Source organism: Buteo buteo, chromosome 23 (assembly GCF_964188355.1).
Source record: "Buteo buteo chromosome 23, bButBut1.hap1.1, whole genome shotgun sequence".
In the NCBI taxonomy this organism is placed as follows: domain Eukaryota; kingdom Metazoa; phylum Chordata; class Aves; order Accipitriformes; family Accipitridae; genus Buteo; species Buteo buteo.
Window position 1 is genome coordinate 22,362,846 of NC_134193.1, and position 121,896 is coordinate 22,484,741.

General features: G+C 41.0%; 2 protein-coding genes across 8 annotated transcripts; one reads left to right on the forward strand and one right to left on the reverse strand.

Annotated features, from left to right (window-relative positions):
• The first annotated feature begins 22,143 nt into the window (after nt 1-22,143).
• NEK6 (NIMA related kinase 6) lies at nt 22,144-93,167 on the forward strand. Of its 7 annotated transcripts, none has more exons than XM_075055476.1 (10): nt 22,144-22,481; nt 48,455-48,579; nt 57,696-57,836; nt 59,256-59,318; nt 64,782-64,892; nt 68,484-68,592; nt 69,831-69,938; nt 80,014-80,108; nt 86,742-86,855; nt 90,752-93,167. In XM_075055476.1, the coding sequence occupies exons 2-10, from the start codon at nt 48,487-48,489 to the stop codon at nt 90,860-90,862; spliced, it is 945 nt and encodes a 314-aa protein (XP_074911577.1). In that variant the 5' UTR covers nt 22,144-22,481; nt 48,455-48,486; the 3' UTR covers nt 90,863-93,167. The 7 variants fall into 7 exon arrangements, with proteins under 7 accessions (XP_074911577.1, XP_074911572.1, XP_074911571.1 ...); XM_075055471.1 differs by having other exon boundaries at nt 48,458-48,579; XM_075055470.1 differs by lacking the exon at nt 22,144-22,481 and adding an exon at nt 22,567-22,855.
• An 809-nt stretch (nt 93,168-93,976) lies between these two features.
• On the reverse strand, nt 93,977-121,126 carry PSMB7 (proteasome 20S subunit beta 7). Its single transcript, XM_075055477.1, has 8 exons — nt 120,991-121,126; nt 120,781-120,874; nt 120,317-120,414; nt 119,861-120,001; nt 118,459-118,574; nt 110,596-110,654; nt 96,208-96,359; nt 93,977-94,210 (listed from the first exon to the last, which is right to left on the reverse strand). Exons 1-8 carry the CDS (start codon nt 121,050-121,052, stop codon nt 94,099-94,101), a joined length of 834 nt encoding a protein of 277 aa, XP_074911578.1. The 5' UTR covers nt 121,053-121,126; the 3' UTR covers nt 93,977-94,098.
• Between the last annotated feature and the right edge of the window lie 770 nt (nt 121,127-121,896).

The following is a 121,896-nucleotide window of genomic DNA, read 5'->3' on the forward strand; positions in this document are numbered from 1 at the left end:
ATGCCACGCTTCTCTTGTGCCTCTCTGGCTGCAGGTAGCAGCAGCAGAAGCCAGTGGCGGGTTGTGCTGGAGCCAGTCCTAACCTGAGCACCTGGCCTGCCGTGGAGATGTCTGACTTGGCCCTTGCGAGCCAGGGAAGTTACTGCTTTCTGAGTGGGAGTCAGTCTGCAAGTGGGAACAACTGTCATTCCCAGACTGACCTCTCCTGCAACGTGCCCAAAGCCCCACAAGCAGCTGTATTTTTTGATGGTGAGTTTGTGAGAGGCAGTAATTAGCACGCCAAAGTGATATTGTAGCACCCCAAATTATCACTAAAGATGACTCCATCTTCTGCATGCTGGGCTAGCACAGGGCTTATTTCAGCTCAAGCTGTGCCAGTGAGTGCCAGAATTTATTTTCCTGACTGCAGTTCTTGAGTTTCTGAATTTAGAGAGCAATAGGTGGGATGAGCCCCACGCAGGACCTAGCTTCGTTGTCATGAAAAAATAAGGGTTATCCATGAAAGCACTTAGGCTGCAGCCAGGCTACCAGGCAGAGCAGGGAACTCACCATCAAACTTCTTTGTGTTGTGCTGGGGAGGGTAGGAGAATTACCCTGAGTAAGTCCCACTTTGAGCTGTTTATCAGAAGATCCAAGGGGCCATATCAGGCTCCACAAGGAAACAAACTTCCCGTCTCTCCACAGCATGGTAGAACGCTGCAGGTGGGAGGGGAACTGCTCTGGGGCTCCAGGGGTGACAGTGATTACTGTGTGATGGGCATTTTCCTCTCCTCAAACTGTGTGAGAGTGAATTCAGGTGCCTTTGCGCCATGTAGTAGGAATTAGGATTTGACAGTCCTGTAGAAACGGAAATATTTACAGTTGTACTGGGGCTGTCAAGGGGCAGCTGCTCACCTCTCCACAGCTATGGTATGGATGTTGCCGACTTTCTCCTCAATGCTCCAGTTGTTTAACTGGTGTTTCTGTGGATGCCAGGAGCTGTCAAGTCTGGATACAGGGTGAGGGCTCAGCCTCCAAGTCCAACAGATAATCACGCATATCATTGCATTATCATATTTCTTTCATCTGCAGATCTTGGCATGCTTCAAATGTACTAACGAAGACTAACACCACCCCGTGAAGGGGTGAGATAGTATTAACCAAGCTTACAAGTGGGGAAAGTAAGACTTTGAGAGAAGGAATGCATTTAGACACTGGCTCCTGTCTCTGTCAGGTGCCTGCAAGAAGCTGGGCCAAAAAGGATTTGCTTAAAGCCCCAGAGCAAATCGCTGGAGCAGATCTAGGACTCTGTGCCCCAGCCTTTGGCTGCCTTAGCCACAAGATAGCTCCATCCCCCAGACTGGGAGAGGAGACACTGGGAGAAGAATATTGTCTCCTAAATCACAGGGTTTCTCCAGATTTTTAGGGAGCTTGTGAGGAACAAACCTTTGAAGTACTTTCTTGTAAGTATTGGCACAGCCCCAGAAGCTGTGACACAAGCCGCTCACACTCCTGGTACTGTGACAGTCCCTAGCCTGGTCTGAATTTATGTCGGTGCCTGTTGCCCTGATGCTATGCAGAAGCCAGGCAGCTCCTGCTGTGCGATCCCAGTCTTCCCCCAGCCTGGCAGAGAAAGGTTCTAGCTGTTCAGTCATCGTTTTCTAGAAGCCGCTGGACTAAACCTAAGGAAGCAGGCTGGATCCTAAGGGATCACTGAAGAGCAGTAGACAGGATCCTGGGATCCGTGCAGACATACTGCCTGAGCAGCTTGCACAGGTCCCCCCACTTTGCAGCTAACAGTGTATAACAGAAGAATTGAGTGTGAAACAGCTTCCCCACAGACGCCATTAGCCTGAGCTGGCAATTGCCAACGTAAGGCCAGGCCATGCAGCCCTGGAGAGATGCTTGAGCTAGTACGGCGTATCTTGTCAGAGCTTCCCAATGCAGGAGGGAGTGGAGAGTCAATGAGCGGATGACTGTGTCTTTTTTGCTCTTCGGCACAGGGCCGCCACTTGCCCATTGCTTCCAAGTGAAGCCCTGCTCCCTGGCCTGTGCCAGCAGGAGGATTCTCTGAAGGGGCAGGCTGCACTGAGGGTGTCCTTCTGCCTCTGGTGGGGTGGGGCTTCTCTCTGCCCTAATTTCCTCCCAGATGAATTTCTCCTGTGCCTCTAATTAAGCTTCCCCTTTGGCTTAAGAGCGTGGACAGTCTGAGCATTTGTAAATTACCCCATCCACCAGACAGGCTTTGTCCAGCTCTCAGACCGCTAATTATTCTGTTCATCCCCTAGAGACAAGAGATCTGCTGGAGACAGACTGAGCAAAGAATATCAGGTGTGACAGACCCTGCTTGGACAGCAGCCCGGGAAAACATGGCTGCTGCTGCCCAGCACAAAGAGCTGTTGGAAATATAGCCTGAACCTGTACCAAGCAGAGCTCTGTGTTCGCACATAAAAAGAAAAAACTCTTCCCCGCTTGCATGTCTGCGCCGGGTTGTGGTCCGTGTCCCTCCTGCTGTGCATGTCACAGGCCCATGGCAAGCACTGCCAAAGTGCGGAGCTTATGGCAGGTCTCCCTGGGCTGTGCACAGCCAGCTCTGAGCTGAGTCGCTTCCTCCTTGCCACATGCACCACTGCGATGCTCTGATCCCAGGGAAAAGGGGATGACTGTCCCTGCCTGAGGAGGTGACCAGCAGCTGGAAGCACCAGAATAGATGACTCCTGTTTGCTGTCTCAATGGGTCCCTAGCAGCAGCCCTTTAAGGAGCTCTGTGGGTGGGCAGGACAGCACCTCGAATGCAGTGCAGTAGGCTGCTTTGGGTGAGTTTAGACATACTGTTTTAACACAGTGTACAAGATTCAGTTCATCATTTGAAAGAGACACGTGGCAAGTCACTTGCAATCTCCTCTCTGCAGCTCCTTCCCCAGTGTAGCTCAAGCAGCCTTTGCTTGTGCACGAGTATTTGGATTTGTTTACAGAGAGCATCTGGAGAATGCAGCCATTCTGGGTTTTCTGTTTTCTTATAAACAAACATGCAGGCAAAAGAGTTGGTCTCATACACTGGGCTGTGCAGGACAAGGAGTAAAGAAACTTGCCCGAGCCCAGTGACTCCTGCTCTAGGAAAGAGAGGTACAGGCAGCCCTGCCCAACGCCTGACAGTCACTGCCTTGGGCATGGCATAGGAAGGGTGCATCTTCGGGGGAAGAAGACGCAAGCAGTGTGTTTGCCCTCTCCCCTCCAGGGCAGGGCAGCTGCTGCAAGATCACTCTTTATGCAAAGATTAAAAGAAAAAAATGCACCTCTCTGAGCTAGCTGCTTTGTCTAAGTCTTGAATGATTTTCTGTCACTAGGTATCAAACTGTAGTTGAAAGGATTTCCCGTTGACATTTAGCAGTATTAAATTACAAAATAACCACAAGTCAGCCACTCAGTATGATATAAACAGTGGGATTTGACAGAGCTTTTTCTGGCCTTGGGGACCAATTTACTCATTTTTACAGTCCCAACTCCAGTCATCCGCTGGTAATGCACAGCGCCTTTTGGACACCATCTATTTGGAATTAGAGACACATATGGCAGAGTGTAATTACCTATTTATTCTGCTGCTGAATCAGCAAACTGAGGCTAGTTAACATTACAGCTCATAAGCCCCTTTCATAAACATGGGTCAGTGCTGGAACTGGGCAAAATTAATGCAAAAGAAAGAAAGAATTCCTATCGAAAAGGGAGCCAAAAAAATCAGATGATTTAACAGGGAAAAAATGGACTCTTAATGCTTTCTGCGAGGAAGAAATCTGAGGAACCACAGCCAGGCTTCTGGAAGGAGGGGCCTGGACCATCGCTTATTCCCGCTGGTGTAAATCGGGAGTAGCTGTGGAAATGTCTTGCTGAAAGTCCAAAATAAATGAGAGGGAAATCAGGCACATTGGCCAGAGCTCCAGCTCAGCTCCCTGAGGAAACAGGCAGCTGGTGTCAGTTCAGAGCTCTGCATACTGCCACCCCACAGGGTCCAGCTCAGGCCTGGTTTTACGCTGGCTTTTGGGGTTGGACTGCGAGTCACACTTGTTTGCACCGAGAATGGATTTAGCCCCTTGTCACCAGCTGCGATGCTGTGGCTGAACACACACAGGACCGCCTGAACTGGGGCTAAGCACACCCCCGGCTTCCTGTCCTATTTTCTGCCACCCCTTGCCGCCCTGCGTGCAGGTTAACAACCAGAGGCAGAAAGAGCTTTGCAACTCTCTGCGAAGCTGAAACATTTCCTGGTGAGTAAATGGCAAAGCAGCCAAGGTGGGGAAAGCTGCTCTGGCAGGAATGCTGCGGAGAAGCAGCACTGCTTGGCTGACACAACCGCAGGGGCTTCCCCAGCCTGCCAGCCACACGGAGAGCCCCAGCCTGTGGGGCTTCACCTGCCCAGACAGCTGCAGAGTTCGACACTACATGTGAGGCAGGTGAAAGGGTTAACTTCCACCAGTACCAGCTGCTGCTAGCAAGAAGCAAGGAGCAGTGTCCTGCCCTCTGGGCAGACCAGCCAAGGGGAATCTGTCCAGTGGGTAACTGGATCTCCCAACCGCCAGGGCTGTTAGAGCAGAATTTCTGGGGAACAGGACAGGATTTTGGGCCCCTCCTCATGCTCCCACCCCACCCACAGCAGAGCCCACTCCTCAGTTCCAGCACGTTTCCCTCCACTCCCTCCATGCAGCCTGCTGTGGGACCACATGCTTTAAATAAACCAGGGCTTTGCAAAAGAAAAAACCCACTGCAGAGAAAGGAAAGTCTCCACCAGCTAATACAGGATGAGAGGAGGCAGGAGAGGGATTTGTGGGAGAGGACAAGGGTCTGAGTCTCTCTCCCCAGCACCCCCAGGCTGGGTGCTGCCATCAGCCTGGGCACCCTGGGCTTCTCCAGTGGCCTGGCAGCCCAGCTGTGCTCTGCCCTGCCCCGTGTGCTGGAGCTCCACATGCCGGCAGGAGCTGCCACGAGTGATAGGAAAACCCAGCCGTGATTGCAGAGCAGCCCAGACCTCCAGTCAGGCAGGGAGGCTTTCCACTGGCTTTGGGTCTGCACAGCAAAGCGTGCTGACGCTGCCCTGCAGAGCTGCGTGTCAGAGTGAGCAAGGGCGCTGGGGGCTGTTCTTTTCCTGGTAAGTGGCTTGTGTGCGGGGCTCTGGAGAATCTCAGCACCCATCCGCTCTTGACTGCAGGATCCAATGGCTTCTGTCTTAATCCAGGCACTGGCACGTGGGTGTGGGTGTTGCGTCCTTGTTCCTGGGGTTTACACATTTACAGTCTCTGGATATGAAGCATCGTAACAGCGCAGCTCTGTGGGACTGCCTGTGAGCGGGCAGGCACATGACTGTGAATGTCATGTAGCGAAAGGCTGTGTGCACGCCAGCCTGGGGTACAGGAGAGGTGTTCTAGGATTAAGTAAAATTTACTGTGTTGCAGTGTGACACGCGTAGGGCTGGTGGCTGGAGAGTGAGGAGGAGGGTGAGACGAGGCCTATCAAACAGGGCATGGAGTCGGGATCTGCCACAGGGTGCAGGGCTGGAACGCAGTGCGGGGAAAGGCTGACTGCTCACAGTACTGCCCAGAGGAGCAAAGGCAATGCTGGGCAGAGGTAGCAGGAAAGGTAGACTCTTGGGAAGGCAGGGAGGACAGCTGAACACCATGGACGTGGAGCTGGGTCTCTGCAAGGGCAGGGCTGAAGCCTCTCTTGTTTTTCTGGTTAGTGCAGTGATGTGCAGGGCAGTGCAAGCAGTGTAATGCTGCAGGCCCGAAGGGAGCTTGCTCTGCAGCAAGGGCTCGGCAGCAGCTCGGCCAGTCGAGGGCAGGTAAAGGAGGCAGCCTCCCTTTCTCTCCACATGTAGCGAAGAGGCAAAATAATAGTAGGAACCTAAGCTGCCAGCAGAAAAGCAAGAGACTATTCTGGAAAGCACCAGCTAAAGCTGTAGGAACATGTTTCTCCTCCCACTGACTTTCAAAGCTGTGCAGTGATTAAGACACACATCACTGCCAGGACTCCTCAGTAATGCTGCTATTAGGTGGTTCCCTGTGGGACAGGGTGAGGTACAGGACTTCCCAATGATTTGAAGCAAGATAGAAGAGGAGGCATTGGTCCCTGTCTCTCCCCACAGTTGGTCCTCCCTTGGGCTTCTCTCTTGCAGGGACATTGGTGGGTCCTGGTTTGGAAAGCACCTGTGAGCTGTGCTGTACACAGGACAGGTGGTGGCACATTGCTACACCTGGCCTAATTTGGAGTCTCACCTGGCTCCTGCTATTCCAAAATGGAAAGGAGCAGTTTCCATTTCCTCCCTCTACTTTAAATTTGCCACAGTGGCCAGTCACTGCCACAAACAGGAAGAGGGAACTGAGCTCCTTGGCTGAGCTTTGAATCCTCAAGGACCACAGCTGATGGGGAAGGGGCTGGCACACCAGGGTGGGCACAGCCACGCTGTGTCTTTGCCCCGACAAACTGTGTGATCTGGACAAATGAGTTCCCTGCTCTACCCAGCAACTCGGTTTCTACATTTATGAAATGGGCATAATAATGACCAGCTTCACTGCAGTGCTACAAAGGCTGATATTTAAGTCATGCTTTTAAGCTCTTCAGGAAAAGGCATTACTATGAAGTGAGCGTGGCATCCTGGAGCGGGGTCCTGTCCACCTGCACCACTGGCCGGAGGAGGGAGCAGCCCGCTGCCTCCTACAGGTGCACGCACTTGTGCTTATTCTCTTTTCATTTTTACTCTTCAAAGGGCTGGGCATCTTGTATAAGGGTGTGCGGGGAGCTGGGATTTGAACTCATTAGCTTTGTGCAGCCTGCACCTGCATCTCACTTATGTCTGCAGCCTGTGGGGAAACAGTTTTGTTTTCTTTTGTTTTTTTTTTTTTTTGTTTTTTTTTGTTTAAGAGGGGAGGAGAGGGAAGAGAGAAAATGACAAGTACTCAGGAGGACCAGCTTGGTTCTAGGCCAGGTGCTTCACAGTAGGAGCAATAAAAAATGCCTTAGAGGTAGCTGCTGAAACTGTTCCAAGGAACGTGACTGAAATACCTGTGCCTCTTGGTGTGCTGAGGCCTCATTTGCCTTGGGACCACATGCAAGAAAGGATCGTGCTGGGGGAGCTTCTCTGTGGCTGCTGGCTGGACGTCTCCTGCCTAATGCGTCCACAAGACCAACCCAATTTTAAATCTTCAGCTGTGGATGCGCCTCGTTTGGTATAAGCAGAAAATAACACAAAATTTCTGCCTTTTCACCCCATTCTCCCTGCAGAGAGAGTGTGTGGAGAAGGAAGAGGGTTAGACCATAAAGGTGGACGGCAGGACTTGTATGTCCTTATTCTTCCCTCAGCTATTATTCACTCTGTTAGCATGGATTTTTTTACTTGAAGCATTAGTTTCCACATCCATAAAACAGAGATGGAAACTAGGAGCCTCACAGGAATATTCTACACCCTTCAGATGGAGTTTGTCTCATCTGAATTCACATCTACCTGCCTCTTCCCCCCAGCCCTGTATCTTTTTCTTTCTCTGTGATTTCAGATAGACTCCCATAAATCTTGTTCTAGGCCTAAATTAAATGACTGCTTAGAAGTCAAATCCCATCTGTGGCATGCCCTGTGACCTGGCAGTCTTCCTTTCCATCGCTTAAAGCTGGCAACGTCCCAGGGTCTCAGGGAAGTTCTGCAGAAGGATTGTCAGGCTCCTGGGATTTAGTTTAGATCAGTATTTCCATCCCCAAAACCTGTTTTCAAGGGAAGGGAGAGAAGAACGCAGTTTGATGTGGAGTTTTAAATTGGCCATGTAAAGTCCATACACTTAAAAGTTAAAAGAAGCAATCTGTTTTATATCTGAATTTGTTGGATCCTCTTAAAGGCTATGGAAACTTAAATACAAGAAGTCCTGGTTTTCCCACACTTGCTGTTCCTTGGTTATGTGCTCTTTCTACTAAACATCCTGCCCCCTGAGTGTGCAGTAGTTGTTGGTACCTGCTCCGCTGGCAAGAGGCTGGTAAGGGGCTGCAGTTTGCAAATCTTTTGTGAAAAGTCTGGGTTTTATCTCAAGTGAGCATTTTTGCTTAATTTAATACCAGGACTTGAGCACTGCACAAAATGTACCTAATGAATGTGGAGGAACAAAAATAACAACAGGAAGCTGTTACAAAAGCAGCAGAAGATGTGATCTGCACCACGGCAGGATCAGGCTCTGGCCCCGCCGCACACGCAGGAAACGAGTTGCAGACGGGGTGCCAGCAGCATCCCCGGGGAGGGAGATGGAGTTGGGACCCACTCCAGAACTTTTCCATGGGAATTCAGCAAGACCTATTTTCTGATGCAGTCAAAGTTGGCAGGACATGTAGCCGAGCCAAGGAGTTCACTCCAGAACATGGTGATTTTTAATAAAGTCACAATTGCTGCTCTGTGCTAAATGAGTCATTTTAAAGTCAGCCCCTCATAAAACAATCCCTTCTCAGATACAGCTTCCTACTATACATGTTTCACCAGCACAGCATACTTTTATGGCGTAAACACTACCTTAACTTATATTGCTGCTGAACAGTTACTGCTTGTTCTCAACAGCGAAATCCAGGGCCGTGCACAATGCCAGTGAACAACGTGCTTGTAGAAAGGGGCGGCAGAATTTTACATCCAAACCCCAGTGGCGTGAGCTGCAGTTATGGTGACAAGTGCATTGACGTGTGCATGTGACACAGCGCCTGCTGGGGCACAACAGGCCCCCTCTTGTTCCCTGGCTGGACGGGGTAAGGGACCGTGCCTTCCTGGCTGTGCGTGCGGCTGGCCAGCAGGACGGGCAGAGGTAGCTGTCGGGCTTCTTTCCTCAGCAAGGATGCTCATTTGATCACTTTCTAGTCCACTGATTTTTCACAAACTTTGTCAAACTGAAATCTGTGTTGGAGCCTCCTCCAACTGCCTGCCAAATTACATAAAATTATTCAAAATTGGCCAGTGAGTTAAAAAGATAGGGGGTGGAGGAGGTGGGGGGGAGATGACAGATGGACGGTGTGAATGCAGAAGTCTTGCGTCCTTAGGAAACTGGGCTTAAAACATTCAGAAAACTGAAGAGGTCTCTGATCCATAAACCCCTTTGTTCCAAGGCACTGATCTACCCAAACCAACCAAGCTGCTGAAGTGCAGGATGATTTAGTTTACTTGGTTTTGTTTATTTGCTTTTTGAGGACGTGTGGGCCGAAATCATGTCTGAGAATATGGCATGTCTCGCATTATTTGACTGCGGATCACAACCTTGTAAAACAGCTTTTTTCGAAAATACACAGTGTGAGTATTTGTAACCTGAATGCAAACTGCCAAACACACGTTCACAGAACTCTGGTATTTTTGTTTAATATGTATATATTTTCTTTTACAATTTGGACCTAATGAAAAACATGTGGTTTGTGCTGAGTAAAAGGAATAATAGAACTTTGTGACGGCTGTGTCAGTTCCTGCTGGGCATTACCGACCGCCTGTACTCTCTTGCTGGCTTGTGACTCCAGATACTGCAGAATAATTTGAACACATTCCTCATCCCCACCCAAACCTGAACATTGCGGTTTTCAAAACACTGTTGTCTTGGCAACCTTCCAGATCCTTTCTGAGTATTTAAAATTTGGCTGAAACTAGTGGAGCAAAAGCATGTTTCAAGTGTTTTCCCAGGTCTCCAGTACAACACCTGACTGCAACCCTGCTTTCTTCCCGACACTTGGTTACTTCAGTTGTCTTTGCTCTTATTTCTGACAACAATGGCACCACTGTGGTACCTCCCTGCTTCCTTCCTGTTTAAAAGGAAGCCCCATATCTGCCCAGCATTTGAACCAGGGGCACCAAAACGTTTTTGTTCTGTGGTTATTCACAACTGAGAACTGCAAACAGTGAGGATAGAGATGCTTCATGGTCTCTCCGGAGAGCTGAGTCAGCACTTCCAACTTCCTGAGTGATACAAACTCAAGAGGGCATGAAGCAGGGCTGCTGCTTTAGAAATGGCACCGAAACCCTACAAATGCAGAAAACTGCTCAAAGAAATGTAAATTTGAATGAGTGCCATTGAAACACATATAGAAAAATCCTTCATTGTGAATGTAAATTTAAACAAAATGGTCTGCCTCCTGCCTTCCCACACAAAGGAACCTGCTGCCTCTTCCCTAGGAGACTGTTTTACCAAGCTCATATGAAACTCTTTTTACAACATCCCTTTGTCTCTCTTGGAATCTGACCAAGAATTATAAGCCTTTAAAGAGAGCTTTTTGCTTGTTCAGGCCCAAAGGGAGTAGCTGTGTATAAATAATAGATTGGCCTCTACTGTTTCCAGTGTTTCTGTTTTGCTGCTCCTTGCAGACACAACCTGGGAAAGGTGTGGCAGTGCCTGTAGCAACAAGAGAGCAGTTATCTGGTCTCCCTCGAAGGAACATGATGATAAAGTGAGGAACAGCTGACAGGACCAGAGCTGGTATGTGCAGCCCAGCGGACGTGACGTTCCAATTTTAGAAAACTCAACTGGGAAGACTTGCTCGCTTGCTGGACCTTGCTGCTGTTTTCCATACAGGGAGCCTTGGGAGAGCAATGTCTTAACTGTACAGCCTACTCAGCAATAACAGCCCCTCATCCAGGCAGCTGATGGTTAACAACTAATACCTTTGGAGCATACACCTAGCTAAGGAAAAATGTTAGGGATTTGCAATATACAGCCAAGCAACATGAACTCCTTTTGTTTTCCAAGGCCAACAGCTCTGCCACGTCAGCCTGGAAAGCCACAGTTATCCTTTGTTTTCAGTTTTGCCAATGTTGCATCTTCCATCTCTTGCTTGCATGTGAGCATCAGTGTGGCAACCTCAATGGTCCAAGCAGTCCTGCTTCCCATCCGTCCCACTCCCACCCATCCCTGCCTTTCTTCTCCTTTCATCTTGTGCCTTCTAAGCTATTAAAAAACATCTCCTCACTTTTCCTAAAAGATAACCTTAACTGTTCTCTCTTCTGCCCTCGTGTCAAATTCTGCCTTGAATTGCCAAGTTTGACACGGGCAATTTGGCAGAATCCCAGTTCCCGCCCACCTCTTTCTCGATTGCTGTGGTTTGTAAGGAAGGGAGTTAGGGGCTATTGCATATACCCAAAAGGAAAGTCTTGTATTTATCTCTTGGCAAGCAGAATTGGGAACCTGAGTGAGAGTATACAGGCTTCTGCTCTCTTCTACTCCTCAGTTACCTTCTTGGTCTCTCTGGGCAGATTAAGGCTTTTGTGCTGTTTTTACCAAGGTCAGCGATCTATTCTTTTGTATTCACTGTACTCCACTCAATTAGTTGAGGGCATTTAACATGGATTTTTCATATTTGCATCGCAAATTCTAAATGATCCATGAAAAGCAGCTGTTCAGAAACTTCTGAATTCATTATCCCCAGTGTCTTGAAGTAAAGAAGGTTTGCCAGCCATTTGATTGGGGCCTTGTGTAGACAGTATGATGGGAAACTGTCAGTCATTTTTAGTCTGCATTGAAGAAATAATGTGATGCTGTGGCACCTGGTTTCCATTTTACATTCTCTACAACCTCTTCTTTACCTGACTTGCTATTTACTAATAGCTGTGTCAACAGATCAGTAGCTGAAGACCTGCACAGCAGCACCCTTAATGACTTCCAGTGTTGGCATGGTCATATGCAGTGGTGTTACATGCCACAAAACCATTTTGAGAGAACCATTTGTTCTCTCTTCTCTTCCCCTAAAGAGAAGATGCTTTAGATTTGAGCTGAAATTTTTTACTTTGCAACACAGCATTCCTTGGTCTTGTTTACTGGCTCTTTTAGAAAGACATAGGACCTTGACAAAATAACATGTTGATGTAAGTAAAGGACTAGAACAATGAAACCCCTGCATTTCACGAAAGACCTTGATGCCATTGACTGGAATAATAGGGATGGGTTTAAACTTGGGAAAGTTTCAGCACAAGGTTTTAAGGATTGCTTTTCAAGTCAAAAAGGAACTGCAAGAACAGTGGGGGAAATGCAGAACACTGAGCATGCAGGTTCCTCTTCCCTAAATAAGCAACAGTGGGCTCTCCAGTGAGTGCTCTGGGCTTTAATTCATTTAGGGCTCAGCTTCCTTCTGGTTTTGAGGTCCAGTAGTTAGCAAAGGAAAATTCATAATCTTCCAACCTGACCTGTATTTGTGATATTAGCCCCCCTAGCGTCGCTTAATCATTGACAAGCTCAAATAAGGGCTGCGGAGAAAGACTCCATCACATTGCAATGAGCCATCCTTCTTGCATTGTCACTTTATTTTCTACACCCTTCACTTTGTGTCAATGATTTTTTTTCTACCAGCCTTAGCACAACAGGCACCTGAGATTATTTCTCAGTGACAGCCTCAGTGCTTTCCTGTCCAGGCACTGCACAGTACACATTTTTGAGCTCACTAGTCATGCCTTTTCGCTGAACTCTAGCTCCTGCTTATGCAGCCCTTGTACCTCTTATTGCTTTGCACCCACTTGTCCAGCTTAGAGTAGGACACCCCTCAGCACGCAGGGGCAGCCCAGCCCAGGCATGCCCTCCCCTCAGCTGTCCAGCACTCCCAGACACACGGGTTTGTACCATGAGCACAGGATACAGCCAGAGACAACTTTTTATGCACCACATGAGTCTTCCATCTTATACACACGCGTGCAAACACCACACCAAAAATGAGATGCATGGAGCTCTCATCGGCCCTTCTGCATTTTTCACCCAGCCAGTTTCTCAGCGGCTGTTGCATTGATTTGTACAGAAACAGTGTGGCTGAGAGCCAGAGGCTGGTCTTGCTTTCTCCTCTTTCCTTCCTTCCTTTCTTCGGCTCACTGGGTGTGACAGTCTGAACGCAGTTGTTTATTGCTTTTGTTTCCACATATAATCAGATCTCTTTCCCTGACATTATGCAGCTCAGCACAAGCACTCCAGGTGGGATGAATCCAGTTCAGTGCCCTCCTCCCACCCTGGGCTGCTCCTATCGCTAATGAACTGCAAACAACCATGTTCCCCATGTTCAACCTTCACCCTGCCCGATGCATCCATAATCTAAATATAGGCCATAATTATTCCACTGGCATCTGTAGACCCATTGACAGAACTGACAGTGGCAGAGGTCAGGAGACCCTTTGCACCTTTAATATATTCTCTTAACCATTTCCCTGCCACTGATGGTTACAGTCTCCCTAACATCCAATAAATGTCTGGGATTTGTCCTTTGACTGTTCCAAATCTGTTTGTTCCTTAGTCTGCTCAGTTCCTGTATCACCAAACTACAGGCTGATTATTTTCTTCCCTCTAATTGGGACACTTCGTTTGTTTATCTGGTTGTGCAATCAAAATGTGAACTCGGAATGCTCTTTTCAAGCCAAGGACCTGCATCTCCCCCAGATGCAAATCCCAGTGCCTGAGAAAATGAGTGCAGGAATCGATCTCCTGGCCAATGCGGTGTTTCCATGTTGGAATACCCTGGAAGCAGAGGCACTGACTTTCCATATTATTATTTTTATGGCCCTATGGAACAAACAGTTGAATATGGTGCTGTGAGAGTGAATAGCAGGGGGAGAAGCTAATCTGTGCTCTAAGTAATTTGATCGCAAATCATTTAGAGAATGTAAATTGTAGGGGAGAGATGTCACTCCTGGCAGGAGGTCGCCTGTGTCACCTGTCAGACAGTCCCCAGTGGCGATCATGAAAATTTCTTTGCGGGATTATTAATAAATAAACATAATGCTCTGCATTTCTGCAGCACCTTTCACTGGAGGGACAGAAAGCACCTTAACATTAAGAACTATGCTATGCGATTATTTCAACTTCCTTTCAAAATACTATTTTAAAGGTTAAATTTGTCATTTGTTTCCTGGGATCATAAAATGGTGTTGAATTTAAACTTTATGATTTCCATCTCCACCTCTGCTCATTTTGAGGTAAGGTATAATCTCAATTTCACATCTTGATAAATTAAATGAAGTGACAAGTCATTAGTTCTGAGACATATGTTAAGTATTTGTAGTGCAGTAGCTCTTAGAGAGTGTAACAGTGGTCAGGAATCCCATGTGCTACTACAATGGACAAAGTTTTTGTCCCACAGATTTTATAGCTTAGTTCAAAACTAAGAAAAGCAGTAGAAGAGAAAGGAGGAGGTTGGGTAAGACCAATCGTGACTGGTTAGACCTCCTGTAAGAGTACATCATGTGGGATGTGAAGTTATGATCATAAAATTGTAGTGCTGTCATTCAGTGTGTAGTGATACATTGCTGCACTTCTAAAGAATTGGATCCTGGCTGTGCATCTCAGTATATGCACCACCATAACTGTTACTCAGCTAGAGGAATATATGGAAAAGATGAAGGAAAAAGAGCTGCTGATATCGTATGATCCCTGTGTGTTATGCTAACCAATACTGCCTCATTGTTCATTTGCATTCTTTTGTCTCTGTGTATCCATATTGTTAGTCTGAAATGTAAAACTTACCTGCAAGCTTCTTCTGGGCAGGAGTCTTCTTTTGTCCTGTATTTTTTGCACAACACCAAGCACAGCTCGGGTCCTGACTCATGAGTAGGACCCAAAAGTCCTAGAGTGTTACTAATCTGTCCTACTCCCATTGAAGTTTATGGCAAAATTTATCCCACCTTCTCTAGCTGTGAAATTATATAGCACTGGTGCTCTGAACAGATCTTAGAAGTGAAGAACAGAACAAATCACAAAAGAAAAGTATTACCCAGAATAGATTCTTCAGAAACTATACCCCATGAAAGGGGGCTGAGAATAGGAAGGTACATGCTTGCAGCTTCTGGCAGGGTCACACTTGTAACATCTGGCTGTGAAAGCTGGAAAGCTCTGCCAACTCCTTTTGAATAACAGGCCGTGCTCACGGAGACTGAGCGTAACTGTGCATTCCTGCGAAACTCGCCCAGAACACTTGGAAGGGGTCACGAGGAGGAATGTCAGGGAAAATAGGGGAAGGGCCTAGGACTGTTAAAGCCAGAGCTGCTCAATCTGGCTTCAGTTGCTTCTCTTTTCTTTTTTCTTTTCTTTTCTTTTCTTTTCTTTTCTCTTTTCTTTTCCTTTTTTCTTTTCTTTTCCTCTTTTCTTTTCTTTTCTTTTCTTTTTTCTTTTCCTTTCTTCTTCTCTTCTCTTCTCTTTTCTTCTCTTTTTTCTTTTCTTTTCTTTTCTTTTCTTTTCTTTTCTTTTCTTTTCTTTTCTTTTCTTTTCTTTTCTTTTCTTTTCTCTTTTCTTTTTTCTTTTTTCTCTTTTCTTTTTTCTCTTCTTTTTTCTCTTCTCTTTTCTCTTTTCTTCTCTTCTCTCTTTTCTTTTTTCTTTCCTTTCCTTTTTTATCTTTTCTCTTTTTCTTTCCTTTCTCTCTTTCCTTTCTCTCTTTCCTTTTTCTCTTTCCTTTCTCTCTTTCCTTTTTCTCTTCCCTTTTTTCTTCCCTTTTTTCTTCCCTTCCCTTCCCTTCCCTTCCCTTCCCTTCCCTTCCCTTCCCTTCCCTTCCCTTCCCTTCCCTTCCCTTCCCTTCCCTTCCCTTCCCTTCCCTTCCCTTCCCTTCCCTTCCCTTCCCTTCCCTTCCCTTCCCTTCCCTTCCCTTCCCTTCCCTTCCCTTCCCTTCCCTTCCCTTCCCTTCCCTTCCCTTCCCTTCCCTTCCCTTCCCTTCCCTTCCCTTCCCTTCCCTTCCCTTCCCTTCCCTTCCCTTTCCCTTTCCCTTCCCTTTCCCTTTCCTTTCCCTTTCCCTTCCCTTTCCCTTTCCCTTTCCCTTTCCCTTTCCCTTTCCCTTTCTCTTCCCTTTCCCTTTTTCTCTTTCTTTTTCAAGAAATTCACTCATGGAACTGTAAGAAAGCAAATCTCTGCAAAAAAAGAGAACTCCAGCATGGCTGAGTAAGGGAAGGCATTTGAGTCTTGCTAACAACCAGAGACACTATATAAACAGGGGCCAACTTAAGACAGTTCATTAAGAAAATAGGGGAGACAGAACAGTAAAGCTTGTGCCTTTGCTAACACAATAATGAAGGTGGTTAGAATGGTGTATCTTTACTATCAGCTTAACATATGGTTTGAGTTCACACCTGAGCCCAAGCTCTCCAGTTATCCACACTGCCCCTGTATCAGTGTGCTCTACGGCTCCAGCCCCGTGAGCCACATTCAAACCCTACCCAGAGAGGCAAGAGTGAGGCAACTAGTTTGAATTAAGGTGCTTCAAACTCCAGCACAAATGGCAGTGTAAGCTGTAACACAAGTAGTGTGGCATTCAGCTTAGAGCTCAAACAGCAATAGAATAGCACTGCTTTTGATTTTTATTGCTCCAAATCTGGTGTGGCGAGTCTTGCTTCTCAAAGCAAGCCTTAGATACCTGCTGGTTTAGTACAGACACTTCTGCCAACAAGACAGTAAAGAGAAGAAAACTGGTGCAGCAGGTAGCAGCACACCATGGGATATATCAGAGAAAGTACTGAAGCGATGTGCCTCTGTATCCCTGTGCTCTGTGCCACACAGCCTGTTTCAGATTTGTGACTCTCTGATCACAGGAGGTTGGATAATTTTCCAATTCCACAAGGTCTCCTACCAACCCTCTGAATTACTCCTCTCTAGACATTTCCTTACTGAGATGTCTGTGGCACTCCTTCTCCCTACTGCATGGATCCACTCTGGGTCTAGCCACAGCCTGCAGCAATGGTGCAGGACATGGTTCAGGTCTCCCCTTTGGGTTCCTTCCCACCACTGTCCTTCTTGCTCTTTGTTGCTGGAGTCTCTCAGGGTGGTGGCAGCATTGGCAACCAGCTGGCCTGTGGTGTGGTGACATGAAGTTTAGATATTTGCTTCTTCTTTGACCCCCTCTTGAGTTGTCCTTACACTGACACACAGACTTCTTCTTCACACACACTTCTGCTTCTCATAGTGCAGCATGACTCCTGGTTGTTAGCCTGTTGCTGAGGTCCTGCTGTATTGGCAAAGGCAGCCACCCCTGCGTTTCACTGGTAGCTACAACCTACTAGTGATGACTAAGGACTTCTAAGGAGCAGGCACTGCAGCTGTGGATTACCTTTTTGTGTGACTCTCTCTTTGAAATCTAACTCAAGGAAACCTTTTACTGCTTGGCATTATTTGTCCTATCTGCTTTCTCCTTATGAAGTTCCCAAAAGAGGACCATGGGAGATGCTGGCTGCAGGGGAGATCACAGTGACCACACGCTGTCACGAGCTGAGCTGCCAGAAAAGCCAGCGAGTTGTGAGCAGGCAGAGGGTGGTGCAGAGTCTGCAGAGACACCAAAAGGCAGGATGTGCTGGCTTTGGAGCACAAGGGAAGTTACATGAATGGAGCTGCAGAAAGGAAAATGCATGAGTCAATATTCATCCATATATTCATGATCTGTAGGCTTGAGTGCTGTGATGCTCATTATCTAGGCATGACCTTAAAAACTGCAGTTGATTGAGAACACGGCAGCCCATCTGCTTGGCAACACAGGCTGCTGGGGGCCTCACCCCAGCACTCTGCTCCCTGCACTACTTCTCTGTTCTTTGTTTGAATACAAATTCAAGGGCACAGGTTTCATCTCCAAATCCTTTGCTAGGGGCTGAGACAAGGCATCCACAACTCCTTCTCTCAAGAGCACACTGAGTAAAATCTGTGTGTGCCGGACACATAGCTTACTCTGTGTGCCAGCTCCAGCTCTATACAGCAAACTGCTTCCTCCTCCCTCTCTCCCCAAAATAAGCAGTGACCACAAGCCCGTGTGCCTAAAAACCTCCAAGTTCCACTTGCCTTTCCACAAAAGCAACAGAAACAGCCATCCCACAGCCCCTGCTAGGCAACACGGAGCTCATGCCATGAGCGCTCTTTACAGTTCGGGGGGCTGGTAGGTACCCCACGACAGTTAAGACAGGGACAGCCCTACAGCCAGCCTGGATGCAACAAGGAGAGTGTGTGATGGCTGACACTGAGGCATTCCCTCTGCCCCTTAGCTACGCGGAGGGGCTCTGCCGGGGCGATGCACCTCTCCCCAGCTGTCCTCTCCACACAGGAGAATGAGCAAACTCATGAATGAAAACTCACAATTTCCTTCCCTGCTGGTTGGGGACAACAGGCTTCTTCCATTTTTTCTGTACCGCCCCTCCCTGTTCTCAACTGACCAAAGAAATGAATGAGAACTGTCTGCTGCCACTTAAGCAGTTAAAATACACATCACCAGAAAAGAGGAAGCAATGTTAAATTTTCTGTCCATGTGAAAAATCCTTCTGCTCCTTCTTCCAGACACCTTCCTGAGCCTGCTTTCTAGCATCCCTTCTTCTTTAAAAGAAAACGTGTCTTTCTTCTAAGCAATTAAACTCTATAAAAAAAGGACATTTTCTCCATCATACTTTCCCATCTCCCCTTTCCTGGATGGCAATCACATACTCCAGATCTCACGCTGCGAAGGATATTCTGCCACTGGTCACATCTGGTTCCCTGATGAGATCCGCAGGCGGCTGAGCTGGAGCATTCGCTGGGTCACGTGGAGGCTCTAGGTTGCCTTATCTTCCTGAAGACCAGCACTTTTTAATCTCCTTTGATTCTATTTCTCTCTTTTTGCAGCACTCTTATCAGTTTGAGACTAAACTGCTGCACAAATGCTCATGAGATCAATCTACAGATCTTAAATATGGTAAAAAAGAGGTGTTTCTCTGAGCAATCTGGTGGAGAGATTTTGTACTGACTTTTAGACTAGTTCCACACTGGTATGCATTCCTTTAGCATTAATGCTTCCTCTGGGACTCGAACCTTACAGAAATATGAGAACCGAGCGTGCAGGCTGCAGACACACACTATGAAAGTCAGCCTGCATGTAGTGTGTGTGTGGAGAAGACATGCTGCAGCTATGTCTGTGGAAAGAGAAATTCACAGCCTATCTTCTCTAGCTACTGCTGGAAAAATGACTCTCTTTAAACTCTGTAATTTTCATTTGAGGAAGATGGTTGATTTTGGTTTTTTCTTTTTTTTTTCTTTCTGAAAATAACTTCTAGCAGAGTCTCCTCGGTGTATGCTATTAAGAATGGAAAATAACAAATAAGTCAATAGGCATATATTAAGTCAGTAAGGCCAGGATTTTATCAATAATGGACTGAGGATGAAGGATACAGTGACAGTTGCATTCAGCACTCAGAATAAAGTAAATCAATCAAATTGACTGTATGTTGATTTAAAATCCTTAAAGATTTGGGTCAAGATCATTCTAGTTTTCCTGAAACAGACTTGTTACTGGGAATCTTCATACCCACAAGTAATATAGAAATTTTCCTGTTTAGTTTTCTCAGCCTCCACTGATACTATGTGCTTACTTGCTGTGCTTTGTTCTGTTTGAACAATTAAAATAAAGTGCCCTCACTAGCCATGGGTCAGTACTAAAACATTTGGGCTGTAAATAATGAGGCACTGGTGGTTGCTCTACAATCATGTGAGTATTAGCCCTAAAAGCTTTAGAGGCTTAAAAGACTATTTTCTTGTATTTTAGGTTAAAAATTAATTTATTTAAAATACTTTTATTTATGTAGTTCTCCATTCCTTATGGGCTGATCTTCAGGCTTATGCTAGCTACTAAGAGTTCCTTTTGACAGTTGTATCAGTGGGATTTTAAATATTGTAGATTAAAATGTACATCAACCCATCCTTGAACTATATAAAATAATTAAACTGATTAAATGAAAACAGCTGAGATCCATGGATGGCGCAACCTTCATTTAGATGGATGTGTATGAAATACACTTCCTACACTTGAGGAGGCTCGATCTGGAGACAGAAAGCCAAAACTTGCCGTCCCAGGGCCCAGACCGCCGTGTTCAAGGGGAGGTGTCGCTGTGCAGGGGATGTGATCGGGGCCTGGCTTTAAACACACCAGGGCGAGCCAGGCTGCAGGATCAATTCGTGGGTGTTCTTAGAGGGATCGAAACAAGGAAGAAGTAAAGTAAACATGTTCTGAAAGTTCTCACTTCAGGGGTAGTTTAGAAGAGAATTTCACACACAATCATAGCATAGACTATGAAAGAAAGTCTATTTCTGTCAAGACTTAATTGAGGAAATTTAATTTTCCTTCCTAACTGAATTGCTGTTGATAATCTAAAGTAATTCTGTCCGGTCTGTCTAATTTAGCAATGAAAAACCTGGATCTTGAAGCTGTGCACAAGAATGTGGCAGATTTTTAAAAACAGCTTTTCTGACTAGAGAGACGGTAACTTATGGCAGCGTAACAAAAGATCTTTTTTTTTGGTCATTGTTTTGCTGTAAAAGACTGAAATTCTTATACCTCAATCCACTGACACTCCCTTTTTAAGAGAAAGAAATGCATTTTTGCAAATGGTGCATCAACAGACCTTGGGAAAATTGAGTTTGGAGAAAAAAATTGAATTCATTTTGTTTCTCTAAGCACTTTCCCATGTTTCAGATTTTGTACTGATAGATTGATGATATGATTTGCTTTAAAACCAGGTGGCCTCTTAGTTTCCATCTGTTGTGTCTATTGCTCTGTCTCTAGTGAGAAGCATTGCATAGCTGTGCAGGCATCTGCACCCTTGAGAGAAAACTCTTTACGCTATCAGAACTGCTCAGGGAGAGAGAATCTAGTTTTACAGTATCTTAAATGTGAGACGTATCACAAACTTGAGCCCCTGGAAGGATCATGTTTATATTCACCCAAACTGAATGCACTGAATTTATATTAGCTTTGTGTAAACAACTTTACAACAAAACCAAAACCTAGTGACGTTTCCAGAAGAAACAGTTCAAATCTTACAAAACCACCTGAATAGCCCGCAAACATTTGCTGCAGTGTCCTGGATGCCAGAGGTGGCACTGCTTTAGCAAGAACATTCTCCTAAAAGTAGGAGTCTTGATGGATAAACAACGCCACTTGAGCAAAGACCTGCCATGATTTTTCAAGTTCTGCAAAACAGAGACTTACTTTGGAGCTTAAACTATGTGAGTGGAGTCTGCTGGAAAAAGTGACTTATTTGAACCAAAATGTCTTCAGTAGCAGGTTCCCTGCAGCTCTGGTGTAGGTGTAGGTGATGCAATCAGTTGAGAGAGAGGAGACGCAGCAGCTGAGCATTACACTGTGCATGGGCTGCAAGAATTTCCCTGGAAGTTGTATGTTCGTGACTGTAACCCACAGAATGGAGAATACGGCCTTTCCCTGCCGCTCCCAGGGAATGTAAATAACAAATACTCGGTGCTGTTGGGAAGGGCGTCACAGTGAGCGACTGTCTTCTCTAGACTGCTAAGTACAGCAGCAGGACACCTGAGGGAATTTGGAAACACGTAAAGGAAAGGCCAAGGCACAGGACAAACGGGATGAAACGGCCAGTCACGTCCCAAAGAACGGGGCTCCCCAAGTGCGGGCTGTTTTGTTCTGGGTGCCGGGTGTTAGTCCTAACGAACCCGGCTGACCTGGACTTCCTCCCTCGCGCCTGCCTTTCCCACCCCAGCTGCGGTGGCAGCTGTAATCGGCGCCACACTAACTGCTTACAGCAATTCAACTAGTCTTGCTTAGAGGACTGATTAAATAATAATAAAATGTGTTATTTTTAACTGGCAAAGGGCTGAGCAGAGATGAAGTTATGCTGGCAAAGGGCGCTTTTGCTTGCGTTGCTTGTTTCATTTGCTGCGCTGCTCTAAGTCGCGCTGGCATTAGCACTTTCTGCTGTGACAGCACTAGGAGTTTCCCGGTCGTACCAGCAAACACCTTCTGATGGAGTTAGGCCTTGGAGTATGAAAGTTGACAAAATAGGAGCAATCGCGTTTCTCACCAGATACGCTGCTACCGTGTGCCTTTCGCCCAGTTCAGACAATTACAAGAGACTTGCTAGTTTCGTTTTTATTTATTGTGAAGTTCACTTTGTTTTTGTTCACGTGTAAAAAATCCTGTTGAATTTAAAGCTCAAATTCAACTTAGCCCTACTGAGTCCTAACGTATGTCTTCATCTGCAAAACACAGCGATTTGTGAATTAAGGATTTTCCGTCCGAAACGCGCAATCTATTTTAGAGCTGGACCCGTTCAGAGCCCTACTCCTGCGAACACGTACGCGCTTCCCTTTGGGCATGCGGCCGCGGCTGTGAGATGCAGCGGATCTATCGCCGAACCGAGCGTCCCCCCGAGCCCCCTTCTGCAACAGCACCGATGGAAGCGAAGCGAAGGCGGCGACGGCTCCGCCGTTGTGCAACCGCCCCGCAGCGCCCGCCGCTTGCACAAGCGGCGGCGGAAGGAGCTAATCCCGGGATCGCGAGTCTGCAGCTAAAAACGGGAAACCCCGCAAGCAGGCGCCGTGTCGGTTTTCAGGGCGGGCGGGGGAGCCGCGGGCATTTCTTCCGACACCCGGGGCGCGGGGAAACCGTCGTTTTCCGGGGGAGGAAAGGCCGCGGCGGCGGTGGGAGGCCTTGGCTCACGCTCCGTCCCACAGGGGGCCGCCGGGCTCCGGCGCTGACGCACGGCGGGACGTGGACACAACGCCCCGAGGAGCGGCGGCGGCGGGACCGGCCCAGGTACGCGGCGCCGGCGGCTCGGCCGGGCGGGCCGGCAGGTGGGCAGAGCGCCGCGCGGCACCGCCCACCCGCCCGCCGCGCGCTCCCGGCCCGCCCGGCCTGCGTGGCAGCCGGCGGGGCGCGCGGCCGAGCCGGCGGCGGCGGGCAGCGCGTGCGCGGGCGGCGGGCGAGCGAGCGGGCGAGCGCGCGCGCGCGCGGCGAAGTTGTCTGCGGGACGCGGCGCCGTTCTCGTCCGTTCCGTCCCTTCGTTCGCTCGCTCGCTCGACTGCGGGGGGCCGCGGCCGCCTGAACGTGTGTGCGTCCGTCCCCGTCCCCCCCGCCCCGTCCCCTCCGGGACGGGCACCGGCGCTTCTCCGCTGCCTCGCCGGCCGCAGGTGAGCACGACAGGGCCCCGCGGCCGCCCGAGGGCCGCGGCCGGGCCGCGCCGGGCTCTGCCGTGCCGGGGGTGTGCCCGCCGCGGGCCCCTCAGGCGGTGCTGCCGCGCCTCCGCCGGCCGCTCCTCCGGGCAGCCCCGGCCGGCCCGGGCCGCAGGTCGAGCGACGGGGGGGGGGGGGGTGGGTGAGGGGTGGGGGGGGTGCGGCCGCGCTGCCGGGGCCGCCGAGGGGCGCGGGGTCCGGGCCGCGGCGCCTCGTGGCCTTCCGTCCCGCCGGAGCTGCCGCGCCTCCGGCCCCGGGGCCGACACGTGCCCGGGCGGGAGTGGGAAACGAACGGGAATGTCACCCGAACCGTGAGGGCTGGCGGGTCGTCATCGGCTCCCGTCGGGAAGGCGTTGTCTGGCGGCGTTAAGATCTGAGCAAAGTTAAAACTACTATAAAAATAGGAATATTTGCGTGGTTTGGTGTCACCGCAGGGCTTGGCTTTTTGGAGGTTGGTTTTGGGCTTTTTTTCACTTTAAAGGCAGTGGCGCTGCCAAGCACACGTGTCCTGGCGAAGTGGCTCCCGTGTGAGCGCCCCACGCGTGCCCCTCCAAGTGTCGCTGCCCCACCAGAGAGCCCGGTAGGTGCTTTTCATCAATTTGTCTCCTCTCCGTGAGACTCTTGGAGCTCCTGGGGCTGGTGGGGAGAACCCCGGGAGTCCCTGGGCGCTGGCCTGAGACCCTCCCCAGCTGCTTCTCCCTTACGGCCTCCTGAGACTGCAACTCCTGGCGTTCCCCTCGTCCCCTCCTGGGAGAGGAGCGAACCAGTTCTCGGGGTGCTCTCTTTTGTGCCATCTCAAAAGATAGAAACCCTGAGATAAAACCAGCGCTATGGGGATTACCACATGGCTTTTGAGGGAGCACATGTTAGAGCTGAACTATGAAATACCACTTTTTCCCCCAAGATGTTATTCTCTCCAAAGTGTGATTTATGCTTGTTTAGAGTAATGGTGGATTTCTGAGCTCCATCTGTTTGTCTGTCTGTTCGCACACACGGAATATTTCTGCCAATGGTGATTGCCTATGGCATTATTGCAGTATAAGTAGTTTGATAGGAAATATTGCAGCAATTAGAAGTCCAGTGATGCAAGTTCCTGACACATTATGACTGCTTTGCTGTCATTTCTGTGTCTCCTTTGAAAGTTCATTTTTGTGAAGCATTGTAAGCAACTGTTTAACTTCTGCAGCATTTCTACAGTTTTTACATTTTGAGACATCTCTTGACATTGAGTCAAACTCTTTCCCCTGTTACTTTTTTCCTGTAGCCATTCTTTGCGACAGTCGTACTCTTTTAAGCAACGACAGGGGAAAAAAAAGGGGGGGGGAAAAAAGGAACCTCTTTTAGATACGAGTGTTGCTGCCTGCGTTTCCTATGGCTCTGTGCCTTAGAGACCTAAAAAAATGGGGGCTGGGAGGAGCTTTTATTATGGTGGAAAAAGAGCATCTTATGTGGGAAGTGAGATTTCTAGATGGGGTGTGAGTGACTGCTGTCACCCCAAAGGAATCGTCAGAACAGAATCAATCTTTTGGTTTCTTAACACCTGCGACGTATAAAACACTTCTGCTTGTTTTGTTTTCCCTTCTTCCTCTGGAATTCTGTTTCTTGACAAATACATGGTTTGTGAGAGAGGACGGACATGTAATTTGAATACAAGTTTTAATATACCTTTTCACAGTATTCATTTTGTTGGGAGAAAAGCAGGTAAAGATGAGTAACTTGGACTCTAAGCCCACACTGGGAAACAGATTTTTTTTGTTTGGTTGGTTTTTTAGTACTTGCCTTCTGTGATCCTACCTGAAAAGGTTTATGTCAGTATATAATACTTAAATGTACGATGAAAATAAAGAGCCTACACTGGCTTTTCTCATTTCTCATTATAATCAAGGCTGTACTGAACAAAATAGTGGGAGATTCTGAGATTTATCTTACAGCATGCGTTTTGGCTTTATTCAGACCTACCTGCAGGCCTCTTCTAATGGCTTTAAAGAGTTTTTTGCATACTGAATGATCTGTTGTTGTTTATTCAGAGTAAAATGAGTTTTGTTTTGTTGGTTTTTGGTTTGGTTTTTTTTTTTTTGTTTGGGGATAGAAGCCAGAAACACCTGTGTCGTTTTTTCTCCTACTCTACCTCTGCTTTCTTAGCTGTAAAATGGGGGTAGTTACCAAGAAGTTCACCTCCTGTGCACCTTCAGAACACGCTTTCTAGATGCGTAGAAGAGGAATTAGTGAATGTACTTTAACATCGTTTCCTACTTTATGTGGTGCCAAATATGTTTAACCTCAAGGCTGTAAAAATGTATACACAGCAAACAACATGGCAGTACAGACTAAGCCATGTGAACTGGAGCAGCCAACAAGTGGGGCAGGTGGTAGAAATGAAATGTATTCATTCTGAATTTAAAGCAAGAAAATTGACCCTGCGTTGCTGGAGGAGCAGAGGAAGTACTAGAGGAAGATTTCAGAAATGAAATGGTGAAAGTGGACATCAGTATGACCTCTGGGGCTTGACTTTTGCTCTGTCCTAAATGAAGGCCTAGTCAGGATACAGTCCTTACAGGAAATGAGTTTAAGAGCCCAACTCGTGTTTTAGTTTTTGTCATTCTAATTTGCTTTTCTTAGATGTTCTTGTTATAGAAGAGGTTTGTGGTGATCTCCAGCAAATGAGAAAAATAAATACATGAAACCTCACTTTAGAAGTTGGGCTTATGTTTACCATTGAATGAACATGTTTTTAGTTGCAGCTTCCTCAGTATTACTAGGTCTAGATGAGTGTTGAGTTGGACAGTGGCCATGATGCTCTGTATGGTTTGAGCACAGAATTATGATTAAAGAAGTCATGAATAGTCATTCTACCTGACACACACTCCTGCATTTGTTTTGTAAACTCACTTAACCAGTGTGTTTTAGCTTTTATAGGAATGATGGTGACTGTTTCAGTGTACACCGATCCAGGTGCTTGACCGGCTTGTTTGTAGGAAATTGTGATCTATGTCTTTGTATCCAGTATAGATGCAAGAAAAACATTCTTGCAATATTGAAAGCAAACAGTAAATATTCATGCAGTTGAAATATAGTTCATGATTGCCTTGATGCCACTCATCACTGAAGACCCTGAAAATGTGGCTTTTGGCGAGAAAATGGTGACTGCTACTGGTTACAGGGCAGGCATGGTGGCAGAGGAGGCTCACGTGTGTCCGTGCCACGCTCTGTGGACAGGACAAGATGGCCTTTCCCAGTATAAAATCATGTGGAAGTTAAAAGAAAATGGACGGAATTAACGCTTTGTCCTGTTAAAGGCAGAGACCTTGAAAATAGTTTCTTCTGTTACTAAGTCCTGTTAATGCTGTGTTTATTACACTCACCCTTCCCTTTGTAAAGCTTTTAGTACAAGCACATGCAAGTACGCAGCAAGTTCCTTGTGCTTTTAATCGGGAAGATGTGGTACGTCTCAGTGTCTCCCTAGATGGCTGAGCTAACATCAAACAGCTTGGTGCTACCAAACTGGATGGTTTCTACTTGTGTTCTTTGTTCCCCTGGGTCAGGGCTGGTGTTTGGAGTATGGGTGAGTTGGCTCAACTGAGTAAATTGGTGTAAAACTAAGGAACCAAAAAAGGAGGAGGGAAAAAAAACCAAAAAAAGTTTGATTAAGTAAGTGAGTTGAAGCATTTTACTCTTTGTGGCTGCCGAAAGGGCAATTTGTGTTTTCCCTAGCTGTGTCCTTGCCTTTTGCCAGAAGGGAACTGACCCACTGAGGGATCAGAGGACTGCTGCAACAGAGGGACTAGGATGCGCACCAGGGAAAGCAGGCTGGACCCTTCTGGCCTGATGCTTTTAAGGGAGCAGTGGTCTGTCAGCTGCAGAGCACGTTGGATGTGATGTGATGTAATAGGTCTCTTCCACTTCTGAATTCCATGTTTCACTGTAGAGCTGTCTCTAAAGTTAAAAGCAGGAAAAAAAAAATAGTATCCAGGAGATGGAAGAAGAACGTGTTCAAACTGAGAGGTAGCGTTGGCCCAGACAACACTTTTCTTTTTGAATTAAAAAACAGAAGCCAAAAAATTTGCATGCAAAATCTAGATTTAAAACTGACTTTAAAATCATAGTGGTTTTTTTCAGCAGGTTGAAATTGCTGCAGTGTGTCTAAATTACATAGAAAATTAAGCTGTATAAAATACTTTTAAAAAAATTTTTTACAGGTTTGGTGGGGGGGTGGAGGTACGTGTGTTTGTTTTTAAAGCCAGATTGGAAGCTGCTGTCTTTAGTTGGCTGAAATGTAGGACAGGGAGAACTGAGGTTCTGTGTAAGCATGTAACAAAGTGGGCAGTTCTAGAGCTTGTAAGCTAAATTTTGTTTAAAAACAGAAAACCACAGGGAGTTATTTTTAATAGTGGTTCAAATGCAGATGTCTGTAAAGCTGTCAAATCTTTTTGTGGGTAGATAGGTCTTTTTCTATCTTGGCTTATTTTTTATATGCGTATTGGATTGGATCAAGATTACTTCGAGTTCTAACCTGTGCTAAATATTTAAACATCTGGACTTGCTGTAAGCGTCATTGCTGTACATGTGTGAGAAGTGTCTTGGATTTTTCTTTAACATTTTAAAATATTTCAGAAAAAATATTTTTTTATTCAATTAAAACAGTACATTTGGCTTACAGTGTTTGGTTGTATGATACGGCTTATCACATGGCAGAAAACGCAAATTATTTTATGGTGTCAGTACAATTAAAGAAATTAAATTTCTAAAGTGTTTACTTCAGCTTGGTGCTACTTTAAGTGTCTGCTATCATAGATTCCAGGCAGTGAACAGCTGTCTGTCGCAGATGGGAGAGGAAAAAAAACTTCCCCTTAGCTTCTTACTTCTAAAAAGGTTTCCATATAAAACCAGTAGTAATGTAATGCCACCTTTTAGTCAAATTTGAGTTTAAGTGAACCGACAGGAGACTTTATTTGAAACCAAATGGTGTAAGTGAATGAGACTCTAGGAATTTTGTACTCCAAAGCGTTCTTGAAACCTCACAAATGCTTGTTTAGCAGTCAGAATGCATTATTTATTAAATAAAAAAAAAAAAGACTTGCAGGTAGTTTATGAATTACTTCTTTAGAGTCTCCTGTGTTTCAGTAAGGTAAGGTGCTGTTGTGTGTCCTGTTCTTGTACTGTGTTTTACACAACAAAATCGGGTAGATTATAAACTGTCAAGGAAGCATGTAGCAAATCCATATTTTTAATAGAGTCCAAGTGCAATGAAGTCTGAAAGAGAGCAGGTGTGAAAGGCGTAATGATTTTTGTTAGATGCGAGTGTTTTCTGCTAAGATCTCGAGATGGCAGAAGTGGAGTTTGTGCACAGAACTACATGAATTTAGTTTTAGATTGTAAGTTGGATATGCTGTTTTATTGTTCTATGAGCTAGTACACTACGGCGATTATAAAACTTATTAAAATAGTTGTGACATGTCTGATCACAAAATGCAGAAGATGGTAAGATTGTTCTTCTTAAGTTGCTGCTGGCATAAAGCTCTTTCCCTTATGGTTGTTTCCTTGCTTTTTTTCTTTTCCTTTTTTTTTTTCTTTTTTTTCCTCTCCTCTCTCGACTGTTAACAGGCATATTACAATTCTTGGGCACTTCTTAAAGTTTTTGTGTTTATTTGCTTTGAGTAACTTGGGTCTCCAGTTCTGGATTCTAACATTTCTGTGTGCTTCACATGATGAATCAAAGTAGGTGCCAAGCCATCCCTTGCCTTTGGGCAGACCTCAGGCACCAACCCTGACAGATCACTGCATTTGCTTTTTAGGAAGGCAGTTTATTTTGTCGTTTTGTCAAAGTATTGACTGGTTTTGGTCATAATTTCAAGGAGTTCTCATTCTGAAGCTATTCTGATTTCTCTGTCTGGAGCTGGCAGGTGCAGTGGTCTGTGGACGTTTCAGTTCGCCATGTCTTTAAAATGTGGCTGCACCTCTGCACTGATTTATATCAATATAATGTGTAATATGTTTTTTTAAAAAAATTTAATTCAGTGGATGGATTGTTTGTCTAATCAGTTGGAAATTGTTTTGAAATGTTGTTTTTCCAAGTGTGGAGACGCTGCTGAGGCTGTTTCAGAAACCCCTTTTGGAAACGAGCCTTCTGGTTAGAGGGAAGAGATGGCTCCTGATCTTGTGTTGCCGGTGGCAGAATGAGGTGTGGGAGTGCTCCCCGGCACATTTCAGGCAATGCTGGTTCTAAACCAGCCTAAACCTCTTGCAAACCAGCCTAACTGAGGAATCAAGGGTAATAAACCCGAGTGTGGCAATGCTAGAGAAAAGGGCAGAGATTCCCCTTTGAGGAGGGGGGCGATAATGTCTTGCGCTGCCACAGCTATTTACAAAATGAATGGCTGTCAACAGCCTAGCTGGTGCGTCCCCAGATATGCATTTCAACCTTGCCAGGAGACAGCTGAGGGACCTTCCTGAGGAGGTCTCAGTGTCTTGTTTCAACGCAGCATCCCACCTTTCGGCCCCGAAACATCCTTTGGTATTTGATCTGGGTGGGATTCCCCAGGACTGGTTACGCTGTCCATGGGGGGGACGCTGTCGCCATCCTGCTCCTCCATGCACTATATCCAAGTGAATCAGTCGCCTCACCTAGTGCGCTAGTATTTCGAGGTCAAAAACCAAACTGATAAGGGCTGTGACCCTGCGCCTAGCCCAGCCTGCTGACGGAGCAGGTGTTGCTCCACACCCTGGAGAGGATTTGCAAGTCTTTCATTTTGCAGAGCTCAGTGACAGATAACTGTTCTCCAGTTACTTTTGTCATTTGGTCTTTGAGAAGCCCACTTGCTACAAGGCGGGAAATATCCACCAGCCTGTTGAAAACCCATGGCGTGCATGAAGCAGAGCTTTAAGTCCATGCTGACAAGAAAAACGGGTGCTGGATAGTTGGGATTGCTCTCTCTCAGAGCTGGTGTGCTGGGAGATAGTGCAGCCTGAGCTGTTTTGTCCGTATTCACTGGTGCTCACTTCCGAGGCAGCCGCTGTCTCCCGGCTCAGGCGGTGCAGGATAATATAAGTTGCAATTTTTCTTCTTTCCTTAGAGCCAACTGTCCTCTTTTACTTGGGAGAGTAACTTTTTTCTTAACCTAGTGATTTTTAAACTGTGGAGTTGGAGATTGAAATCGCCGCAGATGGTGCAATAATTGGGGAATGTTGACCTGCAGGATGGATTGCAACTTCACAGTACATTCCATACGATTCCTTTCAGGAATTTCAGTTTAAGTCTCTGTCCTGTTCTTAACCTTGCAGACACTTGTACACTGCTGTCCTGAAAAGGAGTGGGTTTTCTCCTTGTTGGAACATTTTGTTTCTTGCATAGGAACACTGAATGTCAAGCCTATCTTGGAGAGTTCGTGGTGGGTACTGGTTCTCTGGGCATATGTATGTCATTACAGTGAGGAGATGGGGAGAAAAACTGTAGATATTTTAAGGTTCCTTTCCTCCAACAGTAGGGACTTGGGGTAGACTAGATATCAACAAACATTGACACAAAAATTCCCCCCTCTTTCATTCATGGAAGTTCTGCTTTCATTCTTCTGTACTGTCAGTATTTCATTAGCTCTTCTGTCAGAGTTCTGCAAAACGTAAGTCTCAAAAATTTAAACTGGAACAAAAAAACCCCAAACCTTGAAAAGGTTTTTAAAAATATATGAATGTATTCCAAAGAAGAAAATAAGTCACAACTGTGCGTGTCTGTATGCTACCCTTTAATCAGTTTGGAAACCGAAGTGGTGACTTTCAGCTGTCACTGTATTAAGAACCAGTGCTGCCTTTTGTGGCAGTCTGTATATACTGAACTCAGTACTATGTAGTAAATATTCTTGCTGTGTTTTCATAATCATTCTACTTAGAGTAAGCGCTTCTTGGGTGGGTATTACAAATCTGTTAATCTTTATGGTATTTATAGGGTAATTTTTAACTCTCTTGAGCTCCTTACTTCCTTGTGGGTCAATTACTCAATTTATAACATTATGTCAGTTGTAAGAACTTTACCATCCAAGGGTAAACAGTGTTGGGTATGGTTCTTTACCTGTGTTGGCTCTTAGTTCTTTGTATATTAAGGTATGCAATAACTTACTCTGTGACTGACTTACTGGGATTTCTTTTAGTCTCCCTGGTTTGTACTTTAAAGTGACTACGAAGACTTATTTTAGCTGTTGTGCTTCATCACTAATGCAGGGAGAGGGAAAAACTTGCAGCAGTTCTTTCTGAAGACTGTTAATCAAGTTGCAGCTACTTAAGTCAAAATTGCTGTAAATAATGTTTAAATATGTTCGATTGTCTATTGATGAAACCGATTACTGCGAGTCAAACATTTTGCTGTGTTGTGAGCACACAGCTCTCTAGGGGAGGGTTTGGCTCTGTAGGAGGGAGGGTTGGCTGCCTTGATTTTATGTTCTTGCTGTAGTTGTCCATGTTAAAGTGAAAATCTGCTCCAACTCTGTGGGCTTTCAGTTGGCCTATGGAAAGAGAGAATAAAGTCATCTCCCAGCCCTGGAGTTGTTCTTCTTGAAATTGCCTTTCCCCTTGCTCCTTTTGCTACCATCAGCATTACCACAGCAGTGCAACCTGATGGTGGTGATCCTTGTGTAGCAAAGGGGCATGCCCTCTTTCCGTAGTGTTTTACCCATTGAGAATGTTTGGAGCTGTAGGGTGGGGGAGAGGTGTGTGTAGTCAAGAAAATTGCTGGTGACTTGGAAACCGTGGGTTTGGGGAGCACCCGTCATTGCTCATGTGGCCACTAGCTCTTGGAAACAGTAGAATGGAAGGAAATTTTCTGGAAGGCCTGAGGTAGATAAGACCAGAGGTGCCAAATAGTCTAGTGCTGAAGGCTCTTTTTGTTACCTGTGAATGCTGAAGTGTAATCTACCAGCTTTTCTTCTCTTATGCTTTTCTGTTCTATATTTTCAAGATGAAGCTTCTGCTGCAAAAGCAGGTTTCAGCATCTATGATGGGTTTTTGAGGATCTAATAAGTCCCTGAAGGAGCCTGTGTTCTAGTTGCACTTTTCTTTCTTCCCAGGGGTAAGCCGTGATTCATTCTCATGGACAAAGAGACCTTGTAGCATTTTTGGCATAACGTACTGTAGATTGTTGCTCTCAATGAAGTGCGTATTATTTTCAAAGATTCGGCCAGTTTGGGGTGGGTTTTTTTGGAGTTGGTTGTTTCGTAAGCATGTTACACTATGGTGTTCCTGGTTTTTTTCGTTTGTTTGTTTTCCATAAAACTCCTCAATATTCTGATTACTTCTGGATTAGAAAAATGTCAAAGGGATAATGAAGGAAACAAAACTTTATTTTCAGAATACGAAGGTCAAATGTTTACTGCCTCAGCATCATTCATTCCATCAATAACAAGGCAATGAAAAACAGTATTTCAGCACTGCTCAGACCATCTTCTCCTAGGTACCTTATTCACATCTAGGCACACCTGTTGGAGTATTTGGCTTTACATTTTCCTAAAGGCAGCTGTGTGTGGGAGCTTTGTGCTGGTGTCTTTTCTCCTGCACAGCATGGCCATGGCACAGGTCTCTGAGGTGCCCTCTTGCCTTTTGTCAGCTTTATTTCAGAATTCGTGGGACTGGCAGGAGAAGCTGGCAGTGTCTTTCCGCCGGCTGGTGTGTGAGAAGTTGGTCAGCTAGAAAAGCTTAAGTGAAATTAAAGCCTTGGTTGGCAGGAGATGTGTTGTGTTTTTAAACAACCTGTTTGCATGTGGTCCTCCAAAGGAAGTAAAGTTTGAAAAGAGTCATTCATCATGAGTCTTATCAGACTTTGCTGAAGTTGCATCTTATCTTTCCTATTGTTCATCTGAAATTGGAGATAGCTGAGTGGCAGCTTGCTCAATTTTTTTGGTGATGTAGATGGCACTAACGAGTTAGATAAAAGCAGCTAGATTATGTGGGGAATATAGTTTCCCTTTGGAGGCAGTATCTAATTTGTTACAGAGGACGATATTAAAATTTCTAACTACTCTTAAGTCATCAGGCAGCAGTAGTAACCAGGGTAGCTTTTGTTCATCCATCTAATATGTGGCATTAATTTCCCTCTGAACTCGGTTGCTGTTGTCCATAGTTTTTCCTTCATGCTGTTACCATAGCACGAAGTACTGATGCTTGCAAGTACATGGCTGTACATTTTGCTGAGAGCATGTGGCAGTTAAGTTCTTCCATAGATTAACTATCATTTTACTAGTAGGCTTTTGGCTTGGTTTGGACTGTAAACTCTTCTGGGAGTGAGTCGTCATGCATTGGAGCTGGGGTCACTAGCTGTTGCGCCAAAGCAACTCTCCCTGCCACCTCCCATGGTTTAAAGGTGGGGTTTGACCTCTAAAACTGGGTGGTGTAGTCCTGTCTCTGCCTCCCTACATGGAGGATTTGCATTTCTGGGACTTTGGTTTCACCTCTCTCTTGCCTTGGTGTGATCTGAAATAGTCTACGTGTGTCAGCTAACTGGTAGATGTTGGAAATTCGTTAATGAATATTTTCTATTTATTTGAATACATTATTTTTCTTCCATGTGTTCCCCTTTTCCACACGTTTACTCCTTTAAAACAAGGTGTTACGTGGCTCTTGGTTTTAGTGTGGGAACTCTGTCCACTCGCAGGAATGTGTGCTACCAAACCAGTTTTGTTGTTTTTATAGAAACATTGCCCACACACTCCTTTTGCTTTCCAAATATCTATAAATCGTTGCAGGATCCTGCTGACATCACTGTGGTGATCCACGTTTTATTTTGTGATACTGTCTAGGGGTTAGAGCAAAGTAGAGTATGGAGTCAGGAAAGGTGTGTTTTGTCCCCATCTTAGACTCCAGTCAAGTCTAGGCACTTAATACAGCAATTCATGTTATTTCCAAATAAACTGCTACATCACTATTCATTTATATTTTTCTATTAGCTCTCTAAGCTGGTTTGTTTTACATTAGGTCAATTTGATCCTTTGCTGTCGCTGCTCTTTAATTTTTATTTTTCTGCTTTTGCACTTGCTTTGCCATATTACCTCCTCCTTCCCTGGTTGGGGATAGCTGAGCATGGATATTGCTGGACTTGAAAAATTATTTCTATCGATGAATAGTAGTGTGTTATTCACAGATACTAATAAGGTGTCAACATAATTTGCATTGGTATTTCTAAACCATATTGTAGCTTATTTTGAAATACTGTAAATATTTGTGTTTCTTATCTGAAACAAACCTTTGTGCAAGTATCTGATGGTAAATAGTTGTCTTCAAATGCTGATGAACTGGTCCATGGTAGATAGTTTCAGCTGTGTTCGGCATAACTACTCTTAAAAACTGGTAATTCGAGATGGGTGGAAAACTACATTTTACTTAGTTCATGGATTGCTGAAAGCTAAATTGCATTCTGTACCTCGGGTGGACTTTTTTTGTTTCTTTCTTTTAATTGCATTAGCACTTTAACCCTAAGTACTTCTCATCATGGCTGTGGCTGATAGGTAGGTGTCTGGAGGTAGATAGAACAGATGCTGCATTTTGAAAACATAATGTAGAGTACTTGGCAAACGTCTGTTAATTCTTTGATTTCATGCTCTCTGACACAAGTGGGTTTTTTTATTATTATCTGAAGGACTGTGTCGTATCTGCAAAACAACTGTGAGATGGACCTCAGTTTTAGGGGAAAGGAAAGACCAGGGCAGGGCAAGTCGTCTCCACTCTGCTGGTTTTTTGTACCCGTATGGTGAGAAACTGCTCAGTCTCTGATCAATATATCACTGTAGAGCTGGGGATGTCTGAAAGGCACCTTGTGGTATATAGCAGAGATTGTTTCAGACAAACTGGAAATGAAATCATGGAGCTGTTGTCTTGGTAAGTAAAGTGTAATTTTTCTAGCTCCCTCAAATAGGGGAATTTCTGTTCTAACAGCATAGTATTAATCTGAGATCAATGCAGTGTCTTGGCAGTCAGGGGAGGTTGGGAAAGAAATGCAGGGTGGGCAGGATAGAAGATTTTTGTTTGCATGAGTAAGCTTATGGTTTTTAATAATCTGATACTGCTGAGTTTATGCTTCAACATTGAAGCTTATTAGAATAATAGAAAATTGTTACACAGAGGGCAGAATATAGTGTGAAATGTGATTTGTCTCTTACACAGAGCTTGCACATTTAGTTATAATTTTTTGAAAGGTTAATTCCCAGTTTCTCTTCAGAACATTCTGTGCAGGCCTTTCTGTAGGGGAAAAAAAAAAAAAAAATTGGACCCAATTTAAATAGACAAGTCTTGTGAATCCTGAAAGAATTTGGGCATTTAGCCCAGGAAAGGGAGAGTTCTCTGCAAGAACTTCATTAACCCTGTCTGTCATCAAAATAAGTAATAAAAGTAGCTATGCAGACTTTATAAAGAACAGATCTTTTTTGTTTTACCCTGTAGCCTTGATCTGCAAGGCACTGGTGAATGAATCTTGTTCTTTAAGTAAAACTGTGCCCATGTGGAAAAGGAGGTGGAGGTGTGTTAGATACAGTGATGCAGAAGTGTGGATATGAACTAAACTGCATTAATTTTTGGAAAACAGGTGCCGTTAGTTCCAGGTACTCAGGAACATGTAGAGAAGCTGACTATTTTATTTAGTATAGATAAGGCACCTTATAGCAATATTGATAATACAGTCTCATTTAGCATATTTTGAGGTGGAAGAAATACAAACATATTTCTAAAATAGCTATTTTTGTAAGTAGACAAATGTTAAATCTTCTTACACAGGGAAGAGTTTCTGCTTCCGTTTGGCTGTTACTTGCAAGATCCAGATGCTGTGAAAGCTCTTCCTGCAATGCTAGCATCTGGCTGCTTGGAAGTTTTGCATAGGGTTTTATGAGGTGGCTTTGAAGTTCCCTTTGGATTTGAATCATATGAATCTTTAGATTGGCTGGGCTGCATAATTCTCGGCATCATTTCCTCTTACTTCTGATTATGAGAAATGTAAATACTTCAAGCTGTTGTTCTGATGTTTTGAAGTTGGGTGAACATATATCTATATCTATATCTCTCTGTCTTCCTCCATTCCTTTTCCCTGTATTTGAGACAAGATATGTTGGCTATTAAAGACTGAAATTAATGGCTCTAGAGGGAAACTGCATGAACAGAGTGGTTATAGCAGGTTTCATGGATTTTGAGCCCATCGGCCGTGGGCTTGCTCTTTTACTTTGGTCTGCCTAAGCTTTCCTTAAATATTTGAGAAATTACAGCAATGTTTCAGAAGTATCTTTGTGAGGTTTTCTTAATATTTGTCAAGTGCTTGGAAGTGTGCTAATTAAAAGGTTTTTATCAGTGCTAAGTGGTGGTGTTTCTAATCACATACATATATATGTATTTACAGAAAAGTTTGTTAGGATTTAAGGTCATATGTTTGTTAAGCTTTCTGAGAACAGACCAGGCTGAACAGTTCCCACATTCAGGTTTTGGGACTGTAGCAGCAGAGCTTATTTAAATTTTTTTTTTTTTGTACTTTGGATGTTACTTCTGTTTTTGTCTCACTGGCCTAAGATGATCTGTTTGCTTGTGCTCTTGCTTGAGATGGCTAGTTGCTGAAGGTGTCTTGATAGGAACAAGCTGTGGAAGTAGTTTGGATTCTTAGTTGTGTATGGTAGAAACTTATTTTAGGGACTGGCTTAAATTGGATGTTTTTGCCATAGGTTGGGAACAATCAGTCTTCCCTCCTACTTGATTTTTGGCTCTTCTTTTTTACAAGGGCTCTTCAGATGTTGATCGAGAGTGGAAACCATTTGTATTTCACATGTAGATTGTCAACTTTCTGGTAGTACAGTAAAATTGCTTACTTACATGCAAATAGCTGATTGTTCCCTTGATGCGGAAGGGAGACTGTACAGCCAGTGTGATAATGAAGTTGACATTACTGGTACAGACAGTGCATGTTTCATAGCTGTATGTGATGTTACTTACTTCAGTTATGATTTAATGATGTGAAAATGTCTGGCAGTTTCTGTGAACGTATACGTTGTGAATATATTTCCAGCCTATATTTAATCTTTCGTTCATCAGAAATGAATGAATTCTGAGAAGGGTAACAGAAACGTTCTTAAATAATTTGGCTTCAGGCTTGAAAACTTTATTGCATTATAAATTAAAAGGTGAGCATGTTGTTGCATGCTTAGTAAGCAATACAGTAAAATTCCAGGTAGATTTAGTATGTGTTTATTTTTAACATGTGTTTCGTTAGCACCAGTAGTGGCCTGAGAGGTCTCTCGCTAGTGTTTCAAAGGTTGTAAAAATGAATATAGTGAATACTTTTGGAAGGCTCAAAATTGCAACTAGAAGAATATAAATTAAGGTGTGTTGGCCTCTTACTTTATCTGAAACTTACATAAGTGAAAAGTAGTTGAGGAAAAATGCAACCTGCTGTTACTGTGCTGTGTTTACAGTATTAGCTCTCTTCAAAGAAACTGTTGTGACTTTATATGCTGCCGACTGCTATCCATCTTCAATTTTGGATGTGAATACGTATTTGATATTTATCTACATCTTGCACAAACATTGTACATAAATATGGTGTTGCACTAGGAAATTCCGTGCAGTAAAATAAGAGGTAGGAATAGTCCAGTTAGGCTGGCAAAAAGGAACATTTACCTTATCACATTGATTCCTTAGTCATAACTATAAATCACCAAGTACTTTTGGCACTGATCCTAGGACTGTTCAATAGGAGCTGTGTGCAACCATCCCTTGTAACGGATGGATTGAGCTACGTAGCATCTAAAGTGTATTCAGAAGACTTACAAACAATTATGGCTTTTGATTTGGGACCAAGTTCTAGAGAGCTGATACTACAACATAGGAAAAAAAAAAACCAAAACAGAACACAAAACCCAACCCTTAGCTCAGATTAAACCTTTTCAAACGAAAATTAGAAGTAAGCTAACTACCTTCCTGGTTGGTGGCAAGAACTGTTGAAAGTAATGGGCTTATAAAACATTCTAACAAAAGTATTGTATTAATGCAAGTAGCATCTTCAGGCATAGTAATATGGTCAGGGAGGAGAGAATACTGTCAGACCTTGCTATTTTCAAGTCATTTTACTAGATTTGTCTGCAAACTAGAATACAGAGTATTTAAAATTATAATCTTGCTTGCTTAAAATGGGAATATGGACCTCAGCTGGATATAGAGAATGATTTGAAAGAGAGTGAGAAGTTTGACACAGATACTTAATTATTGGCAGGAAGCATTTGTTTTATTGACATCTACAGTGAGATGGCTCCGAATAGCTTTAAATAGTTGACTTAATGTCATTTTGCTTCTAGGTATGGAACAGTGAATTACAGTGTCTGTCACAGCATTTGTTTAATGAATATCAGTTGTTGACATAGTATGAAAAAGCTCTAGGGCTTTTCAGCCATTTTACTGAAACATTCTCAGTGGATTTTGGGTCTTTGAGGAGCCAGCACTCCCATTACTGTCTGTTGAAAATCTAGTTTGCACAGTCTTAACAAAAGGTCTGCACAAAGTCTTAACACAAACTTATCTGCACCTGCTTTCAGGGTAACTCCAACGCTTGTAAAATGGTAGGTGTGATTAAAACACCATTCTTCTGCTCAGTGGTCAATTTGTTACAAACGTTATCATCCTTTTTAGGGGTTTATAAATTGGAGGTACAATTTTCACTGAGGGCTGTGACTTGGTTTCTGCATTTTGATTGGGCAGCAGCTACTTGTAAAATTTTGAATACATGAATACATAAATATATTTTTGTATTTTCTCATTCTGAGGTCAATTCCATAGTTTGAATATTTGTAACTTCTATTAATGAGTTATTTAAGGTTGGATGAGGATATGCTTCTGAAAGTTTTTAGAAATACCGATCTGTTAAATGAAATTCAAATAAAGGTTGAGTTAAAAAAAAAACAAACAGCTGGGGTCCTTAGTACTTAAAAATACTGATAAAGAAAGTTTTACTTTGAAACACAACTATTGTCTTTAACTGTATTTGGTGACTGATGCTTTTATTACTCTAAGTACTAGATCCAGGGCCTACCCTTTAAAGCTTCCCTGACACTAAAGACTGGGAAAATTGTTTTCTGCCAGTTTTCATTTGGCCTTTAGAGCTTATTTCAGTGAGGATGATTAAAGTTATATTAGATAATATATTAGCATTTTGGTCTTGGATGGTATTACTAAATCTAACAAAGCTGTGTAACTGAGTGATCTTAATACATCATTTTTTAGAGTCTGTTTGCACTTCCATATATTTTATGCTTTCTTGGGCTTTGCAGGTGTACGTAACTCATGCTGTGTTACATTTGCTTGTGTATATCTATAGATACAGTTTCATCTTAATGCTAAACCTAAAATTTTGAAACTATTTACTGGTGATATATCTGCACTCTATTTAACAGTTTTTGCTTGAATTCCCTCATTGCAATCTGGAGCTGTTGGTAAGACAAACCATACAATCCTTCCTCTGCAGGGCTGGTGGTGTTTGTAGGCAGCCTTGCCACCATGGCACTCCAGCCAGCTGTATGTTGTGTAGGCAGCTCTTTCTGAACAATTTTTTACTGAATTTTATTATTTAACTCTGCCCTTGCAGCATTCTCTCCTGTCTCTTGCATTTCAGTGGTATTCCTCATGTTGTTTCCTTTAACATTCATATTCATATTTTTTTCAGTGTTGGCAGGTGTGTATTTCACATTAACATGAGGGTTTTTTTGGATGTTAGACTGCTATTTGCTTATGGTAATTTCCAGTCATCATAAGGTGACTGTTGAGAGAGATGAGCAGAGAGGAAAAAATTGTCAAGCATTTACAGTAAATACTCTCTGCTTTTGGAAACGCTGTCAGAAGTTTAATTGTTAGGTTCAAGTAAGTTTGTCATGTGCCAGACAGAATCAGTCTGCTGTAATGAACGGGTTACACATTTCACCAGCAAAAAGGGAGAGTGAGAAACCAAGGGATGCTCAGGATTTCCTGTCACCTTGCACTGCAGAAGGAATGGGGTAGGCATTTTAACCTAGCCTGTAATTAGGTTTTGCATGGAAGCATATATTACTGCGCTTGCTTTGCCAAAGCTCTTCAGTATGATGGATGAGATTTAAAGGTTGATCTGACTAAATTGCAATGAGAATACTAACGACAAAGATATTTCTGTTGTGAACTATTCCTACCAGACATCATAGCTGTGACAGAAATGGTGTAAGATAATGGACAATAAAAGTCACTCGAAAATAATACTCTCCTAGGATTGGACTGCCTTCCCCACAGCATGTACCCTGAACCACAGCGATAATGTAATCATAAGCCAAGATCATCATTTAAATATATAGGTAATCTCATATAGTATCTTGACAGATTTATTTTATGAGCAAGCAAGAGGAAGAATATTATTGGGCAGTAGAGAGGAAGAAAGTGTTACTGATGTGGTTGTGTTTATTTTGTAAAATAGTTTGCATTGCTTCAGTCTTTGGGGAGTCTGCAGTGAACAGCATGCTGATGGCTCAGGGGAGGTGGGGAGTCTGGGCTCCCACTGACAGCCCATCCGCTGCGGGTATCGACAGCTGACCTAGGAGCCTGGTTTATGTGCACTGGCGGATTTTATTCACTGTTAATCTCAATTCTTTGTATATGTTAAATGATGGAAATTTGTGCAGTAGTTTAAATAATGTACTTGACTGTGTTTGCCTTTTTGTTTTGGTTTGGTTTACACAAGGTACCCAAACAGGGCTGCTTGCCTCCCCCTCCCAAGTCCCTGTGTAGCTAGAGGATTTGAGAGGGATATAGTAACTGAGTGGAAAAGCATATATATGTATCTTGCATGATATTTGAGGGCACTGGAGCAGGTCAGAGGTACAAAAAACCCCGTAACAGTTCCAGGAAGGGCACGGCTGCCCCACTTCACAGCTAGGAATGCTGAGACTCCTTGAGATGGAGTTGTGTCGCTTTTACAATAGCAAGTGGTGCAAACGTGGAAAACCTCGTAGTTTATTCTGCAGAATACTTTTTGTGGCAGTACTAGGTGAAGTTGGAATTGCTGTGGTTCATTCTGCATTTACAAAGCTGTTCACTGTGAGGTCTCCAGTATGTCTTACAGAAAGAGCTGCTCTGTGCAATGCCACCCCTTGCTGTGTCCCTGACCACTGAGGATTGGTTTAGCAATGGCTGGAGTGTTTGGGTTTGCTGGCTCCTCCAGTGTTGTGGGCAGCAGCAGAGCTGAACGCTGGGCATGTGGAAGCAGCTGGTGTGTCTTGCAGGAAGGTGAAGAGTGTTGGTACAGAAAACGGTTGTAACACTGAGCGCTCCAACTGCTCCATTGCTGTCTACTTTAGAGGTGCATGGTCCTATCATGTTGATTATACATCTGGGAGCAAATAATTTGGCCTGTAGTTGAGTTTGAGGAATCCGGAGACACATGGTGATACCCGATTAGACTGACCACAGCTGTTTCACCAAGCCGGTTTAGAGAGGAGCTGCATCTGAGGCAACTGGGTGTGTGAGACTGAATGCCAAGATGCTGATGAGTTTATGCTCCTTAATGAGTGTCTCATAACTAATGATCTTGGCCTTTGCTACCCAGTGCCCTGGGCTGTTTTGGTCTGAGAATCCCACCTGTCAGGTACCTGCGAGGTACCACAGGGTTCGATGGGGTTTTGTGTTTTGTTTTGCTTTCTACTGATTCAGGTGTCAGATGGATGGCATGGGGCGTACCCATCCTTAGGTACCCAAAGAAGAATTGCAGTGTGGGACATGGTAAGGGAGCTGACTGGACTAGAGGAGTTTTATTTTCCCTTGCTTTGTAAAAACTCGCAGGTTACCTGTGAATACTGCCACTGTATGCAGTAATAACTGTACTGCAGAAGGGTTATGGTAAGTGGCAGGATGCTTGAAGACTGATGCTGGTCACTTACGTTACTGCATGGATGGGGTCTTTTCTTTTTTTGGGTGTTTTGGCATAGCTGCACATACGTTTTGTTTCTGTTTTGCGTTATGCCACTATGGAGTGCAGGGCACATGGTGAGAGACAAACCTACATCAAGTTGTAGTTTGAGAGAGTAAGCTGCTCATCGCACATGGGCTTTGGTCATATTCCCCACTATGTTGTTAAATTTATTCTGAATTCTTAGAGAGTAACTGAATTGTCTGCAAAACTATTCAGATACGAACCTGAAGAAAATGAGGCGGAAGTTTTTGGTACCTTGGGTATTTTCAGTGCATAGTTTTCAAAATTTCTCAGCTTATACCTTAAGCTCTGTTGGGAGAAGTGAACAGCCCTACGCTGAGTTCAGTTATATTTTCTCAAATGCTTTATCTGTTTTAAGTTGGTGTCTGATTTAATTGGAAATCTTTCACTTCCTTCCATTGTTTTCAGGAACTGTTTCCCCCAGTGGATCAGGTACAGGCAAACAATCCTGCACCATTCAGTTATATGGGAGCTGCCGTATTTTGTGTGTGGCTCTATGCTGTTATGATGTCTTTCTTGTATTAGAAAGTTAAAAGCTTTACCAAGACAATGTATGTCTCAATTTATACTATGCAGCTAAGTACTGATATTTTAATAATTGGAAATATCGGTGGATTCTGTATTCATGAGAGTTCCCTCTGATTTCTGGTATGATAAATGTACTTTTGTGGTTGGTGTGGAGGGAAGTGAGCCTGTGTCTGTTACTGTAAAATAGATATGGCACATATACAAGGTAATTGATTTTGCTCATATTGAATGATCATAAACACCAGTATTCGAAAGCAACCTGAACTGCTGATGCTCTTGGTGTTGTGAAAGTTATTACATTGGTTGGCAGCCAAGCCAAGTAGTTTGGAATTTGTCCGGCTGATTAAAATTGACTCCAAATACTAAAACAGTTGTGATACATCCTTAACACGACTTGGCTGGAATATCCTGAAAGTAATGCTGCATCAATAGAGCTTCAGTGAAGTCTTCCTCCCTGCGCTTCATTTACCAGTAGGCACAAACATGGTTATCTGCTTCACTTACCTGTTCTCTCCAGGACTGGAACCCAATTGCTATAATTTGTTTTCTTTTTTAGTGTACAGTTCCCAAAGCAGATAATTGCTTTTCTGGAGGTAGAGGTAAATGCTTCAGTTTTGATTAAAATAGGGTGGAGATCTGTCTTCAAAAGCTGGAAAATGCTGCAAGAGATTTTATGAACTGTATACAGTCCTTCCTTTTGTGTATGTGGATTTTTGAGGCATGTGTGTTATTGGAGACTTATGTGTATGAGATAGTTGAGTATTTGTAGTAATTCCAGAAAGCTGTTAGGTTGTTCTTGTAATGCCTTTCACAGCTGATGATCCTGTTCTTTTATCCACTTTCTGGAAATATATGTGATGCTTCATGCAATTTAAAAATGTTTCAATTTACTGTCATGGTCAAGACTCAGTCTGAAAATGTTTGACACTGCAAAGCTTTGTAGGAAATTTGGAAGCAGGAATAAAAAAGCCTCACTTAAGTAGTAAAAGTGCAGAGCTAGAACAATGTAAAGTAAAAACGTGCCAACGTTAAGAGACCTAATTCCAAGACCTCTTTGTCTTATTTCCTACTATTGTCTTTGGCTGTTTAAACAGTTAAAAGAAATCTTCAATCATTTGTCCGCAACTGGTCCCCCCCATCCCCCCCCATTTGATAATAAGGAAAGGAGACTGAATCTGGAGTGTTATTGTCACTGCTTGGTTTTGTGTTGAGTAGCTTTTTTTTTTTTTCTTCCCTGTTTGGTTTCTTTGATGCTGTATTGTGTCAGTGATACTGTTGCTGCTAAGAAGTGACATGTAAAGTAAATTTGTTGATCTTGGTCAAGCTGTTAGTAGAGTTACATCCTAAAATACACCAGGATAGTAGATTTATTTTCTCCCACTTCTCATGCAGGTCAAAATTAGATGGGGAGACATAACTTTGGTTTAGACATGGTGGCCACTGGTTCTAGATGTTGGTGAATTAAGTGTTGCTTTTAGGATTGCTACTTAAAAAAAATGACTAAAGGAAAATTCATTACCTATTAATATCACCGTCATTTAATGAGGCATTACGTGTTTTAACTAAGCTGAAATGTGATGCAGTTCAGCCTTTTTACTGCATTGTGGTTAACATTCACATGATGCTGCGTGTAGAAACAGCTTCTTTTAGCATGAGATACTTCCATCCTAACCTGTATAGCCCGAGTGAGATGGGAGATTGTAGCTCATTCAAGTAACTTTGAGAAGGTCATTCCTTTTTCAAAGGAATGAAGATAAGACTTCTGGTATGCTACATCTCATTCAAATGCTTATGTTAATTAAAAGGAAGGGTCTCATGGTAACTGTTAGATTCCATGAAATAACTTATCTAATGCAGATTGTGTAGCCTGAATGGACTGATGGAGTAACGTGTGGCTAAACAGGTTTAAACATTTCTGATATGTTTATGGTTTTCTAAAGTAGTCTAAAATAACTGCTATCTAACATGTTGCAGCTAATATCCAAACTAACTTCAGGATTAGTAAAATGTAGCTCAAAATGTGGTCACTTCCTCAGGAGAGTGCAATTCTGGTTTTAAGCACTTGTATCGGATACTGTCATGTTCTTTGCTCAATGTTTTCATGTTTAAAAATATCATTGCAATATTGGTTCTGTAGTTACACTTTTTAAAGGAGAGTATCAAAAACCTCACAGAATTTTGTAGAATTACAATTTTGTGCAATCTGGGTACCTTTTTTGACATCATATAGTGCCTTTGTGTTGTTGGCTGCTATTTAAAGACCCTGTGTGAAGCCCCTTCCCGGGGATCCCCCTTCCAGTCTACCTATAACATGTGCTTGCCAATAGCCCAGAATAGCCGAGCTGACAGCTTTGAGCAGGACACGCTGTCCTGTAGGTGTCAGCGGGCTCAGAGCTGGTGTCATGTGAGCTGTGTCATATCTCTTTTCAAAGCTGATATTTTGTTCTTACTTGTTCCTTTACTTCCAGCTGTAGTGCTTTAAACAAACAGTAACCAAACCCAAATACTCCACCTAATACATTCCCGTACGCGCTCGTGGCAACTAGGCTGTTCTGAGCTGTTAAATTGCCTTCCTGTTGTCTAATCTCTCACAGTAAGTAATTGTACCTTGAGTTTCCTTACAGCAGCTGGAAGGCTGAGGTTCTCTTAGGAATGTCCCAGATCTTTGCATGATAAGATGGCTCAGGTTCTTGTATTCAGAAATAACTGCCTTTTTTCTTTTTGAGCTTTAGTCCTTTCCGAAGGCAGGACGCAGTAGATACGCTGTTTGATCTGTGTTAGACTACAGGTATTTCACATGACACTGCCTGGACATGCCTTTTATCTTGAGGCTGTAAATGTGAAATTTCTGAATTCCTTTGGAGATAAGTGGCGAGAAGCAAGGCTGTCAGTGGCCTGCAGTCTCTAGCAGTGTTTTCTCTGTGTTTGTGGACTTAGAAGAGAAAGAACCTGTGTTATGTTCTCCCTTCAAGTAAACAGCCTTTCTTCAAATCATCAATAATAAAATAATTAAGATAGTTCTGGCAGTGTAATGTAAGGTAGAAATTTCATAGGACAGTTTAATGTTGATATTAAGAGACTTTTTTTTATTTTTTAATTATTCACCTGGTTACTAATAAACCTACAAATGCCTGATACTGAAGGAATCCTAACATCAAACTTGTTCATACTAGTAGTGATTATCCTTCTCCCACTAGAGTTTCATAGTACTGACTTTGAAAAACTGTTTTTATTGAGAGCAACCCATGTGTTAGCCTGTTTATATGCAGCAGGTACTCCAGCTCTCACAGCTCTTTTCTAATGAGTGTTTGTTAGTGTGGAAGTTCATTTGCTTAAGAAACAAGAAGAGCCTTTTCTCTGCTTTCTCTCCAGTACCGTGTGTGCATGTGTATTGGGAGCTGGTATTGGGAAAGATCTGCCAGAGCTAAAGGCTTATTTCACTGACAACTGTTAAAATAACCAAGCACTACTTGCTACAGAAATTCTTCTTCATCATATTTTCTTTTCTACTCCCCCAAATATTTAAAATACCTTTGTATTTTAAATGAAGAGTTAATCATTGCCCAAGTGCCAGGCATGCACTATTAATACACTATTGAAGTCAGGTTGTGCTCTTTCACTGAGTGAATACTTGCCAAAACTTGAAACAAGTTTCTGCAAGTGCTTGTGTTAGCCACTAAATCTTCCCTTGCCACAGATAGGCTTTTAGTCACTGCTGAGGACAGCAACAATGCGACTCTAAATGACATATTACCTAGAGCACGTGTGGATAATGAATAACTAGCTATGAATAATATCATTAAATAAGTCCAAAAAACCTGCATACAGCCCTTTGGAGGGAAAAGATGTTCGTGTATTTATCGTGCATGTTCTGTATATGCTGTGAATCTATTTTGAGGACTGGCTTTGCTGGGGGCCAGAGCCTGACCCCAGAACTGGCACGGAGCAGCGAGCACTGTGATCCACTCTGTGTCCCCCGAATAGCTGATAAAACTACCAGGATTTGTCCCAGAGTCAGGCTCAGACATGGCGACACTAATAGTTCCAAGTATGGTTTTTGTTGCCTAGAAGGGCTAGAAAATATGTGTATGTTCAGTCTCCTCTGCATCTGCAAACAGGAAATGTATCTAGAAGGCTTTCGGCCAAAAGCCCATACCTGCCCTCTCTTACTGTTCATTGCAGTGTTCCTGAAATCTGTGCACAGCTCTGTGTCAGAGGAGGATTAGTTAATCTGGGATCACAGTGTTGTTCCAGCACTGGGAATGTCTCAGCTGCCTGTTGGGCAGCTCTTTACAACTTCTGCACTTTACGGTACCATTTTGGAAGGTGAGAAGACTATCATTTCAGATTACTGTGTTGTGCTGGCCTGGAAACTGCAGCATCTGAGCCCACGCTCTGCAGGGAGGGACCTCGTGGGAGGGAAAGCGTGGAAACCACTTAGAGTGGTCTCAGTGTCGTGGCTGGGGTTTGTGGGCAGGGGTGGCTTGTCCTGATGCTGAGGCACGGCGGCTGCCCACGTGCCCTCGGAGGATCGGGGTTTTTCTGCACAGTGGCAATGAGCAGTCGTACCCATACTGCTGTGTGTTGGACTTGGGTCACATTTTCAAATGTCCAGCAACTTATTTAAGTAATGACAAGTCTGGTACATCCAGTTCAGGAAACAAGTTCCTTTGCCTTGTTCAACCATTGTGGGAATTTAACTTTTCAATTTTTTTTTCTCTCTCTTTTTTTTAAATTTTAAAAAAAAAGGAAACTGACTATCACACTTCCAATTCTTTCTAATTGGTTTGTGTTATGGTTGATTATAACCTCTTTTTTGAGCCCTCTCACCCAAGTACTTGTGTCTCTTCTTCCTTCCTGTTACCCACAAGCTTTTGCTTGGTTTTATAATACTGTTCAAAATAAAACTAATCTCATCATACTGTGAAATAGTTTAATTCAAGGTAGACCCACGATGTGATGTATAAAAGTCTTATGTTACAAGTGCTGGATTTCACAGCTCTTCACCAGCTGTGCTACCAGCATAAATAAAGATTAAATTTTGTTTTGTGTTGTGGCTCAGAACTTCACAAACAAGATCTTTGCACTTAAAAAAGGGAGTGGAGACTGAATTGGTCTCTCTAGGGTGAAGGGTAGTTTTAGAATGAAATTGAAGGATCATTGCAAACAGTGATGGTGAATTTATTTTTGCCTGCTTACAGTAAGCTCTGTATCTGGTAACTTTTGCTAGATTCTCTTCTCCAACACCGCATCCTCTTAAAATTTCTGTAGTTTTTGTAGGAAATTCTGCTGGACAGCTGTGCTTAGTAATTGCTGCAGGTAAAACTGGAACAAATTAATTTAATGGAATTCTCTCTTCTTTGTTTGTTTGTTCCTAGAATAATACTTTGATCTCATTGAATCTAATATGGTTTCTAGCTGCTGCTTCCTGTGGCTTACCAACCTGCATGAAAACTTTTAATTGGGGGTGGGGAAGAAAGAATGTGGGTATAGCTACACTTTTAGGTTGTCTCTGGCCAAAGAAAGCTACAACTGGTGAGACTTTTTGTGATTTTTGTTTTACAAATGGAAACATGCTAACCTTTCTTGAATTGTCCAGTAAGTGTTTGATACCATTGGGGATCATCTGGGTTTCAGTAGTTCTAGGGGAAGTAACGCTAGCTGCTGTTAGAGTTGACAGAAGCAATATCTTTTGTAAATAACATTACCACTGACCAAATAAACACATTTTCTGTTATTTTGCTTATTATGGAATGATACCAGTAATAATTGTGATATTGGTATTTTTGTTTTGTAATCTTGGCAGAGTGAGGGTAGCTTTGACCTGTTGCTGTGTCCTTTCAGTTTGCAGGTGGCAGTGGGTGCGTTCTGGTCCGTCAGTGAACAGCTGAGCTCCTGTGGGGCTGGTGACAGATAAGGGTTTTCTTTGAGAATTGTATGCATGAGTCAATCTGAGAGAAGAAAGGGGAGGAATCAGTTCTTGCTGTCTGGATGTACAACCCCATGTAGGCACACCCCTAGAAAGAGTTTCTTGCTTTCAGCACTGGATGAACAGTGACTCTCTCCCCTCTTTCTTTTAACTCCAGCAGAACTGTGAGGCAGAGTTTGGTATGATACCATGGAAGGGCAGCATAACCATCCACATCATCTAGGGGACCAGAACAACCCTCTTTGCAAGCTGCCAGGGCAGGAATACCAGCATGATCCTCAGGTAAGTGCATATGTCTCTAATCTTTCTCCTTCTGTGTTTTCTTCCCTTCCTCTTATAAAGGTCTACAGATTTCTTAGCATTTAGCTTCCCCTGTCCCCCCCTGCCACTTTTGTTTACAGTGCAGTTATAGCAGTTTTAAGGTATATCCAGTTTGGGATTCTGCCAACCAGCCAGAGTTTCCTGAATCCATTTTTTTGATGATAATAAGAGAAAAGGGAAATAGTTTGAATTTTGCTTAAAGCAAGTATTTTTAAATAGTCTTATAAAAACATGTACTGTGTTGGCTTTCTGTTCTCTTTGATTGTTCGAAGAAAAGGCCAAAGAAAAGCAGTTGATTGTGTAAATGAATAAATGTATTTTATCTCCTTTTAGAGTTTAATAATAAATGCTGAAGAGGTAATTACCAAATACAAGAAAAAGCTAATCCTACTTGAAACTGTAGGCTCTTTGTCATCATTTCCTCTGAGTCTCTGGAATTTCTCCCACAATGTATTTTGTATAGACTGTTATCAAGTTTTGCTATAGTGGCTCATACCTCTATCTTTTTCATGCCTTTCTGCACAAGTGGGCTAAAACTAGGGTTAGAGCTGCATTCAGAGTAATGTTGATAACTTCACTGTAATTGTGAAACGTGTATTTTATGAATGGTGGCTGCTTGCCTTTTTTAGACTGTTAGTCTGTTTATCAGAGCAATTAAGTTTTACCTATATGTATTTTAAGGAGTAAACGAAAAGCATCATGGAAAAGTTGTCAGAAAGAAGACTATTGCTTGGGGAGGGGGCTGTAGGTGTTAATTTTTCATTCTGAATGTGCAGTCCAGTGGTGATCCAGGTTACTTGAACAAGAAGTGGTTGTTAGGAGAGCTGTATCACAACACAGTGTAGGATTTGCAAAAGTGGTAAGTTGCCTACAGAGTACAACAATGAATGTATCTTACGCAGCACTGCTGGGAAAGTAACGTGGTATGGAGCAAAGCCCCCCTCTCCTAATGTAGCAATTTGTCATATTAAGTCATTTAATAATAATTGAATCCCCTTGATTAATCTCCTAGAATTAGCCAGTTGCATTTTGAGCAATTAGGGTTAATTACTGCCTCATTTGGCAGGATAGAGCCCCTGTAATTATTTCATGAACAAGATTAGGAAGTGTTCCTGTGCAGCAGATACGTTCATGGCATCTTGGAGCACATGTTAGAATTTGTAATGACATAGTTAAGTGTAATTAGTAGCTAATAATCTGTGTTCTGCTGTTATGCTGATGCTGAGTGGGCTCATTTTGCTGTATGGTCATTGTTCAGTGAAACCTCCCCTCAACTCTGTTAATATCCAAGTTGTGTTAATGGAGGTCTCTGAGTATATTAACTGTTCTGAGAATGATCTAGTTTGGAATTAGGATTGCAGAAATACTTTATTTGGTTTTGCTGTTAAAATAAAATTTAAAAAAAAGCTGAATATCAAAAACACACAGTCTACCAGAGAATTGAAAAAAATGCATCTCCTCAGCAAACTCAGTTTAGAAATTAATGAAAATTGTACTATTTAGATGGCAGGCTACCTTACATTGATGGCATGATATGATTGCTTATTACGTATTTCTGATTTTCCATTTTGCAGGAACATAATTATAGATCACTTTCAATTTTCTGGTACCTATTACCTGGAAGAATCAAAAATTACATAATTTCTTTCTTCTGAAGATACAAGTAATGCAGACATGCTATATAATAGCTTGTGGAAGAGAGAGGCTTGGGAAGGAAAAATTGGCCAAACTTGTCTTACAAGAAATGTCATGAATGGCAGGGATAAAAGCTTAATCAGAAAAAAACAGAACTTGAGCTTTTAGAGTCTTGGATGAGGTTTGGTTTTTGTATGGAATGACTCTCTTCCTTCCAGCCCTTTCATTCAAAACTACTGTGTCACCCCCAGAAAGACCAGAGCAACAGTGTGCTCCTCTAGTAGAAACTTTTCCTATAATTATACTACTTCCTAAAGCTTTTTTTTTCCGTTCTGACAGAGGTGTTATTTCTGTTTTATAACTAGTTAGTACAGAGCTATGAGTAAGTGTATCAGACTTTTCTTCCTGTCTTTAACTACTACAGTTTAGTAATGAGATGACACTTTTGAGTAATGCTTCATATTTAGAAGTTTCCTAGAGTAAGTGAATGTATAAATATAAAGAAGGCCCAATAAAATCATAGTTTTAGCTTCTAGCTCCCTTGCCTGTCCAGCATTACCCTGATGAAGTTCATCAGCAAGAGGCAGAACATTTTCCAGTAATTTTCCAGAGTGAAAGTGTCAATTATTTAAGTCTCTGGATTACTTAGTGTTCATAGCAGTAAGCAATAAATGTTATTTAGGAGTATATCAGTGATATAAAAATATGGAGCTGTAATTTTTGACTGGATTTTTGTACTAAATAAACACTAACTCACTTTTAAACAACCCTTTTATATACTCACACAGCAGCAGAGCTGTTCATGGCAGTTTCATTTCAGTCTGTGAATTGAAGGTAGATTTGAACTGATCATCTAGCAGCAAAGACTTCAATTTATTGTTTTCTGAAATGCTTAGATTATTTCTATGTTAATATTAATTTCTTTGTGAATATCACCTTGGTCTACTATTTTCAAGCTGGTATTTCTCTCTTTCCTTGTCATAAGCTAGTACAAATACCTGCTGATAGGGATGTTAAAACTTTGAAATTCAAGCCAAGTTCTTCAGCAAACTTTAAATTCTAGGTAACAGGTCGGGTTAAGGATATTTTATGATGACTGTGTAGTCTAGTTTTGAAGCTGCAAATTGAAAAACCTGATGTATTCTTCAGTAATTACTTGACTACCTGTTTGAAGGATAATCCATATTTTAGAAGTTTCCTTTCTCTTCTGAGCTTAGAAGTTCTTTTTTTAATCAATCTGTTCTAATGTGTTCCCATAAATTCACACTGGAATTTCAGACTCAAAGTATGCAAAATTCTTTTCAGGTAGGCATTATAGAATGGAGATGGGTGTATAATTTAGGACATCATAAAGAGGTTTGAAACACTGATGTTGATAGTAAATCATTGCTTATAATGTATATGTGTTCAACTGGAGGGGCTGAAGCTTCCCCATCTACTATCACAGATGTCTTTTAAAGGTGAAATTAGTTTATGGTAAATGTCATTCAGATGAAGTATGCACTTTAGAAGCAAGGAAACCATTCCTTTAAAATTAATGATGCATTGCAAATATCAGAAAAAACCTTATATCCAGCGTAAAGATAATTAAAATTCAGGTCAGAAGTGTATGACTTAGTCGGGCTAAATTTTTTAATGAGATTTCAGAAAATTAATTGGCCGAGTATGTTTTTACTCTTCTAAGGAATATTTCATTTCATGGCTCTACAGGAAAGATGCTTTTATTGGCATCTGAAGATTGTAGTGTCTTGACTTTTTAACTGTTGGTTAACCAATCTTTAAGAATTTTTAGGCTGATTACAAATAATCTAAATGTCTTGTAACCTTGTAGCCATTTGTGCAGACTGATGACTAGTGCTGGTTTTCCACATGCCAATCAGGCAGCAGTAAAACAACTGACTTTATTATTAATTAACATTAGCACTCTGGGTTCATATATTGTGCAATTAGCAGTGAACACTTATCTTTTTTCAGCTCATTTAGGCTTATTTTTTTTCTGTGCCTCTGGGAGAAGTAGTCATATAGGCATTGCTCTGCAGCATGTTGGTATTTTACTGATATTTTTGTCTTCAGTCTCTCAGTACTCTCGTTTGCCTGAAACATTGGGTTAGAGGCTGCAGGAAAGGCTGCTTGGACAGTTTTCTCAGGACTGTTTCAGTTTTTCCCCAGCTCTTAAATAATTACAAAGAGGTGAATTTATTGGTCAAACATGAATTGTTCTGGACACTGAAAGTCTTCCTACAGAACAGTTTTTTCTTACTCCTCCTTATCCCAAAATACAAATTCTGAGCTGTACAACTACTAATTTAAAAAAAATACAAAAAATTGCGTTTGGGTTATGTAGCTGTCCTACCTGCATATGGTTATAGCAGTGTATGAAGGATTTGGAAGAAATTGTACCAAATCTCCAGTTGTAAGTTTTGGCATGTGTGTATTCTTGCATGCTCAGAGTTGCCTGTGGTCAGGCACCTCTGGTAGCACTGTAACGGACATCCCCGAAAATGTGGAAGTGTAAGTAGAAACTACACTCTATCACCAAGGAGCAAGGAACTTCTCTAATACTGTCATCCCTGTATTTGACTGGGTTGCTTTATAATCTGGTATATAGGAACTCCTTTTAATCTTTAAGTTTCTTATCCTTGCAGCATATCTGTTCAGGTGCATACAAGATAATATAACTGCAGTTTTTATTTCACTGGATTTTTGTAGTATTACAAAACCTTACTAATTCCGATTTGCAGAAGATCTTGTAACACCTCAAAATTTGAGGCTGAAAGTTCTGGCAAACTTCTCCCTTCAGTATTGTGACGAGGGCTGTTGTCGCATACTTTGCTTTGAAATTTTTGCTTTTGCATCAGTGATTACATCTAAAAGAGAACATGTATGCCAGAGATGTCCAGAATAGCTTGTTCTTGGAATAATCTCTGCATTTCTTCTTAAAAATGAATAGCCTCTTTATTTGAATGAGGAAGTAATTGACTTTAATCTTTGGGGGGTGGTGGTGGTGTTTTGTTTTTTTTTAATGGAGTAGTAGAAGAATGAGACTTCATTGTGTGGATGAAGAGAACAGCCTTTGTCTCAAAACTAGTTCTTCCCCAGACTGTCCCCTTCTTACAGCTGCCCTTGGAACAGAAATGTGCAAACTGCTCAATTTTCACAGTGTCTTCAGAGGTCCAGCTGGTTGAAGGGTTTTTTTGGTTGGTTGATTTGGTTTTTTTCCTCCCTTTTTTTCTTTTCATTTGTTTTTTTTTTTTAATTCAGGCTCCATCATTGACCTTGAAACCTGTTCTGCAGAGATGGTGGCTTGGTTTTACTGTGTTCGTGCAGACCTGAACTCTGCACTGAGCCTGAATCTGTCCTGAAAATAAGAAAATCTATTTTTGTTGAACAGGTTTGAAGATGATGGTGGTATCTAATTTTACACACAGTTTATATCTGTATATGAAAACTCTGAGATTTGCAAAAATAAAGATCATGGTTTATTTGAATGGATAGGTTCTTTGACAGCTTTATGAAAAATTGTAGTGGTTAAACATAGAAGGACTTGAAAAAAAATGGAGTTCTTCTTGTCAGAAGTCATGAAATAAGTGAAATGTATGCAAGGCCAGACTATAGGGATGGTATTCTGAGGAGGTAGATATTTCTTAGGTATCCTAAATGTGTCCTTGTAACAGTATTTAGAAGAGTTACCTGCTTACGTTTAAGTACAATAAAGCATAAGAGAAGGTTAATTTTTAAACAGACGTATGGGAAAATGGGACTGCCGTAATCAATAGGGAGCTTTCTGGTATGGTTTGGTCTAACCTGAGCATGCTCTCTGGTTTATACCATAATCAAACATCTTCTAGCCTGTATGAAAGCTCCATTACTTTAATTAGGTCTGATAGGTTGTGATAGCAAATGCAAATCTAGGTCATTGCATATGTAAATGTGCAGCTGTAGTCCTGGAGGATGCCAGAACATATCAGCTAAGGTGTCCAGTCATCACCCAGCATTAACTCCAGCATGGCAAGCAGACTTTATGTGCTAACCATGTGAAAGTGGTTAGGACACACACATACACCCTGTCACTTGCCTAACATTTATTTATATTTTCAAGTTAAGAAGTTGCTAGATATTTCTTGGCACATGCTTAAAATATTAATTTACGCTTAAAACCTCTTCGTTTAAACACAATTTAATGATTTATAAAGGGCAAAAGGATACCGTCCTTGATTGCAGCATGGATTTCTTCCTTAAAAAAAAAAAGTTTTGTGATAGTTGCTTCATAAAATCTCGTTAAAACTGCTACCTCTATTGTGAATGTTAACCCCCAGTTAGAAAAGCTTTTGCTTCTTACTACTCAGGAAGAGCTTGGCTCAGGAGGCACATGTTCACAGTTAAGGAAATGCTTTGATTCCTTTCTATTTTTGAATTACGAAAAAAGTGTTCTGTAATTTTACATACTGACACCTGTGTTTGGCTGGGTAAAGTGATTTGACTGGACAGCTCAATTAATTTGCTTAGTAGCTCATATGCAAAAAAGTCTGGAAATGGAGGTGTTCCTGGTTAGTTACCAGTCAAGTTGAACAAATGCTTGTGTTCAGACATCCTTCTGGTGATTTCGTCGCACAAAAAATGCACATAAACTGATGTTTTGTTAGCACTCCCTGGAATGAGATGAGTATTCTTGTATTACTGTAATGTATATTGATGAGTATTACTGTTTATCAAATCCCTGCAAAGAGAGATTGCAACCAATTTAAACTGAGAAAGCTGCAGGGGCTCATTACTTTGAATATTTGCTTGTCTGGTTTCATCCCATGTTGCCTTACTTTGTTGATAATTTAGTAACTTAAAGGGGAATGTATGTAAATAATAGAGCAGTGTTATCTTAACACTCTGCTCTTTATCTGATGACCCATAGACTACCTTTTTCCTCTTCAGTGAAAGGATACTCCCATTTTATTGTATAGTATACATGGCAGAACTTAGAGAAATGAATTCTGAATCTTAATTTTAATTTTTTGTTTTGCTGTTATAGCTGGTAAACGCAGTATAACTTCAAGCACAACACAAGTACTGAGAGTAACCTTCCTTTGCTTACAAACATAAACTTTGATTGCAGCTGATAGTGGGGCTTCTTTCAAAGTGTAGGGGAGACTAAAGTGATCTTAAAAGGGAAACGCTCCCTGAACTGTTTAAAGGAAATACTTGCTGAAATTACCTTCCTGTTTCTGTGTGACTCACCTTCATGAATAACTGCAAATTCTAAAGAAGCCTTCTTATTTGTGTAGGTTATTGTTCATGAATTAAAATTTTTATTGTGTTGTCTTTAGCCTAGAGAAATGAAAACCATTTCTCATAGTATGAGAATATATAAATGCTCATGATGATAGATGGAAAAACTTACCTGTGGCCTTGGCGTTTCAAAAATAATTACTCGAAGTGTCGTTTCATCTGAAAAGGAGTGGGTTTGCTCTTTTAGGGAACTTAAACTGACAAAGCTGATGATCATGATGGCCTGGAGTTAAATTTCCAACTGGAAAGTGCCTACTTGAATTAGCAGGCATTGGCTGGACATTATGGTATTGCATTTTTGTCTTCTCTGGAGTCCATAACCGTCTAAGCTTTTCAGTTTAGCAATAGTCCTCTCTTTTCATAACTGCAGAGCCTTATCCTCAGTAAGTTCTCAACAGTTGACTCAGGGCAGTGGTGTGGAAGTGCAGGGCAAGCTACAGCAGCAAACAGCCTTTCACTGCCAGAGAGATGAGGGGGAAGATGACAGCAGAAAGACCTGATAGTCTTTTCACTGTCTGGTTTGTGATTTATATCTGCATCTCTGTATCATCAGCATTTATAAAACGTAATCATTTTTCTTGAGTACGCCTGCAGTAGAGTAGCTTTTGTTGTGGGGATTTTTCCTGCATTTGTTGTGATAAAGATGCTGTAAAGGTGACAGTTTGCAAAATAGCTTGTCTTGGTTGATCGAAGCAGTTTGTGGGTCAGAAATTACTATTTAGGGGACTTTATTGGTGAGTTTACTTAAAACCATGTCATTAAAAACATTAAATTGTATAACTTCATTTACAAAACCTCTGCCAAATAACTGTGATCGTAGTTCAGAGCTGCACAGACATCTTGAAATCTGGAAGCTTTTTCAAATATCTGGTTGATACTTTTTATTGTTTGTTGAATAGTAGTGGCTTTTCTTTCTGTTGCAAAGAAAAGAAGTCCAAACTTATTTACTCATCAAAATAAATATATACTGTCTTGTATGTAGTGCTGGCAAAAGGTGCTGGACTGAAAGCTTTACCTGCATTTTAAATCTTATTTCCAGCCCCACCCCTCTGTGAGGAAATGACAGTGGTAGCAATAGTCATCTCCTTAAAACATCCAGCCCTCTGGGCCTGCTCTCCCCTGACACCCTGGACTGGGCTGGGATTCTCTGCTAAAGATTGGGCTGTAAACGATGGCTGTATCCCTGGGAAGCCCTCCCCCCAACTTCTGTTGTGTACTTGTCTTCTTGGGGTTTTCAGTGGGAACTCTGAAATGGCTCAAGATGCTGAAACTTAAAAATATTCTACTTGGCATGCATGGCAACTTAAAGTAATTAATTTTCATAATTTCTTTTTTAAACATTGGTTAGCAGTCATGTTAATTACAGAAGACACCAGAGTGGCTCTAGGAGCAATTCCTAGTCCATGGAATACACAATCCTTGTTTCGCTGTATGTACCTGCCTGGCTGGGTATTTACCTGAGAATGCGTAGAAGTAGGCATCATCCTCTCTCTCCCAAGTGACACAAGCAGACAAAGTTGATGAGAGGGTGTGTAACTAGGGAGGCAGTAGTTTGGGACTAATTAGTTACTCAAACAGAAGGCAAGACTTTATTTCCTTTTTAAAAAAGTCATTTAACTTCATTCTGCCTACGTTATTAATACATTACTAGGAATTAATGCATTTATGGTCAGAATTATCTATAGACTGATCAGCCTAGATTAAATTCTTGACCATCAGCAATGAGAGCAAGAGGGTGTGCGCATCTGGCAATCTTAACTCTGTTCTGTACATTTTTGGTAGCTGTTACTGGTTTTATGCTTTGGTGCAGTTAATATTTTTAAGCAAATCTCTCCCGTTATGTGTGTGTGTTCTTGTGGTTGTATGCTGTGCTTTTATATCGCAACTGCTGTGGTACAGTATTGTCTGAGGTGGACAAAGAAAATCAAAGGTGGGAAAGGAAAGCCAGACCACTCCGTTGTCCATTGTACACCAAATCAACACCAAACTTATTTGTTTCTCTTGCTGGTCAGTCCTTACTGTGAGGAATTTATCCTGCTGAATATGATTAGTCATAGAAACCGCTAGTTTGCAGTCATAAAGAAGACAGATTGGGAATGCAAATTCATGTTTTTGCATCACTTCTGGTAGTTCATTGATTTCATTTCTTTTGACTTGAACAGAGACATTTAACGTCGTACCCATATCGCTGCACATTGGCAGATTTTCAGATAGAGAAAAAGATTGGACGAGGACAGTTCAGCGAAGTTTACAAAGCAACTTGTCTTCTGGACAGAAAACCTGTGGCATTAAAGAAAGTTCAGGTGAGCATTTAAGTTCAAAGCCTTACTATTTAGCAAGTAGAATGCAAATGTTTTAAGCGTCTACACAGATTACTTTGAGTCAGATAGCTTTTTCAGTATTCTTTTGTCAGCAGTCATAATGCAATAAAATGCTTTATAAATAGAGAGTTTAAGGTTTGAGAGCACTGGATGATCTGGCTTGATATTTTTACAATAAAAAAACCCCAATGCTACTTTCTTATTTTATTCAGTTGGGTTTTGGAATTTTTTGGGGGGGTGGTTGGTGTTGGGGTTGTTTTTTTTTGGTTGTGTGGGGTTGTTTTTTTTTGTTTGTTTTGTTTGTTTGTTTGTTTTTACTTTATTTCAAGATAAGGACTAAAAAACAATGCTTCTGAAGGTCTCAAAGGAGTTTTACAAATACTGATTAAGTCAGGTTAGTTTCACAGTGCTCAATTTACATCTGGATATAAGAGGCCAGGCGGCCCCACTGGGATTCTGCCTGCCCCTCTGCTGTATCCTCTGTGGCTGTCTTCTCTGTATAGCCTGCATATCCTATATGGGACCCTATTTCCATTTTGAGTGGTCTGCTTGCGCTGTGTGATCTCTATCCCTTGTCATCTTGGAGTGGGTTTATGTTTCTAAATCAGAATTATGTAGCACTAGTGCAATTTCGTATTTATTTTTAATTTCACTTTTTACTTTATAAAAAGATTCACTAAATTTTAAGTAAATATGTGTGAAAGAGCGAGGCCCTAACGGCCATATTTATGCAGCTATGAGACTGCTATCTCAACACAGATAAATCGTGAGAACACAAGGGCACGAAAGGGAAAAATGCCTGTGCTTTCTGATGGAGTTTCAAAAGAATTTCTGAAAAACTTTTCATGCAAGCAGTATACATTGTAACTTGGCTTAAAGTCTTGTGCAGTGTTCAGAACAGCATTTTGTTTGAAGAAGTTTTCCTTTAATCCTTCAACAGATCCTTTAAACTCTTGTTTCTGGTGACTTACTCTCTGATTATTACAGAATGAATATTAATGTTCAATATTGTTGTTAATTATTACAGAGAAATCAGTGGAAACTATCTCTCTGTTGAAAAGAAAAACTAAACATGTAATCTTTTATTTACCATGTGAAATTAATAGTAACTGAACTAACTGTTTTGGAAATCACGACAGTAAATTCACAAACCTGGTATCTTATTTTTTGTGCTGCTTAGAATATTGCCTACAGGTTCTAAAATTAATTTTACCCTATCGCTAGCCCTTTAGTGGTGTCAAAATAAAGAAAACATTGATCTTTCTTTGATCTCAGGATTGTGTGAATACTCATTACAGTAGAGGATATACAAACTGGGGGAGGAAAAAACAATTTCTTGTTAAAATAAAAAATTCTTTCTTTGTTGTTTCATTTTCATCTTCTGTGTTTTTGTCTTTGAAGATTTTTGAAATGATGGATGCCAAGGCTAGGCAAGATTGCATTAAAGAAATTGACCTCTTGAAGGTAAGAATTCTTACAATTACTTTTTCTGTTTTTTGTTTTGAGAAGAGGATTGTTTTCAGGTTGGCAACACTCATTTGCCCTTTATGGCAAATAAAGCTTATATAGCACACACAGTGATCTTAATAGACCATGCTTTCTTTTGCAAGCTAGAATGCTTACGTGATGCAAGAATTTTGTCTTAAAGTTTAATTTTATTGAGTTTTCTGCCTATAGTCTGAAGAATCTATTAACAACCTTTGTCATAAAAAAAAACGCACAAGTACTCCTCTTTCAGAGAGACATGTAAATTCTGCGCTTTATGTGTTTTGATTTGTTTGTCACTTTAAAATAAACTATTTAATGAACTAGCTAAATGGGAAAAGTTTTGCATGTGCATATCATGTATGTATATGTATACACTTCACACATGAAAAATGGTAGTTTAGATAAAGGCTCTGAAACTAGAGAGTGTTTTTTTAAGTGATTAAACAAACTAGTGATTTTTTTTCATCTCAGTAATTTATTAAGAATGTTGGTAGAAAATATATATGCTTAGCACTTTAAATATCTATTTTGAGTAAATGCAACAGATTGTAGGAGGCTAAAATTTTAGTTTAGCTAGTCAAATTTAATTCTAAAAGTATTAAATAATTAATTTTGTAAATGTGATTTTAGGTATTTCTATTTAAATTGTCGATTTATATTCACACAGTTGTAGACAAAGCTTGAGTCTGCTAGACTGTGGTGAAGGCATACAGGATAAACATGAAGATAGCAGTTTGTGTGAATGTGATCCAGTTGCTTAACAGTCATGGAGAAAAATAATGCCAACATTACCTATAACCCAAAAATATCACAAATTTTTTTTAATGTTAATCTAAACAGTTTTGTTTTGAACTCTGGTTATAGAAGATGTCATGAACTTGCACTTGCTTTATTCAGAGCAGAACATGCAAATTCATTAGAATCAGAGGAAACTGAAAATGAAATACCCACAATGACAGGAGACTCTATAAGGTCAACTCCCATCCACCTGTGTGGGATGACCAGAGGCAGCTTACCTTCTTGAGTAAAGCTCACCAAGAAGCCAGATACCAAACCAGATTTACTGTAGTGGTTGAGTTGTGAAAGCGAGTACGATATACTGAGCTACATGGGGCTTCCCTATCCGCTGCTGAAGTAATTTAAATTATATCTTGCTCTCCCCACTCTAATACCATCACCAAAGCTGTCTAGTCAAGCTGCGGCAGTATTGGAAGGCTGATTCATCTCCTTTTGAAGTCAAAAGCTGTTCTATCTGTCTCTGAGCCAATGTATTTAAGTTAAAAACCTCTGTTTGTCCAGAATTAAGCAATATCTGTGCATATTCTGAAGTCTTCAGTGGTTGTCTTCTGAGCAGAGTGGCGTGTTTGCTATGCCTACAACTTCTTGTGATTTTTTTTTTTAAAATAGTAGCCAGAACTCTATGGAGGGATGGAGTTTCCATTATCCCAGCAGAGTGCAGTTCTGCTTTGAAAAATACTGGTTGATAAAATCGGATTGTTTTGCGTAATATTTTATAGAAGACTAGAAAACATTCCAGTAAATTCATTTAGTTGGGGGTGAAGGGAGGAGCAGGAATAGTTGCCGACAGTCTACAGAAACATGCTAGTATGCTGTTTATTATGCAAAGCATTACTGTGCTGGTATTTTAATTATTATTTATTGTTGAATGTCAACAAATCTTCCTACTTGGACAGTTGCGTAGCACCATTCAAGGAATCTGAAGTTTGTGTATGTTAAACAGTCAGTTTGAATCCTGTTGTATTACAGATGCAAAGGGGATATTGTTCTTAATATTGCCTATAGTTTACTTCCTTCAAATGACTGCTAGTTTTCAACTCGGAGTCAACAAATCCCATTGAATTTTATCCAAGATGCATGTAGCTCAGCTTCTGAGAAGTTCAGCAGATAATAAGTAAAAAGTAATCAAAGTTGAAGTTACCAGTTGTGGAGCCATGTTGATGATGCTGTTCTGGTCAGCGTGTTTGCGAACCTGGTGCAGGCGCAGGCTGTTCCCTGCCGGCAGCCGGGCAGAGTTCTCAGGGTTTGTCTGCAGGCAGGGGAGGGCTGGTGTGTCAGCATCAGCAGCTGGACTGCATGTCACTCCGTGCCCTGAGATGAATAATTGACCGGATCAATATATCTGCAACTCATCTTTTGTTGCTAATTGATCACTCCTATGCTGCCTGTTCTCACAGCTTCACAGAAATAACCAAAGGTCTGTATGTGGATGTGCTGGGACAGTTGTGAAAAATCATATTTCAAAACTTCAGAGCTGCTTTATCTGAATAGGACACAGGTCCCTTCTCAGGGCTGGGCAGTAGATGTTACCATTTATGCAGCATGGGGCAGAATAGTCTGTGCCTGGAAGTAGGAAAAAGTTTAAAAAGTGAGACTTCAGTTCTTGTTGCAGAGTATGCATGATCTGCAGCCTGGCTTTTTATGAAATTTTGTGGGGTTTCTTGTTCTGTTGTGAGCTTTTCACATTTTGGTTTCCTTTAGAACAGTGTGTGCGCAGCTTCAGCAAAGTAGGACAAGTATATTTTTCTCAAATGAATGACTCATTCTCAATAATTTTAATTGCAGCATTTTTAGTGTCATTACAATTAAAGATAAAATACATTTCACTACTTAAATTTATCAATTAAGATAGTTGGTTTTGTGTCTAGAAAGTGTAAAGTGTGCAAGGACCTGATTCAGCACAGTATTTCAGAGTGTGTTTAAATCTTGCTCAACTTAACTTCTTTTTCATAACTCTGTTGATGTGAAGTACGTGTCTGCCTTGCAATTGTCTAGTGTCTGGCCATGTAATATGGGTTATTAATATTTTTAAAACTTTTTTGCTACTTTTCAATTCTGCTGTCTAATATGAAGTATTTATAGGCTATTACTAAAACAACTTTCTGTAAGAGCTTTTATTTCTTTTTTGTTTTTTTTTTTAATGTAGACCATTGAGGAATTTGTGAAGGAATTGCATAGACTTGCTGTAGTCCATCTCTGTCAAAATAATACTTTGTCTTTTTTGATCAGACTTCTATGTGACCATGGAAACAAAGGGGGTTTTGTGATTTGTAAATGAATGATAATTATTCAAAATTTAACAGAAGCCAGTCAAAATTGTGTATTACTTTCAGCGTAATTCTGGCTAAAAGCTTTACGTAAAGCAGCTCAGTAATATGGCTGTAATCAGCATTTGGGCTGCCAGCACCCTCACTCGCTCATTTAGAGGTGGTGTACCTTTCCACATGCCTCTCGCTGACAGTGCTGCTGTGCATAAATATCAGGCATTAACTGCCATCATACTTTTAGGATGCGTTAAAGAAACAGGAAATGCCATTAACCCAAGATAAAGTGTTTGCAATGTTTTGTGCATTTAAGGATTTGTGAGAATGAATATACTTTACTTCTGACAAAAGAAAATTCAGGTAACCTTTTCCATGCCACATGAATATACAATAGTTTATACCCCCCCCCCCCCCCCCGAGTCAATATATTTATTTAAAATAACTTTGACAAAAGTAAGACTGGAGAATGGAAGTTTGGCTTATCCAGAGTGGTTTGCCTGGCTGTTCTGGGAATAGAAAGTTCAAAGGTCGGTGAATTGTTGTAAAAATGTATACTTCTGCATTCACACCTCTGAAAGGTCATGGGCAGTCTCCTGTGTTTTCCAGCAGAGAAGAGAGTCTAGTAAGGCTCCTTCTAGAGCGCTCATCCCTCTGCTTAGCTTCAGCAGAGGATGGCGTCGGCTTCTGCTGCTGGAAGGGGTGTCCTTGGCCATCTGCTCACCAAAAGAGCTACCAGAGAAGTTAGTTAGCATGGTGGCATGCTATCATTAAAAAAATGTGTGCAGTCTCACAAAAAAAGGTATTTAAATTTTTTATATCAGTTAATAGTGCTTGGGTCTGAGTAAGTTGGGCTTTGTTATACACAACAAACTAAGTAAAAGCTGGGGTGCAGGGCAGGGAAAATGTCAGCGTAGTAGCTCTCCCAACCATGTGTGGTCTTCATTCCCTGTTACAGTTGTACTGTTCTGATGTTTTGTTTTTATTGGTGCTGAGGCTTAGAAAAAGTCTTGTTTCACTGCTTGAACTCCCTGATGCCTTCGGGAACTCAGGAGAGAGTTCTCATCAGAGCATCCTAAAGAGGACAGAAAACATCTCTTAAATCATAGACTTAACTGTATCTACAAGAGCAGTATGCAGCACCCAGGTATGGGGTCTGCCATGATAGACAGTGCCTGTGATGATGGTGGGAGGAGACACCCGGATGTGCATTAGGTGTCAGGGGCTATTCTGCTTGTGATTTTGGTGTTTTTTTTGCTGGAAATTGATCTGTGATCGATGTGCCCAAGAGCAGACATTTAAAAAGAAATTTCAACAGAAATAGTGGGCTGTGATATTTATTTATTTATTTAAGACTTGGGCTGTGGGAATGTTCTTCTCCTGATGCCTGCACATGGATCCCATTAACGCTAATGTGTGCTAGTGTCAAGGCATTGCAAAGGAGAATCTATCCCCTGATGTGCATGCAGAGAGGAGTGATTAGCGTGATGGATCATAACAGTGTTTCTTTTGGCTTTGTAACCCCTGGAATAGACAGGTTGAGTCACAGCTGCTTAGTAGATGAAATGCTCACTTTAGTAGTTTCTAAATTTACTGCGTTTCTAAGAGCACAAGAGAAAGATAATCTAAAGCAAAATGAGCAAGAGAGAGTGAATAGAGATCTCTAGATACTACATTATCTTCTAAGCAATTATAGTTTTCTACTTGAAGAAATTCAGACTTAAAATATTAAAACAGAAATTTTAATTTGTTGAGCCTGTTTCTTAATTTAGCCCTGTGAGTGAAGTGCATCTGAGAAGATGCAATTTTTAAAAAAACAATGAAGGAAAAAAAATTTAATATCTGTGAATATAAGAAGCAGCTATACTGAAATGAAAAAAGTAATTAGTGAAGATGCAACCAGAAAAATAAACTGACATGTGCAATTTGTGCAGTATTTTCCTCTATCAAAGTTTTAATTTAAATTGTGTTCTTCTAAGGGGCAAAGACATCTCAAGGAGTACTGTACTCAACAGTTGGGATTTTTGTTTATATTTAATGGGGAAAAAAACCCACCGGTTATTGCTTAACAAGGCTTCCTTCAGGACATTGCTTTTTAAATATTTTGTGAGTTTACAGTAGAAAAGGTTGTTTCACACTATTTTGGGCCGTATTGCTCTTTACTCGAGACACTTTTATTTTGCTGTGCTTGCGATAAATGGTATTTCTTACAGGATTTTTGTCTATAGTAATTCAGAGCACAGTTTGTAGTTGCACCTATTGTGAACTGTTCTGCAAAACTAAAAGCAGTAAAAAAACTAAAGCAGTACAGGTATTGTATCTTGGAGTTGTCATTACTACTGCATTACAAGTTTTCTTCTTGCATTCCCTCTATCTGCAGCAACTGAACCACCCCAATATAATTAAGTATTTGGATTCTTTTATTGAAGATAATGAACTTAACATTGTCCTGGAGCTGGCCGACGCTGGTGATCTCTCTCAGATGATTAAGGTAAAGATGTGTCAGTTTTAGAGGTGCTACAAACTTTCACCATTAGGCAGAGACAGGAGGTGGTGGGGGTGAGCACATCTGTGCTAGGAAGCACTTTTACTGTCTTCTTGCAGTTTTGTACACCCACAGGGTGCTTCCAGGCCTAAACCGAAGCGTCTGGTGGCGTTTTAGATAACGCCAGGCTATGCTGCTTGCTTCTGGTCGCTGCTTCGGAAGGGAGCAAGCCGCTGTATGATTTGGTGGGATGTATGTGTTATTTGCAAGGTTGATATATCCAGTCTGTGATTGATGAGGACGTTTAATTATTGTTAGATTCACTATTCACATAGCCTGTCTGCCATTCTGAAGACATTCAAGAAAGTGTATTGACTTTCTTTGCAATGGGGATTTGGGTTTGAGAAAATGTTTCAAGTACTTGTTCTTCTTTTATGTTGCTCTTAGGAATACTTGTATTGCTGCAAACCAGCTTTAGTTAAGCTGTTACCACCTGCTTTTATATTTTCTTTGACATGTTAATCTTTAGACATACATCCCTTGTGAGAACAGATGTGTTATATCATGTTTGTTAGCACTCTCAACCTTCTCTCCATGTTTTACCTGATTTTTGCCATCATTATTCTGTAATTATCATAAATGAATGTTTGGAAAGTTCTCCTCCTTGTTTTCACAGTTAAAATATCTTATTAACAGATTTGTTTTCTTTGCCAGCAGAGCTATGAGGCACTAGGCCAAAGGCTGTCAAACAAGTTATCCATTTAGTCCATAGTCAATGGCTAAATTTACAGTATCCATGAAAATCTGCTCCATCTCACAGAAGAGTCCCCCTGGGCTAGCGAGCTGGGAGCAGGCAGTTGGCAGAGCCTTTCCTGGGGAGAGCCCCAGAATTCCAGATATGGCCTTACTCCACAGCCGCTCAGTAGCAGGAGCGATGGTCGGATCTGCCCCGAACCCAAGGGACGAGCCGGCAGTGACTGAAGCCGCACGTGCGGGCTGGTGCTGCCGCGTCGAGTGTGCGGTGACTTGCGCCGAAGGCGGCCACCTCCTGCAGCCGCGGGCATCGGGGTCCTGGTTGTGCTCGCTGAGGGCTGTGGAGACAGAGCTTTTCCTTCTGCCGGGGGAGAGCTCATGTGTATTTTTATCTTTCACTGTTTCCTTGTGGCTTCTTTTATGTTTTACCCTTTTCCCAACAGATCCTGGGAAACTTGAAGTTCATCTCAGGCTTTTTGTAGTTGTGGATAAAGATGGAAAATAAGTGAGGACTATGAGAGCAGGAGTTAGGGTTGTGATCATCCTGGAGTGTGCAAGTGCTTTACTTGAGTTTTACATCTTGGCTTATAAAAAGTTTTACCGACATAATTGTGAGATATCATCATATAAAATATTTGCATTTTTTTGTCATCTACAGTTTTCAGTTTAAAACATTACCTACTGATAAATATGTTCATTTATCTGTCAGGGTTGGTTATTTAATTTTTTAAAATTACTTTTTATGTCATTATAAATGGGAGTAACATTTTCCAAAACATAATTTGTAGAATCTTAGGTTGATAACTTGGAACAGAACTGTAACTTGCGTTCTTTCTGCCAGTGCTCCACAGTCTGATCTGTTTTCCCACATGTTTATCGCAGGCATGAAGAAGATGCACTAGGTTTTTTCAAGGTCATATAAATGATGTTTTTCCATTGGTGAAAATCTTGGAATTCCTTTTTTTTTTTTTTTTTAAATAGAGGAAAAAAACCCTAAACCCAAGAGGGAACAAAAGTCTCCTCCTAAATATAGCTTTAACTGCAGAAGTGGAGTTTGCCTGCCTGCCTCTGTGTCACCCCCACATCCCACCCGTCCCTTGGGAATTTAAGCTTATGTGAGGATTTTCAGTTTCGGCAAGGCGGTAGGAACAGCAGTAACAACACTCTGAAGGTGCGAGAGTGATAAAAACAGGGACTGTCTTTGTCACGCCCCTGGTGCTTGCATTATTTATGAGGTATTGTAAAGCTGATGTAAGAGAGTGCTGCAGGATAACCCACTGGAGAGTTGGGACTTTCTTGTAAATGTCAGGCGAACCTTATTGGACATGACATTTAGAAAATTATCACTTGTGGTCTTGCATATCCACTCTTTAAATACTTTAATGAGAATTAAATAATTTTATCGTGTATATAACACTTTATCCCTCACCCTCTGTAATTCCTCTGTGCTCTCTATCAAGTTTTGGTTTGAAACTGTTGCAATCTGTCAGATTTGCTGCCTGGGGAATTGCACGGTCGTGCCCCTTCACAGCTGATCTGCAAAAGAAAATTTGCCATTACTTGAGTCAAACACGAACCAGTAACAGCATTTCACATAAAATATAAAATGTGACAACGGACATCAGATGTCTACAGAGAGGAAAAAGCACAAGATGCAGAAAGGGGCAACAACCAATTCCCTTCCTTTATTCTTGCTCTTGCGTGCTTCTGATGGAAATTCTCAAGGGTATAATGCAAAAGAAATGCAGTCCTAGTGTGCTAGAAAAGGTGTACAGTGTTTCAGAGATAGTCGTTACCCAATGACACTTTGTATATCAAAGGATGAGGATAAATCTTAAACCTTTGGAAGTGTATTATAAGTGTATTTTGTTAATGCTCTGAACAAAGAACTGGCTCAGTATCTAGCACAGGAAGAAGCAATGAGAAGTCAGGGACCAATAATCTGAAGTAGTGCAATTTTGGGATGCCTTGGAGAAGGCGGTCACACTTTGTGTGTGATGTACACGGCTGTTGTGCATTTCTGAAATGGAAAAAGAGTAGTTGAAGATGCATAATGTTTAGCCTTCACTGAAGTGTGCAGCTGGTTATTTATTCCTGTACTAAGTTGCTTGGGAAGAAGACTTAAGTATTCCAGAGAACCATCACTGTGCTGCACTCCTTCATACAGTGTGTGTTCTGCTTACAATTATTTTATTTGAGGGCTACTAGTGCCCACAGGTCCATTGAATCTGGACTCAGCTGTGCTTGGTGCTGCATAAATGCACATAAAACGCTCTTTTTCCAGATCTGTATGTCTCTTGATCAGTAGTGTCTTTCTGTCTCACTAGAGATAGTTCAGTTAATTTAGTATTCCTATTATGCATGAAATAGAATATATTAGTCTACCTGATCACAGAAGAAACATGGATACTTTTATTGATGCTCTGGCTATCTTTTAAAAAGGGGAAACAGATTACCTTATTGTTGTTAATAGTCTGTACAATAATGAATGTTTACAAGATTTTTTTTCATGATCTTTTGTTACTTAAGGCAAAATATTTGAGACATTTGTTGTTTTGAGGCATTAAATATGTTTTGCAAGGTAATTAAGGAGATTAATGCTAATTATAATTGGTGTCCATTCAAAAACGTCAAACCTATTTAAGCATATTTTTCATAATAGTTGTTAATTAGTGAACTGCATTGAAGTTTACATACAGAGAGGAGTTAAAAGCTAATCGGAAGAAAAGTCGTGCTGCTGCGGATCTGGAAGACATGAACAACCTGCAGCTGACTTAACACAAGTCCAGGAATGAGCCAAATATGTTGCTTTTTCACTGATCTTTTATTTATTTCCTCCCACAGTATTTTAAAAAGCAGAAACGGTTAATCCCAGAAAGGACGGTGTGGAAATATTTTGTGCAGTTATGCAGTGCAGTTGAACACATGCACTCCCGCAGGGTGATGCACAGAGGTAACATTAATTCAGTCTCTTTTCACTGAATAATAATATAATGTTCCAATTAGTAAGCGCCTACATTCAAAAACAATTATGCTGATGTTCAGCCAATGCATGTTTAGAGAGGCTGGAGCTTGCAAGATGGATTTCTCCTTCTGTCTCTTTGCCTCATTGTTAAAGGATTCAGTCCGAAGTGAGTGTGGTATTAGGAAGATGAGCTGCTTTGTATTCCAGACACTGATATTAAGTAGAAGTGTCAAACTTGCCATTAGAAAAGTGTCAGAAGTAAAATGCTGAGACTACTGGATACAGTAAGAAATAGTCTTCATTATATTAGCTGTGACCTTAGAGAGTTTAGAAGAGTTTTTCTGTCTTGCAAGCTTTTCCAAAATATTAATACAAATATGTTCCACACTCTCATAACCTGTTCTCTATTTTCATTAATTATTTTTGAATCTCTTGTCTCAGAACTTTTTGTAACTTTGAGCTCTATTCAAAAATTACATTGCTTCTTTCAGTGTAAATGAAATGCTTTGTGAAGGACTTGACCCAAGAAATGCAAATATCCCAAAAGGCACCAATACCAATCTCTGCTGCTTGTTATTTCCTTTCTCCTTTGAAGTAGTGAATTCTTCACTATTCTTTTCAGGAACACGATAGCATTTTTGCTCCTTTATACATCACCTGGTGCAGTATCAGTTGTACCTCAATTAGGTCTGTAATTGATGGCTGAAATTTGGAGCCTCACACATTTAGTCTGCTTTAACGTGAGGAAAGAGCCTCACTAACTCAACCCTGACATGACTGTTTGGGGAAACTGGGGTTCTAGTAATTTTTGCACTGAATGAATAAGCTGGGCTGTGTAGAGCCCAGAATTCATGTATATGTGGGACCTCTGCTTTGGTGTGAGGGGACAATGGGACATACAGTTTCCTGTAGAAAACGATCATTTCCAAAGAGAATCGGACTTATTTCTTTGATTGCCATCAGTTAAAGAGGTTGTCTGTATTCTGTTGTGCTGTTTCCTACATTTTCCCTCATTGGTATTTCTTGTGTGCTGGGAAGTATACTCTGATTTTTGTGTATGTGCAGAGCTTTAAGTCTTGGAAGATTCAGCCTATCAAAGCTATAAAGAAACACGGTTCTGCTCGAGCCTCTTTTGTACAGAGAGTGCTCCAGGCTATGTTTCTACTGCAGTAGTAGAACTAAATAACCTTTTGTGGCTTTGACCTTTTACCTTTTTCTTCTTGCAGACATAAAACCAGCCAACGTGTTTATAACAGCCACAGGGGTGGTGAAGCTGGGAGATCTTGGATTAGGACGGTTTTTTAGTTCTAAAACCACTGCAGCACATTCCTTAGGTAAGATGGTACTTGTAGACATTAAGCAAGCACTGCTGTACAGTTGTCAGCTGTGATGTTCAAAATAAGTGGTGTCTGTCCTCTTACTATGACAGAAGCTTGATTCAGTGGATGCATACTGTGTTTTCTGTGATACGTATTTCAAATACTCTTCATATGAAATTAATAGGAGTTTTCTTGTTTTAAAACTCCACTTGATGTTTTTTTCTGGAAGGTCTGGCTTGGTGAGTGTATGATTTATAGCAAATGTAACAAATGCAGCTTTTCCACTCTAAATAGCATGTTTGCCTGCACTCTGCTTACTGGAATTAAATGTTATGCCACCACCATTTTTAGCAGATGCTGGTCAGCTGTCTTACCCTGAACAGGAGTTGTGACTGTCACCTGAGGTGAGGGAAGTTTTCAAAGTCCTCATGGTTCATCTGTTCCAAAAAGGAACTTCACTTGAAACTCAGCTTAGGCTTTAAAGATCCAAGTTTTCTTAATGTCTTCCACATATCTCAAGGTTGTTTCCCTGCTCTTCTATGGGTGCAACTAATTGTTCTTGCCAAAGCATAGTGCCTTGCTTTTATTGTTGTTGAATTGTATCCTGTTTCCAGACTCTCCTACTTGCGATCACACTGAGTTTTTTATTCTGTACACTGGTGTGCTTTGGTTCATCCCAGCTTCTCGTTATCCACAAAGTCAATAGCATAGCCACAGTCCCCCATGTTAATGCTTGTGTTGAACAGAACTGGAGCTATTGGCTGTCTCGCAGGACTTCACTTGAAGTAGCCTTCTACTTGGTCAGAAAAGCAGTGCACTGTCAAATTTTGCATCCATTAGAGTAGTTTCATTTAGATTTAACAGTTTGCTTGTAAGTAAAGTTATACGAGCCTGTGATAACAGCATTAAAGTTGTAATACATCTGTTGCTTCTGTTTCTCTCCCTCTGAAGCCTCTTACCCTATCATGGGAAAAAAGTTACCATTTGTCATGATGTTTTGTGGACCAGTCATAATGATGATGATTCATTTCTTGTTATTTTTTCTGTGTTTTACAAGTAGTGTGATTATACCTCCAGCATTTTTCTGGGAATTGAAATTAAGTTGACTGGTTTAAAGCATCTGGGTTCCTCTCTTCCTCATTTTTACTGTTGGCATTAATTACAATGCTGTAGAAAAGTATACAGTATATACAGTTCATTCTTTAAGTCTTACAGTATAAAGTATTTCATAACTGTGTCTGTAACTTCTTGAGAGGTGGCTGGTTTCTGTTTTTATTAATGGGTCTAATTTTTTGAGTCACAAAGGTACTTCTGTGTTACAGCAGTGGAGGAAGTTTGGCTTTTAGTGCAGTATTTAAGCTCTTTTACATTTAGCTCTCAGTTGATTTTGGAACACATGACGTTTGTTTCATTATGTGTCTTTGTGCAGTTTCCTCCACTGAGTGTGAGTCTTGCTCAGTTGTTTCTTATGTGTATACAAACTTAATTCGTAATAGTTGCCAACAACACTGGGGCTTCTCGGTGCACAAGGAAGGAACACACATGCCATATTTTGTGTGTGCTTAAAAAAAAAATGAGGTGTTTCTACAGTTTACTTTCAGAAAATATTAGGAGATTTCCCTTTGCATCAAAAGCTGTCTTAGGGTATATTCACACTATACTTAATAGATTAAAATAAATCCTCTTCACAGAAAGTTACAATCACATCATCTGAAGAGGCACAAATATGGTCATGTCTAATTATATGATCTTACCTAGTTTGACTGCTGCACTTATTATATTAATAAGAATAAATTCGGGATTGGAAACTGGCTGCACACGTAAGCCAAGCTTGTGACCTTTACCAGGGTTGCTCGCTCTTAATTGAGAAAGCTCGTGTAGGAAGAGCTAAGCCACTTCTGCATGAACCTTGCCCTTCCTCAAATAAACAGCATCCTGGAAACAGGTGAATAAGGTGCAAAACACAAAGGGAGCAGCAGTGAGTGATACTGGAGGCAGTGTGTTGTGTTGTCGGAGGGATGGACACACCACCATTTCCAGTGGTTCTTGTATCCAAGTAAAAAGAACATTTTAACAATCAAAAAATAAGCAGGCTTCAAGCTTGGGGGGGTGGGGGTGGTAATTTGCCAGACATACAGGTTTTGTAGCAGCAGGAAATCTACTGATCTTGGTTTTGGTTTAATTAAGACATTTGTTTAAGTAGCTGTGAGGGATGAACACCCTGCAAACCAGAGTGTGGTACCCACGCGGACACAGGCTGCGATGCCGGGCACTTCCCGGAGCTGCGTTGCCCCGGCAACCGCCCTGAACCATCATTTCTCTGGCTGCTGACCCATGAATTGAATGTGCGGCTTATGCAAATATATTCATCTAATTTTTTTTTCTTTCGTTTTATTTGCTAGCATCAGACTGGCATAAAAGGGCATTAGGCAGTACCACGACCCATCTGACAGGTGTACCACCGGGCTGCGGCAGCGCGGCTGCCGCCGTGTCAGGAATGGGAGCCGTAATTAGAGCAAGGAACAGAATGAACGTCAGATGAATTACCAGGCAGCAGATCATATTTGTCAGGAAGGATTGCATACATAAAAATTAAGTGACAGTACATGCCGGGGTAATGAAAGAAAAATGAAAGATTTGCCTGTACACAGCTCGTGAGATGCCGGCGAGCGCCTTGCTCGGAGCAGCGGCAGGATGCCTGGCTGGCGGCATGGCCGGTCGGGAGCATCGCTGGGGCACCCAGCGATCGTGAGGCAGGGAAAGCCTTGGCCCCTAGAAAACCTCCATGGCCACATCTGCGAGAGGGGAAACATGGACACGTCCTGTCTCCCTAAGTAACAAAACTGTGTTAGGAAAGGCAGCAGTATTGTGGGATGGGTGATAAACACCAGAAACCAGCTGGGGGTGGAGGGTGTGGGTAAATTCACCAGGGGGCATCTCTTCTGCCACTGTCTCTTTTCCCTGTATGACTTGCGAGAGAAGCCAGGAGATACTTTTCCATAGGAGAGAGCTCTTCATGCACAAGCTTTACCGGAAGACTCGTGTTTTAAAGGTAATGAGTGTAGCTAAGGTGAATTTTACTACTTCTTCCTACAACATGGTGGCTTACCATCCTTCCTTCCCTAATTTAAGCTCCCCTGTAGCAGAAGGTCCAGGATTTAGTTTAATGGAGATGGACTTGTATATCACAGAAATTTCATTCTATTAGGGGGTGTAGGAGAGAAGGGGGGGGCCAAGTCAGCATGAAGTGAGGAGGAATGCTCCTCCCCCCACTTTTTCTGTTTATTTTCAGTATTGCTTACTATTTTCTTGAAAAACTTTTACAGCCTGTTCTTTGCAGTTCATAATGCGAGCGTTTTACTACATTCATAGTCTTTTTTTTTTCTCTTGTTTTTTTCATTTGTGTGGTTATTTTTTTCCCCAGAGGAGCCATATGAGACATGTTTGACAGGCTATTTCACTACAGAAAATGACTATACTTAACCCAGGGCTTTGCACCTGGTAATGATGAAATGACACCTGGGTGCTGGAGTTTGGGGGTGTGACACCATGTAGTTTGGGTTGATTTTATAGTACTGGTGTGTGATGTGCTTCCAGGTGTCATCTTTCATCCAACATTTAATAGGGTTAGGAGTATTTTTTTGTTTTTTTAATGTTTGATCATGTTCATTATTTATTTTGTTGATCTCTGAGGTGGGCATTCAGAGGAATAACTTGTCAGTTAAGGCTATTCTAATATGCTTGTTAGAAAGTTTAAGTCATTAACTTTGCTATAAAACCTAATTAGTTATAAGACAAAAATTATAAATAGCAGACCATATTTAAAAACTGCATAGACTTTGGATAACTTAACAGTAAGCTGGTAGATGTTGTTTTACTAGGAGCTGTAATAAATATAGAGAGTTTCCATTAATATTAAAATGGATAACTTTATTGTGAACTGATATAATGGCCATTTTTAGCCAAATAAACTGGCATTATCCAAAGCTTCTGATTAGCTTTACGTTTTGAAGAAAAAAAGAGAAAAGAAAAGGAAAAAAAAAACCAAAACAAACCAAAAACCTAAAGAACAATTTTACACAGAATAGTCTTGTTTTCGAGCAGATGACTTATTATTTGTTCTTGGACAAGAATAAACTTGGAGCAGATTTTCCTTTTGGGGGATGCATGTAAGTCAAAGCTTCCCAGTTTAGAACATGCAAATAGCTGTGGATTGGAATACGTGGGGTGTTACACGTTCATTCTGGTTTCATGTTGGATATGAGGGCGAACAGAGAGTAACTGCAGTCATGAGAAGAGCTCTTTTACAAATGGAGTATTTGTCTTTTTTTTTCTTTTTTCTTCTGCTTGCCAAGCCAGTTTGCCATCTGAAACAAAATCACAGTACTTCAAGGGGCTAGTCAGCAGTACTTGTTAAGAAAAAAATGGACAATAGAAATCCGCTTAAAATTTCAACAGCTAATATTCTGTGCATTTTGAGAAATTTTGGCCTTTTGGTCTGTGTCTGTAATACAGTATTTGTGAAAGAAAAGATTGCTGCAGAATTACTGGAGGTATATTGTACTACCTACATGTAAACAACAACAACAACAAAACAAAAAACCCCGAAAACTATAAGGACTTTGGTAGGGTTGTGTATGTAATTAATTACTAATATTATGCACAAAATATTTATTCTCTTTTGTAAGAATAAGTAGATTTAATCCCCCCCCCCAACAACAACAACAACAATTACTGGGGGTACCTCACACTGAGATTTAAAGGAATTTAAAGTATATTTTAGTGCCTTTGACCACTGTTTCACTTTAGCTAATTCCCAAATTCTCCTTTTGGGAAAAGAGCTCAGCCACCTTCTTGGAAATATATCCCAAGTAATGCAAACATTTAGAAACTGGTACTTATGAACTAGACTCCTTTTAAATGATCCTGTAAATTTTTCTTGGTAACCTACAAGCATGTCTGGAGAGATGAGACAGGTGAGAGTTGTGGACTTTCATTTTCAAGTAGAATTGCTTCCCTGCTGTGTTTGCACCAGCAGATATTGTTAAAACATACTAAAATATTTTTCTCAATTGTATGTATGTTCATGGAATATGTAATAGTGTGCCTTACATGTTAAAATTAAGCTAATAGTTCTGGAAATAATGATTATTTTTAAAAACGGGTGTGTTTTTGTTATTTGTGGGTGGCATCGCAGGTTTTTGAGCATAGTTCTTTGCCTTTTTCATTTGTAATGAGCATGTTTCAAAAATAGCAAGTATTTCAAAACATTGCAAAGTTTGTTTTGACAGGAGTGGAACATCTCTAGAACGAAGGAATGCTTTAATCAGTATTACCCCTTTGAGGCCCACATTGCGCTCTGATATCTCTTGGTTTGAAACTGGGAATACTCTGTAAAGATACAATAAAGGTCAGAATTTGTTAGGTTCTTTCATATTCAGAACTCTGTTCCCTGCTGTGAGAAAGAAAAGTGATAGATTCAGAAACACTGTTCAGCTCAGTATTAAAGATTAGCTGGAAGGTGCTGGTGAAGGCAGAACAATAAAAGCTTGCCTTATTACTTGTTCTTGTACTTTGCAGCCAAATATGGCTATGGAGTTTGATTAATTTCGAGATGCTTATTTTTTATAGCACTTAAAAACCCACAACATACAGAGCCTATTAAAATATTTGGAAATATTCTGCACTGATTTCAGTCTAATGACAATCTGCCTAAAGGTGTGGGAGAACCACTGCTGCAAGAAACTTGTCTGTGGTACGTTAAATTCAGTGAATGAGACTCTGATAGAGCCTCCTAAAAGTATGAATCTGATTTACTCTTGTCTCTGCCTATGAGGAGCTAGGGATGAATTTCACAGGAAGCATTGATCCCTGGCTGAACTGTATTTGCACAGGGAGAAGCTCTGTATAGAAGATAACAATCCTGTGTGTGATGGTACTAATAACCCAGCCACTGTCACTTTCACAACAACAAAACTCCTGATTCAAGCTGCAAAACGTTTTCAAAATGGGTAAGCGTGATCTTCCCTGTGTAGTAAAAGACTTGCTGAGTTCAGAGGTAACATAGTTCTTTACTTGGGTGTTCCTGTGGCAGATGTGGGCATTCAGCTCAGAGTACCTATGCACACTAGTTGCTGTAGTTGCACAGGTAGGTTTTTTTTAATTCAGACTATATATGAGAAGAAAGGAATTTGAATTTTATTTCTGAAATAACTTTGCTGCCTTTCCATGTGTGTTTTCCTGGTGAAACAAGAGACTCTGGTCCTGATCTAAATGGGAATAATAAGCATTTCCCTAACTTGGGTATTGCAGATATCCCAGAGTTGTTCTGGTCTGTGTGGGTGTTGTAGCTCTGCACACAGACAGTGCTGGGGAGAGTAGGAAGAAATGTTGTTCTGGTATCACTGAAGTAGACTGATATTCAAGTGAAGTGTTTTGACTTTCAGGAATAGAATGGGAAGATGCTTACTTAGTCATAATCTTCTCTATGGTTTTGCAGCCTTTATAACTTTAAAGGCATTATTCTACCACCTGATGATTAATACTGAATCTGAACAGTATTTTGTATTTTCAGCAGGACAAATGCCAAAGAAAGTTTCTGATTAATAGTCTCCGATTAGACTGTTCTTGTCAAATTGACTAATGTAATGCAATGGTGAGCCCTGACTGATTGCACTGGAAGCCTTGTGCGGTTTTCTAGAAGATGCTCATTACAGGAGATTCCTACGTAATGTTGGACAGGCCCTAAAGAGAATTGGGCTTGTCAGTCTTTTATCGTGACAGTTATTTAAAAATTAATGCATCAGTTTTGAAACGCAGAGACCTGCTTGTTCGTACATTTGCTGACAACACTACAGTAATGATAGGTAAATGTGCAAGGTAGACTTCATAAAATCAGCTCAGGCATGGACTGCTCCACAGACCTATTAATATAATGGAACAGGCTAATGCACAGAAAATCAAATACGGACTATAATGCACTCATCCGTATTATAAACCCTGTCATTCTGCTTTGATCGAAGGTCGTTTTAAGGCATTATCTGAAACGACAGTTTTAGCCTACGAAGCAGACCCCTGCTAACGTGGAAGGCAAGGCCATAACTTTAGAGCCCACACGTTATTATTTGCTCTGAGATTGTCATGCGGTGACCCAGAATAACTGATCGCAAGAACAGCTATGGCTGGAGGCCGTCCCTGGCACCAGGACTCTGAAGCATGAAGACTTCGGGGAGCAAGAGTGGGAATGATCTTTGTGTTCCCTCCTGCCCACTGTGGGCTGCTGTCCGCCCGTGCTCAGCTCCTTTACTCGCTGTCACTGAAGTGCTAGCATGTCTTCTGCTTCAGCTGCTCTGGTAGCTCTCCTGGCAGATTTGAGAAAAGCAGCAGCATTGAGAAGTTGAAGATAGGGAAGTGTCTTACGCACTGGTGCTCAGTGGGGACTTCCAAAACTGTCTTCAAAAACTTCACATAATGAATCACTGTTTCTTCTGCAGCTGCATATTTTTAAGCAGGAAAATGAATCAGCGCTATTTCCAACCAAGTCAGTTCTTGTACAGAAATCTGGCAAATGTGTGGGAATTACTTGGAGAGCTGTGCTGTCCATTGTGTGCATCTTGCATGCACATGGGAGATATCCATGGAAAGCCTTGTTGGGCTCTTTGAATGAGTCCTGCCTGCTCTTGGTGTTCCGTGAAGTTACTCTGTGCAGTCTGCTAAAAATTATTAACTATTAACAAAACTCTTGTCTCATCCATACATAGAGGCCTTTCACTGGCAATTAAAACCAGCCAGATCTGGGACAGTGTCAGTTTGGCATGCTCCTAGGCTGAATGTGGTGTTACTGAGCATGGAAATATAATAATCTCCATGTGTTATTTTTCCTGTGTCATAGTTTGTATAGAATTTGCAAAAATGTAATTTCTCATTAGGGTACTCTTCACATTGAAAGTGAAGTAATTTCTTATTTGAATGACCTGCAAGCACAAACTGAGTTTATCATACAGGGCAGCTGATTAGTGAAAGTCCTGGGGGACCAAATAAATGAACCAGTCAGGGCAGTGGTCCCCTTTCTTGGTTACTTGTTCTATTTCGGTAAGTAGAGTTTTATATACATATTCCTGTAACGTCTTATATTTCACACCGATGCCATAGGATTAATTTCACACTATATGCTACATTTCTGAATAGCTCTGAATAAAAATCATTGAAGTTCAGTAGACTCAAAGTTTGGGCATATAAATGTGTGATGAAAATGTAGAATAAAGATTGAAGGGTGTTGGTTTGAGGGGGTGTTTTTGTTTGGAGGTAAGCTACCTAGTTTTCAACCTAGAGAAAGAAAATGCCTTGAGTATTTAAAGTGGAGTAGCTGGTGCAACATGACCCCAGTTTACCCCACAGAAAACTTAGGGCTTCAGAACACTGATATGGTAGTGACTTTAGTAATGGAGTAAACTGGGAGGATCTGGTGCATATGGCATCCTTACTTCCAGCAAGACCTACGTAAGGGAGGGATTTTTGTATTTCTCCAATTTGAGGCTTCTGTTAGGATGCTGATGTACTGAGAACGAGTGTTGTCTGGCTCCTCAGGTGCTGCTCTCCATCTAACTGTTCCTCTGTGTCTTGGTTTATATACATGTTGTGAATTCTTTGGGGCAGTAAACATCTTTTTGTCCTGTGAGGATAGGCCTTACGTGGTGCCTGTATCCAAGGGATCCTGGCCTGTGTTTAGGTTTTCTGGATGGCAGAGGAATGCAGTTAAGAATTGAACTCACATATATACTTAGTGTGACGTTGTCTAAGCTAGAGGGACCCCAAAGTGATTTTGCTCAGATACTGCACTGACAGCAGCAGCTTTGCGCTGGGTCATCTGTGCACTTGGTGGGGGTTGATTTTTGCCTTTTCGGAAGCTGTTGCTTTCTGCCCCAGAACTCATTTGTTTCCTACAGTGTGCAAACCCCACCTTAGGAACATTGGGGTAACGTGGTGGCTGTTCTTCCCCCTCCACCTCTAACACCATCCTTCATCTGCTTATTAGTCTTCCAGCTGCCTGCAGTCAGCATTTCAAATGGAGAATTTGTAAACTGAATGTTGCAGGCAAATTAAACATTTGCCATCTTGTGAGGGAAGGTCTTTAATTAGGAGAAGGGTATATTGGAATGCCAAAAGAAAAAAAAAAAAATTGACAGGGGATGGGCAAGTAGGGGAAGCAGGAGAAAAGAGAGCATATAAAGTCCTTGGATGTTTTAATAAATGATGTATCTGAGGATTATTTGATGTAGTTGAGACTGCCAGGATGTCTTGTATTTTCAGTACCACAACTGAAACTTATTTAGGATTTAAAAAAGAACCTTTTTAAGGTAAGGAATTTATTAATAATTTCCTGTAACTTCTGTCCAAAATGCTGGAGTAAATTTCCTTTGATAAAATACAGACTTCTGGAAGTACATAGAAATCCCACAGCTTCTGATGTGACTGCAAGTTTGAGCAGCATTTTAAAGTTTGGAATGATTATCTTGGTTCTTTCAGAAAGTTTTTGAATACCTGTCTGGTGCTGGGCTTGTTACTTCCATTTCTCTGCTGCAGTAAATGGTCTCCTGAACTCTTAAAAAGGGTACCCCGTCATATCTGGAGCCGCTCTGTCACACTGCTAGTGCAGTGTGTGTCAGGTGAACGTTCAATTGATATGCTGTCACAGGAGTCTTGTTTTAGCAGAGCACATTCATGACATCTAACTTGCAGTTTCAGTGTGGTTGAGTGAATCAAAGGAGGATGATCCTTTACAATTGCTCTGTCCGTCTGAGACACTCTGAAGGTACTTGGAAGACTGGAAGGGGAAGAAAACGTTCCTCAAGTTTCAAAAATGAAGAAGATATTTTCAGTAATGTTCACCAGTCCTTTGGCTCTATATGTGATGATGTATTTGGTTCTATGCCTTCAAAATCATTATTTGTTTCCAGATTCTTTTTGCCAATCTCTTCTAATTAGTTATTCGTGCTCAACCTAATCCTTGAATGAAGTCAAACTTCTGTGTAATACAGGTTGCACAGTCACTTTTTGAGACAATAACTCCTTGTTTGTTTGTTTTTTACAGTGGGAACTCCATACTATATGTCCCCAGAAAGAATACATGAAAATGGCTATAACTTTAAATCTGATATCTGGTCTTTGGGCTGTTTATTGTATGAGGCAAGTATCTTCTAACTTTTTTTCTCAGGTTTGTCTTAACCACACAATATGGTACAGGAATTGAGTTGGTCAGACTTACTTTAATTGTTGAGAAATCTTATGAAAAGTTAACTCTTTTTGTGCTCATCATGTGCTTTTTAAGCAGGAGCAACAAAGTGATTGTGCCATACAGCACAGTACTTACATAAAGTTAATTTAGTAGGTCACAGTAGATGTTGAGGATATAGACCTAAGCAAGCTAGCTTACTGCATTATTTCTTCCTACTGTGAGCAGAGCTGTTAGGGCAGCATATTCATAGTTTCTCCTGAGTACTGCATTTGTTTTAAAAATAGCAAATTCATTTGAATCTAAGCTACTGGTTTGTTAAATTGAGTTCTGACCAATTGGAGTATATTAATTTTGGGAGCTTTCAATAAAGAAAAATGGAGTTTTTATGTAATGTGAAATCAGTTCCTCTAACTTTATTAGGCTATAGATGGAATTTTTTCTAATTGTACATTGTCTTCTAGCCAAACGCACAAATACAAAGCAGGCACACTTTGTATGAGCTACACGCTTAGTGTGCAACTTTTTCTTAAAAGCTATTACATCTATTTTGAAAACAAGCACCATGATTTTGTAACAGTACTTTGAGTTTTCTGATTTCATTTTTAGCAGGGATCAAAGGGTATTGAACAGTCTTGTACTCATTTATAATCTAATCTTAATCTTTTTTTAGATGTATGCATCTTTGAATTCAAGTGAAAGTGCATGTCAACATTTAGAAGGTTTTTATCCCAGCCCAGAGAATTAAAAATCCCTTGGATATTTAGCAATAAGAATATTGCTCACATCCTCTTTGGATAACACATTACGTGAACTGATGACATTTTGCTTCTCACTACAATGTCTCATAAACACATGGAATTAGAGAATAAACAGAGATGTAATTTATTTTGTGAGCGCATCAGATGTGAAAAGTACTATAGTTAAGCATGTACTTTAGCTAGTTGATTAAACAAACCTTTTAGGACAAGATGGTATAAAAGTAAATTTTCCCATAACATTGGTTTTCCCAGCAGGAGTTCAGTGCTTGTCACTGTTACATACTTCGGAGAAGAGCACTCATTTAATACAGCTAAATGCTTGTTCAGCGAGGTAACCCACTGTTGTTGGTGTGTTACCAGGCCCTGAGTCATACACTTCAATAGATGCTGATTTACTGTTGGCCGAGTGTGAAAGTGCCATGTGGTGTGCATCTTCAGTGAGAGAGATTGGTGCTGGGAACTCAGCGAAATAAATCAATAAAATCCTGCTGAAGGGACTTAAGCAGTCTTGGGGGTTCGACTCCAACAGCCCTTTGCTTCTCGCATGTGAGACAGATGCTGGCCCAGCTGGCCCAGATACAGTTACAGACTTGAGTGTGGTCGAAAAAATGCTCTTGCGGGGGGGAACCCACAACTGTCCATTCTCTTTATACTCCTACCAGTGTCCATCCAAAGACTGTATCTCCGCAGTGCTTCAGACAGCCTGCTCACAACTGCTGACTGTCCTGTACACTTGACATGGCATAGAGTTAAAGGAGGATTTAAGGAAAAATGATTCTAAGGAAAATAAATCTAAAGAAAAAGATTTATCTGGGAGTCTGGCATAAATGCCACATAAGTCACCCTGAGCAGTGTAAAATCCCAGTGTTGGCCTTACGAGTATCAGAGCAAATAGCCAGTAGATCTGCTGAAGGGAAGATCCACTTTGGTGGAGACACTGGAGCCCAACATGGTCGTATCACTGTTTTATTGTTAAAATTATATGGGATAGGAGGGAGAGGAGGAGTGTAAGACACCCTACTAAGTACTTGATGAAAAATACTTGGAAAATTGTGAGCTTAAATTGAGTGGCTTTGTGCCTATCCTCAAATTCTCATTACCTCTAGTGAAAGAATTCAAGAGACTTTTAATAATTCCGAAAGCAGCAGCAACATACCATTAAAAAGCTGGTATTTTTTTTATAAAGGATGGTTTTGCTTGTAATGCTTCTAATGAGATACTAAAAACTGGAATGGTACAGTATAGCTATATGTACCTGGGTGTGCTGGTGGTGTTTGAAAAGGAATTTGGAGACTCTTCTGTGGGAACAGGGGGAAAGAAGCCTGAGCTCCCAATAATTCATTATGCTGAACAATTCAGGTGTGCTTCATGTATTGGGCCTAACGGAATTCTCAGGTTGAGGCTTTCAGTTGAGGACTTCGTCCCTACCATGGTGTGTCGGACTTGCCATGTTATCAATAACAGTCAAAGTCGTCTGAGTTGGACACCGCTACTCGTTTACAGCTATAGTGTACAGCTTCTCTGTCAGGCTCCTCTGAGTCATTTCTGAGGCTGAGCTGTGCTGGAGATGGGATTCCAGATTTATGCAGAGAGAAATATTTAGCGTTGTGCTAAGATATGTTTTTGTTGCAGGCAATATGGTCCCCTTATGGCACGGTAGTCTTGGTACTCCTTGTATTTCAAGAAGCTGACTTAATTGTGCACTAAACATAATTCTCTGGTAGGAGTAGCAGTACTATAGTAACATGAAAGACTTGGCATGTGAAGCATTTTTAAATTTACTTCCTACGTAGGTAAGCCTTAACTTTGTGAACAGGAGCTGTGAGATCTTGCAAATTCCAAGGAGGACAGGACAGTTACCTATTTTGTGTTCAGGAGATAAACAGCTACTTGACTTTTTAAACTTTCTAGAATTTGGAAATTAAAATTCAAATTCGTATGTCTTTGAAGGAGCTGTATTTTATCTTCACTAATTTCTTGTAATGAGAATGTTTTTCCATTTGGCTTAAAAGTAAGGAAGCGATGTTTGTTTAGTTATGAGTCACTTCTGATATTTCTCCACATAGACTGTGTAGATAAGCTGCAGAGAGATTTAATGTACAAATTGCCTTCAGAGACACGCGTGTCCACTGGAATTCACTTAGAGCACATTGAGGGGTTTGGGATGTGATGCCACATAGCACCACTTAACTTTGACATTGATAATCGTACAGTGATTTTTATTAAATCTTATCAATATAGTAGTAACTGTCTTCATCCCTCGCTTCCTGTAGATATCTGTCAGCAAGATAACTTGGAGGGGATAAAAATAAGTTGTTAATTCCCAGAATATAGCTACAAGCAATGACTTTAGCAGTTCTGGCAAGATGATCAATTTAAACACTAACAGTGATTCCTATATATTTTTTTAACCAGTCATACTGCATGGTGGTCATTTTAAATGGAGATCTAGCTGTCCTGTGGTAATTGCTCTAATCAAAATGTCAGGAGCAAACCCCAACACAGCATCACAAACTGTAGTTAGTGAGATATTTGGAGCGCCTGTGGTCATGACCCCTGCAGACCTGACTGTTTTAGTCAGAACTTGTGTGCTATCTCTTTCCATTTTAATTCCCTGCACTTACCACCCCAGAACCCCACAGTATTTCCTTCTCGTTCTTCCTCTTTTGCACATGACCACCTAACTAGACTTGGAAAGAAAAATTAATGGGAATTGAAAAATCCCTTTCAACCTTACTGGCATTATTGATGTTTGTATTGAAATCTCGGAGACCTTGTTTAACCCTTGATTGCCTTCTGTGCCTTCCCTATGTGCCCATTAGTGTTTTTCTTGGAACAACCTTGCATGCTGGGCTCTCTAGTTTTGTTTTAACTGATTGAAAGCAGTTTGCTATCAATCTCTAATTGGAGATTAGAATCTCTAATTGGAGTCTGTAATCTTTTTCCCCACTGATTTGCCTGTTACTGTTACGACAGTAATGAAGTAATGGTGATACAACTTCACTTTTTGCCTTCAAAATCTTCCAAAAGGCCACGAACACAGGGCTGTCAGGGGTCTCGTCCGGCTGTTGGGGCTCTGTTCACAAGCTTGTTGGGCGACTCTTCGACCTCAGGTCTGTAGGGTTTATGAGGAATAGCTTAGCATTACTGCTGATAATAGTGGTGAAACCACAGAGAGGTAAAAGTGTGCCTGTTCCCCAACCCGCTGTTTTGTGCAACTGTTAAAGGCATAATTCCTTTTCTCACTCAGCCTGCAGCAAAGCATGGTAAATGTCACTAGTGCAGCAGATATCTCAAGCTACATTACATGAAGCATTACAGACAGAAAACTGAACAAGCCTGGAATTTTTTGAGATGGTTTTGGGAGCTGTGTAGTCAGTTCATTGTCTCCTTCAGTGTAATTTGGGTACCTTTGTATATTCTGTGTTGCCATTTATAAGCCTCTCTGGATATCTCATAAATAACCTCTCGGAAAGCTTCCTGAAAAATACTTTAGTCTGGTGGTACACAAGGAGATAACCTTGGAGATTTGGCCAGGTGATATCTCACTACTTCTCAGAACTCATTGCAGAGGGTCTCTTGGCTCTGCATGGCTGTCTTGCACAAGGTGACCCCCTCCAGCTCAGGTGTGTTTTCACTAATTGCAGCATAACCAATATGCTTTGCAAATAAGCAAGGAAGAAACATAATAACTTTAAATTATCTAAAAGATAAGTTTATGATTTAAACCAAGGATAGCTTATCTTGACATGTCCTGCGTTGCCTGACACTTGGTGTTAATGGTAATGAGGTTTTGGTAAGACACCCCTGGCTGCAGCCTCCTCCTGCGGCGCTGGGGGGGCAGCTCGGGGATGCCTCTGTGCCGGGCCACCTCCTACTGCTGGAAATCCAGCCCAAACGCAGCATTTCAAAACACTACCCTAATCAAAACTGCTTGTCTGTCACCAAATCACTAATAATCCATCAATCTTGATTCCTAACTGCAGGATAATAGAATGGAGGATCTAGTATTGACTTTTTTTAATTCTGCTGGGAACTTGCTGTGTGTGTCAGCAACAAGACAGCATTCTTCAGATGGCTTTCACAGTGTATGGTAATGAGCAAAAGACTAGTAATCATCAAATAACCCCCTATTAAAGCCATAGTGAGAAGCATCAACTTCAGCTGGCCTCAGTATGAAAAGCTTGCTGATTTGATGCGGCTTGTAACAAAATGGTTTAAAAAGATCTAAACAGAGTGGATAATATCCACAATTATCCAGTGGTGCTTCATTAGAAGGAGGTATTGCTGTGCTGTGCCCCTGACAGGCGGCAAGAGTGACGAGCAGCACTTGAGTAACACCCTGGACTAATAAGCAGATGGGCCTGGCATGGCCAGTGGCCAGGGGTGGATCTGCTGGGCTTGGGTCCTGGTGTGAGAAGGCAAGAGGGAAGGTGCTTAGCTCATCGGGTGTACCTTTAATAGACATGACTTAAGCCACATTTTGTAAGTTCAAAAATGTCTGTTGTCGCTACAGCTGTTTATCTGGGGCTCATCGTTCAGTGTTTGTGTAGACCTCCTGGTTGAGAACTTGCCGTGTAAGTGGTTTTACACACACAAAGATGCAGTTTCCTTCCTGAGACTTAAGTATAATGTAAACATAACTTTGTAAGGAGTCTGTATGTGCCCTGGAAGGAATTCTTTCCCACCCAGAGCCTTCCTTTGTGCTCTCATTGCTGTGTGAACAGCCTGTTTATCTCAGACTTCTGTCATATTTTTGGAGATGCAAATACTGGATTCATAAAACAGAATTGAAAGAGGAAAAAGACCAGATTGATTAGGAAGAGTTTCAGTAGTTTGGTTCCCAAATCTGCCTGGGATAGCACATTTCCAGCAGGAGGGGATGTTTGTTTTGCGGTCATTTTGGTTTTGTTTTGGTTTGGTTTTGTTTTTTTTCAAAGGCTGAAGTACATTGCTGATGCTTACAAGGTTCTTCGTATTCTAGGTAGCTAAATGTCCAGAAAGAATCCATTTATTCTTTGTAGCAGTCTATTAAAAATGTACCAGTAGGAGAGAGGAAATAAACTGAATATGGTTGTAACCAAGGAAGTTTGAAACCATGACATGTTATCAAAGACAGAAGAGCTTCTACTTTTTAAAGAGACAACTGTGAGAGGTTTTCGTAGTCATCTTTGAGCCAGTTGGTTTCTAACTGATTGCCCTACCATCTGAGCATCCTATTTCTTGGGCTGTTTTTCTTTAAAAAAAAAAAAAAAAGGTACTTTTTTCTGCGTACCTGTAGGATTGCCTTTATACACCCAGCATCCCACATCTGAAGCATTTTGGGCAGAAAGAATCATGGTGACAGGAAAACATAGAGACTTTTCCAGGCTCGGTGCTGCCCAGTGGCTGTGTGCCGTGGTCATGGGTAGCTCTGGTGGGAGGCAGGGACGGGGGTTGGCATCGCAGGCGTGCACTGTAAAGCAGTGTCAGAGCAAGGGCCTGGCAGCTGCCTTGCACGACGACTGGCACTGCCACGTCTTTGATGGGGACAGGGTGCTGCGTGGCAGGAGGAGCTCCACGCTGCTGCTGCGACTCCGCTCGCTCACGCTTGCGTGCGAGGACGGTAGGGCGTTGGGAAGTGTGTGGCAGCACGCCTGGCACCAGCCCCGTGACAGTGTGCAAAACTGCCGTGATCGCGGAGCAACTTTGGCTGTGGACAGTCTCAGGGAGCAACATCATCACTTGCTTGCTGTCAAAGAACAAAATTTGCTCTTGCAAATCAGCAGTAGTGAGGCCTATTAAATCCTTTGCGTTTCTGAAATATTTTCTGTTTTTTCCCTCCAGATGGCAGCTCTTCAGAGTCCTTTCTATGGAGATAAAATGAACCTGTTTTCTCTTTGCCAAAAAATAGAGCAATGTGACTACCCACCTCTTCCAGCTGAACATTATTCTGAAAAGGTAAATTGGGAACATTTTTGCAGGGGAATGTGGTGGGGGGGACAGTGAAGTTCCTCCCCGCACAGGGGCAAAGGAGCCCAGGAGAAGAAGCCCCCCCACATCCGAGGCGGAACAGGAGATGGCCAGAGGGTCCTGGGTACCTTTAAAGCTGGCTAAGGAAACTATTGTTGTGATGTCTGAATATTGACAAGCTAAATCAAGACAGAAAATAAGATTTCTTAACATGGGGAAGATTTTGAAACTGAAAGTCTGTGACGCTGGCAAAAACCAACAACGAACCGTGGGAAAGCCCTTTCCTTTGTTTCCTTTCCCTTAAAATAACATACCATAAAACAGTGCTTAAATTTTTGTTTATGAAGTTTTCAGTGTGTAACAAGGGGGGGAAAAGATTCTTTTTAAGAAAAAGAGGGCAAGGAAAGCTATTTAGTTTAATGAAATAAGCATCTATACAGCAGCTGTATGGGGGCTTCCTAAAGTCTGGGTTTTGTGCATATGAAAGCGAGGGATGGAGGGCAGTAGCTGAACCGAAGTATATAAAAAAAAATTGTCACTGTGCATGCTTGCTCAGCGATGTTTCACTTCAGCTGGAAACACACATGCTGTTTTTGTTCAGGGCCTTTTGAGCTGGGTTTTTTTAATTATTTTTGTCCCTTACCTAGACAAACCAGCTGTTTTTCCTTACCTCCTCATTCAGTTACAGTTGCCTCCTATTTGAAAGGAAATGGCTAATGTAATTTTAAATGTTCACCATATCCTTTGGGGGTTTTCTTTTGTTTTATTCTACCTCAGAGTTCTGAGGAGCAAGAGGCAGGATGCAGGGGAAATACTGTACGCAGCCGGTCTGGTCTCTACCCTGAGAAGGGACCCTGCACCACACATTTTACATTTTACTTAGTTTTTTTACTTACTAAGTAACTCATGCAAAAAGATTATTTGAGAACCGATCTGGAAAAGTGCATTTTTAAATTTTTTTATTTTTTTTTTTTCCCCAAGCTGCCGTAGCAGCAAGTCCTGGCTCTGTGCGTTCACGTTTGCCATGCTGTTGTAGCATGCATTTCAGGATATGCCTGCTGGCAGCAAGAATTAGTGTAAGTTGACAGATGTGTTTCCTGTCTTTACAATTACTGTCTGTTTGCTTCCCTCTGGCAGTGCTAAAGAGTGTGTGTAGTGTAGTGATACAATCCAGGGTGAGAAGGATGGTTTAAAGCTCAAAGGCGCCAGGTCCCAGAGAACTAGGCTCCAGATGGTGTTCATACACTATTAACAGAATGCTTGACAAAGTCTGAGGAGGGCTGTGCCTTTGGCTGTAGCTCATCTCGCTGCATTAGCTGCTGCTTCTTACTGAAACCGCAAAGAGCTTCAGTTTTGTGAATATTAGAACATGACTCCACCATGAACAATATTCGGTTTAGTACGTACTTTTAAAGATTGGATTTTCAGATGCTTTTGGAGTGGATAGCCAAAGGGAAAGTGTGGTGGTGTCTCCCAGCAGCCAAGCTAGATAAGCCATGCGGGCAGGCAGGATCAGAAATGTAGAGGCAGCTGCCTGCAGCAGCAAGTTGTACCAGAAAGAATTTGTTCTTCCTGCAGCCGGTGGGTGGGTGGTTATCTCATTCTGGACATACATGTTTTCCTTCAAGAGCGAATGTCTCTGTTTTAGATTGAAAGGACAGAGTCTTTGCAACCATGCTGATGTTGTCACTGCTGCAGGTTTGTGAGTGATGTGGGAAAGCAGTAAAGCCTTTGTATCTTCCTGCTCAAGGGCAGGGGTGAGGATTAGGCTCTGCCATGCTACCACTTTTCAATGATGCTCTGAGCCATCGGTATGTCTTTCCTTCACCTCAGTAATGCGGTCTTGAAGCAAAGCTTCGGCTGTAGGCTGACTGCTGATGACATGAATATTTTAGTTGCAGCGTTGTTTTAGATGAACAAGGCAGAGCGTTTATTGAAGAATGCCTGCTTTAATGGTGTTCCCTTTCAGTGATGTTTCTCTTCTGTGTAGCCTTTTGTGGCTAACCAGTCCAAATCCTCCCATGATCAACTGGCGTGCTGCTTGGTGCAGGAGGAGGAGCTGGGACTCCAGCCAGGATTAGTTTTCTATATCGGGAACAAATTTGCTAGTAGTTGGAGATACTGGTTGGCAGTGCTTATCAAGGCTTGCTCTGTCAGTTCCTTGTAGATGATGGTGAAATGCCTGTGCTGTGTTTAAGTGCTGTATTTACCTGGGAGTACAGCTACTGGTTGGACGAATTGTACTGATAGCACAGGCTCTGGTCAGAGCTTTGGAAGTATTTTGTTTGTGGGCATTTTGTGGTGATCTTGTCTATCAGAGCTGAGGTACGTGTTAAATCTTTGGAGTCTCTGGGTTACAAAGGCAGCACCCCCCTGCCCTCAGATGAATGAAAAAAAGTCATCATAGCAGTTACGAGAGAATGGGCCAGGCAGTGGAGCTGGGTTTACCCTGGAGATAGCCCGGCTAGGGGGTTTGTATTGCTCTCGGTGCATACACACAAAATGACAGGCAAGGTGGTTAGCAGTAATTGCATTACACTGTGTCCTTGCCACTTGTGCTGCCTGCGTGCCCCTGCTTCTGTCCTGCCTGCACGTTTGCTGCTCGGCAGCCTGCCACCCTGCAGGAATCCTACCAAAATGTGTATCGGTCCCAGTGACAACTTGAAGCATGGGGCCTTGCTCCATCCAGAGCTGAAAACCTCACTTGAGTATGTTCAGTAATGCAGCTGAAGCTATGTGCTTGATAGCTGTATGGTCATGCTTTTAATTACCATTAAAATAATTGGCACCGTGGATACCGGGAGGATGTGAGAAGATCAGAGGCTCAAGGCTGTTTCTCCCGGTGCCTCGGGGGTACGAGCAGCTTTCAGTGTCTGTATAATTAAAAGCTACAATCTTTCATGTGCACAATAAAGAGGGCTGGGAGGTGGGGAGACTGCATTTTATTTATTAAACATAATCAATGACCAGTCTCTCTTCTTCACAAAGGTTTTTAGGAAACACTGGTGTTTGACAGCTGTGCTTCAGTATCTTAAGATGCAGAAGTGCTGTTCTTACATTAAAAACCTTGAACTGGCTTGTTATCAGGGACTGATGTGGGAAGTGCAGTTGTTAATACAGGAGACCTCTGTTCAGGACACATTTTTAAACCTCTTCCTCTACTTCTCCCTTTCCTGAGTCCATTTGCACTGAAAAGTCCATCCCCGCCCATCACCTCAGTCAGATCTCTGGTACTGATCTCGTTTTTCCTTCCTTCATCCATGTCCTGCTCATGCCACTGCTGTCTCCTTCTGCCCAGTGCTGCGTCCCCAGCCTGTGCCTTTGGTGCACTTTGCTGGGTCCTCCTGCGCTGGGCTCCCTTGCTGGCTTCTCCAACCTGCTGCTTCCAACTCCTGTTGACTGCGAGCTGCTGGTTATCTGATGATACTGGTCATCTCTGCTCTGGTTCTCTGAAGTGTATCAGAAGCCCCCCGGGGAAAAATATTTAAAAAAAAAAAAAAAAAGCCAGTGTCAGGAGTAATGGGTGGTTATTGCAATCTGTGTAGAGCCGCAGTAAACCACTGAGCAGGGAACCCCTAGGTATGTATATGCTACTAGCGCATTGTGAATGATAATGTAAAATCCACTGGCTTGCGTGGAAGATTTAAATCTTCAGTGCTGAAGGTTTGGTGGGAAAGGTTCTTCCTGGCCCTTTTGTAGGGTGTGGGGGACACGGGACAGGACAGATGGACGTGTGCCTGCAATCTGCCTGGGAACATCTGCGTAAGAGAGATTCCCAGCTCCTGTCCTGGGCTCCAGTGGTTGGACAAACATTCCTGTAGCCTTTTCCAGTAAGAAGTGAGCAGATTCATTCACATTTTTGTGCATGTTTTCCTGTCTTTCAGCTGCGGGAGCTGGTCAGCATGTGCATATACCCTGATCCAGATCAAAGACCTGACATTGGTTACGTGCACCAAATAGCAAAACAAATGCATGTTTGGACCTCCAGCACATGAACCATCTGCAAACACTCAAGAAGCCAGCACAGCTCAGTCTTACTTGAATTTTTTTTTTCTCAGATGAAACCGACTGGTGCCTAGTCACATAAGTGAGAGGGTTGAGCACTCATAGCAAGATGCTCCATTATTTCTGCAGGTTATTTGACAAGGACTCTTACATGGTGGTCATGCTTTAAAGTGAAGATTCTGTGAGGTATTGCAAGTGATTTTTTTTTTTTTTTTAAGGCCAATAATGTTACAGATGTAGATCATTTAAGGGTCCTTTCTTAAAACTGTTGTGTGTAATCTAGGATAGATGATATTAACAAGGGTGTCAGAGCATTTGACACACCCCTTCTATCTTAACTGTAATGTGAAATATTGAAATAATTCCTTCAGTGAAATCACTTTATACTAATGTAAGAATTACAGTAGATTTTGTGTAATTTGTATAACTGCTACTTTGCCTCTTCTGCAAATGGTTAATAGCAAATTCAGTTTTTACTTCGTATATTTTAAAGCAGCCATTTATGTGTTTTTATTAATTCCCTCCTCTTCAGACTTAGGAACTGGGAAGGGTTGTGGGGGTGGGAAACACATTTGTTTCAAGATTTCTTTTTTTTAACTGAAAATTTAGAGTGAGTATTTTGCTGATGCATTTATCTGTTAAATTGGCTACAGCCAATGAGATGAGTTAAGCATGTACCTGGGGAAAAAAACAAGAAAAACATGCCAAACCAACCCAAAACAAGCATTGCTTCTGCAAATAATTTCTCTTTAAACTTATTTTCCCATTTGGCATGATTCTTTTTAGACTACAGGTTCTTGTTGAAAAACAGTGTTTACCTAAGCCAGCTAGATTTTGGTGAAGACAATTCCACAAGTTCAGTAGTACATTAGGTACTATAGGTAAAACTTACTTAAGCAAAGCAGTGTTTTAAACACTTGGAAATTTTTAGAAAAAATAAGTAAAATGCTTTGTGTATCTAATTCTACATAAGGATCAGCCCCTGTCTATTTAACTGTGAAAGCTAATTTACAGAATGTGAATTTTTATAAAAATCTCAACCTGATTTGAAGGAGTCATCTTCTTTAACTACATGAAAATTTTCAACCAACTAAATTCATTCATTGAATCAATGATTTGTTTCATTACTGTTGATGAAAAATATTCACTGCTTTAGGAACAAACGTGGATTCACGTTCAAGTGTTTCCATTTCATTTGCCTGTTCAGAGGAACAGGGCTGCACTTAACGTTCTTGAAGACTACAGCGGGGGAAATAAATAAGCCTGTACTGTTGCAGCGCTGCTTCCATGTGTGACGGTGGCTAATGCCAAAAATGTAGATTTGTGTGTGACAGTTCTAATGCAGCCTGTGCCTGTTTTTTGTTTTGTTTTGTTGGTTTTTTTTCTTAAGAAAAGCATACAATCCTTAATTTTTTTGGAAATAAGATTAGGGTTAGAGGGTTACATACATATATATGCTTTTAGTGGATTTTTTTAACCTAATTTGCTCTACTTAAAGGAAAACTGCAGTGCATCTTCAACTATGTCCCATCAAATTTTTAAATATTTATATAGGGTAGCAAAGAAAAGCTATTAATTGCTGTGAATAATGTTGGTATCATTAATGCAAGGTACCACTATTGAGTTTTCTCAGCAGAAAGTTGAGCCTGCTGCTCTCATGAGAGATTCAGGAAATTCAAATCAGCATGAGAATGCAGTGGAGGCACCAGATTGCTTCCAACATTCCCAGGCAAACTTGTTTAATTTATACCCAGCTTCTTTAGCAATTCTTAGATTTAAGACTGAAGACTGTCACTTTTACACTGCAGCTTTGCTTTAAGCCACGGTGGCAGCTACACATTCAGAGGGATGGTTGTGCTGCGCCTCTCTTGGTGTAACACAGAAAAGGATCTTTGGCTTCCAGGGAAGCTCAGCTTAAATTTGAGTATCTTGAGAAGTCTGGTCACTTTCTTGCTACATAGAATTTATTAGTGCTTATAAGCAAATGTATTTCAAAGGGTAATTTTTTGCAATTGTGCATTTTTAGATAAATAAAAAAATGATTTACAAAATAAACAACTTTGTTTAAAAAAAAAAAAGTCCAGTATTAGAAAATATTATTTAACAAAACAAACCAACCACTGAAAACAGGCCTATGTGTGAAACTTATTTACAGCCTATTATGTATAGATACTTTTTGAGAAAAATGGGTGAATGGACTATATAAACTTATCAGTTGTCCCCATGGAAAGGTATATATGAGAGTCTTTACCCTCTAGAGCTGGTTTTCCTGGCTGTTTGTTGCAGGATGCTAGGAGTAGGGACAGGTACCAATTAACCTTTTGAAGCTGACTGTAGATGATACGCCTTCCCTTTTGGCTAAATGAGAAAATGTTGCAGGTGGATTTTCTGCTACCCTTTTTTTTCCCCAGGATTATGTGGTGCTGTATGAAACAGTTTGAAATGAGTTTATCTCAAAGAATACAGGCTCAGGATTTTAGGACAAAAAAGGTCCAAGTGGAAGCAAGTAACAAGACAATTAGACTGAATTTTGCTGTGTTCAGTCATATAATTTAGAAAGGAAAATGTGTGTACCAGTGTGGAGGCTGGACCTATGCCACATCCTGTCTCTATCCACAGAGAGCAGTAAAGAATTAACTTAAACATCCCACAATAACCAGTGTTACTTCCCTGCAGTAACATAGGTAGAAGCAGTCTGCTGAGATCAAGGTCAGCAGTTCAGAACCACCAGTACTCACCCTTTTCCTACTATTTCTTTATCTGGTATGTATCCATCAAGAACAGAACATTATGTTAAATTAAAACTCATCACATTATGTGCAAGCCCAATAATTTTACTCTTGCTATTTTGTTCCTGGAGTAAAACAACAAAACAGCTGCTGTGCTTAGTGCTTTTTCTGCCCCAAATGACAGTACAATGCTTGGTATCTGCTCCAGGAGCCTGGCTGTCTTCCACATGTTAATACAGATCTTTTAGGGTAAAGCCCACAGCACTAAAAAGAGTGGGGAAGAGGCTGCACTTCTGTTCTGCATGAGCCTTACCTTTTCAACACTGTAAGAAGGGAAAAGCAGCAAAAGAAATGAGCACCATGTAAAAACACTAATTAGGAGAATGGTCAGAACCCTCTTTATTCTGTATCAGCTGCATATTTCTCTTGATGCTGCAAGGCTTCTAAACATAACTAGTGCTGGGCTCCAGTGACACAGAAGGGCTGTGTATGATGGTTCAGGAAGTGTCCATGGTTTGTACTGTTTCATCCACAACCTCAATTTCCAGGAGTGCTACATTTTCTGTGAGAACAGCAGTAGTTCCTTTTTCACACTTGTATCTACCATACCTGTTAAAGAAATAGGTGAAAATTAAGCTGGAAGATGGTACTACATAGGCAAAGTCTCATGCACAATTTTAGAACTAATCAGTTTTCTCTAGAAGTTTCCTGTAAAAGTCCAAAGTAAGTAAAGGAACTGTGCTTACTGAAGAAATCTAGACTGATTGCAATAACTGGTAAGGGTTCAGATTTCCTAAAAATGCTAGTTTACATACTGACTTAAAAAAAGTTACTTTATAGAAATAAGTGTGATCTTATTATAGCATAGGACATTCTTGCTGTGCACTGTCACTCAAAGAACAAGCAATTTATTTACTTTTTGCAACTCTAGAATAATTTCACCAATGTACTAGCTTTGGATTTCTGTGCTAAAATTAGCTAACATTTAACACAAAGTCTGCTAGTAATCAGGACATGTTTGTGAAATCTTAACTGCATCCAACTAAATGAGTTGTCACCTTTTCACCCATTTACAGAGCAGAATCTAAAATCTCACTTGAAATGTGAAATAAAAACTCTCCTAGCTGACTCCCAATAGACATTTCTGCTCAGAATGAAGTGTCATGCTTATGGAGTTGTACAGTAAGAAATCCAAAAAGACCTTAACTGGAGCAGTGCAATTCTTTGTGGCTTTGGCCACAGTGTCTACCTTAAAAGGAAGGGAAGAAGCAATTTCTTTAAATTCTACTATTTTGGCAGTGGATTGGGAAGTTGCACAATTCATTACACATAGCATAAAAGTACATACTGCAAAATCAATCCTTTAGCTGCCTTGAGGGCTGTAATTTCCCTGATGAGGCAATGTAATTCACCAAGCAACATATCTGAGTGTTCAGAATTAAAATTTGCCAGCTCCTCTAACACTCAACACTTAAGTACTGTGTTCAGTTTTGGGCCCCTCACTACAGGAAAGACATTGAGTTGCTGGAACATGTTCAGGAGGGCAACCAAGTTGGTGAGGGGCCTGAAGCACAAGTCTTATGAGGAGTAGCTGAGGGAACTGGGGCTGTTTAGTCTAGAAAAGAGGAGGCTGAGGGGAGACCTTATCACTCTCTACAACTACCTGAAAGGGGGTGGTAGTGAGGTGGGCATTAGTCTCTTCTGTCAGGTGGCTGGAGATAGGACAAGAGGAAATGGCCTCAAGTTGAGGCAAGGGAGATTTAGGTTAGATATTAGGAAAAATTTTTTTACTGAGAGGGTTGTCAAACATTGGAATGGGCTGCCCAGGCAAGTGGTTGAGTCACCATCCCTGAAGATATTAAAAAAGCAAGTGGACAGGGTACTTCAGGACATGGTTTAGTGGACATGGTTAATGGTTGGAGTCAATGCTCTTGAAGGTCTTTTCCAACCTAAATGATTCTATGATCAAAGCAATGTCTGTGTTGTCTTAAAAATCCACCATAGGGCATGTTTTCCAGCCACTGGCTAGAGGGGGTCTCTAGAAATAGAATAAAACACGATCTGGTAGTCACAGGCTAGAGTTGTGGCATTTTCTCTTGGTTTTTCATTTTGTCCTGCAGTGAGTTTGTATATAGTGGCTAATGACAGGCTGTGCTGCCTGAGACTGCTTTTTCAAATCCCCATGCTCAGATTATGCAGAACTGCAGGGGGTACAGTGATGCCACTAGTCTTTCTGACACCACACAAATTTCAGCAAGAACATGGCAGAACAAGACTATGTTGCTACCTGATAGCAAAAGACACTCAAGTTACCTACTCAGTCACAAATGTGACACTTGATTCCTTTCTCAAACTGCCTGGAACTCAAGAGCAGCCTCTTGGCATGGTAAAGCTGTGGCAGGTAAGCAATTCATTTGTTTCCTTCACACATCTGTATGTGCCACTAGCAGCCTCTACTCAGCTGCAGGTACAGCCACTAATTTTGTTTTCTTATTTAGTTGAAATTTGTAAAGAGATCTAGAGATTACTCTGACAAAATTCAGTATTATGGAAAATGGGAATTGCTGGGAAGAACGTGGATAAGGCACAGTTTCAGGAATACTAACCTGTCCCCCTTTCTGTTGGACACATCATATGGACGGAGAAAATCCAACTTGTTCTTGCTTATTACACAGATATCTATGTTGCTGCCAGAGCCCAGATCATTGTATATGCCAGCTGCAATGGCATCTCTCACAAGCTGTTTGGCTTCCTCTTCCTGGAAAAGTTAAAAAAGCTGTCATTGCACAAGTGTTGGCATTTCACAGAAACGTTTGTCTGTGTGACAGTGGAAGCTGTGAGGTCTCAGAACAATAAATGAGATACCAGCACCTTTTTAATCAAAGTACTGCAGAGCATTAACACCAGTTCTGAGCAGTGGGACTATCTATAGGGACCACCTTTTATCCTGCTCATGATCCACCACCCCCCAGCACAGATCACGCTTAGTAAAGACAGTCAAGGAAGCAAAATTAAGACTTTTGTCTTAATGACTGGAGAAAATAGATTTTACAAATTTTTATCTTCCAGGCTTTTGCGCATGGGTACAAGTTCTTTATGGTACCCTCTGTGTAACAGCTGCATACAAGTTAAAGATTCATACTAGTTTAGTTACATAGGGCCTATCCCTTCCCTACATAGGGACTATTTAATCATAGTCTGTAGTAGCAAAATTATTTCTATGATACTGTAACTTAGCTTGGTTTGCAAAATTTGTTCAGCTCATCTTAACAGTAACTGTGTGGCAAAGCAGCCTTGCTCTGTACTGAACTGTAGCTGGCTAATATTTTTACTTCCAGTCCTGAACACAAGTGCAGAGAATTTAAAGAAACCTGCTGAAAATACTGGTCAAACTAGGTACCTCTATCAAAATACTGCAATTTGTAGTTCAGTGCTTACCATTTAAGTGAAAAAATGGAAAATTTGCTAGTTTATTTTCTGCTGTACACTTCAGAAATTCCATAGGTAACTAAAGCAAAATAGATATTTAATATAGTTCATTTAATGCATACTGTATTTATATATTTCAAAAGCATGTATATTTCTGAATTACTTTGTACAACTAGTAGAATTGTATTTGCAACAAAACTAGAATAGAAAACTAGAACAGGAAATAAGGCTCCCTATTCTTGTTGCTTTGAAACCATGCACGAATCCTGCAAAAGTTCTAATGTTTGCTTTCGTGCAGGTGTTGCATATCTACCTTCTTTTAAAATGGCAAACATGCAGCTGCTGAAATACATATGCTGCACCTAGTTGTGAGAAATTTACTCTTTGGAAGCTGTCTAAATAGCTTGAAACTAAGTGCGATAGCATCTATGTCACACAAACACAAGTAACATTCAGATGAGTGCCTTTTTCAAGAAAAATTTCAAATTCATCAAACTCTCCATTAAAGTATTACAACAGATGTGTAATCATCTTCATACCCCCCCAATAAAATGCATGAATGGTGTCGATGTGAAAGCATCAGAAATACAAGTTTTGATACACCTGACAGCCTTTACTAGACAAGAGGAGGTTATTACAGCTGCGCTGGCTCCCTCTACAGCTCCCAAGCAGGGCTTATTTTTATTTCAAAGGCAGCTTACCAAGTATCACAGACGAGATCCAGTGCTATTATAAATAATCTGACACAGCCAGTAAACCCTTAATTTTGCACTGCAACTAAAGATGGTGAGCATGAAGAAGTGTTGCAAAACAACTTTCTTGATGTGTCATTTTATATCTTGTAGAAACCAGCTACAGGGATCTGATCTCAGTACCTACACATGCCAGTCCTTACAAGACACTACAGCTTGACAAAGCCCCACAATTCAGCATGGGGGGTCAAGTCCTCTGTCCTGCACCTCTTCCCATAGCTCTGTATTACCCATTAAGAGAGACAAAACCAACAAGGACATGTCCTGCACCCTCTGCTCCCCTGAAGCCTGTAAAGAGGAAGCACTAGTGCTCCAGTCACCTGGCGAAAGTGTCAGAATGCAAGAAAACAGGCTGTGTGTGTCCGTCTCTCTACACACACACACAGACACTGTAATCTTTTCAGTAGCCTCCTGAGTACATACCAGAGCACATAAGACACCTTAATTTTTCTCAAAGGTATGAAAACTGTGACTAGAGCATGCCTGTTCCAGTGAAGAAAGACTCAAACACATCTATGAACACAAAAATTTGGACTCTGTTTTATCCTCAAGTCATTTACGGCAGTTGCTGCTCAGCTAGCCCAACACGATCATAACTGAATGCTCAGTTTACCCTCATCACTCATCACTGCTTTGCTGGTATTTCACACCTTTGAATAATCTTCTGCCACTAGACATCATGAACTGAAGAGCAAATGTTCAATGCCGATTTCAATAAATGCAGCTTTTTAAGATTTACTTCATTTTAAAGGCCTCGGTGTCTCCACCGCTATCCTGCCACATGAAAATAATGATGCTAAGATCCACAGCCCGCTCCTCAAACCCCTGATGCAGACAGCAGCTGCAGAAGCCCCAGTGTACAAGTGCAGCTGAAGAGGAGCCCAAAATTAGCTCAGCTACAGTCACGTCTGCTCCCAGTGCATACTCTGCATTCTCTGATGGCCCTCTTAAAAGAGCTTGTTAATAACAGTATTCCTGTCCTAACAGCTTAATTAAGGTATTGACCAGGAGGGGGGCATTTTTTTCAGTAAACTATAGAAACAGCATAAATTCCTATTTCACTCCCAGTTTCATTAGTATACTCTTGAAAGAAAAAAATTGAATTACACTTTCTACCAAGCTGACTAGAACAATACAGCCATGCTGTAAAAATAATTCCTGTACCTTTCTTCAGTGTTTTTGGTAATAAAACTCTGAAAAGCAAGTATTTCCTCATTCAACTGATAGAAGACTACTTTCTGATTTGTTGTATGCTAAGGGTATTTTAGTACTATAGTGGAAGTAAATATACTAAAATAAAAAAGAACGTATAGGTTATCTTTTAAAAATTAAGCAGTAGCAAAGCCAGAATAATTTTAAGCTATTATGCAAGTGTTAGTATAAGAAAAGCACTGCAGCTTAGGAAAACTAAAGCAGCTTAGTGGATATTTGTTCCCCTCTCCCTTCTAATTTTATCTTTTTTAGACAACAATGTAAATATTGCAGAGCCCTCTCACTAATTTAAATTAGATTACATTTTAAAAAGGAAATAAATCAACCCAGTGTTATCAAAATAGGTCTAAAAATATCCAATACAGCCAGTAGAGCTCAGTTGTAACTGCACGAAGGCATCCACTACACTGAGAAAGTCTAAAATGTAATCTCGTCTCTTTCGTGCAGTGCAGCCTAGTTCATGAACCTGGAATAGTTTTAATTTTAGAAAACCCTGCTTCAGTGCTGTTTCCTCCTCCTCTTTTCATTATTTAGAAAGATGACCAGAATAGCCACAAGAAAAAAGACCCCACAACATTCCTTGATAGAGATCCTGCACACGCAGTTCTAGCAAGGACTGCTATTTTACAATCAGAAAATAGGGGGTTAGCATGAAAAGTGCTGACATGGTCTTAAGTACAGGGGCATGAATGAGTCACTGTAATAATTAATCTTAAAAAAACCCTAAAAGTTCAGAGTATATAAAAGGAGCACTTCCTGCTTTACGGTTGCAAAGACCAAGCTAACTGGGAATATCATTCTCTCGGGTCCACGCTGCTTCTTAAATGAGATTACAGCAAGAGTGATGCACTGTAATACAAGTCAGTTGTGACAAGCAGCACTTTATAGAGCTATCTGTTTGTCTCCATCACCACATCACACAATGTGTCCCAGGACTCCAATGTGCAACTCCATTTACCACTACATGACAAATGGGCAGCACTTGTAAAAGGCGCAAAGAGGTCCAGATCAGCCGTGTAATGGTCACCACAGATGTACCATAGTGCTTGAGGGGGGAAAACCAGACCCCCAAGTTCATTAAAGTGACCAGTAATGGATCTTTCAAAATGTGTCTTAGGAATAGTACAGTAAAGGCTAAAATAAATAACTCAGCATGGAAGGCTAATCTGAAATGGTGTTTGATAAATTATTTATAACACAGACAATTGTCTGCATTTAATATTGGTGCTACTGGTAGCATCTTTAAAAGATGATTTATGTGTTGTAATGCCATTAAGCTTTATATGGGCCCACTGCTAGCTATAAAGTCTGCTGAGATTTAGAGAATGAGTTTTAAACTGTCACTGCAACATCATAGTAGATAGAGCCTGTATTAAATCTTTACTTTAAACCTGTTATCTAGAGAGTTGCATTTTGTAGACACTCAAGAACTGATAGATTACCTCTCTACAGCTGCTATGCTGCAAGTCCCAAACAGCACCAATAAGGAACTTTTACACATTACTCTTGTATATGACTTGAATCAAGTTTCTCTTCTCACTTAACCAATTTCTAGATTTCAAATGCTACTGAAGGAAGAAAGAAGAGAGACTTTCCTACAGAAGATGTGCATATTTCTACATCATATGAATGCTGTCTTTACTAATAGCTTTTAAACAAGTTTATCATTATGCCTCCAGCAGTAAAGGGAGCAGCTGGAACAGCTTTGTGAATATTATTTCCTCAACATTTTGTAACTTTGCAAGCAAGTTAAACAAGAGATGCCTTTTCCAGACTTAAAAACTGTAGAAAGGATTATTTTTTTTTAAATCCTTACCAAAGTGAAATGAATACCTTCTGCAGGTCACCAGTATGCTGTTAGATAGCGATACGTAATGCAGTTCTCCACTAGTAAGTATTATCAAAAATTTGAAATATAGTGCACAATGAATATTAGTATAGAATGAATATGATAGTAACAGTTTTTGTAAAAATAAAAAATTCAAATACTTATAACTGTATTTTACAACAGAATAAAATTTATATAACAGAATTCCAATTATATAATGTAAAAAGTTGATCCTACTTTGAGACTCCACAAGACTCATGTGGGAAGAGAAGGGAAAAGAAAAAAATCAGAAGCTTCAGGAAGGACAATGATACTAAAAAAATAAATCTATAAAGGAGTGTTGGGAATTTGGGGCTAGGAAAGTGATACCTCTTGAAGGACATAAGCACCTACAGAAGCATAATTAGACTTTGGAAGAGTAATCAGACTACAACATGTGAGAGGATGTGTAAGTCTGCCTGTTGGGAGAACTTGTGGTAGAGATCAATATGTAACTGGAAGCAATGCTAAAATCTGCTGGCTAAGTCCAAAGAGATAACAAAAGAGAAGCAAAGTACTTCGTTTTTTTTTCTTGTCAGGGGAGGTTGAAAGACTCCATTAGTGAGAATGAATTTGTTTTGGCTACTTTTTGAAGCTGGAAAGGAGCTGGCACATGTAATTTAAACCACTTGGGTTTTACAAGTCTTCACCAAAAAAAAATAAGAGTATGCATTTCAAGTAGTACCTCATAAGCAGATGAATGACATACCTTGTTTCATAATTTTTTTTTAAATAGACCTAGCTACAATCAAAATAGTTTGCTTTTCTCTCATCTTTGAGCCAGTGAATGGAACTTAAAGTAGGCAGTCTTTCTAGCTCTCCCCTATCTTTTGTTTGTACTCCATAAAGTCATAAAAAGTTAGAGGCAGAATGCTGAGATTTAACAGTCCAAAGAATGCAAGACAGGCTATTAAAAGAGAGATGTGTGATGAATATGTAGAATCAGGATTCCAAATCGTAGCAAACAGGATTAAACTGACATGCCAAATGACCACAGCACAAAGAAACATTTACAAGATAGAAGTTGCAAGTAGAAAGAACTAAAGGAACAAGCACACCAAAGGCAAAGGAGTTATGAAAATCACAATCTGTAAGATTAGCAGCATCTGGGAGACATGGAGCAGTAAAACAGAAAGATGGGTCCTGAGAACAATCACCAGAGTGCATGAAGAAGAATGGGCAGAAATTATCTGAATATTCCCAGTACATGATGGAAAAATTAAGATATCAAAGATACCTAGGACTAAAACTGTGGCCTGTATAGGTATAAAGACAGCATCGCCTCCATCCTGCTGAATTTCAACCATACGCTATTTCAGAATCACGTATGCTCTAAAGAAAAAACTTAAATCTAGAGAAGAATATGCCTTCCAATATTATACACAAGTTTATTTAGTTTTACTGAACAGCTCTTAAAGACTAAGATAAACAGAAATTTAGTAGTTTCTAAAGCAAAAGGGCAGGTGGGGTCTGTGAATTAACTCTATTACTTTGTGTGTTAAACAGCTAAGTTATTTTAAATCAAGGTAACATGTATCATGTTATTTTCCAGTTCTGTTTCCACAGCCTTATTTAACAAGAAACTGAAATGCTCCAAATTCTGAAACATTACTTTCATTCACTTGCAGGAAGGCAAATGAATGACTCAATATTTGCACAACAGTGTCAAGGACTCAAAGAATATTAAATATGATTAGAATTTTCTCTCCAGAATACATCCTATTCAAATGCTGTGGAACATGCCTTCTGTTTGGAATGGTGACTTCAAATACATTTGTCTAAATTCTAACTTCTCTGCAAGCTTTCAAAGCTAGACTTCTATTTAAAAGAGAATTTAAAAAAAAGCACAGGCCAGTTTGTTACATACATTCTTGTGTTTCCTTGCACCACTGCACTACTACTCCGTTCATCACTGGGCACTTTCTCAAATGCAAAGTCTATGGAGCCTGTCTCTGCTGCCACCACCAATACAGTACATTAAAGACAAAACCCCAACTGGCTTAAATCCCTGGATTATGAACACAGTGTTAATGTGCTGCCTAGTTTACACAAAAAATACAGAAAAATTAGCTTTGTTAGGAAGTAGCAATCTTCAGCACAAATACAGCAGGGGCAGGAAATTATGCAAAGAGAAATCAGAGCATAGCACTGACCTAGCAGTCTTGTTAAAACTCCGCAATTTGAGGTTTTACACAAATGTACCTATATTCATTCATTAATAGATCACAGAATCATAGATAAATAATTCTTTACTGCATTTGATGTCAGTTTTGTTGTGAACAATATGTCAGTAAATGTTTTTCTAACTGTTTTCTACCAAGAACTTCTCAAATAAAACACACCTTCTTCCCTTATTATTATTATTCTCAGTGATTACAGTTTTTCATGTTCTGATGGTAGATGCCTGCAAGCCCAGACTCATCACCACCTCCCCCTTTCTGATATTGTACACCACACAAGTATAATAAACCATGTTAATATTTCATACCAGTGTGAAATATGCTGGAGTATCAATTCAACATCTGCTGTCTTTAGGGTACTGGCGTCCCGCAGAGACACTTTCAATTTGTAATTGAGTTCTATACTGAATTAATCAGCAGTTTATCTTTTTTAGTAAAATAATATCTTCCCCACTAACCTGGATTTACATTAACAATTTATGCCAAATTACCTGCCAAGGCAAGAAACTTATATGATTCGAACTACTATTCAGTAACATTAGTTCCTATATGTCATTCCTTACATGAAGATTAGTACAATACATATTTCCAATGGTACAGAATTAAATTACAAGCTCCTCTCACAGCTATGGGATTTCTTTTAATACTCTTCCCATACTCCAAACTAAGAATGAATATGAAAATTCATTTAATCCATCACTTCTTATATCTGGGTGAAGTTCATTTTTTTTAGGGAACCAATTCTCAAAAAGAACTTGCTCAACAGTAACAGAGCTGTAAATTCTGCCAGGCTGCGAGTTCTACTCTGACAGTGCAATATCCTCAATTTTCTGTACAGCTACATTACTATACAGTAACATATGGAACCTTAACTATCAGGAAGTAGCCAAATATGTAAACCATGCAAAAGATAACAATTAAAGTTACTATATATTATTACTGCATATCAGAAAATGAGTATCCAGCAATAACATGTCTGGCTTCAAATAAAGCAAATCTCTGTTCATAGGACTATTACTTTACCTCTGAAAAAAGGATGGAAGGAAACGAAGGTCAGCATTTTATTTGGAAAAAAGAAGTCTTGGGCCCTCTGGTAATATTTCCTTCCTAATACACCAAAATGCTCCATGAAGCTTATTGGCTGGGAGGGAACCTCCCCAGACAGCCCAGGCTGACTCCCACCCTCCACCTCATTCCCATTCACTCTTCCCTACTCAGACAGAAATTGCACTCTGCCTCCACAGCCCTCGCCACAGGAGCGGCACTTGGGCTTCGTGCCATGTGAAATATTTTCCAGTATGTTTTGCCTGTGTTCTGCAGTTATGGGAGATATACAAACTGAAACAATTTAAACTGGAACACCTGCTCCTGAGAAATGCATCAAAAATAATTACCTGTCCTACATCTACCCTGTGCAGTGAAATGATCTCTTAACATGGAGCCCTGCTTCTGACTAGCTTGTCTACATTATTACATACAAAGTTTAAATGTTACTTTCATAAAGGTGAAGAAATTGTTGCTCTTTGTCATGCAGCAAGGCCCAATTTAAACTAAGGTAAAATTTATTTCCCTCAATATAGTCTGTAAACAGAAAACTAGAAGAAGGTGCTACTGGGTGTCACTGGTTAACTCAGACTGATATTGTTGGCAGTTTCCCACCTGATTTCTGCACAGAAATTGTGCTTTGATATATTCAGAAAGCACACCTCAAAACACTTCTCCAGTAATCCTAGCCATTCCAGAGCACATCTAGCTAGCACATTTTAAATCAGCCTCATATTTCCTGTTTAACATTGGTTCTGCAAAGGACATCAATCCAAGGCACAATTCTGTGAAAGATGATGAGAACAGTACTAACTGTCCAATGTGTCAAGCAGAAACCAGGTTACCATAGAATAATTTTAATCTAATCTAAAAATAAGAAACAGCATGATAAGCCTTTATTTTCTGGATGACTGTATGCACTAACACCTGCTATTTACCCATAGAAATTCATGTCTCTGAAGGAGACAATAATACAGGCATGTAAGGAAAGCACAAAATCTGTATCACCACAAGCTCTGTCAGAAAAGGCAGCAAAGATATGCCACTAACAGTCTCAGTTATTGTCACTGGGTAATGAAATAAACAGATACACAGAGCACATAAATACTAAGTACTTATTTTTGTTCGCAGAGTCAGATTTTTTTCTTTTCCCCCCACTTACTTAATCTCTGTGTTTGACACCAACAGGGGTTCAAGTATCTCAGGCAGGCTCTCCAGCTTAACTCTGATAGTCTGGCTTGATCTCTATTGTCTGCTGTCGGAGTTCAGCCGACAAACCTCCCAGCAAGTGGTCACCTTCCTATGGAGTCATTAAACCTCCGAATGTCAGCTGGTGGGATTAGCCTGCAGACTTCCACACCTGAGCCCTATGGCCAGGACACAGGCATTTTGATCACCATCACTAATGAATACAGAATTCATATGCAGCTTGTCATTGCTCTTGAGCCTTGAATCACACAGATGCAGGCTAAATAAGACTGATGAGACAACTATTGTTGAAGATTAGAGAGTTTTGACAGTTTCCAAAAATAGCTCAGTATTATTGTCAGTAGTTAATAAACAAAAATACCACCACCATATTGAGGGACAGTAGGAAATACGAGCACAGAAACATTTGAATGATCTGTATGCCAGCTGTTTAAAAATGGAAGAAAGTGACATGTTTTCATAATATTTTGTACTGTGCCTGATGTGTTTTTTACTGAAATAAGAGGTACACAGTGAAAGTTACATTTAGACTACTTTTTACTTTGATACAGCAAAGACACACATCAAGCATCCAGAGGAAAGCATTATGACTCAGCTGCTTCACTCTAGGGATATGGGGCAGCTCAAAATACCTCAGAAATCAGTAGCAAAGCCATAAACAAAACTGTGGACCAGAAGAGCCTGAGTCTACACATTTTGCAACTTCCAGTCCTCTTCCTTCCTATAATTTCTTTGTGAACACACCTACTCTGGCAGCTGCAACTATTAACTGAAAAAGGTTACTACCTCTAACTCCTGTCTGCTCATCATTTCTTCTTTTACAGAGGATTACCCAAATCTGCCAGCTGAATTGCTCATAAGATTGCTCCCTAACCCATATTTGTCAAAACCAAACAAGTTAGCAAAAGTAATCACTGCAGAATGATCACAAAAGCAAACCTGGCCAACAGGTGAAGGAGTGCAAATCTCTGGTAGGAGAGCAAGATGCAGTTTTTTGGACAGCACAGCTGCTGCAGGAGGGTAAAGTACCAACATTCCAAGTGGAATATGATCAGAACAGCCCCCTCTTATTTCTAATCTGTTCTTACCCCTCCAGAGCATTTTTGTTTTCAGTCAGTACCACTTGATTTCCTGCCAGACTTAAAAAATGGTGTGACTGTAAATATAATCTCACATTTTTTGGGTGATCTATTTTAGAAATAATTATTAAATATCTGCCAGACTACCTCCTTCCATTTTTTTCCCATCTATTCTGTGCCCCTGAACTCATTACACAAAGATTTCCTTCCCTTTCCCTGCAATAGTTGGGCTTTCCGTGGCTTCTACCAATTCTCTTCCTTTTGGATCCTCTTTTTATTAAACCTGTTTTGATGAAATACAGAAAAGAAATGAAGTTACAAGCAGCCTGTTTCCTTGCTTAAACATGAAGCTCTTGTCAGAAGACAAGATAGCCTCACTGTACATCAAGCAATTCTTCTACAGACAAAAAGCTTCTACTTTTCAAACAACAAAAGTCAAATACCAGAATAAAATATATAATATCCCCCTGCAATCTCCCTAGGAATTCAACAACTACAGTATAAACCCAGAATTCCAGCATTTAATACTGTAGACATTTCGTCCCCAGATCTTGGTTTCCATATCCACTGACTCACAGTATGTCTCTACTATTGTTTAACACCAGAAGGCATGAATGCATTTGCAAAATCTGACTGTAAGGTTTAAAAACCATGCGGCTACTCTACTGAAACTCTATTGAAAGAAAAATTGGCTGCAATGAAAGATCTAAGCTCAAAACACTATTAGGTGTGCTGTTCTTCCACTTATGTTTTTTAAAGTAGATCTATAGCTGCCCACATGACAGATTAATATTGTTCCACAGTAGTTAGATGCTTGGCATTACATTTTTGAAGCATCTACAGGCCTTCAGGGCTGAAAGTGTTCACATCTTCAGCAATCTATAATGGTTCCTCTAGAGGCCAGCACTTGCTTCATAATGAAACATGCCTCCATAAATCAGACTGCAGAAGTGGCACTTGTGTACGTCACCATCTATCTTAGCAGTTTCTCTGAAGGATGTTGGGTAAAGATCATCTCCCAGCATTGCAACCAGGGAAAGGACCATCACAGTTGGCATTGATAAAGCATGTGCTACTTAAATCTGAAGACACACTAAGTCTATGGAAAAAAACACATCCTGCTGGTGTTAGCATGCCTCAGGCAGTGGTAGAAGCTTCAGCAACTCATCTTCAAAAGGCAGAGAGCCAGGGCTCTAGAAACCTGCAAAAATTGGCTAAGCCTGCAGTCTTTTTTTATTTTATTATTTTTTTTATTTTATTTTTTTTTTTTTTAAGTTGAGCATCTTCAAAGTCTACGATTCTAACTGTAGGGCACAGCAGCTGCCACTGCAGATTTGATCCTCTCAGCTTTTGGCAGCTCTCAACTTGAAATTCTAGCAAAAGAATTTTTCAAGTTGCTATTATTGCCTGTCATGGATTTATAAATATTGTGCACTATCTGCTGTGGCATGGCTCTCATGGGACACCAGTGCATGCCAAAAGCATAACAGAATGAAAAACAGTTCCTATTCTTCAAATAAATGCTAATTTTTTTTTAACTGTGCTCACACGATGCGTTTGGTGATCAGCTTCAATAGTACAGAATATATATCAGAGGGAAAAAAGCTGATTGTCTTTTCCAGTAGTATTCAGCTGCTACTTTCATTAAGCTTGTTTAATTACATTCCAGATGCTAATTTGCAAGTCGATACCAGAGGGTGCAGGACAGTTTGCCTTTGAATCATTTTTCTGTGATGTGATGGTCTTGAAGCACACCACTACCCTCCAGTAGCCCTAGCAAGATATTCTGACAATTAGTGCAAAAGAAAGCAGTATTGATCTTGACAGAAAAATATTAATCCTCTACCCATTTTATTAAATTAATCTTCAGGAATTTTAAGTTTATCATTGCCATTTCATAGCAAATTTTATGTAAAAAATATATATATAGTGTACTTCAGATGGAATGTTTTAATTTCAACAGAAATAGCATTTGTTATTTTGTTACTTTACTGGAAAAAACCCACATCTGACTTAGAAGGTAGGTATTTTAAGCTGGCAGCCATAACAGAACACAACATGTTTAAGAGTACAGTTGAGCTTTATCACCTGAAACTTTGCTGGTTTAGTTAATACAATGACTAAATTGTTATTAGGTAACAGAATATCCAGTAAAAACAAAGGAAGGGTTAAGGTGCATGCAAGTCTCAAAGATCTAAGTATCTATTTCAACAAATTGGTAGGCTGCATTTCTACATGCTTGTTATAACAGTGAATATCTGCTGCCATTTATGGTTGTGTATGAAGACAATTTAATTAGGATGACCTTTCTAAATAGGAAAGGTTGGAGATTTACCAATTTTTGGTGCCTTTTTTGGTTGCTCTTACACAAAGAATGACTTAAAATACAAGCTTGAAAACTAGCTGAGAATAAGATGAAATTTTTAGTTTCATAGCACAGCTCTTTGACATTTGTATCTTTGAAAGCAGACTATTATACTGTAGCTGTTGATTCCAAGGATTTGTAGTCCATGTTTTCAGTATGAATAGCACACATGCCAAGTGCACAGTCACACAAGAGGCTAGAAAAAGAGACTCTCTCATTCTGGCAGCAGCATGAGGGGAGAGAAAAGAAAAAGAGTCTACCTCTATGTAGTGGTTCTTTCCATCAGTCATCTAGTGTAATGCTATCTACAGAAGAAACTTGAGTGTCTATTAAAAATATTCCAATATTTCTGATAACATTTATAAATACACTGAAGGCCAGAAGCCCAGTGTCTTCAGATATTGCCCAAAACATTGCAGCAACATAGGAATCCTGATCTTGCTGCATTTTCATAATTTTGCACACCTACAACTATTTCATATATACTGACAGAAAAAGAGCCAGTTCCAGGAATAATTGGAAAATTGCTTATTACTAACTCTTCAGCAGTTTAGCTACTGGAAAACTTCTCAAAACAAGTTGTTTTGTTTGTTTTTAAATCAACTAGTATTACACATCACATTTCTTCAGGAGATGTAACGGGGTATGACACGTCACTAAGTTTTAAATTTAATTAATTGATTTTAGAGAGGAACTCAGTTGACTCATGGGATCATCACCTGAAAATATACTGCAGTCACAGCAACATTTGAAGGGGAGGAAATGACCCACAGCAGTTACAGTACAAAGATGAGGAACATCTGAAGACCTTTTCTGAAGTAAATCAACTTTTTCCTTTTCCACATTATTCAGTGATAGTAAATAGGGTTTTCAGCATTTTAGGCTGAAATTATTGCAACTGTTGGTGCTACAAATAATTTCTAATGGGTTCAATTTTCAATTTTGTGTTCAATTCTCAGTTTATTCTTTACTGTGAAATTAAATCAATTGGAATGAGAAGGAGCATTCACAGAAAGACTGAAGAGATTAGTGTGGTTTAAAAGAGGGCTTGACATCACTGAGGCATTTTACAAAAATATGGTCACAGAAAGCCCTTTAATTGTTTTGGTTTTCTTTTCATCAATAGTCTGTAGATAACTAGATTTTTCACTGTTTAGTTTAGCATGCACTAAATGTGGTGTAGTTAAGTGTAAGGAAATACTATAGATAATAAAAATACAGTCATAAAAAATAACTGAATAACTTATTCTGATCTTTCATGACACTCCAGCTTTTAGCTCTCCTGAATGATTCTCTATAATGAACTACTCAATTTTTCAATTTTTATCAAGATGATCACCAAAACAAACAACCCACAACCTTATAAATCTTCTGAAAACTAGCTTAAGTAGATATTAAAAGTGCAGTTACTAGTTCTGAACATACCCAACCAACTGGAAATCTAATTGGTTTCATACACTACTTGAACTTTTTTTGTTGCTTTTACAATCATGCATTCTCTTTTCAAGATTGAGAGAGAGAAGACTGACTATTGGGGGAAAACTTGCAATATTGACTACACAAGGGCTGCTGAATTCCTGAAGTCAACTATAATTAGCAAGTTGTATGTTTTTAAAGCTTTCACTTACACTCAAATCACAGAAGTTTTTCCATACATAAATTTGCAAGAAGCTATAATTCCTCAAATTTATTGTACCCACCAACTCTTATAGCTCTGCAGTAAGCTGATATTAGTACATTTTTAAGTGCAGGGAAACTAGAACAGTTTTAATTTTTTTAAAGCTTCAAACTCCTTAAATTCTTACAATCACAAGAATTGAGGAAAGAAACACTGAGCTTTAGAACAAAATTTCTTACCTCCATGTCCGGTTTGTATTTATCTTCAAATACTGCCATAGCTGCTAATGATCCAGAACCTATGGTAACAAAATTAGGACACTTATTTAGCCGGTATATTTAGATACAGTATTTCTTTTCAAGAAAAAGGTAGCAAATATCAGCAGCACAAACCAGACTGAAGTCTACCTTAGTTTACGATACACTCTAAAGCATCTACCCTCTTTAAGTCCAGCACCTAATTTACTCCTGAATTTATAGCTAGTGTACACAGTCTTCTCACAGTCCCCGTTCTGACAGCCTTTTTCTTTTTACTATTTTGAACATGAAGATATGAAAATGAGGTTAGAAAAAAGAGAGTTAACCAAATGCCACAGTTTGCAATTCCTACTCCTCCATTTCTCCTATCCCGCTTTTGTGCCTGGCCACGTTAGAGGGTATGTCACTTAACACTAAGACACTCAGAATGAATAGATTGCTTTAACAAGCTGCCCTGGCACAGTCACCTTTATGCATGGGGATGAGTAAACTAGCAATGGTAATAGGGTAGCTGGCTGCTGCCATCAGGTTTTTTCCCATATCTACTTTTAAACAGTTTATTATGCATTTACTTTGTGCCATTACTTTTACACTGAACAATAACAGCTGAATAGACAAAATGACAGATATGAAAACATGAGTTTAACATTGCTTCTCTTAAAGGATGCAGTGCAAGTGTAGTAATGGAACAGAAGCCATCTCTAACCAAAGCACTGTAACTGCAGACATTATAAATGTGTTTTCCGTAAATTAATACGAAAAGCAGTACGATACTATTTGAAACTGTAAACTTGCTTTGTTCAGAGAGTCTTCAGGAAGATATCTTGTCTGTCCATGGCCCTAACCATATTTCAGAAAGCGCTACTTTTGGGGAGTGAATAAAGTTACCCGCAATTTTTTACTCCAATTAGAAGATTTTTTGGCATTTATTACTTTTTAACTTGTTTTGCATACTGCTATCTGTTTAGCTGGGTCACAGAGAAAGCCATATTTTCTATTTAAAATGATTTGTGTATATCGCTTGACCACCTCAATGGTTTAGTGAAAGAAAAAGGCAGCGATTAAACAGTTTCAAATGAGGTGTCCTGCTGATTTTATCAAGTCTGCTGAATGTATAATGAAAAAGGAGAAGCTGACAGTGACACTGTTGAGAAAATACAGACTACCTTATCTGAACCATTTAAGGAGGTCCAATTATAGATCAAATTTAAAGGGTAGAAACAGCAGATTTACAGACACAAATCAATGAACATGGTAATCCCAATGAATATGACAGATATTCCTGTTACAGAATATTGCTGTGGTTGAGGATCATTACCTTTACAGTACCAAATACATCACATCTAAAAGCAGTAGGACACTCTAAGTGTGTACTTGTATTACAGGCAATGACTATTCATTTACACCTTGAAGCAATACATGACTCCATTTTTTTTTAATGCTGAAACTGGGAATAAAGAAGATTTTTAAGCAACTAATAGCAGAAATGAACTGCTGATACAAACAGCTGATAGCACAGAACGAATATCAAATAAAAGGAATTCTACTGATACTTCAAACAAGGTCAAAATAAGGTATGTTCCAAAACAAATACAGGCCTTGAACCATAAAGTAATTCTTCTTGTGGAATGACATAGGAACATTTCTAACAAAGAGGGGAAAAAATCTGGGATACAGTCTCAAACTAGGACCACATTCTTCCTACAGTCAAATGAAGGCTTACCATAAGCAGAATGGGAAGCCTCAGAACTAGAAAACAATCCTACCCTTGGATAGGGGTTCTTTAAGAAAATTAGAAAAAAGTGCAAAAAAGTATAAAAGGTAGTATCTGACAAATTACTACATTAGCTACTGAGCTAAGAAGTGGTCTTAATTTCTTAAAACTTCTGACAAATAAAAATTAACAACACAAATATTGCAATAATCGCATACATTGCTCAGACTGGATTCATTCCTCCAGCTTCTTTTTAAAAGAAGTTCTCAAAAGAACCTATGGGCAAGAACTCGGTAGACTTATAAAGAAGGAAAAAGATGAATGGGAAGAAACCTTATGTTACATTACATGAATCCTTTATACAAAGAATTATACTTTTAATTCTTTATCTCACTATGTTACCAGTATGCAAATAAATGCCAAATCTAATATCAACTTTAAATAAATAAATGCAGACAGTCCTATAATGTTTCAAAGAGTTGTTGAAAGTCTTAATTAAAACCTACACATAGACATTTACATCTGAAAACCAAGATCCCAGGGAGATTCTAACAGAACAGGAAGTAAAGATAGAAAAGCTGAATAAACCCATTTGTTTTTTTTCTCTACTGCTTATAAATCCTAAACATAAAGCTTTATAAGCTTGCATTTAAAACAAGAGCCCAAGAAAAAGTCTCACAGCACAGCTAAGCATTCTCTGAAAGAACAGATTTTTGTAATCTTAAATAGCACAAAGAAAATTCTTCACTCTTACTAGCACCAGATGTAAACACTGGTTTTAAATACATAGGTAGATGTATACTTCTGAGTTTCTCCATCAAAACAAATCATCTGCTGTTTGACAACAGCAATATGAACTGTTTTGGAAAATACTAATGATGTGCATATATTCACCTGTAGCACATTAAATAAGAAAAACCCCTCAAACCTATTTGCACTGCTGGTGGACTGAAACCCCCTCACTTGACCATCCATGCAGAAATGCAGAAAACCAGGAGTGGACGGTTGCTTACAGGCACAGTTGCAAACTTCACTATCCAATTACACTGACTTCCCTCTACTTGTCAAATTCCACATACGATCCAAACAACCCCACAATGTTCTAAGTAGTTATGAAAGCTATGCATTGTAGTAGGAGAGCTGGCAATAAAATCTGTGAACTTAAGTAAACATTGAAGTATGGTTTTCTTATTGCAGTACCTATAAAAGCACAGAAAACTTAGATATTAAGGGTCTATGGAGAACTTGTTTGTATGTGGGGAAACAGCTGTTCTCTTGTCCATGTATTCAGTGCCCACCAATAATTCATTTTTAACAAGCTTGCTTTTTGCCTTTATGTAGAAACAAGCTTAACAATTCCCAAACATAATGTCTGGAGAAAGATAAAATCCAAACATTGCAAAACGCCATCCATTAATTAGGGATAGATGCTCCCACCTCATGCACACAGCAACAGATTTAAGTCACTACCAGTTAGGAGTCAACATTGCCAAGATGTAGCAGTTCAACCTCAATCTATTAAAACACACAGGAAAGCTGTGAGATGATGGGTCATTAAATAGCATCTTTAACTGAGTTCAGATGCAAAGTGATACTAAACCAGATATTTATCTTAGATAACTAGTTTGGAATCTTAACAACACACAACCAATGCAGAAATAGGAAATTTTCTTTGTTGGAATTTTTTTTAAATGTTGAAGTTCACAACTGTTCTGCGTAGGAGCAATAAGAATAATTAAAGTATAATTGGTAGTGTCATCATGTATTTGTATTACATAACATTCAGGAAAAAACCTTTCAGCCAGATTAAAAACCACTAACTGCTATGAATGGTTACACTTCAACCTTGGAAACACAATCATCAAGAAAAAAATGCCATATCAATTCTAAAGAATTTCTTTTGCATATATTTTCAGTAAGCTATGCTTTAGAAACAAATATTCAGGAAGTATTAATCTAGCATCTAAATATATAAAAATATTGATTGTGCAACAAATTATAAAGAACTACAGAAACTGAGATGCAAAGCTATCTTCTGAGGCAAATGCTTTTCAGCCTGATAATTAGCATGAATCAGGTAAGTTATGAGATTATTTTTTTTTTCCTTCTTTAAGAAACATTGGCCATTTCATAAGTTTTCACAACTAAGTTATCAAAAAATTTTCTGGACTCAACTGTAATAAACTCACTTTAAAAATCCCATCTGGTCTTTACTTAAGCAGTTGTACTACTTCAGTATTGATTTAAAGTGAAAGACAATTACTGATAAATAGCAAAAAAAAAATCCAGCCAACAATAATTTCCACCATGTTTTGCAACTGCAGTAGCTTTTCTATAACAGATTAACTGGATCTTTTTAGCAGAACATTCACTGAAGACAACTTCTTACTGCTAAGCACAGTCCATTTTCATCACCCAAGGACCTGTTTGCTACCTCAGCCTGCCACACTGGAGGATGTACAGAGCCTTGAGAGAGTAACATTTAGCACTTCCTAATCCATCAGTGTCAAGGCTCCCTGACAGGGCATTTATTCACATGCACTCATTGTTATTCAATTTGCTGTTCATTCTAGGTAAAAATTCGGTGATCTCCACAGCCCCATCGATTGGGATCATTTTTCACCCTGGTTCTTGGCTGAGGGGCTGAGTCTCAGCAGTGGTAGTGCTTGCTCTGCAGGACGACATTGCCAATGCATGAAGAGCTGATTTATGAATATGAAGCAACACTGGTACCAGGGGACTAGCTTTAGCCACTAGAGACTACTGGAACATACTTACAGTTTCCGAAAGCTGAACTACAGACTTCAAGTGCTTTAATTTTATGCATGCATTTCATTATAAGTCTTGGCCAGAAGCTTTCCTAGACAAGCCAAGCAATCAGACAATCTTGCATCGTTTGCTGAAATCCAATTTTGTCCTTTGTCAGCATAAACAGTTTAATTTGATGTTTTCACTCCTGAATAAGCACTGAGTATCTTTTAAATCTCCCTTGCAAGGGAGGACACCACTGTCCATCCACAAACACACTCCAGTTAAATAAAAACACAATCTAGCACACTAAAACAAACAAAAACCCCATCATCTCAACCACCTTCCCTATTTAACACTGAATTTCCAGAAATTAAGTGGCCAAAAATACCTACCCTGATTTAATAAACTGCCCTTAGAACATTTGGGGAAAAAAAAACCAAAACAATAGATTAGTCTAAATAAGATCAAAATACAATTCCAGCTACTATCTCTGATTTGACCTTTGATACCTTTTCTACTGCCTCAATTCTATCCTTCATTTATATGCATAAGCTAATCTTTTTACTAAAATATATCTGAGTCACAGGAGAAAGTATCAGTGTACCAGGTGTAGAAAGGTAAAGAACATTTATGCTAAGAAGGGCTTTGTTTGACAGCATGGCCAAAAGTAACATGTAACCACCAGACACAGACCTGGTACAGCTCACAGCAAATCAAAGTTTAAGCTACAGTTAACTTAAACCACTGATATTCCACTTCCTCCTTGTCTGAACTTATTCTGCTACTATGTTATTTTTGTGGGGGGAAAGAGGAGTGGCCAGGATCTTCAGAAACGCCCCATTTTAAAGCTTTTAAAACATAGGCACAAAAGTAACCATGTACATAATGGAAACTGTGTGACTTTATTCAGGCAATCAACTACTAGCAGCTATCAGCACAGAGTCAGTTATAGTTTTACAGTTTATGACAATATTGGATATAAGGCAATTATAAGAATCAGACATTTATTTTATATATCAAAGGCTAAACAATGACATCACATGACTATTACGCGGATTTCACTTTCCAAGTAAGTAATTTGCCAGTTCCTGAGGTAATGGCACCATCTATTGGTCCAATACCACCTCTGCAGAATTTCCACAAGTTAATCACAGTTCTCATTATACAGTTAGCCAGATGATTCAGTTTAACAGCTGCACTGTTTCAGTAGGGCAAAGATCCAGAAGAAAAAGAAAAACCTTTAACATTTCCAAGAATATATTAAGTAGGTGTTTTATCTAGAAATGCCAACCACGAACAGAAAAAGATTAACTAAAATTGTATCTTTCCATCAGAGTGAGCATAAAAGCTGCATCAGACATAGGCTGAATCCAATTCCCTAATCTGACACAGTTCATTTTTAGATCAATTTCCTTTTCCGATATATTTATTTGGACTCTACCTTACACTTCCATAGCTCTGCTGAACCCGAGCTTTCATTTAAAATCATCCAAGTCCTCAAAATGAAATGCAAGTCTGAAACAATAGTGCCTTCTTGAGTGATCAGAGAGCAAAAATAATTGCAACCCTGGCTATGTTTGGAATTTTACTTTTTTCATATATACAATATTTTCAGTAGGGCATCAACCTTAAAAGCCACAGAAGAAACTGTACAAGAATATTATTAGCTCAGAAGGCACTAGTTTAATCTCTTACCAGTGACACTGAGTGCGTCTCAGTAATATCTCTTACCATTTTTTAACCCTTTACTCCCAGATTATCACCTATAAATCACAAAAGAATTCAGAACTAATCAAACAAGCTGACACTACTATTGAAAATACTACCTTTGCCAAAGACTGGGCAAGTTCTATAATATTGCAAGATGCATGTGTCCTTCCCTTCAACAATGCATGTGTTATTTCCCTTCACAAAAAAAAAATGAGGACGATGGTGATCACTAAGGCTTTCCTGCAAGTCACAAAGCTTATTACTTCAGGATTCTTACCACAGGAACTCTCCAAGCATCCCTCAGTAAGAAACAGAACAAGACAGCTAAAGAAATGATTTTATCTAGAGGACCTGGGCAAAGTAGTTAGAAGACATAGGAGGAATGACAAGTTAAATTCACAAATCAAGATCAGTGATGAATGAAGGCTTTGTATTCTGTGATACAGTGTCTTCCTGAATATACTCATAAGAGGCCTTTGAGTTGTTTAGCAGGATCACAGGTAAAAGGGTGTATGCTCAAGAGCCACTTCACAACTTGAAATTACTGCTACTGCAAAGCAGCACTGAGGAGTTAAAAACTTCCTCTCCTGTAGGTATTCTTCACCTCCTTCTGTAGAACTGGGAAGTAATGGAGCAATGTTTCCGCTTGTTAAGTGAGAAAGACAAGACACTGCAGAAAAGCTACCTATGAATTGCATTCTACTACTACAAAGTACTTATTTCCACATTATCCCATATTCTTGTTTATAGTTGAAAAAACAGCAAATAAGAATATATTTACCAAGATTGTATTTTACAACATATCCTGAACACTGCTTTTGTAATTGGTCTTGACAGTGTAGTACCTAAATCCGAAAAAGCATGCAAAGATCTGTGGTTTCAGCCTTCAATATTATCACAATCCCTAACTCGAAACTGAACAAGATGTACACAGAACTGCATATACCTATAGCTCAAATTACTGCTATTAAAGATAATGTTATATAGACAGAAGAGTTGGGGTACTAACACTTAACCTGATAGTGGGCTACTAATCGTCAAGATGACCTCAGCAACAGACAGAATTAAACTTCTTTATTGAGAAGCTCAGTACAGTAGCTAAGACGAATTATTATATGTCATGAGTAAACCAGGTGTTGCTTCACTACAGCAAACCACCTTCTTGAGTAAGATACAGCTGCTACTTAGCAAGAAATACAACAGTCCCAAAGGAGAAGAAAAGCACACTTTTCTGTAGTTTCATTAGGAAAAAAGTTTAAGGCAGAATGTAATTCCCCAAGTGAGACTTCATATGAACCTTGAGTTAGGACTATCTGCAAATGAAGTTTCTAAGGATTTTTTTTTTTTTACAGCGACTTTTGGGGAATCCCACAATTCTCTTGCTTTAAGGTATGTCAGGGAATGCACACAGCAACTTTCATAATACCAGTTTTTTTGCAGCTTAGATTTAAACAGCATAATGGCCCATGTTTTTAAAGTGTTAGAAGAGAAATAGAACAGTGCACCTGCCTTATAAACATGGGTACAACTTTATCTTTGAAGTCTGAGGTCTGTACAGCTCCCAGCAAACAATGGAATTTAAGTTAAAAAAAACCCTTTAAATAATAATTTGAAATGTTCACCCTTTTTATGAGGCAGTTGTATTACAATACTGAGGGAGTATCACTTACCCATGGTAACGTAAGGCAATTTGTCAGTTGATCCATGGGGATATATGCTGTAAAGGTGAGGTCCCGTGACATCTACTCCCCCTAAAACTAGGGCAGCACCAATGTAGCCTTGATACCTAGGACCAATGTTTATATGTGAATCTGAAAGTCCACAATAAATCTGTAGTTCTTTTTAACAGAAAGTATGCATTTGAGAAATTTTCCACAATTATACCAGGTACATCTCCATAATAGAAAGACTACTTTTACTATCCATGAGCAATAGTTTAAACCAAGACATTTACTAAAATATGGTATATTTCAGTGTCAAGCAGAACAAACCGGCACTGGACAAGCAAGTAGGGTAGATGATACATTTGTGCTAACGGGGAGAGAATTCAGATTAGTTTTCAAGCCTTAAATGAAATCCCTGTATCTGCAATTAAGTTTTTATTTAGAGACTTCAGAGAAAACTTATTCCTTCATTTCCCCCATGAGAATGTTCTTGGCTGCTTTAACTTCTTAATTTATTGGTTTGTGACTCACTTAAAAAAAGGCAAACTGCCTAGCAATACAGCATTAAGCAACCAAGCTGAATTACTATCATCTATCTTGGTCACTTGGTTGCACAAAGCATTTTTTCATTGCTTTATTTCACCTTCCTGGAGACTTTCCAATAGCTTGAACAATCTCTCTAATTCAAGACACTCATTTCATTCTTTCCTTCTCTTTCAAGAGCATTTTTTTACTTTTGCAAAAGACAGTACTAAACAATACTGGAATACTTAAAGATTTAGAGAGTATGCCCTCAGTCTAAGGGCATGTTCTACGTCATGCTGCACATTAGGAAGTTCAACTGCCACCGACTGTTTGTGATAAGTCAAGCAATCAAATGAAATCTTAGGACAACTGCAGTACAACTTCCAACCATTTTACTCATTATCTCACTATACCACTGACAGACTTCTATATTAACAGCTGTGGGCTTCAAATGGTTAAACATTTTATTCTTTTCAAAACAATACACATTTTGAAGTAGTGATTCTATTACAAGACACATGAAATTCTCAATTTTACAACCTTGCACTTTGCAAGATTATTAATGGTCCAGCCATCTCACCGCAAAGATACACAACAGTTTTCATGGGTGTGATCAATAGTTTATTAAACTACTGTCCTTCTATTTTTGCCATGTAAACACTAGCAACACAACTGTAGTAGCAATTCTCTAAAACACCACAGACTTGATTTCTCTTCCATCTCAGTTCAAAAGCCTATGAAGCAGACAGCAATTATTAAGTCTTCCCTAAAGTCTTGTTATGAAGGTTAAGTAAGGTGAGGAAGGGTGCTCCCTCACAGGAGCTTAAATATTGTCTAGTGATTTTCACAGCATTGTTAATAAACAAGAAACCCATTCTGTTACCTGAAAAGCATTTGCTTTAGCATTCGATTAGCTGTGACAACTCTTGGAAGTCGTCCAGTAGATAGTGAATGGAGCTCCAGATTGGAAGAAATCAGCTGTGTTGTCATATCAGTATCTGCAGCTGTTCCCGCACCGCAACAACTGAAAAATATTATGAGCAAGTCAGGAAAAGGTGGGGAGGACAGGGGAAACAAATAACTCTCCGCTTTACCCAACAAGTAGAAGTTTTCTCATTGGAAAATTGAGGAAATTAAGTCCTCATACGGTTAATATTTTCAGAGCATGGCACAAGATAGCCTGCTTAAGTGTAAATGAAATACCAAAAATCCCCAAGCTTTGCTAATAAATTAATCATTTTAAAGTACACCTTAACACCTGCTGTGAGCAAAGGACACAACTAAAAATCCCAATACTATTACCAATACCGTTTACACCATAAACGGTTTTAACACTTACTAGATATTAGGGGAAATGAAGTGTATTTTTGAACAGTTCTTGTCAGCAACAACCGTTCCTTCCGTTGCCCTCGTATCTGCACCGAGGACTATGCCATCCTACAGAAAGAGAAAATTATTCCCAAAGCCTCGATCTCCAAAGCGGACCTTTCCAGCACCGACGCCGAGATGGGCTGCCAGGCGTGGGGCAGCTCCGGGGATGGGGGCCGCAGGAACCGGCTCCCCACAGCCCGAGGCCGGGGACGCCGAGAATGACTCAGCAGGCGCGGAACCTCCGGCACCAGCCGCGGCGGGACCGGCGCTTCCCGACGAGGCCGCCGCGGGGCCGAGCGGCCCTTCCCCGGCCCTGGCTCAGGAGCGAGGGGCGGCCGCCCGCCTGCCTCGGCCTGCGGGCGGAGGAGCTGCCCCCGGGCCCGCCCGGCCCCCTGCCAAGCCCCGGAGGGCCTCGCCCGGCGCCCGCCTCACCTTGAAGACGACGCCGGCGATGGTGGTGCCCGTCTTGCGGGCGGCGGGCAGCCGCTGTCCCTTCTGGCCCAGCTCGGCCTCCAGCAGGGAGTTCCTACAACACAGGGAGGAAAGTAGGGCCTGAGCGGAGGGCTCACCTCCACCCGCGGCCCCGCTGCCCCCCGGGACCAGTTCCCGCCGATCCCAGCCCGCGCCGCCCCAGCGCCTCACCGAGCACAGTTATCGAAGCTGAAGCCGCCGCTCGGCGCCTGCAGCACGGAGACCGCCGCCATCTTATCGCTCCGGCAGGGAGGGGGGAATCCGACGCCTGCCGAACGCTTCCGGGTCAGCCGCCGCCGGGGCGGGGCGTGGGCCTGGGCCGGGACCGCTTCTCGCTGCCCGCGAAATGGCGGCGGTGGCAGCGGGCCCGGGGCAGCGCCGGGAGGCGGGGGAGGGATCGGCGCCGGGGTCCTGCCCGCGGGAGGGGCTCGCCGGGGTTACCGGGGCGCTGGGGAGGACCCGGGGCTGGGGATCAGGCCGCCCTTGGGCGGGGGGATGTGCCTGGCTTCGGTTCTGCCCCGTGTTTGTGTCCGCGTCCGCCCCTTGGCCCCTGGGGCCTGTTGGTGGTCTCGTAGTTGGCAACTGAGAACAGAATCCTCTGAGGAGGAGGAGGGCTTCTCACAGGCGTGAGGCAGCAGACCGAGCCTGGTAGCAGCAGCTGATGCCGTGTGCAGGGCACGGTCGACTCTTGGGTGTTAAACGCGCAGAGTTCGGCGCAGACCCGCAGGTGACCGTGGCGGGTGGGAGAGGGCAGAGTTCGTCCCAGGTTTGGAGCTGGAGGTGTCTGAGCCCTGGGGAGCGAGTGCTGGTGCCACTCCAGGCCGAAACGAGGGGTGGCAAAGCCTGCACAGACAAACCTCAATTTACGTGTAATTTATACTAAGCGGTTGATGCTGGTCTGTCCTGTACCACTAAACGAGCTGGCTAACGCCATTGCTCCATCTGCTCATCGACTGCCCCGATGTGCCTCCGTGACCGTTTGTCAAGAGGGAACCTACGAGACACTCGTCCGGGCTCTGACTGTGCTTTCATGTGTAAACCTGGGCTGTCTTGCTATTCCTTCCTTTGCCTTTGTTT

Excerpts from the sequence above, each read along its gene's own strand:
- PSMB7 (XM_075055477.1), bottom strand. The coding sequence starts at position 121,052 with ATGGCGGCGGTCTCCGTGCTGCAGGCGCCGAGCGGCGGCTTCAGCTTC. Across the intron at positions 120,875-120,990 it reads AGCTTCGATAACTGTGCTCG|GAACTCCCTGCTGGAGGCCG; the intron begins GTGAGGCGCTGG and ends CCTGTGTTGTAG. Across the intron at positions 120,415-120,780 it reads TCGCCGGCGTCGTCTTCAAG|GATGGCATAGTCCTCGGTGC; the intron begins GTGAGGCGGGCG and ends CTCTTTCTGTAG.
- NEK6 (XM_075055476.1), top strand. The coding sequence starts at position 48,487 with ATGGAAGGGCAGCATAACCATCCACATCATCTAGGGGACCAGAACAAC. Across the intron at positions 69,939-80,013 it reads CACTGCAGCACATTCCTTAG|TGGGAACTCCATACTATATG; the intron begins GTAAGATGGTAC and ends TGTTTTTTACAG. Across the intron at positions 80,109-86,741 it reads TGGGCTGTTTATTGTATGAG|ATGGCAGCTCTTCAGAGTCC; the intron begins GCAAGTATCTTC and ends TTTTCCCTCCAG.